At 40.9% G+C, this 121896-nt stretch overlaps 2 protein-coding genes across 7 annotated transcripts; both read left to right on the top strand.

Annotated features, from left to right (window-relative positions):
* Positions 1-1744: 1744 nt before the first annotated feature.
* Positions 1745-63979, top strand: col18a1a (collagen type XVIII alpha 1 chain a). 4 transcript variants are annotated; one of them, XM_047601082.1, is made up of 43 exons: positions 1745-1923; positions 2021-2091; positions 39548-40089; positions 42416-42499; positions 45549-45623; positions 49565-49640; positions 50272-50334; positions 50906-51036; positions 51659-51685; positions 51822-52028; positions 52230-52256; positions 52404-52466; positions 52573-52650; positions 52732-52782; positions 52867-52995; positions 53101-53163; positions 53615-53659; positions 54233-54364; positions 54759-54830; positions 54972-54998; positions 55869-55967; positions 56224-56259; positions 56363-56452; positions 56682-56714; positions 57140-57175; positions 57396-57455; positions 57555-57632; positions 57770-57805; positions 57892-57945; positions 58036-58107; positions 58779-58853; positions 58962-58992; positions 59314-59367; positions 59456-59490; positions 59585-59716; positions 59854-60004; positions 60409-60473; positions 60617-60745; positions 60869-60901; positions 61003-61323; positions 62051-62248; positions 62372-62487; positions 62632-63979. In XM_047601082.1, the coding sequence occupies exons 1-43, from the start codon at positions 1913-1915 to the stop codon at positions 62843-62845; spliced, it is 4122 nt and encodes a 1373-aa protein (XP_047457038.1). In that variant the 5' UTR covers positions 1745-1912; the 3' UTR covers positions 62846-63979. The 4 variants fall into 4 exon arrangements, with proteins under 4 accessions (XP_047457038.1, XP_047457037.1, XP_047457034.1 ...); XM_047601081.1 differs by lacking the exons at positions 1745-1923; positions 2021-2091 and adding an exon at positions 31308-31775; XM_047601078.1 differs by lacking the exons at positions 1745-1923; positions 2021-2091 and adding an exon at positions 31785-33023.
* Positions 63980-70436: 6457 nt separating this feature from the next.
* On the top strand, positions 70437-115107 carry pcbp3 (poly(rC) binding protein 3). Of its 3 annotated transcripts, none has more exons than XM_047601168.1 (17): positions 70437-70770; positions 93190-93250; positions 93374-93432; positions 94438-94565; positions 94778-94898; positions 101563-101718; positions 102863-102886; positions 102997-103029; positions 103257-103373; positions 103634-103765; positions 104146-104274; positions 105894-105968; positions 106893-106934; positions 107686-107761; positions 110174-110226; positions 110778-110947; positions 112609-115107. In XM_047601168.1, the coding sequence occupies exons 5-17, from the start codon at positions 94866-94868 to the stop codon at positions 112661-112663; spliced, it is 1095 nt and encodes a 364-aa protein (XP_047457124.1). In that variant the 5' UTR covers positions 70437-70770; positions 93190-93250; positions 93374-93432; positions 94438-94565; positions 94778-94865; the 3' UTR covers positions 112664-115107. The 3 variants fall into 3 exon arrangements, with proteins under 3 accessions (XP_047457124.1, XP_047457122.1, XP_047457123.1); XM_047601166.1 differs by having other exon boundaries at positions 107683-107761; XM_047601167.1 differs by having other exon boundaries at positions 94765-94898; positions 107683-107761.
* Positions 115108-121896: the final 6789 nt, after the last annotated feature.

Genomic DNA, 121896 nt, shown 5'->3' with positions numbered 1-121896 from the left:
ATTAGTCGCTGTGGGAAGCGTCCCACCCTGCTCTCTGTAAGGTTACATGAAACATAGCATTTACCACAGTTTTGTCTTTCTGTGCCCTGACACTGGAATGTGACCTGAGCAGACATCCACAGAGGTGCAGACGTGTCCAGACAGCAGCCTGGAGGCCTCAACGCAGGGCCCCTGATACAGCAGGTACTCATACACACAGCCAGAGGACTGAGCTCAGTGTCTTTTTATTTAATATCACACACACCTTATATATTTATACAGGGATATCAGATGAATGAATACGTGTTGGTTCCTCTGACAGGAAGTTCTTCATTGATGTACATCAGTAACGATGTCGAAGCCTTTTATGTGCAGATCCTTTGTTGTTTTCTTTTCTTTTTACTGCATCTGACAAGTGGTGAGATAATTTAATAGTAACAATAAAGTCTTCAGAGTTAGTAAAGTATTACTGATTCAGACAATACACAAGACTGTTCACATCTAACACACGGATAGAAAAGAAAAGAAAAGAAAAGAAAAGAAAAGAAAAGAAAAGAAAAGAAAAGAAAAGAAAAGAAAAGAAAAGAAAAGAAACTGGACCAGCAGCAGCTGGAGCAGATTCTGCTTCTTGAAAAGAAAACCAACTTCATCCTCTGGTGGTCGTATTATGTAAGTACAACAACTCAGCTCATGTGCAATGTTTCAATCCAAGGTCTGTGTGAATCAAGTCAAATCTCTGGGCCTTTTAATGCAGCTGCTGGTTTTTAGATGAATTAGTGAAACTGAAAACCTGCTGAGCGCAGATGTAAAGACTGTGTATAGATTTTACTTTGATGAGGGAGGAGAAATACTATAGTTATAATGTTAAGGATTGTTTTTTCTCTAAAAAATAAGCATCTCCTCTCCTTTAGTATTAATATGGTGAAAGTATTATGGCTGTTCTGTAAAATGTAGCTTCAGGAGATTTAAAGAAATATAGATACATAAAATAAAAGGATATTGAGGATTTTGTGCACACTCAATGAATTAAATGAAAAAAAAGTTTAGTGTCAAGTTTTTGCAGAATGGAACCAGTATGATATTCTAGACAAAAAAAGAACAAGCTCGTTTTACGATTTATTATTGTTTTCATTCATTTATTTCCCCGGGAACATAAATACATGTTTTTCAACCTCAGGCAGACCTCACCTTCCTCTTCCCTTCCTCTTCCTCTTTCTCTTCCATTCCTCTTCCCTCTACTAGAGAACCCATAGGAAGGAAATGAGGCTTCACTGAAGCTGCTGCTGGTCATTATGTTGTCAGGAGCTCACGGCAGCTCTACAGAACAGAGTAAACTTCAGATGAATGACAGAAGATTTCCTGGTGGATATGTTCAGGTTCTCTGCTTAGTCTGCAATTAGCTGGATGTCCACCGCCACTCGGCTCATGTCAGTAGAAAGACACAGGAGACACTGTTAATGTATGAGGGCTAAAAAAAATAAAATAAAAAGTTTTCAAGTTATTCTACTGTATTTTGTAAAATTATTATTATTGTTTTTTTATTATTATTATTTCTGCAAAAATAACAATGCTATTATTTTATATAATAATAAAATACATACAAAACACAATACGCCTGGTGTTATTATTATCATTACTCGGACTGATCGTTTTACAGTAGTAATAGTAGCAGGCTGCTGGTAGATTTATTTTGAAGGTGGAGTGTTCCCTCCCCCTGTGTGGACCCTGCAGGTCATCCTCCTCTCCTCCTCACTCCTCCGTTTCCCGCAAAGCGCTGCGACCTGATCAGCTGCACCGGCGGAGCTGCACCGGGGCTGGACCAGGAGACTAGGCGGTGAACTTTTACTTTTTAACTAAAGTAAACCAAAAACGCACTCCCGCCCTCACCGAACAGTCCATGTAGCTTTCCCAGTCTGCACCAGCGAAAGAAGAGATGAAGATGAGGTACTGTCCTGCGCTTTCATTTCGACTTTTCGCAGCTTTGAGTGACGGTGGCGGTGGAGTTGTGAGAGTGACTGCTTGCTACCTGACTCCTCTCTAGGTGTTCCTCATGGCTGGAGGAGCGCCTTGTCTGCTGCGTCCTGATCCTCCTCTGCGCAGCTCCATCCTCAGGTAAGAAAGTCACGGCTTTACCGGCTCATGCTTTTAAAATGCTTTTACTTTTTGGTGCCTTGAATTAATCCGAACTAATCCATTTGAACTACTGACATCTGCTGCAGTTCTAAAGCTAAAATAGTTTTCACTTTGAATGTCCTAAAATGGTCAAAAAAATGGTCTCACAGTGGAGCCAAGGCTTGTATGAGTCTAACTGCTCAGTTTTAACATCATTTCCAGGGTTTGTTGTTGTCCATGGATGTATATGAGTTCTCTCATTTGTCCTGTAGCCTGTCAGAGTAATATGTCTTTGGATGCTGCAGGGACATTTGTGTCTGTTATGATTAACAAGGGACACTGGTGTTAAGGATGATGTTTGTTCTCTGTTGTCTTCTCTTGGCGTGGGTGTCGTGTGCTCTGTTAAACTAAAGCAGCCTTCAGTATGTGGACTCAGAGCTGGGATGACATGTTATGATTTGTGGGTAAAATGCAGCAGTTTGTCTTTTTTTTCTGAGGAAGCCAAAGTGACTTTGGGCAGTACAGGTTTTTCTCAAGTCCAAAGTCTGCAGCTCTTTCTGAACACATGCATTCCTTCTTTGTTTGTCTTGCTCTGTATCAGGGCAGCGACTGTTGCTTGCAGTGTCTTCATCTCACTTCTCTAAGAGGCTTTTATTTTCTTTCCCTCTGGTGTAATGACCTGTTGGTCTACATGGATTGTTTCTGAACTGGTGCAGCTGTTATAGACAATGGAGCAGTTCTTTGTTGATGACGGTGTTAAAGGAGTGTACGTTCCTCTCTTCTGTTCCTGAATAATTGATCATTGTCGTACATTTAATTTAGTAAAGATTCAGTTGGAGAAGTGTGTAGCTGTCAGATGATATGGAGACGAAACTGAGAGCATGACGATTAATATTTGATTGACTATGATCACTGTTGACTACATGCAACAGTTTGGAGGCTCCGGAGGAAGATTTTGTTTCTCAAATTGGCTGTAAAGTACTAACACAAGCTCTCCAGTGATACTACCGGACCAGAGCAGGTAACTATACGTCTAGGTAAAGGTAGAACATCTCGTAAGTAACTCAACTTGTTCGGGACCTGTTCTCTTCTGGACTGAAAAGGCCTCTCAGTCCGTCTTAAGACCAGCCCTTGGGTTGCCTGCGACATGCTTGAATTAGGTCTGATTCCCATTCCCCGGCTGGGTCAGGCTTCCCTATTGTCATGTGATCTTTGACATGCACCCAGCATGGTTTTGCCTGAAGGGATCAGAACGAAGGCGGGGGGGGAGGGGAACAGCTGTAAGGGAACACCCCGCTGTGTCATTTAATGGCTGAATTAGATGCCACATTAAAAATCACAGCTGGCTTGGGGGGGTTTCTCCTTTTTAGTGCAAAGCCATGACCATGGACAGAGGAACAGGAAAGCCATTGAACACATTACAATAAAAAAGTGGTAAATGTAACAGGCTTTTTAAGTGCTAGGCAGGGATACCACATATAAAACGATGCATTTTTAATCTTTGCATTATTCTTCACTATTGCTGCAAACGTTTTGACTTCTACCTAATGGCAACTCTCTGCAAAATGTCATTATATTCTCATAATGACAATAAAGACTCATGAACCATGAATCTAACACCTTGAACCCAAGTTGTTGACACTCATGTTGCACTTCTTGTTATATGCAGTATAATCCAATAGTCTGTTTAAAGCCGATTAAGAAACATGTGTGATGTACTATAGTATAGTACATAGTATAGTTGCATCATTTGCAAGAAAACATCTTCTCTCATCCCCCAGATCAGTTCTGAGACTGAGAATCTAAAGTTTTCTGGGATTTAAGCAGCAGCTGGGGACAATATGAAAACATAAATGAGTAAGAAGAATGAATACAGTACCCTGTTTTAGATATCAGGCCCAGTTTTCTTTATTGTCATTTTTATGCTGTCATTGTCTTTTTATACTCCATCAATGAAACATACTTCAGTGAAATATATAAATACTGCTACTAGTATAGTTGTTCCTAAAAGAGATGTGATTCTACACCTTGTAGAACCACCACCATCACCACCCACAATGATCCGGTGGCTTTAAACTCCAGACCTAATACTGTAAATTCCAATTAGAAAACAAGCACTTGAATGAAAGTCTGGGTTCCTGTGGATTGTTTCCTCCGTTAGGATCATTGATCGCTCTTAATAAATGGGCCGACTGTGCACAGATTCTATTGACTCAGTGAACCTTGTGATGTCTAATCCCTGGATTTTCTAGTCAGTAAACCTACTTATGCATAATCAACCGTTCTGGGAGTATCTCGTAGCCATGAGCCTCAGAGGTTCAGACCCGCATCAGTTTAGTTTTGTTGTGTCAGCCCCCCCTGCATTTAGAAAGTTAATGAAACCTCTCCTAAGTAGGTTCTTCATGTCTCTGACTGTGGGAGTTTGTAAACGTACATTTGTGTGAGAGGTTGTGCGTGGGGGTCATTTCAGAAGTCAAGTGGATGTGTGGATATCCTCGTCTGCTGAGCCTCTTCCTGCAAAGTCGACCCTGGAGATTGACACTTTCTTTATGCATTAATGCTCTAGTCTTGCACATGCGGCGTGAGTCAGAGGTATCGGATGCTTCAACAATAAACTGAGTGCATATGGAGATGTTTGTGTTTTCCATGTAACCGTCTAAACACCGCTCATAACTGTAATTGAAAAGGACTTGTTTGTCTCTTGAAAGTCTTTTTAACGCAACAGAAAAAGATCTGGGGCTGAAAGGGAAAAGTAGATTTGGAGTGGTTTACTTTAAAGTCAATGTGTTTTTGTTAGAAACCCGTGGTGGTCACATCCTGCTTTTGAGTAGCTAACCCGGCCCATCTGGATCCTGTACTGAATCTGAAGATGTGTATATCTACAGAATCTCTGCTGCGTTATGGGAAACGTAGCTTGAATTAGAGTGCTGCTGGTTTGTCGTCATCCACATCTGCACAAGGAAAAGGTTTTGAGTTTTTTACAGTTCAGAAGTTTTCTAATTAATCTTCAATTAATCTGTTTTTTCTCATGTTTTTCTTCCACACAAAGAGATTAAAACGCTGCAGAAATATGCACGGGTTAAACTCATATATTACAGTGGAGCATGACCTCTTGCAGGATTTAAACCAGCTAATGGATCCACATGCACTTGGTTCATAACGCATTGAATTCATTTTTATTATTATGTCAAAATTCTTCAGTTTGAGAAGGATGATCTGTCATTTCACGCCTGTCAGTAATATATGACCTAGTAAAAATTCCAATTTTATCTATGATTACTGTTATTTCATAATAATTATAAACCCGATTCATATTTTTAATTTGTGTACAGTATGCTGCATCAGTTTCTTGGATGGATCACATAAAACACATCAAATAAAAGTATTACTGAGGCGATCGTTTGAGATCAGATCTCAAATAACTGAAATAGGACACATGTAATCTTATATGAGTCTGATATTGCTTGTGTAAACAGTAGTTTTCCTAACATGTGCAGAGAAATACACAAGCGTTATCCTCTATGATCTTTCTTTTGAATGTTGCTGACAGCTGTTATTTGGATTGTTATGTGCTCCCACCACTCAGTTTCAGGTGCACTCAGCTGTTCTCTCATGCTGTCCCTGATGTCAAAATGCTGGGTTGACAGCGGCAAAATACAGAGCAACACCATAATTACTGCTTATGTTCCAAAGAAAGAGGATTTGTAGGGCCACTTGTTCTGTACACCCAACTATCTCCAGCACTAATGGCACACTGAGTGTCCTCTTACCTTTTAGTGCCTCTTTCCTGTTTCGGGCACAACCCTCACTTATTCGCTTCTCTTTCCCAGCCATAATCCAGGTAACAGTTAGTGGAAGGTCTGCAAATTACAGGACTCTCCAGAATATATGCAGGTTTTGTGTTAAAGAATTAAACATGAAAGTTTTTCAAAATTCAAAGAGAAGCTCATGTGTTCAGTCATACATATCTGAAGAAGCTGCTTCTCGGTTCACTTTGGTAAAAGTAACTGAGTTGCACGTGTATTTACATGCTGTTAGAAGAGTGCTGCGGCTTCTTCGTCTATAGATTATGATTTCATTAGCTTTGTTGCGGGCATGTTGGAGCATGCTGCCAAGCGGCTTCAGGTAAATTGAACAGTTGCAGATGTAGAGCTGCTGACCGCCTTAACCGTCCTGGCAAATGCCATTCAGCCTCTTTAGATTCCATTTCAAGCCAGGCTCACTCCCAGCGGTCAGTTTGTCAGCACTGCCGCCTGTAGCCTGGATGAAAAGTGGTTTCCATGGCCACCAGGTGCAGATTTTTCCACCACAAAGCTGTATTTGGCTGTAGCAAAAGAAACCGGATCCATCTACCTGGCACTTTGTCCCGGTCTCCAGCTTTGGGTAGTGTTCACTGGTCCTCCCTGACAGCCTGCCTAACACAGAGAGGCATGAAACTAGAGACCCCCACTCCACCCATTTACTTTCCCTTGTCCTAAGAAATCTAAACCATCAGCTTTTCACCCTCTATGATTGAGGACTGTTTCAGACTGCCTAAGACTGTATGGCTGCTCTGTGCCTACAGAGCTCTTATTCTACGGTGCTTTTCAGATTTAAATCTCATATAAGTGAATTTTAACTGCCAGACGTGAGCACTGTTAACACAAGCCACAGCTACCACCCAATGTGTTTTTTTAATGAATGAATAAACCATTCAGCATTTCATGAGCCCCCTCTCTGGAATGCCATTGTGTGTTTTGAACCTCACTTTGCTGTTATGTCCCTCTTTTTGCTCTCCACGTCTTCTTATCTCCCGATTGACTCTCATGATGTGCAGACTGCTTTTCAAGGCATCCTTAAATTCCACTCATTCACCCATCCCTCAAGAGCTGCAGTTTCTGTAGGCACCTCTCTTTTTTACCCTCTCACAAATCTCACACCATGGGGGTGTGAACTGAGGAGAATCCCATGGGACAGGGAGATTATCATCAAACCGAGGGCTCCTGTGACAAAAGGGGGATTTGCTGAGTCCTGCATCCCGTTCCTTTACTTTGATATGAGTTTGCCGGAAGTTGGAATTTGGGCGAGGTATGGAATTCAAGTACATAACCTGTCCTCACTGTACCTGTCAGAAATAGAAAAATAGGCATTCCAGGTGCGCTTGGTATTAGGAAGTCAGATAAGATAACACACAAGGAATAATAACAGTTTCTGTGGCCATCTGTTGAGTCTGTCAATATTTTCTAGACTATTCAGCCTCATAAATGTGTGTTCTCTTTGAAGCTGAGTGCCTCTCAACGCCAGTCCCAGAGACTCTTAGTGTCAATATCCCTTTTCACACTGAACATACAGTACATCATGGTTGGACGGTATAATGAGACAGAACCACTAGGCTGTTATTTGACCATGTGCTGAGCCTGGGTTTTTACTAAGTGAATGCCTTGATTGCTTAGAACCTGGAAGTTGCTAATTGTTGCGTGAATCATAAGCTTGTAGACAATAAAGAGTGACCTCTATTCACTCTGTGGTTGTCATGGGCCAGGTGGCACGGTGCCATCTATTGAGAGGCTCAGAGAGGAGAAACATAGGCCAACACTGGGGATGTTAAATATTTAGAGGTCCTGTGAAAGATTTGCAGGGCTGTGTTCGGGGGGACAGTGTGGAAGGTCTCCAAATTCCCTTCCTTACTGACCACTGGACTGGCTGAAACATCTCATGAAACTCAGTTAGTGCAATGTTCAACAGAGCCCCATGGTTTCACACAGTTTAGAACCTTTTATTTGGGCTTTGAGTGTGTCCCCCCAACTTAAAACAAGAACGCAATGGAACAATGCAAGAGGACACTATTGTGCACTGTAGTTGACTCATTTCTTCTGACAGCAAAGGAGGTGTTTTGATCATATGTCGTGTCTAATGGAACAAATACATGTCAGCACTAATCAATCCAGCTGTCAACACAGGGTACGTAGTAGCTCATGTTTCACTCATGCCATGTGTGCAGATTTTACATTCCAAGTCTTTTATATACAATGATTGAACTGAACTGAAACTGAATGAAAACCAGGCCTGTACCTGAATACGTCCTGGTTTACCAATAAGGAACCCAAGCAAATGCCTGGGCCACATCAACATCATCTCATGTATCCTCTTGTTCCTTTTGTGTTCCCTCATTTTGTCTCACGTTGCTTCAGCTCATCTCCTGTTTCATCATTTCTTAAAAAACTCTGCACTGAAGTGAAATAATTGTTAAGATTCATAACCCAACCATACCTGCCAGTTTACTGTTTGCTGTGTGTTCAACCAGTTTTTTATTTCCTTTAATCTTCTCTTTCTCTTTGAAACGCTGACAGCATGATTAGGTCACTACTCTATGAATACCTTCAGGTAAGTGCCAGAGTAGGTGTTTGGTTTGGCATACGTACATCATGTATGCATCAATCATGGATGAGGGGTACAGTAATATTGTGTCTTCCCACTTGTTTGGGTCCCAGTTCTGAAGAAGCAGGAATGCCGACATTCAAATATTAGCAAGTCATAAATCTCTGTGTTGGTGTCAAAGAATTCTTCAGTACTTATTAGCTGGTTCACTGAGTTCATTTGTCTCAGCTCAGGTTGCTGCACCCAATCCTTAGCACGTGGATTAAAACATGCCTATGCTTGGCTTAGGCTAAAATAGAAGGAGACCATGACCTGTAGGCTTTTTGTGCTGACATGGCTGTGGGCCGGGGGCAATGATTGCTGGCACCATAGACCCTGGTCTGGCCTGCACTAATTGAGGGCCTTGATATTGTCTTGTTGATGAAAGCCCTCTTTGTCCTGCTTACTCTCTTCATCTACTGTATCCCCTGGGGCCTCTGATATTGCCATAGGAATAACGTCATACCCTTCCAGCCATTGGTGCTATTCATTACAGGGGATTAAAGTGTCAGTTAAAGGTGACGTATAAGATAGCTAGCATTATTTCACTGAGGGGTGTTTGTAGGTGTAGGTATTGCACCTTGTTAGCCAAAAGTTTCCCCATCAACACCTTTCCAAGAGAATGAGACTTTGCCTTTTGGGGACTGGAGAGGATAATCTGAGTGAAAGGTCAAAGTGTGTGCTTCTCGTTAATCTATGAAATAAATGTGATTGGTGTTCAGGAGTCAAGCAGGATCGTGAATCTCAGCTATGAACTCCTTTCAGATATGGTGACAACTATGAGCAGCAGTTCAATCCATTTACCTGTTGCCCAGCGGGTATCCAAGCGGTGAAGTATGCATGCTTTGCTTTGCATTTGTTTTATATGTGACATTTGTATCCTTCTCCCTCAAATGTCATGGTCTAGCTTTGGTATGAAAAATGGCTGGATTTGTATTGATCTGCATAGATCCACTTGAGCGGGGTTAGAAAATGCTGAGAGGATGTGTATATACTGTACATCTGCACATTTGCCAGAATTTTAAGCTGCTTTGGAAATCATGGACTTGTGCAGGCAGGTAGAATCTGAGCGTCCATGGTCTGTGTGAGGAAATGATGGATCAGGTAAAAATACTACCGTAAGAGGGTTGTTGAAATGGCAACATTTATTCAAAGCTTCCTGCTTACCTCTTCGAAAAGGATCAGATATCCACGTTACAGGAAAGGATTCCTTATAACTTAAAGTTCCTAATTGTAATCCTGACTGTTTTAGGACAGTCAGGATTACATAGCTGTCTTAACATACTGTAGTTTAACCTTTTCCAACCCTAAAATCCATCAGCAAGTCACCACTGTTCCATAAAACCAACAATATCATAGAAATGTCAACATGTGTCAGCTTTGAGCAAAAGAAATGCATAATAAAATCGAATCTCTATTATAAACCAAATATCCCTATGAAAATAAGTTTTCTAGTGTTTTTATGATTTATTCCTGTGCCTGATATTAATCATGGTCTTTCCTGAGAAGCCTTTTTAGTCAAATCCTACGTAAACACTGTTAAAGATAAAATCCAGCATGAAAGCACAGTCTGCTTTTCAATGATTTTACATTTGAAAATTATTTGCGCAGTCATTTCCCAGATACATGCCTAGACACGGACAGAGCTGATGATCCAGACTTCTTGATGTCTGAGTTCTTGTTTTAAGTCTGTCAAGGTGATGAAAACCAAGCTATTCGGACCAAACCTGGGAGGAGTCGATGTTGCTAGTTAGCTGTTGAGTTTTAAAAATATTTCTGGTGTGTAACACATGTAACTGTGTAAAAATAAGGAGCAACAAGCCTTGAATTCTCAGGTGGGAAGCATTGCATCAAGGTTGTTAGATGGCCAGTCAATAAATTGTCCCATGTGACTGACAGGAGAATCTTAAGAATGCTGATAGCTTGGGAAATTTGTCTGCACGCTAAAGAGGTGGGCCTCCGTTGCATTAGATATGAACACATTTTGGAATGTGACCAGAATGTACCTTTTGACTCGTAGAGCTTCAAGTCCTTAACGTCAGTGCTTTGTTGTATAAGACTGGCCAACACGGGCTATGCTTTCTGATTCACAACGTAAGATATACTGTTGAAGGTCAACATGTTCCTTTAGCCATTTAGTGGATTGTTCTAATGTTCTAATTCTACTTTGCGCCAAGTAAATAAAACTCCTGTCACAAAAGTCCAAACACCAGTGAGGCGGATGTTGTGGCTCCAGAATAATTTGAGTGCTATTTATATTGTTCCTGTATAGTCTTGTTATATAATTGACTTTCAGACACCCACGGTTTTAGAGACAGACACTCATCTGGTGGTTGTGGCTCAGTAGGTAGAGTGGGTTGTCCACAAAACATAGGGTTCAGTCTGCAGACCTCATCCTTCTCAGTGCTTGGCATTAGTGTGTGTGTGTTTGTGAACAAGTGGGTACAACAAGGAGACATTGTGACTGTAAACTGCTTTAAGTACTAATAGGTAAAAGACCATAGGTAGATCATTTACCATAAATTAAAGAGATGCCTTCCCATTGATGCAGATAGAATGTCACTGCCAACCTTTTCACCTGTTCTTGAAACGCTGCTAAGTAATGCTGTTGAGTACTTGTTATGATGCAGCTAAATGTGGAAACTATAAATGTCTAAACTGTGTTAACTTGTCAAAAATGCAGTGGTATTAAAATGATTTGTTATCATACTTTCTTATGTTTAAAATCTTTCATCACTGTCGTTGCTAAGTTTCTGTTTGATCAAAATAAGGCCGCCTGGGAAATGGGTCAAGTGGGAAGGCTGGAGAGCTGAGCGCACAGTGTGTGAACGATGTGGTCTGTGGTTTAGAACAGTTTCTGGTTACGCTACGTACTCCATAAGTCAGACTGGCCTCCAGGTCTTTGTTCCACCTCCAAAGAGTGTTGGTTTGGTTAATTAAGTCTGGCAAGCCCTTACGAGTTCACTATCAAACGATCATGACATCCAGGTATTGCATCTGCAGTCAGAGAAGAATCTGTGTTTTATCTCGGTGAAAGCTGCTTGACAGTTCAAACTGACTAATGGACACAATGTGTTACTTTAGGTCAAAACCTCAAGGCAGAAGAAGAGAGAAAGTTAGGATAATTAAGTCTATACAGTATTCATATGTTCTTAGCCTAATAACTTCTTATTGCCACATACAAAATGAGAATAAACATGGACTATTAGTTTTAGAAAATTATTATTCAAGTTCAGAAAACACAATGTTCATCGTTTAATTTTTCTTTTCAGATCTAAATGATGCAGAATGAAGCCCTGTGGATTGAGAACAGAAGTCAAACCTAAAGACAACAAGCTTGTTACGTCTCCTGCTGCTTTCTTATAAGACGAATAGTCACTTTGAGACCTCATGTAACGTTGAAATGATTAGTTGTTAAATGTCCTATTAATGTGTCGTAAAGGCTGCTCGCCTAATTTAATTCTGACACCTTATAGTGGGTTGACCTAGATCACATCCCCATGTTTCTCATATATTACAAGGGACAACTTTACTGAGCTGGTGCCGTTCCATTTAAAGGCAAACACCCCCGCCCAGTCATTTTACAGGCTTCAACTTGTTCACAAAGCCACTAAAAGACGTGTGCTCACAGAAGTACTTTGTTTGTGGTCTGCAGCTGTAGCTTTTTAACCTCTCCCTCGAGCTACTGGATGATTTGACTTTATATAGTTCACCATGATTGTAATTTATGTTTCCCACATTCATGGTTGGTAATGAGTCTGAATGTTGCTTTACTGAATCTAATCAAAGGAGGAATTTACTGAGTGTTTGAAAGCAAGGATCAGTCGATGAATTGAGCAGTAAATGGGAGAATCCGTCAAACACTTGGGCATGTTTTCTCATTATTGACTGTAAAGTTACAGAATGTGATGGGTACTGCCCCAGGGTTACACTGCATTGATGGATGGATGTTTTAGTCCCTGAGTAGCACCACACTTACCCTGAGGGCAAGTCAAACCTCCCACTTCCCCACCCTCTAAAGTCCTGCCTCAGGCCCCTGACTGTGTCCTGACTGAAAGGAGTGGGCTGGGCGTGGGGGTTAGTACATCACTGTGTCGTGACTCAGCTCGAGAGGCCACAGCATCTGCAGGAGACACCAGTATATTGATTAAGGAGTATATTATTTATCTAATAATTTATACCAAGTAATGTGCCTGGCTCAGAGTCGACAGTCAGTAAAGTCAGCAGCGTACGGTGTGTATGAGTGTGTGTCACTTTGCATGGAAATGTTGCTGAGAAACCTACAGAAAACCTAAGAGAGTTAGGTTAGTTATGAGTAACTGTATTCTGTTACTGTTACAGTGTAAATAGCTGGTAATAAGAATACAGTTACATTGTTGAAACCAGGGGATCTACATGACTTACTTTTATGCCTACCGTGTTTATTCATTATCTGTCATGTGAGAGGGTAATTCTGAACAATGTCCCTAATGGCTCCTTGTAGGTAGTCGTCTGCAGGTTTACTGGTTACCTTGCTATCGTAACTTTTTAAAACAGTTATAGGTAGCTACGTTACTTAGATTGAGTATGTTACAAATTCCCGTTCAGGGAACGCATTCTGTAACTGAATACATTTTAATAGTGTCCTAACCATCACCGTGCAAGACACTCTAGGTCCAGATAACATTAATCAGCTACCTGCAGTCACATCAGAACCCAAAAAGACATCAGGGATCTTCACGTCCAGAAATTCACAATAGTGTGAAAAGTCTACTGGCCACTAGGTCGTCCTCGACAAACTCAGTTTTGTCAAAAGATTGGAAAGGTGGCTCATTAAAAAGGTTCAGTGTATTGTGGGTATTGTGTCTGGATGTGTGAGCTCACACCAGGTGTGTATTTCCCTCCACTTCCTATTGCTTTTTTCTTTCTGCCACCAGACAGGTATTTGGGCACATTCCGGCCGTGCATACCACCACTCAGACCATATAGCCGAGCAGCACTATTGAGTTACTGCTGAGTTGCCTAATTGGTCTGGTCTGGGCTTAAAAAGCGACATAGTTGCAAGATCGGCTTCCTTTTGAAGTTGAGGAGGCAGAAAAGTCTACATCTCCACACATACGTACCACACCTTTCCACCTTATGACTTTTCCGTACGGCAGAAGGATTTCCTTCCAAATAAAACCCAAAACATGAAAGTTGATCCACTGGCGGTGGATGAGCCCTGAACCCTCCCAGTGGTTGTTAAAGGCTTATCTCATACAAACAAGCCATGACTGACTGATAGTTTCCTGAGCTTTTATCACAAAGTTGGGGGGGTTTTTGTTTTTCTTGGTCACGTGTTGTTATTGAAATATTTTATTGTTGCGCTTGATAACTGATGTTCAGCTCAAAGAAAAGTGCAGGTTAAAGAGTTGTTTCCTAAAGCATTTAAAGACATTCGAGTAATTCATCTTATCTTGCTTTGTCTTGAGTCCAGCTTCACCAAATTCAACCTGTGACTGTCCTTCCTGTAACAATTTGCAGCTTCTGCAACATACTTTTGTGGCTTTTGTTGTATTTATTCCACAGTTGAATGGTGCATTGTTTCTCAGAAAGAAGAAAGCGAGGCCACACACACACACACTCCTCCTCCCACCGGAGTTCACCGTCCTCTGCTGCCAGAAATGCCATGCTGTTAAGCTGTGTGTGTGTGTGTCTGTGTGTGAGCTCCAGATTTTGGTGTGTGCGTTTGTTAAATAGCTTAAGGATTTTTGTGTCACAGTGAAACGGTCCCTTACCCCCTCCCTCGGCCCATCTGTACGTCCTGAGTTCAGTTTGTCTGTGATCCCCTCAGTGAGTCCAAATGGCCATAAGCTCAGTGGCTAAAGTCGAAGTGAGGGGTCAGTATGACACACACGCAGTGAAGTCTCCCTGGTGAATAGTCGCAACTTGTGGGGAATGCATCAGTGCAGACAATAGCGATTTATCCCTACTTCACTTCTCCCACCGTCCAACTGAAACACAACAGGAGAGCTTGTCTGTGTCCTCCCCCTTGGCTCAAAGTGTTCCCATCTGACTAGTTTTCCCTAATAGTGGTAAGTGGACTTTTTTCAGGTAGATTTTTAATCGGTGGGAATAAATAAATGCCTAAAAAAATGCTGTGAAAGTAAAGTAGAGGTGGCATCAAGAAATATCTAACACCACCACCATGCGAGCTTAAAATGATACAACCAGCATGCTGCACATAAAGTTTACATTTACACTTTACATATATTTAGTTCAGGTAGAAAAATGGTCCGTCAATAAAAACAAAATGTGATTAGACAAATTAGACAAGTGGTGGTAGACAAAGTCATTAGCTCTACATGGTAGATTCATGATAGAACCACATTATTGTCATGTTTGCGACATTGTTTGTCTTTGTGGTTTGACTTGAGCTCTTGTAATGAGGTATATTAAAGTTGTGTAGTTACACAGTCTTCCTTTAATACAGTAGCACCTGATGACGCCATGAATTGTTAGTGTAATGGGCTAACATATAATTGTACAACAGTAGTGTATGTTAAAATCTGCAGATTCAAATGATTCTAATGGTACATTTGTATCAAACTCTTACTATTCACATTGTTGATTGGCCTTAAATTTGGCCGTTGGACCAAGAACAAACCAAAACAAGTCTGAATCATTTGGAAAAACACAGTCGCTCATACCGATAGCCAAGGATCTGCCGACATTATCCCAGCTCCGAGAGGCTGTTCTTGGGCAAAATGGTGCTTTGACTTGGCTGCCAGCATTAGCATGCTAACATGCTACCATGCTAACAGTGAGTGTGGCCCTTGTTCAAACTTCATATTAACATGTGATCACAAGTGGCCAAGTTTAAGTACAGGTGTGAATTCATTCAAGTGCATACATTCTGTCTGGCCTTTATTTACACACTACACAAGCTGCATGAGTTTTGCCTGATTCATTTAGAAAAAAAAAACATTATTATTATGAATGATCACTAGAAAAGGAAAGAGTAATGCCACACAACCACACAAATCATCGTTAAACTAATATTTGAATTTATAACCTGGCTGTACTTTTGATGAGGAAGAGATACAGACTATGCAACACGTTTTGGATCATATTGCAATTCTGCAATTGTGCAAGGTGCACATACTACTGTGTTTGGTTCTGAAACAGCGAAAGGGAGAAATCCAATATTTCAATACAGCAGCTGGTTGCAGAATATTGTAATATCCTTCAAATGACGTTGGTGATGTTAGTGGCTCGAGATGCTTGTGGAGATGCATTTTCATGACAGGCAGGAACATGCTTACTGAAAACTGGGTAAAACACTTGTTAATAGCCCATGAAGGCCTAGCTCCATCGTATCTTAAAGACCTCATTGTACTATGTCAACCCAACAGATCACTTTTGTGGTTCTTAGAGTTTCTAAATGTAGAATGGGAGGTAGAACCTTCAGCTATCAGGCTCCTCTCCTGTGGAACCAGCTCCCAGTTTGGGTTCTGGAGACAGACACAGTCTCTACGTTTAAGGTCTGGTCTTTCCTTTTTGACAAAGCTTATAGTTAGAGCTGGACTTAACCATCCCTTAGTTATGCTGCTATAGGCCTAGACTGCAGAGGAACAATGCAATGAGGACATGTCCTCTACCCTATTCATGGTAAACATCGTACACTATCGTACATTGCACTATAACGTGTACTGTGGGACACGTTATACAATATATCAGACACCTGGTTACCATAATGATTGACAAACATGAACCTCATGATTAAACCAGAGACAAAGCGTTCCACAAAGGGATGATACAGAAATGAATTTTGACAGTGATTGTATATGATGTTGGCAGTGGCTCAGTGTGCGTTGTAACAAGGGACAGTAGTCGGATGAATCTTGTACTAATGTGTGTGAGAGCGACTCTCATGGGGTCGTGGGGATTTGGCAACTTGAGTTTTGTTGGATCTTTGATGTTAAGGGATGAAAGGACTCAGTCTTTCAGTCTAGTCTGGTCTACAAGTACAGCCTTTGTGAGTGTCCTCCACACCCAGTGCATTTTCTCATTGGACCAGGTCATAAAAGTTAACTTGCAGGGGACAGACGGAGGGACAAATAAAGAGGGCAGGTATTCAGATGGTACGCCCCACACGCACTTTAAAAGGCAGCATTGTGTTAAGGTGACACAAACCTTTAGGACTCTTCCTGTTGTTTCATTTTTCACTGCTGCCTTGTAAGTTTTCGGCGATTTGTTCTGTTTGTTTTACAAGTTTTACTGTGGACTTGTTGCCCTTGATGCATTTCTTTAAGGTCAAAAATCTGGCTGGGTATAAATCTTACTCATGGGTTCTTCTTACACCAATCAGGCAAAACATTATGACCGTCTGTCTAATAATGTGTAAGTCTCCAATGTGCCTCCAACAGTTGTGACTCATCAGAGAAGAGACTGGCTGCATCATACTGGGGATGGTTGGGATGGCTGTCTGGACTAGGTGGGGGTGTGGGTGGGGGTGTGGGTGGGGGCGTTAGTTGCATGAGCTTGTTGGCTTCTTTACTTCTCCTGTCACATCTGTGTTTTCCCTTATTGTCTGCATTATAAGTACGTAGTTTATATGTGTGCAAATAGATAAAGAAAAAAATTAAAAATAATCTCTGCTGGCGCCTCTGGCAATAAGTGGTAACTCCAGTTGCATCTTTGAACTTCTCTTTCCAGAAATCCAAACGTTGCATCCTTGTTAGTCAGATTAATGTTAGCTCTGCCCTCTGTCTCTTGCAGAAGTATAACTGCTGGGTGATGGATCACACATCACTAATTGTCTAATGCTTGTGATTTTACACGGGGATGTTTCCACAAACACTGACCCAGTTTGATTTGTTCAGTGGTCACTTCATCTAGTGACCGATAGTGACTGAATCATGGTTTATATTTCTATACTTATAAGGGTCTACACTTATAAGGGCATGGCGTGGCCCTGGGAGTGTCTCATCTGGCTGACTCTGACCAGCCCACATAAGCTTTGCATGGACTAAAACATTGCCTTTGTTTTTTATTCACTGATAGAAAGATGTGACATGAAGTAAATCAATATGTGCATGTGCATTTTGAATTTTGTGCATAGAAGACATTTGCAGTCAAACATTTGTTCTGGGAAATATTGAGTAAATGTCATTTCTTGTAAGTTAATCTCTTTGCTTAATCATGACATCAAAACAATGCAATTTGCTGCTTTTTAGAAAGGAATACACTTACTTCTATGCAGTACTGAGTTCATTCTATTGGTGCGGCCCTGCACAATGTTTTCTGTGTCTCTTGGAAACAGAAGTACCTGCCCCTGGTCTACAGAGAGCCGGTGCTGTAGGGGGCTATGTGGTGGGAGCATTTATACTTGCTCATCGTTGTGTACTTCACTAAAACCTTGGTATTTGGCATTTGTGTCGAGTTTCTGCTTCACATAACATCATCTCAACTGAGCGTCTCGTGTTGAAGTGGATGAATGAGTGTGGATCAACATTTCCTTTTACTGAAATCACTGCAACACAGATCATTGAGAAGACGTCTGATAGATGAAAGGAGCTGGAACAAAGAAGTTTTTTTGTGCTTGTGCGACCGCTGAGACACATGAACGAGCTGTGTGTCACAGCTGAGTGTTTACATCCCTCGGAACTTTGCTAGTTTTTCTTTTCTGTTCTTTTGATCATAAATGTATGTAATTAATAACATGTTTAATCAATTTTAAGAATCACAGCTGAGACCACAGTGTTATCCCATTTCTTGAGTCTTTGCAAGGAAAAGAAACATTCATCAGCCATCTGTAGCCATTCAGGGACATGACTAATGCAAAGCAATAATGAAGGAAATCCCTGTGTGTCTGTTTAATAGATTGAGGGCTGTAGTAATCCAGTTGCTGTTATGTGAGTGCAAGATGAGAAATTCTGCTGCAGCCTCTGTCTCTGTCTTTCCTCCCACACTATCGACTCGATTTTTCTTGAAGCTTGTGACACATGTAAAATAAATCATGTTTAGAGTAAAACCACCTCCATCATTTCTCCATATCAAATCCTTTAGCAGAATATCCTGACGCCCTGCAGTGCGCAGTCTGATCTAAAGATTAATTAAACTCTGCATTTTTTCCTTCTTAAAGTAAATAGTTACGTATTCAGTGACGATGAATCAGTCTTTCTCACATTTTCCAGTTGTGACTCAGTGGGGTTGTAGTTCGTGTAAGCAGTGTCAGACTCACACTGCCAGTCATGTCAAGAGAAATGAAAAAAAAAGTTCATTTGTCTGCTGTGAAGGGAAATTTTGGTCATTCAGACTGAGTCAGGCTGTCTTGTTTCCAGGAGCCCGTAGGCAGTAGAAAGCTCCACCCTCACTAAGTGACCACACAAAACCTCAGCCCTGGGGCGATGCTTTGGGTGTGCTGGCCTGCCGTTCCTCTTTCACATGCGGTATTTTGGTATTGCAAAGCCTGAACCAACATGATTGGAATGCTTTTTTTTCTCCCCTCTTTTGTCCCTTTTTTTTGTAAAGAGGCTCTTTTGTTCTAATGAGACAATTTAAGTTGGAATGTTTTCACTCTGGGCTTTTAAAACCTTGGGTGTTGGGCTGTGAAGGGGTGTGAGTCAAGAATAAAAAGATGCACATTACAGAATAAATGTTTGGGCCATTTTCTTCTTGTAAGTTTTACTCAGCATGTAAACAACACTCTGCCTCTTTATACACGAGTCCAACCAAAGGCACATGGACTCAACAGAGAACAACAGCAGTAAATCTGAGTTTTTATCCAAAAATGGAGAATCAGCCATTTAATCTAGTCATGCGTTCCTGCTGGAACAGTCGGCCACATGTAGCTGTTATCTGAAGCCTCACCTTGTGGCTTATAACTTGGTGTATTTTGATAATGAGCAAGCAGTATTCTGGGGTTTTATTACCGCTGCCTTTGCATGCTTGTGTTGTCTCATCTTGCAAGAAGCCTTTCATCTACAGCTCCTTCGCTTACACAGGATTATGGAGATGAAGTTTCAATGAGAATTCAAGCCCCCAGAATTTCCTCTTTTTTTTTTTTTTATTACAGTTCTTCCTCCACAGCTCGGACTTTAAACAGATCTACTGAACTAAGAGAACACTTCTTCTCTTTGTGATGCTTCTCTTGGATAATGTTTGCTTTGTTGCATTTCCATTCTTAACGACGTGTAAATGTAACTGAGTTTGGTTGGGAGAAATTAGAATACGACCAGAACAGACATGTAAGAAAAACAGATCGTAACCACAGTAGCTCCAATGTAATGTTGATTAGACTAACATCAGTAGTTAGCTAGTCTACTACTGTCTGTTTTAATACTACACTGGGCCAATGAAACTAAATTCGTACCTGTGTTCACTTGTTGGATGCCTGGATGACAATAAAGTATCTCTATGTTAGTGAGTTGTGTGGGCAGGGCTGTGCTGCTGTTCACTGATTTCTACTAATATCTAATCCATGCTGTATGTTTGATCGCCAAACACTCAGGCTCTGTAGACCAGGAAGGCGGCTGTAAAAGTGTCTTGCTTCTTGGAAAGTGATCAGCAGGAGTTCACGGCAGGTAGAGTGATTTCTGACCATGACAACACACCCACTGTGTCAAGGCTTCTGTCATTTTAATGCAGTCCGATCATTAACAGTGAACCCGACCAAACAAATCCTAACTTCATGTGCATGGTGGGAGATCATGTATTTCATTTCAGTGTATTCTCTTCACATGAGTAAAACTTCTGGAAACAAATGCTTTACTCATTTTGGGATTTAGAGGCTGGAGGAATATTCTGCTTGGCATTGCTGGAATCACCAAATAGTACAACTCCAAGCATAATATCTGCTTTATAGTATTAACTGAATTTGCTGGATTGCATAGATTGGAGTTAACAGTACAAGGGCATACCTAAACACACCCCTGCACTGTGCCTTGAAGCACACTATTATGCACTACACTGTACGAACTAATTTCCTTTCTATTTCCTCTGTAACTTGCTCCAATCTGCATCTTTCAAAATCGTGCAAATAATGCTTCCTCTTGTGCAGCCAAATTCCTGAATGTAACATAAATGTTTGTAAAAGGTGTAAATGTTTGAAAATCCATCTTGTACCGAGAGCCAGGCCTCTGTGTTATTGACATCTGGTAATAAAGACATCTGGATTTCCTCTCCATCTCTAAATAGGACACAGCATGATTTTTCTTCTTCGATTAGGTGGATGGATGGATGGAAAGATAGATAGACAGATAGATAGACGGACGGACGGATGGACGGATGGACAGACGGACAGATAGATAGATAGATGGATAGATAGACTTATTTATCCTGTGGGAAATTTGGAGTCCAGTAGCATCATCTCATAGAAAAACACATTTTTCTGATTTTGGAATGAGTCAGTGAATGGGAATAAACACTGAAGCTCTGGGACTGAGATAAATCCAGCATATTTTGGTTTGGTATTTGTGCGACCACTCTGACGCATGTAAGGAGTTTTAATTAAAACCTAATTAAAGGGATCCAATCTCAGACCACATTTGTATTTCTTCAGTGAATGAAAAAAGAAACACTCCTGTAAATTCTTGTCTCAGCGTATCACCGTCTCAATCTGTTCCATAATGATGTTGGTTGGTCTGTACCCAAGCCAAGTTTACCAGACCGTTCTATTACATGGGTGAGAAAGACACGCGTGACTAGAATTGCTTAAAACATTTGTATAAACAGAAAATGATTCATTTCGAGTAGAATCATTAACTTAAAAACTTTTTTTTCTGATGCATATGAGCATTTTCTTTGGATGTATTGCACATGAACAGCCTTTTCACTGTTCTTAAAGTTTCCTCCTGTCTCAAAAATGTCCTCCCTTTCTCATAAGCCACAGACATTGTGGCTCTTCATATCTGGGAAAGGGTTGTGGTAAAGACAACAACTACCCACGCACAAATAAATATATACAAGAGCAAATCCTCACAGGGCAAATATTAGTGCAGACATGTCACAGAATAACAGAATGCAAACAAGAAGGTCAAGAGATTATTTAAAAGATGTCAGTTGTGTTTTCCATTTCCCTGAAAGGCCACTCACAGATGCCTCTTAAACAAGTATCTGAATAATTTGTTCTTTTTCTGCCCATCCGGTTATGGATCCTAATCCCCACAGTCAACACTACTAACTCCAAACTTCCGATCTGCACATTGTTTCATTTCGACTGGAAGTGAGAATGACAGGGTTGTCAGCACCAGCTGGCCGACCGTCTTTCATATTCAGCCTCGGAGCTGCTCAGGTAGCAACTATCGAGGTTTCTCTGACTGGTGATGATGCTCGACTTGGCTTAGGTTATTTCTCTTCTCTCCCCAGCAGCCGTACTGGCACATCTGTGGCAGTGTTTTTGTTTAGTAGGTTTTCTTACGCATGGCTTTGGCTCGAATCTGACATTTTTAATGAGGTGATGAAATATGGTTTGGCCCTAAATTGGACCCTTTGGCCTCTTTTATGTGAGTCAGATGTCTGAGGAAGGAAGAGTTCAGACATGCTGTGGACAGTCCTCTTAGGCAGTCACAGGGAAACAGCTGGTATGCAGTTTTTCTTCTAACCTCTCCACCTACAGATGTAACTGCCTTAACTGCTGTCTAACAGTGTTTCTTCAGTGGAAATCAGCTTTGCCACTTGTGTATGTGCACTTGTACATCTGTCTTTCTGACGACCAGTTTGAGTTTCACACCATGAAGTGAGGACATTTTGGCCAGTCCTCACTTCTTTACGAGGTTGTAATGGTTACAGTTAGGTAAGGGTTAGGGGCTAGGGTTACAGACTAGGGTTGGAGGCTAGGGTTACAGACTAGGGTTAGGGACTAGGGTTACAGACTAGGGTTGGGGGCTAGGGTTAGGGACTAGGGTTAGGGACTAGGGTTAGGGGCTAGGGTTACAAACTAGGGTTGGGGTCTAGGGCTAGGGTTAGGAGCTAGGGAATGCATTATGTCAGTGTATGACCTAATTAAAATAGCCATACAAATATTTGTGTCTGTAGACTGTCTGAGACACCCATTTAATACATAAACAGAATTAAAGTGCAAAGCTAAACAGTCTTATGGTTAAGCCTGTTAACAACCCTCATCACCATTTACCATTAGTCAGTGAGAAGTTTAAACTACATCTGAAATGTCTTGCTTAAGGACATTTTCAAGTCAGCTCTTCAAAGGAGGCATTCCTCATTTGTTTACAGCCAGTCCAGATTTTCCCATCTGGTGTCCACATAAGGGTCGTGGACCCTCCAGTCAAAAGAATACTTCTCCTGACCTGTAGCCCACTGGTGACTGCTAATGTCCATGTAGTTGTTGTTGCTGGAATCTTAATTTTCTGTCTTTTTTCAGTTATTTATAATGAGAAATATTATTTCACTTGGTCTGAATGTCCACTCTTCACTTTGCTCAATACATTCTAATCTTATCAGATATTTAGTTGTAAATGTGTAGCTGACCTGGATTGTACATTTTTCAACTCTTTGACCCTGAAACCCAGCTCATATTCTTCTGGTGGAGTCTGGATTCCAGGTGTGGGAGAGTCCCACTCCATTCTTTTAAGGCCTAGGAAGCAGGTAAATGATTTGTAAGAGAGGGACGACCCTTCATTCCAAGTTCACTCAGTGACTCTCCAGACAGTCCTTTTTGAAAATGAATTAACTTATAGGTGTATGCTGTAATGACATGGACCTGGGTATACCTGTATACATTAGCTTGGGCTTCAGTGTTGTAAATGTGATACCTACTGTGGGTTTCATTTAGTTATTCGTATTGTCAGAGGAATAAGTGATTTAGCCACAAGAAGTTTTAACTTAGCCTAGTACCCAAGTTACCAACGGTGGTTATTAGACACTTTTCATCAGCAACTTCTGGGTGCTGCGAAGCACTTTGCTAAATATCTAGGTTCTGCTTCCTATGACAACCTGGACGGGCTTTGTCATCCTATATGTCTGTCCCACTTGTCTCTTGTTTGTGTCCATGTGAATATGTCACCGTCCTGTGATCTCTCTCAGTTATTTGGTCTCCCTCTACTGGTGACAACAGAGAATGGAGTGAAACTGCCAGACATGGTTTGATGATAATACATACATTTGTCCCCAGAGAACTCTGAGATTACACTTATTTTTTTACTTCTTTGTTTGACTGAAAGAAAAGTTTTAATTATCAGGAGTATCATCCCATAATGTGTCATTAAACCTCTTTGAAAGTCATTCGATTTGCTGTTAGATGTTAACGAGCTGATGCATGAATGTCCCATCAGTCAGGAAACATAATAACTGTGAACACATGTCTGCGGTTTTTCTTTGTGCTGTCCCATCAACAGTGCAGGCGTGTTGAGAGTTTTGCCGAAGGCTTGGCCACCGCATCATTGTAGGAGATGAAAACAAACACCGTGTAATAAGTTTATTATCTCGGTGAGCATCTTTTGACACAGTCATTGTGTGTAATTTGATCATCTGCTACCTTCCAGCTATGCAAATAGGAGTGTTTTGACTACGTGCCTTAGTTGCTGTGAGGTGCTGCTGTCGACGAGTCTTATGGACATAGTTTGATTTTCCACAGGTGTGTTTTTGTCATTTGGTGGGTGTGTAGCTGCAAAGATGAGGGGTAGTAGTGTATGACTCATAAGAGGATGTGTATGAGTCACAAGAGTCCCTTAAAAAAGAAAAGCATAAAGTGGAAAAATGAAGAGGAGGATAAAATATATTGATGCTATATATCACTGTATACTAAATTATGTAGACATTTTAAAATGTTCCAGTTATCATTGGTTTCTCATTTTACTATATGTAGTTGTGGCTCACCTTACACTAGAGGGAGCCACTTCACCACCACTACCTGGACCTAGACCTCACCACTGGAATTTGACTTGACACTGTTAGACTTTTCCTGAGCTCTTACTTAAGAAACACTTAAACGCAGTGAAACAACTCGGCCAATAACAATTTGGATCACTCTTAGATCTGCCACCCAACTTCTAAACGTTAAAAAAAGACAACATCCATTAGACTAACATCTCAGCCTGTCTCTTCTAAGGCTCCAGTTCACACACACACATACACACTTTGAGATTACACCTCCCAGGCATTGTAGTCCAATTACAGTTTAGACATTTCTGGATGCCCTGACTTGATCCTGCACTAATTACGGGAGTAATTACAGTTACTTTCCCTTAAGAACTTTCCCAGTCCCTTTCCTTAAAGATGACTGCAAGGCTTTTAGATCTTTAGTAATTTCCTGCATCACACCTGTTTTTAATGTCTTCTATCGGCTGCCTGAGAGTGAGGACTACTCTGAATAGAGCTGGATATTCTGTCCAGTTATTTATAGAAACACTGTTTATATTTTATTTACATTAAATGCATGGTTAGGGGTTCCAAAAAACTGCATGTATCATGGGGTTAGATTCAATCTCAAACAACACTTAAAGGCCACGAGGGAATTTTACGGCACTTCAAACTATGATAAACATAGTAAAGACATGTTCTCAGGGTAGAATTTAACATTTGTCTGACTTTGCTCTGCCCTGTATGTTTTCTTGTGTTAGACATGGAAAAGCAGTGACATCTCTATTATATCCCTTCTCCCCCTCTGCTCTATACTGTAACTGTTTAGGCACCACAGGCTCCAAATTCTCCAGTTGTTATGGAATGTGTCTTATTCTGAGTGACAGCAAAGCTGTTTCTGCTCGCCTGAGCAAGACTCTGAGGAACCCTGCAGGGCTCCGTCTGCCTGTCTGTCTCTTTCTGCAGGATACTGGATTGTTCACAGGAAAGATGCAGCCTAGCAAAGTTTACACAACTTCTGCTGTATTTCCAGAACATAGATACCAATGTATGCAGCCTCTGCAGGGATTGAAAGAGGTTGTTCTTGGACGTGTGATGAGGTCTCAGTGCTGGAAACATAACTCGATTAGTCTTTGATTCAGATTTGAATAATACTTTAAACTGAGATCATTAGTCTATAAAATATGGATTAATTTCAGCACTGTGTGGGTTGCAGTAGTGTCACTCCAGCATTAGCCACCAAAAATAAACAACATGCAGTCGACATGGAGAAGTTTGTTTCTGCTCAGCGTTTTCAGCCAAAGTAACAAATAGGTTAAGATCAAATAACTCCCATCGCTAGCATCCTGACTTTATTTTTATTTTTCAGGCCATCTGCTTCTAAAGAACAAAATCACATGAAAGAAGAAAAGTAGCTGTCGTACAGTCACCATTAAAAGAACACTGCAATACGAGTGCATATACAGTATATCCATATAGATAGATTAGGTCTTTAAAAACTCTCTTTAAAAGGTCTCAAGAATTAAGAACTTATATAGCATGTCAGTAAAATATTCAGCAGTTGCAGTCCAGACCACCATTAACACACTTTAAACCTGGAACACAAACCAATGCTCCAGAAGAACAATGATACACTGCAGTGTAATAAAGGAAAAAATGCACGGTAAAAATATGATGCATGGTTGTTTTAAAACATGAATCAGGTTTTTTTTTTAAAAATTTTAAACTTTTTGTTTGACTTGAGTTTGAACCTCAAGTCAGTTCATCTGGTGCATCTTACTGCTTCTCTGTATCTTTGCTTTTGTTAAGCTCTCATTCATTTTACAGAAGTGCAGCATTTCTTTTAATTTATTGATTATTTATTTGCATTCCGATGGATCATAAATGTATTAACTTTTCACTTAAACAGTTAGTGGTTTACGGCCACTCTGATGTCTCAGGGAGAGACATGGACACGCTGGCCCCTCTAGGCCTGTGATAAAGTCTCTATTTGTGGGAAACAGGACCCCTTTCCCTCCTAATGTGATAGCTGTGACCCTCTGACCTCCATTCTGTTGGCCAACCCCCCACCTCTCAGGCTGTCACACAGTCAGGGACTCACATTCACTGACTGGAGAGCTCCGAGATGTCATTTGAATTGGGCTCTACACAGACGCGTAGTGTAGTAGTGTAGAAGCAGTATAGGTTATCTATTAAATCTATAACATACATGTGCACTGACGACTACAGGGGTTAAAGTTTTATTTCCTATAGTGTCTTGAAACAAATGTGGTTTATTGTCAGGACAGTTTTATTTTCTGCTGCCACCTTGATTCCCTTCTAGCAAGACTATCAGACACACACACAAAAAACTACACAACTTCTATTGAGACATGAATAAAAATAAAAATGCTACACAAGGATTCTTCTAAGCAGGCTACAATTCAGATACATTCAGAATTAAAACATGTAATTTAGTTTGAATAGTCCCTTGTTGCACAGCAGTTCACCTCCTGCTGCAACCCGTTGCTCAGGGATACAGGGTCAGATGAGAGAAATGAAAACGCAGCATGCAGAGAGAGTCATAGTCAGTTTAGGCTTCTGCGTTAATTTGACGCCGTAGTCATGGCGACAGCTCGGACCCTATGACTGAGACTGTAGCTGACCTGGGCCTCGACAGAAATGTCACTAGTAGCTTGTTTCCTCTTTAGTATTTCTGGCTGCTTCTCCAAATCTGCATTTTTCAGATTGATTGTTTTGGATCAATAAAGATGGAACACATGGAGAAAAGGTTAACTGAGGAGAAACAAACATTTCATAAGCCTAAAAGCACAATTGTCATATTTTGTCTTACTGTTACAATATCCATGAAAATACCAATGTGCTTCTAAAAATTGTGTTTTTTCCCCTTTTCAAATATGATACAGGCAATATGACATTGTATGACTCGCCTTTATTTGCTGTTATTGAAAGTGAAGCAGGAAGTAAAAAAAAAAATGAACTCAGAAAGTGCACAAATATAAATGGCACCAGCGCAGGTTACAGCGTCTGTGTCCTGCACTGGACTTAAAGGTGCAGTGTTGGTTATTACATGTAACGTGCAAGTGATTTATTTTGAGATATGTTCAATCTGCTTATCAGCTGTGACGCTCTGCATCACCTTGTGTTGATGATCCCTCATCAGCGGGTCAGACAAGTGTGTGTGTGTGTGTGTTTGTGTGTGCGTTTGTGTGTGTTTGTGTGTGTGTGCGTTTGTGTGCGTTTGTGTGTGTGTATTCACTAGAGCTTGTACATGTCGTATCTCATTGTTTTGTCTCCTGTTCAGCTGTGATGTGCGACTGCAGCACAGGTGTGTTTGTTTGTGTGTGTGTGTGTGTGTGTGTGTGTGTGTGTGTGTGTGTGTGTGTGTGTGTGTGTGTGTGTGTGTGTGTGTGTGTGTGTGTGTGTGTGTTTGTGTGTGTGTGTGCGTGTGTTTCCACATGCATCTCAAGCAGCATGGGCTCGGTCATGACTGTCTGCGGACGTCCTAGTTTGTGTGTGTCATTTAAAACTTCCAGCTCTCCTGGGGCCTTGGAGCTTAACGCTTGTATAACCACTGAGACGGTGACGACGCTACGGTTCACAGCAAGAGGTCAACGACCCCCACTTGCTGAAATAACATCAGCGAATGTTCAGGGAGGGGGGAGTGCCAAAAGGCCCTCCAGCAGCTCTGTGTTAAAATGACACGCTGCTTTGTTGCAGTTAAGATCTTACTTGCTGCAAAGCCGTAAATAATGATTAAGGTTACTAGAAGGTTGATAGGGATGGTGTGCTTGAAAATATATACTTTCCTTCTTTACTAGTTTTATATGATATTCTGTCCCCTTCAACATGCATATTTTTGTAAATGCTATATTTAGCACAGGTTCTCTCTGTGTCTGTGTGGGTTCTCTCCAGGTAATCCAGCTTCCTCCCACCATTCAAAGGCATGCATGTTAGGGTTTTAGGGTTAGGCTTAGGGCTGGGGGTAGGGTTAGGGCTACGTTTAGGGTTGGGGTTAGGGTTGGGGTTGGGGTGTACGTCGCCCCCCATGACTCTCTCGAGGATAAACAGTTACAGAAAATGAATGAATTTCTGAATGAATAATTTAGGTACAAATTGTTGCTGTATGAAATAATTGTCACTCCACTTACGAAATGCAATATCTTAACGTCAGTCAGCGTGGCATAAAACACCTCTGTTCAGTCAGTGATAATAGGACGCCCTCGGTCTCCTTTGTGGATTATGTTCAGGAGGTTTTGTTGGTGTTGTAATTAGTCGATCATTCACTTCCCATTGATGGTGTCAGCCTTTAGACTCGTTCCTGGTCTTAGGTTTCATGCTTTTGTCTGCACATTGCGGGTGGGGGGAGGGTCTGAAATTTCCATTCATGTTCTTCTCAAACATCTTAGGCCCTCACAGGTCAAACTTTACAGAAATGTCAAAGAATATCACTGTGTAGTATGTACAGACCTGACACTAAATGTGTTTCCTGAACTATATACATGACCAATGACAACTGGGATAGTTTTGATATCTGCCACCACCAATAACAATGACAGTGAATGGAATTTCATCAGTTATCCCACAGCGGGGAAATTTACCATGTTACAGCAGCATATAGTTAGAACAGTGCACAAGACAAGAGAAAGTGAACATAAAATAACAGTTAAATCCAACATCAGTCATATCTGTGAAGTTTCTCAGTCATCCAGGTCTTGGTGGATCCAAAAAGCATTTAAAAAATGCATCTTTTTAAAATGCTTTTTGGATAAGACTTATGAGTAGTTAAAGGAGTTTTATTAAGCATGATATGAAAGACACATGTTATTTCAACTATTTTTTACTGTAATTACCTTTCAACACCAGGCGTACAAACAGGAAACCTTCTAGCTGTGTTCTCTTCTTTTCCTAAACTTTGAACTCTACGACATGAAAGAGATGCTGAAAAGAGAGACACCGAGTTCAAGGTATGAGCTCGAGGAGATTACCTGTGCTGAAAAAAACTGTCAGTCCAAAAGTGTGAGCAAACTGCCTTCATTTAATGCTATTTTGTCTTTGTCAGGCTGCTCTACAAATAAGCAAACAGTTTCCTGGTCATGACATGGTGACAGGGTATATGTAGGGCCACCCACGATTTTTGGCAAGATTCCCACATTTCAAGTTTGTGCTTTAAAAGTTCTTTTGACTGTCACATAATCCAGCCCTTATGCTAATCCGCTGTCATTTTTGAAATGAGGCTCTGCTGGTGATTCATTCTCTCTCAGACGATTGTCTGCATTTTTAGAGTCAGTAGGATTTGGCATCTCCTGTAGTAAAGTAACAGAGAATGACGACAGTAAGACTCCCCCTGCATGAGATGAAAGTTGGGTGGGAAAAACAGTCCAGCCAAAGGTTTGTAATGAACGGTGTATTTGTCAGATGACCTCTGGTGTCTTAAAGTTAAAGTCATCTGGTTTCATGTTGCAGGTGTTCCAGCAGAGTGCCTGAGAGGGGGTAATCATTATACATCACAAGACAGAGTTAGTTATCCTAAAGTTTATAAGGCACGCACCCTCTCTCCCCCCACGCTAACCACTGTGTATATTTACGCTTAGAGACTGACCAAAGATCACTGAGTTGGACTGAGCACAGAAAATATGGCTGGTTTATAATATTAGCAGTCGATCGGTATCAGTTCAATCCTACCAGTCGACTTTTTATTCTTCCTGAAATATTCTCATATTTTGTGGTGGCCACCAAAGGACATCAAACCACAGATCTTCCATGGTGAATTAGCTTTGTTAACAACATTTTCACTGGCAAAGGTCTTTTTATCTATTTATTTGGTGAAAGGAACACATCAGACAAACACCAGCTTAATGTAATCACAAGTTCCTAAGTGATTTATGCCCAAAAGAAAACAGCTTCATGTGACTGACTTTGACTGAAATTTCCTTCCTGGCAGAAAGTGCAGAAGTTTGAGATGATCTGAGCTGCAGTATATTACTTTATTTAATAGAGTTAACACATTAGCCTAGATTCTGTACTTTTCACTTCATGCATTAGCTATAAGTGTTGACGAAGGCTGTATCAATCCACCCACCCACTTCCTTAGGCCGGTCAAACATAATCTTGCAGAATCAGGTCAGTTGGATTACGAGTCACCCCACTCCACTGTACAGAGTCACAGCATAAACTAGTGGTAGACGTCTCTGCATCTCTGCGTATGAATCTTGGAGAGTTTCTTTCTATCAACAAATGAGGTTACAACCACAAAATATCTGACTCTATTTTAAATCCTAGTTCTATAAGAAAAACATCCTTTCCTTTCATCACTGAACTCCCATTAGTAGCTGTTGAGGGTCTCTGTCAGCTGACCCCATAGGCAGTATGAGAAACCAGTCTGGGCATGTAAGTGAGGCCTGGATTTCTTGTAACCACAGACCAAAAACAGGAGCTTAAACTAGATTGAACAACAATTGTTTGCTTGTTTGTTTTGCTTCACATCCAAGCATGTGGAAAAAAATAATAAAAAACTTAAACGTAAACTGTAGATTTCACTGTTTAAGTGTATTGAATTTCTTTAGTTTTTAATTTTTTGCCTTTCATATTGTTTTGAGTTGTTGTTATAAAGTAGGAATGTTGGAATAAATGTAAATATGCCAGAATTTCATTATATCAGTAATTTGTTCAGTAAATGTTTGCAATTATTTAATTCACGTAACACCGTTTTTTTTATAGTTCAACTCTTTAGTTTTGTTTAATAAAATCTAAATTCATCCATTGCAGATTCTCAGGCCTATAACTACAGTTTTCTTACTATCATGTTGGGCAGTAAATTCACCCTCTCTGTTAAACACCGAAAGTCTCAGTATTTTACACTGAAAAGCAAGACTGCTGTAATTCTAAGGTACCAGTCAGCAGGAGAGATTGCTTTTCACCGCTGCAACAAAAGGAGAAGGAGGAGTTAGGAGAATAAATATTGCCAGGGCAGCCAATGCCTTGGACAGCCTCCTCCTGCTCCCCCCTTCACTATTTTGAATGGGGCACTCCTCTTCACTTCTCTTCTGTGCGTGGTGGAGTGTGGAGACAGAGCTGGGGGAAAGTGTGCGTGGAGATTAGTGGCTGTGTGGACATGTCACAGTTCACTCTGGGAGCCTGACAGAGCGGCTGGACGTGGTTCAGACTTGACATTATGGCTATGATGAGGATCCACTTTGGAGTTTTGTTTTTGCTCACTCATTGGGTGGTCTTCTCTGATGCTTGGTTCTGGTCCTGGACTGGTACTACTACTTTGGCCCCAACAGTGGACCAGGAGGGGTCTGGAAGTCCAGCAGGTAGTGGAGAACCACCATCAGAGACTGTTAAAAAGGAGGGGCCAGATATCATTGATGAAGGACACGGGATCCAAAGTCTTGTGCAGACTACTGAGACTCCTCAGCTGACCTCTCTAATGCCCACGACAAAACTGGAGAATGAACACGCGTTAGAAAAGAGCACTGCAAGGATGTCATCACACACAAGTCAACCTGGTAATGAGACATCTTCACTAAAGAATATGGTTTCCAAAGAATCTAATCATTTGAGTTTTACAGGAAATACATCAACATATGTATCGTCAGACACTGGAGCCAGGTCTGAATCAGGATTTTCACCAGGAACTGAAACTAGCTGGAAACCAGGATTTGAAAGACAACAAGGAGACGTAATATCTGCTGATCCTGGGGCCTTAGATAGTGGAGGTGGTGAGGTAACCCAAGCAAATCAAATAAAAGTGAATTTTCAAGAGAGTGCTTGGACTAATGGTAATACGGCAGAAGAGGGCCATAATCCTGGTAGCACAAAATCAGAGCACGGTTTAGATTCTTCTCTTGAAACTCCCAACACAACTAAAAGTAACAGAAACAGTAGCTATAGTTGGAATGACTTTAATTTCACAAGGCATTCACATGAAAACCCAGGAGATTTATTCACCTCAACTGTAAGCGACACATTTGTACACACTGAGTTGTCTCAAGACATCCACGAAGAGACAGTTTCTCAGTTACCAGCTGCTGAATTTACTGCTAAACAGGAACATCTACCAAACCCAGTGATGCAGACTAGTCAAGCTTCATTTGCCAGCCAGACGCTTTCTACAACACAAATACCAGGTAGTCAACCACAAACAGGTTCTGAGAGACCACACACTTTCTTAATACCCACAAGTGCTCAATCTCAAGTGCCTAGTCAAACATTAGGAACAAGGCAGGGTGAAGCAACCACAATAACAGGTAATATTGACAATGCTACTCAAACTTTAGTAAGTGAGCAAGAGCCCAGTCGAACAACTTTGTTTGACCACGCACCTGTAGGTAACCAGGTGACAACTGACAAACACACAGAAGTTGTTAAACCAACAGAGGATGTTGAGTTCCCACAATGCCTGGTGCTAGATACTGCTCTTCCTTTTTGCTCCCCCGTGGTTGGGGAAAAGGTCGCCATACCCAATTTCTTCAACCATAGCGGTGTGGAGGAAATCCGTGAAGTACTGAATGAGTGGGCGTGGCTGTTAAGGTCACACTGCCACCACAGTTTGGAGTGGTTTTTCTGCCTTCTCTTGTTACCAAAGTGCGGCTCTCCAGTCCCGCAACCAATGTTACCCTGCCGGAGCTTCTGCGAAGTCTTGCGGGACAGTTGCTGGACTCTACTGGATGAGGGACACCTCCCTGTGGAGTGCCACACTCTGCCAGATGAGGAGGAGGATGGGTATCAGTGCTTGTCAGTTAGTAACCAGAAAGGTAATCACTGGTCCCAAATTAATCTTATTTTTGGATTCATTTGGGACCAGTTTTGAAAATCCCTACTCCCAGTTTGTCTGGTGTTTTCACTAAATACCCAGAACCCCCCGAAATAACTTGCTCGTTTCCCTGCCAGCACTGAGCTACAGAGATTAACCACTGGTATTGGTCCTCGTGCAGGTTGTGTTGGATGTGCATTTTGAAGAAGAATAAGCATGCTTAATTTTAAATGTGTCCCAGAAGTCCCAGCTAACATGTATTGTACCAGCACATCATAGTGTTTAACCTATTGCATGTTTGTGTTTCCCTTGTCCTCTGGATCGCATGTGACTTATTTTGTGATGGTCATAACACATACATGCACACACACATAATCAATTCAACTCACAACTCTTTTCTTATTAAGCTGTTTATCAGATAATGGTTTGTTCAGCTGTTCAGTACCTGGGCTTGTACGTTCAGTATGCTGTATATACAGTATGCTGGTTTGAATCCATGTTGTTAACATAGTTTTACAATAGTTTTCCATTTTCTTATGTAAGACTGAGGAAAACATAACTGAGCCAACGGTTTCCATTAATCACTGGTCTTTTGGATCGATCTTATCCTTCTGCAAACAGTTTGTGCATGAAATCAATATTAGAATATATCTCTGCTGACAGCAAGTGGCTGGCCGCATGATGTGCATTTGTCTTTTCAGGAATGGACACAGTATTTGTCATGCATGTTGGAACATAGTCATGTTTGCATCAGTGGTTTCCAGTAAGATGTACATTTGTACAAACGACGTAGCATTTCTAACTGGTGGACTAGGAGGGCAAAAGGTGAAGACCATCAAAGTACCTTTAACCGATTAGGTTTAATTTAATGTAATTACAAGATGCATTGAGTATGTTGATTAATAGAACAGTAAACTTGCTTTTGGCTCTAGTGAAGAGAAGTGTTTAGAGCTGCAGAGTTACATACTGTACATTTCACCACAGTTATACAAATTACAATAAACAGTCTCAAGGAGTTTGATCAACAAAGAAATTATGGGATAAAGTTGTCAGTTGTTTATAGTGAGTGTTGATTCATGAGAGAACAGCCGGGATTCCCTGTTTTGTGTCAGTCAGCTTTAAGTCAGAGAGAAAATCTGCTCTCTTTGTCTGTCCCCAATCTCAGTTTGGACCACTGACAGTTCAAGAGTGTTTCTTTTTACAGCCTCACTATCTATCGGACAGCTTTCTCCACTGACAGACAAAAGTGGACAAGATGTTTCATTTTCCAGGACTATGTGTCACATAGATCTCTACATAGATCTTTCTAATACCTCCCTGGCCCTGACTTTCACTGAGCAATTTGCCTTGCAGATCAATAAAGTCTACAGTCAAATCTGTGTCTAAAAGGGCCATCAGCATGGGACCAAAAACACAAAGATACAGATTATATACCAAAGTCTTAGAATGTAGCTGAGTCTTAGGGTGTGGGAGATTACTGTTGGAAGATTGCACAGAGATGTCAAAGTGTGTATCATGGAATCTTTGTAAGAAATTAGTCAGATGAAATCCTTTCACGGTGGGGAGCAGAATTGTTAGGGCTCAATACCCGTTTTAATGATGTTTTTCCATGGTAACCGGTCATCTGGTTGAAAGATGAGCAGTCATTCATATCAGGGTCTAGAGGTCGACTGCAATTTATGTACGCTGAGAGACCCCATTACTCTCTGTCAGTTTAGGCTGTTGGATTTAAACTAAGTAAAATCTGGTCAGTAGCCACAAATGTGGCCCAGAGAAGACATAGGATACTTCCCTTTTAACACATGTATGTGATGCTTTTGTGGTGGTACATTTAGTTTCTTTTTGGGTGGTTGTACAACCTTTTGGTAGTCTGACAGTGATTTGTAACACCATGTTTTCACTGAGCTAAGATTGATATTGGATCTCATGACAGGGAGGCCCAAAGCTGGCTCCAGTTCGTTACTGTGCAGCTTCCCAGGGAGTCATTTTGACTTGGCTCTCGGGAGGGTTCCAATTATGGGCACAGTGTGGTCTGACTTGTTTGCTGCCAGAATCCTATTGCCCCCTCTGGTTTCTGTTGCACTAGGACAAAACTGGAAGTGTCGAGGCTGTGTTCCAAAACACACAGCAGAAGCACTTGAACAATTCAGACTGGATAATGGCCCGAGGTTTTTAACCGCAAATCAAGGAGAGAGGTGCTGTCTCAGCAGGTTGGATGTGCACTAAACCCATGTAGAAACATCTCCACTGTGACTTTGTAAATAACACAGAATGTAGCAGTGTATGGAAAAGGCTGTATTGCCTCAAAAACTCTTTCCTTACAAGATAACTTGAAAAGTATTGAAAAGAAATAAAAGAGCACTAAATGCACTTTGCACACGTTTCCACTGGTGTTCTGCAAATGAGCTGTGACTCTCGTAAAGTCTCGTCTCGTGATATCCCATAATTCTCTTAAATTCTTCTCACGCAACTTCATATGAACTGGTCACATGACCTGGGGAAATGCGGAACTGTTATATCGTTACGTCTAAAAAAAAGTGTTTTAGCTTTAGATATTTGAGAGGTTTTTCAAAATGTAGGTGTTTCCATTACCAGTTTTACTTCTTACCAGAAACACAACAATTGGAGTCCTTCCTAAAACAGTGCAAAGCTTGTGCTAGACCCAATTCCCTTCATGGGCTTTAAGAGACTTAAGTCAACAAGTGTCCTTCCTAGACTGTTATGTGCTTTTTGCTTTTTTAGACTTCTTATGTTAAAGAAACTACAAATTTGTACCAGTGGTTCACAGAATACATTTTACAGAGAAAGAATAAAATGTATTCAGTTTGTGTTTAGTTTAATGGCACAGTTAAGCACAACCCCTTTATCTATAGACTCCTAATATTTTCACATATATATGTCACCATAGATTTTACGCTGACAGAAACTATGGTTATTATAAAGTGCTGCATTGTGCACAATATAGTGTACCTGTCACTGTCAGTTCTTACATTCCCTTAAGCAAAAGATCCTATAAAAGAATCATTTACATTCTGTATTTAAGATGGAAACCATCCAGTACTTGATGTAACATTGTGAGCAAACAAATCAATTGAGCCTTGATAGCAGGCAGACATTCATTGGAGCATGAAAGATCATACAGTGATGAAATGGGCCTCACTGAATAAGCTCCGCTTTTAAATCAGTTGTCTGATAAACACTACAAACATGGTTTATGCTGCAAATGCATGAGTATTGTGACATTTCTGTACACACTCATGGGACTGTTATTGTGATGTCCATGTTTTCAGTTGAACCCTGACACTTTAAGCTCAGGGTCAGACCACCGAGCAGCTTTTTGCAAAGAAGGGGGAGAGATTATTGGCCTTGTCAGCAGGCCTCAAGGGATGTTTTAACTGGTGATAGAGTGTAGTCGGGTGAAACAGCAAAGTTTTCTGTCTGTCAAGATGTTCAAGTGTTTTCCAGTGGATCTTACATGAACCCGTTCTTCCCAAAGCTGTGTAAACAGTTTCATACTGTATATAATCAGCTTTATCAACAGGGTACCGCGAAGTCTGGTACCCCATCCTGGAATGTTGGGAAATGAAAAAGAGCTGTCCTGGCCCTTCTTGACAAGACAAAGTAGCACCATAAATCCAGCATGGTTCCATTCATTAAGTCTTTTTCTATGCCCAACTGACCTTGAAGCTGTCAGTGTTTAACAAAGGCTATTTGGAAAACCTGAATTGATATTGCCCTTAAAATGCTAATGGTAAACCTTTTTTGTGCCCAAACGTTTTTGATCTCTGACAGGGAATGACAGTCTGGCCCTTTGCTGACAATACAGGCACCTTGAACCAGATTCAATAAAATGATTCTCTTGGAAGTCTAAGACAGGTCAAACCTTTTGTGTCAGCTTTGGATCTGCTAATTAAATCGTCTATTTACATTTAAAGCCCCAGATTGTCATCTAGCACATCTACACCAGTACACTTTGTTTTTTTTAGATGTGTATAATAAGTGTCTGGTTTCCTTTCTTTTATGTGGGGGTGACTTCTACACATCGCTCAAAGGCGAGCACATCTGGTCTGTGTGAGCGATGAGTAATAGGTGAGATGTTTCACTAATGAAGGGTTTAGAGAGCTGGTATGAATGCACATTCCAACAAGGGTGGCTGCTGTTTATTTGGTAAAGGCATTAGAAGATCAGATGTTTGAATTGCACGAGTGTTTGTGGAGATAGAGGACAGTAAAGCTGAATCCATCGTAGCTCTGTAGAGGAATGTTAATCGGTTTGAGAGATGCGCCTCACATTCCAGACAATTTATTACAGACCTTAAAGTTTAATGGGCACACAAATCAAATCATTTTTATGATGAGTTCTGCTTTTTCTTGCAAAGAAGTGCACTTCAGCCAGTGTAGACACCGTTAGATACAGGCATACAGACATTGTCATTCAGAGAAAAATCATCCTCTATGGCTTTATTTACTAAAAACGTTGCTCAGTTTTGGAGTATTTCTTGTTTAAGGACAGCTCAGACCAGCTTCCACATCCAAATTATAATGGTTTGCTGTCACACATGATGGATTTTAATACAACTACTACTACTACTACTTCAGCAGAGATTTACATAAAAGAAAAACCTGGTTCAGGCAGGTTTGCACAGGTCCGCTGACGGAACCCTTGAGCTCTCCCATTCTGACTTCAGAATTAGAGGTAATATCTGGTCACCTGGTGCAAACAACCGTTTATCTATAACTTTCATTCATGCTGCAGCCCAGAGTCATTGTGTCATTTCATGTATTCCATGTAGGTATGAAATTCCTGCTTTGTGCTCAGGTGCTGCTTCAGAAAGGTTAATAAAGGTTGGATCCAGTGATTTTAGATGCATGTCCTACATGAATGTGGACTCTAAACAACTTTAACATCACTGATAGATTTAATATGCTGTATGATAATGAGCGCAGTCAAGTAATACAATGCAAAAAGAAGTTGCTTAGTTTCCCAGATTTGATATTTTTGGTTTGAAATTTGACCTGACATGAATATGATTTAATTAGTGCATAGCTGCATAATCCACTTACTGATGAATCCCCCTTAGAAATGTTTGATCTGATTGGAGCAGACGGGAACTCCATGCTGGAATGTATTTTATTGATGTCGTTTCACAGCCTGACTGGGTTCTCTGTATGCTCAGACCGATATGAAAGCATCTATAGTCCTCAAGCAGCGTGCAGAATATTCCGCCTGATGTTTATGGTTGTACAGCAGAAAGCAGGGCCGTGGGTTCAGCCAAACACCTCGTGTGTTTAAGCTCTCAACAAAGCCAACTGCTGACCTCACTGATCTTGTGCACTCGGGGCTGTGGGGAGGCTTTGAACTGAGCAATAGAGCTCGTTCATTAGTCCCCAGGTGGTGAACCAAAGCATTTCTTCAAAGCCCGAAAAATACATCACATGTTCTCCCAAAACAGTCATTTTTGTGATTCCTCCTTAAACTCCTTAAACACTAAGAAAAGCGTTTGAGGAAGAGGAAAAACCAAACCAATGTCCACCCTGCCTGTGTATGAACACACACTGCTCTTTGTGTTCCTTGCATTTCTTAAACACTTTCTTTTAAATTATTATTGCCAGAGTCACCCAGGGTGACGGAAGAGTGAGCAGAGATATGCTGGAGGCCCAGTTGTTGGTCCCCGCGTGCCCTCCAGCAGTGACATTTACCAGATGTGGCGATAGTTGGAAGAATTTATCTTTTCTCTTCAGGAATGCATAGACAACTGTCTGTTCGCTAGTCTGCAGCCGTGGATCAAGCTCTAATTTGTCAAAATATAGACACACACAGACTCATATTTAACAAGTTCTCCCTTCAGTGTAGAATGTAGAATGGTCATGTATTAATATAGCGCCTTCTACCTTCTGGTCCTCAAATCAATCCTTTACAGTCACAATGATGCATCTACCCACTTGTTCACATGCTCCAAACACAATCATACAGCAGTGCACTGGGAGTGACATGGAGTTCAGTGTCTTGTTCAAGGACACTTTGATGTGTGCTCCATGTACTGGTGATCAACCTGCTCTACCTGTTGGACCACAGCCACCCCCAAGTAGAAGTTGTCAGCAATGTCAGCAACTCGTAATATCATGTGAAATCAGTGAAGTCATATGCCACATGCTTTGCCTTTTTTGTAGATGTTTGGGGTCGATATAACATATTTCCTTCTCCATATTTTGGTCTTGTTTGTTTGTGGTCCCATGAGAAGGGGTGCTTTCCCAAGCTCATAAAAAGCCCATATTTTGGTGGAAGCAGTTATTAATGTTTTGTACATCACGTTACAAAGAGAAACACAACCATCTCAGCATTCAGCAATCTTTTGCAAGTAGCAGCAGTTGCACCTGCATCCATCAGAAAGATTCACATTTGGTCACCCACCAACTGTCTAATAGCTCCTGGTCTAACACTGTATTCGGCCTTAATGCCCTCCCTTCTAACCTCCACTGTTTCCTACGTATCATGTCCTGACACCTTGTTTCTCTCACCCTGTAGAAGAAAGTGGAGTTTCCCTCCTGCAACTGATTGGAGATCCTCCTCCAAGTGAAATCACCCAAGTCTATGGACCAGACAACACCCCGGCTTACATCTTTGGCCCGGACGCCAACACAGGCCAGCTGGCACATGCCCACCTGCCGAGCCCATTCTACCGAAACTTTGCCCTCATTTTCAACCTGAAACCAACCTCTGCCAAGGGCGGCGTCATCTTCTCTGTCACAGATGCCTTACAGCGGATCATGTACGTGGGCGTCAAACTGTCGTCCGTGCAGGGCAGCAACCAGAATGTCATCTTGTACTATACAGAGCCTGACTCCCAGCAGTCCTACGAGGCAGCCAGGTTTCTTGTGCCATCGATGAGAGACACCTGGACCCGTTTTTCCATCGCGGTGATGGACGACAGGGTGATGTTCTACCTCAACTGTGACACAGACCCTCAGGAGATGCGCATCGAAAGGTCGCCAGATGACATGGAGTTTCAGAGAGGTGCTGGGGTCTTTGTCGGCCAAGCTGGAGGGGCTGATCCTGAAAAGTTCCTGGTGTGTATAGAGCCTTTTACTGTTCTGCACCAAACTGTTACACTGTATTTACTGAGGAAGTCTGTCTTGATTCTCCACTATTTCTTGTAAAACAGGTCTTTTACAATCTGAGGCTTTCTGGAACATTAACCAAAAGAAAGGGTTCATGCAGTGTGACGCCTTGGAAGAGTGCTTTTAATATTTTGACCTTCTGGAGTCTGCAAGTGGACGACCACACAGTTCCGATGTAATTAACTCCACTGGTTTAGCAGTTTAAGGGTAAAAGTAGTTCATCCATGATTGCCTGCATGCAGGAAAGCACCCAAATGAAGTCAGCACATTTAGATAAAATTTGTCTAATGGTTACTGGGGCTAAATCCAAAACTGGTCCTTTCCTGTAGGCTTTCAGCAGAAGTGTTTACAGCCTGGTGCTAAAACAGTTTTCAGTCTCTAAAGCTAATTTTCCCATTCAAACTGAAGCAAAGTCAATTTTGTATATTTTTGACTTATTTAAATTATGTCAAATCAAATCACAAATTAAAATTTAAAAAAGTGAAAGGGCAAAAAACAAGGTGTCATAGATTCAAGCTATGCGAAAAGCTAATTTATTAATGGCTATATACAGTGCCTTCTTGGCATTTTTTGTGTTTTGATGCAAATGAAATGATGCAAACCTTCAAACAAACCATTTTAATTCCAACCTGGAGCACATAACAGAAAACTTCAATATGCATAACTGTTCATCCCCAAGTCAGTGCTATGTGGAGCCTCCTTTTTCAATTATAGCTCCATGAGCTATACACAGAGCTCATTGTCCATTCCTTAAGGCAAATGTTCCCCTTCAAACCAGTCGAGTGTTGCTTTAGCCGTGAGCTTAGGGTCATTGTCCTGCTGGAAGATGAACCTCTGTCCCAGTTTCAAATCACTGGCAGACTTTAGCAGTTTTCCTCGTGTCCTCGTATTCGGACCAGTTCTCAGTCCCTGCTGCTGAAACTCATGGTGTCATTGAAGAGATAAGATGTGTTGGGTTTGTGCTAGACGTAGCATTTTCATTGTTGGACAAAAAGTTCAGTTTTAGTCACATCTAACCAGAGCACATTCTCCATTTGGGGGCTATCCCACATGCCTTTTGGGAAATATAAAACATTTTTCCTGTTTTTATTTTTAAGTAATGGCTTTTTTTTCTGCCCACTCTTACGTAAAGTCAAACTCTGTGGAGTGTGCAGCTTAACGTGGGTTCCTATAAGACCGATACTCCACTCTCTGCTTTGGAACTCTGTAACTCCTACAGGCTGACCTTTTTGTTCTGTCTGTGGATTTGTTGATGCTCAGATTTGGATATTTGTTTTATAACTCAACCATGACTTTTACTTTACTAAAAGATAGATAGATAGATAGATAGATAGATAGATAGATAGATAGATAGATAGATAGATAGATAGATAGATAGATAGATAGATAGATAGATAGCCATGTAAATTATTTCATTGTGGTTCAATAGAAAAAATATGTTGTTTTGTTGTGTTTTTTTTTGTTGTTGTTGTTGTTGTTGTTGTTGTTGCGTTTTTTTCCAATCGCTTGATTAACTGGGGAATTCTAACAATGTTTTTTCACTCCATGCTCGTTGGTCATGTGCTTTTAGTTGAACCTAGCTGATGAGGTCTTGTGATTTTAATCTCCCTAATCAAATTGAGACTTGGCAGGCTTCTTTAAAAATGTAAATATTTAAATTATGAAATTTTGAGGTTCAGCCATCGGAAAACCAATTTTCCAATTATCCGTCAGTATTGGAGCCATGCTGCAGTGAGACTCTCATGAGCAGATTTATTGAGAAGAGCTGAAGCATTTTAAGAAAAGAAAGACCACAACGTGTTGAGTTGTGCAACTTAAATGTAACCATTAAAAGTCATGGTTAAAATGTTAGAGGGCGATTTATCTTCAAAAAAAAATAAATAAATCCATTTATATTAATTTTTCTCAGGACATAAACGTGTCCTGAAGAATCAGTTTCAAAACAGCAGCAGAGAGACCTCCTCTACACACACAGCTAGTGGCCCTTTGATAGCGGTTTTCATGTTGTCTGTGGGTTTCCTGTGTGGGAACATGTATCAGATCATGTCTGAGGCAGAGATAGCGGCACTTCACAGGCTAAAACTGAGACATCAATAGCTCCTTTGATTCTGTGGAAAGTGGGACTTCCGCTCAGCCCTAGCAGCAAGAGCAGCAGAGATAAGCATCCATATATTTATGTTTCACCTCTAGTGTGTGTGTGAGAGAACAAGCACTGGTGCGACATGATTATATGTGTCATTGAACATCAAAACACTGTGTACTTGTTCTGCTACAGGGTGTGATTGGTGACCTGAGGGTGGTGGGAGACCCCCGCGCTGCTGAGAGGCACTGTGAGGAGGATGAAGATGACTCAGACATGGTGAGTGACACATCATTACATTTTGAAGATGAACTGAATACGTTACACCAGAACGACAAACAGGCATTTTATGACGAGACTGTGAACATATTTCCATCTCATTGTTGGCTGTGTGCAGACTCTTCTCTAAACAGACATTGTCCAATTGCAGCAGCTTTGGCCTGCAAGTCTTTGCAGAACCAATAATTTAAGAATAAAAGTGTTAGGATTAAACTTTGTATTTATCTGCTGTAGTGTGAGCGTTAAATAAGCTCTTTCCATGTGCCCTGTTGTATCTGTAGATGTGTTCATACTTGAAAACAGACTCAAAGTTTGGACCCTCTCACCTTCACATCAGTTTCCTCTGGAAGGAAACCCACATCTTCACACACAACCAAAACTCTTTATATTGTTACGGTGGTTTTACAAATATGAACAGACCATGGACACAAAAATCCCAATGGACAGATTACAAATTGACCCTGTCTCCAGTTGGACATGTCCAAGGTGACCACTGGGGAACAACAGGTTGTGTGGCTGAGTGGAGGTCATACCCTCCTCCTCTTAATACATCCATGACTGACTTTTACATTAATTTGATGCTGACACAGACCCTAACGCTGTGGCTGACGTACACCTCCCCAGAAATGTGTTAAGTTGGTGGTAGCATGTTTAATCTTTAGTATTTCCAGCTTCTTCTCCATCTCCTCAATTTTCAGATTGATGGTTTTGGATCAATAAAGATGGAACACGTGGAGGAAAGGTTAAGTGAGGAGGTTCAGATACAAACATTTCCATGATTCATCTTCGGTGAAATTTCACCATTGTTGAAAGTGAAGCAGGAAGTAGAAAAACAATGAACCCGACTGGTAAAAGAGACACAGCGCTGTGTCATTTTTGAGCCAGACTGACGAACGCACACGTATAAATGGCTAGGTAGGCTACGTACATAGGTTACGACGTCTGTGTCGTACTCTAGATAGATGTATGATAATGTGACCCCTTCATACAGCTCTGTTTATTTAAAGGTAAAACTGCATCATAAGCTCTACTGTGTGGTCTGTGGTCATGTTTTACTGAAGCAGTAAATGGTCCTGAGCAACATTAAATTGGGTGTGTAAAATAATTTTCCTCAAAATACGATAATTTGAAGCTTCTGGTACGATAATGCTTCATTACCCATCTGGCAGAACTGATGAGCCTTGATCTGGCTCCATCACATGGACTCATAAGAGTCTGGGTCGACTTCAGCCCGGCTCTCATCGGGATAATGGACGTTTAAAATCCATGTCATTCTTTTTTGTTACAGGCTAACAAACAAATAAATAATTGTTTTACACTGACCCAACAGACTGTAGCATCAGTCTGACCTTAACATACCAGACTTAGCAGTTCTGTTTGTTTTTTCTGAATGTTTCATCAGCTGGTTGATCTAAATGGCAACTGGTGACAAGAACAGCCGACACAACCTTTGAGCTGACTGTCATCAACCTGCAATGAGAAAACTATTGTCTGAAAACAGGAGCAGAATATATCATTTAAAATATAATGAATGTGGTGGTAAACTTGGTCTGAGGATCTTTATTTTATAGACAGGAAACTGGACGAGAGCAACATTACCAGAGGAGGTCAGGCCTCTGAAGGTTCCTGCATTTGAATTCAATTTACTGAAGCGGCTAAAAGTTTTCAAATAGTTAAATTATAGATTAGACAACACTAGATTTTATTTTATTTAGTTTTTTATTGAGAAAAACACAAGTCACCTCAGGGCATTTACATAGTAGGAAATTGTAATATTATAGAGGGAAACTCAACAATTACCACTTGAGACTTTAGTTCAGTATTACACAGCTTCCAACTACTACTACTAATAACTAGTAAATGTGTAACATAATGAATGAGAGCGCAGCGTCTGACCACCCGCACACAAACAGGTGCCTCGCTGCAGCCCACCAGCAGCTTCATCTGTTATTTAGGAAAACATTCACAACTGTTCTGCTCTCTCAGACAACACAGGTCCTCACTGACAGAGTGAAGTTTAAAGCTCTGCGCTCGGTGTCATCAAATCTTCAGATGTCGTTTGAAATGGATGGGGGAATCACAGGTTTCCAGTTTCAGGATGTGACTTTGATCTCAAATGATCACCTAACAGTTGTTTTCCTGTTCAGACAACACACAAAATGAAACGCTACGCAATCGGAAAGGTGCATGGGTTTACTGTATGAGACCTGCTTACTGTAGATATATGCACATTTAACTTAACCGAGTAAAAGGGTTGTTGAGGTTAAAGTGAACACGGAACCAGGCGAGGAGGCTGCATAAACAACAGGCACCTAAATATGGTCACAAATACTTTCACACAGAGAAGAGATTCCATACAGGTTTATATGCACTAGAGGTTTTACAGACTAGTCGACTTCACTACTGCACCACGACGCTTTAAGCATCATGTCGACTAGTCACTGATCACATGACGCTAACAACACGGCCGCCTCCTACAAGAGAGGTGAGGACTCCTGTGGATCTCTGTAGAAAATAGGGCAGCTCTTTAAAGGGAACCTGGATCCTTTCAAAGAGCCGTTCAAAAGTCTGGCTCATTTATGGTATTTATTTATTTATAAGTTTCCAGTCTGGAGGAAACTCATTCTGTCTGGGAAATAACCTGTGGAAGGGATGAGAGGGTAAGAGCTGGATCATATCATTCTCACTGAGGCATCTCATCAATGTACATTAAAGTGGTGGGCTACCTGAGTTTGAATTACCCTGAACACTGAATCTAGATACTGTATTTAGCCTAAGGGGAAGTCGGTAAAGACCTTTATGTTGACTGGGCATCAAACCCATATCAGTAGCTTGGAATCCTCAGTATCCTTTATATTAGTAAGTCCACCAGCGACTTGTCTGTGGCCAAATAATTGTCCAAACTAAGTGGTGCAGCATGTAATATGCACACGTTATGACACACTAAGAGTAACGCAGTTAAAAGAGAATCAGCTGTGTTTTGAAGTGCTGAGTCAGGTGGAACATCTCGTATCAAATGAAATGTAAACTGTATGATTGGTCTCCTCAGGCTTCAGGGGAAGGAAGTGGCTACGAGGGAACTCAACCCTCCAAACCAGACGTGGTGAAAGGCAACAGATGGACGGTATGGAACAACGTTTGTGTCACATCTTGTATCGTGAAGATTTAACCTTTGCTAAATGAATGCTATTTAATTTATAATGTGACTGTTGGTACTCCTGTTATTCCTGTTATTGCTCTATGAGACTACTCCTGGGATTTTGATACATTGCACTGTAAACATCGTTAGCTCCAACTGGAAATCAATCTGAAACTGTAGCTCAAAGACATAAAAAGAGTGAATGAAGCACAGTTACGTAAGAGGATTCAAACAAGCCAGACGTATCTGCATGGATTACTAACAGCGGACTGCGCTTCTCCAAACACATTCATCCCAGAGTTAGATGTGGTGCTGTCCTTCCCTCTGTATTGTTGTCTGATGTCTCAGCATAAGTGAGCAAACTCTCACTCCTCAAGAAAAAACTGTCAACTGTCTGATTCTGTTTCAGAATCAAATAGGAAGTCATAGAAAGTTCTTGTTCTGAGCTCTTTATTTTATTTTTAATCCATCCATTCATCATGGAAGGCGTGGGTGTAAAGTGTAGAGCATTTACCTTGTTCTGTAAATCTTTCGCTGCCTCCCTCCGTCTGTTTCATTATCTCTAAGCCATTTATCTTTGTGTCTCACTCACACTCATTCACGTCTTCCCTCTGTCAGATAGCCACAGCCATGTACTGCGCATTCATCCACTCCCACTCACAATTATAGCAGAGTGTTAGAGAAACCAGATGTCAATTTGGACTCGATCTGATCCAAGTGAGAGGCCCCCTGCCTCAAGGCTTTGTTATTCAGACTGGTTTCTCAATCAGCTGCAACGCAGGAAGTGACAGAGTTGGAAAGAAAGTGGGAGAAGGAGATGAGGAGGGCAGGGTCAGTAGTCGGAAGTCTCTTCATCGCCGCTGCTCCAATTACTTGATGCAGCTTTTACGAGGGACTTTTCCCACCTGTGCAGGAGCCATTTATTAGCATCATGCAATATGTAGCGCAATGTAAAAACACAACAGCTGGCACATAATGCCCACCTGACAATTTCTTTTCCATCTCACAGTCTGTTCGCTCAGAGTTATAACTTACACTCCACACAATTGTCTAACCTGTGCAATTAAGACAAGTTGGGGCAAAGACAAGGCAGAGAGGGGGAGCTGTACAAGTGAGACTTTCCATTTTGTCATCCTGGAATTCTTGGTGATAGATGGCAGAGCTAGTCAGTAATCCTTAAAGGTGTCACCGAGGGTATTAAAGTGTCGCCTTCAGCATGAAGCCCAGGAGGAAATGTTCCCGCAGCACAACTGTTCTATCAAACAGTAGTTATTTACTCTAGTAAAACAGTTTTACATTCATATCTAAAGTTATTAGCACCTATTTCTTTTACATGGAGATAAATGAATGGAAATCATAGCAAGTGTGTTTGCAGTGATTTACTAATATTATTAGATAAAGCAGAGGCATTAAAACTTAAAAATCTCATCTCAATTACTCTTTAGTTTAGTTTCTTATTAGAACACGTCATGTTTGCATGTTTCCTCGCAGTGAATCTTGATCCTGAACCTCTTTAAACAAGACCATTGTTTTCACTTTTTACATTGTAGTTGATCCAAGCAATAACTTGTTCTGTGAATTTTATATAAACAAACACAGCTAAATTCTCTGAGTTGTCTTGAACGCAGCTGTAACTGCACTGCCTACATGTACCAGGATGCATTGCACACAGCCTTGTGGAGGTTAGAAATTAAAATCTGCTGCGGTTACTTTTATTATTGGACTAAAACGATGTAAAATGGACATAAATTGAATAACTCTACATCTGAGTAACATGAAGCTGTGTTGTGACATCACCGGCTAAACGTAGCGTTACATGAAACACACACACACACACACACACACACACAGTCGCTCATCTCCGCTCTTAGTCTGTTGGTCTTGGTTCTTTTTACCAGTTTATCTTCAGAGAAAGTCTCCAGCTCAACTCTGTCCTAAACTTTGGTGCACTGCAGGGTAGACAGACTTAATCGGGTTCTGTTGCCCACAGCAACATCCAAAAAAACACAGGCCACACTGAAAGTAATGGCCACAGAACGATAGTTTCCCTTGAGACATTGAAAAATGCATTGTTGTTTACAGTAATTTGAATAAATATGGATAAGGTTGAACATTTAAAGTAAGACCCAGATTGAGTCTTTAACTTGTTTTTACTCTCCAGGAAATTGTCTGTCCTGCACGTTGTTTGGAATTAGGTCTTAATGAGACGGAGCACTGGGAAAGTGGCTTGACTTTTGTTTCTGCTCTAATAGTTTGTTTGTTTTCTGGGTCTGATTCCTCTCTGGCAAAGCAACAGACGAAAGAAAGTCAAATCTCGGTTCTGCACCGTTGTTCCTTCTTCCTCAGGTCAACCACAAAAATGTACAAATTTCAAAACATTTCCCCTGTGATACGTCTGAAGGTAGAGCCTATAAAACCTGGCACACCGCTGAGGAGGTGGAAGAATATGTTCACAGCAGAGGAAGCTGCATACCTGCTCTTAGATTCATGGGGGTTGCGTGGTTCAAATCCATCAACACTGTCTTCTCAGGATGTGAGGCTCCCACCCATCAGCCCGGCCATGATGGATAGGAGTGAACAGGCCGGGGATTCTTCATCACATTAAGATACATGAAGACTTAGAGCAGCCAGTAACGCTCTGGCCAGATTCTGAGCTTAGTCCACGCTGTGCGACACAGTGGGAGGAATTTATTCCCAGAGGACAAACTGGTTAATTATCAACACTCCTGCTTGAATTCCACAGGTGATAATCCGAGGTGTGTCACGGTGATGAATAGGTTAGTGAGGGGGAGCATTTTTTACCAACAGGCAGTTTTTGGGAACGTGAGTGACCTCGTCTCTTATTCCTGTTGCTCCTCTCTGACCTGCTCTGTCCTTCCTTTGTCCATAAAACCTCTCCACTCATTTATTAGACGCCTAATAAACTGAATTAACCTTGTATTTTAGTAATATACAGTGTAAATTAAACAAAACCTACAGAAGATATAAAAGTAATGGGGGGAGAAGCTGACACTCCTGTTTATTATATATAGGTCAGTGGTTATTTCTGTTGTCTTAACCTCAGCCTGTACAATAAATAAATAAGTAAATAAATAAGTAAATAAATAATAAATAAGTAAATGCCTGCTGTTCATGGACATTTTGGTCTTGGTCTGTTTTGAAAGTCAAGACTCTGAAGTTTCTGATCCACTCTAAGTGGTTTTGTTCTTGACTAATCAAAGTTGGACCACAGTTAAAAAATAACAGGTTGTTGGGTTCACTTGAATAAATGTGTCCCTTGTATCAATGAAATAACCATAAAAGAAGAAAATTGAATCATGCAGCATTTACTCAAACACAACTCATGTCCAGAGCTGTGACTGGTTCAAAAGGCTGCACCCAGAGGCTTAAATGCTTTCATGATTTACAAGAATTGTCCTTAAAACTGAATTATCCTTGGAGAAGCTGCAACAAAACCACACACAAACACAAATACTGATGCTGCTCTACTATATAGTCACTGTACTGGCATTCTGTAACCGTTAGACTGGGAACTGTTTTCCTGTAATAAGATTCACATCATTTGGGCCTGAGCTGCCTGACAGCGATTAACAGTTAAACGGTGATTTCTTGGTGGGCAACAAAAACAGAAACAGACCGCTTCTCTGGCTCCACACACACTTGTTTACTTCATCGGGTTTCAGAACAGCTAGAAAACAGCATCAGTCCTAAACGTTAATGCTGAAAATGAGTGAATGAGTCATTTTAGTCGGGATTGTTTTGGATAAATACTAAGAAGGAAAACTTTTTCCCACGCAGCAGTTATGTGTTTAAAGCTCTTCAGTGTGTGTGTGTGTGTGTGTGCATGAGTGAGCTTCTAGTAAATGCCATCCACTGCCCTTTTTAAATACGTATTATATCTTTCTGCTGAATGATGTTTCCTGCAGACCAAACCTCCATCGCTGCCCATCCCACAGCCTCCAGTGTCTAGGATGGATGAGGTCAACATCGCCAGAGAGACAGGTGAGTCCCACGACAGTTATTTTTTTAAGAAAGCTCTTCTTACTGTTTTGTATTTGTCAAATGCTGCAGTCGTTCTTCAGTTTATATATCTTTCAAAGACACACAATAGATGTCAAGCTTTTACATGCCGACGCTTGACTTTGCTCTTTGTAAAGTGTTTTATGACTCAGTGAGTTCTCATTCCCTAAACATGCACAGTTCAACCCGTTAGAAACACATTCACCGACAAATGTCTCCATCTAGTGGACAACACGATGTGCAGGCTGCAGATTCTGTCATTGTTCAAGGATTCAAGGATTTTAATTTGAGAGAGAGAGAGAGAGAGATACAGAAGATATAAAGATACCAAGTGAACAGTGTAGATAAGAACAAAAAATGGCAACAAAGCAGCACGAATTGTTTGTGCAAGGAGAATGTTGCAGAATATTGTTCATGTGTTTTTCTTTTATTTTGTGTGTCCAGTCTAGTTGCATTTTTATTGGTGGAATCACAACTGATACAAAACAGATTTGGGTCCAGTCTGAACAGCTTCAAGCTGGCTAAGATCACTTGTAACGCTGCTACTTGGTAGATGACTGAATGAAAACATTACTCCTCCACAGACTTAACTTGTGTTTTGTGTTGTGTTCAGCCAGTGACTCCCAGCACATTTCATTTTCTGTGGAGTCCAGACCCGGTCTTCTTGGGTCAGCAGGTGGGTCGAGGGAAGTTAAACACGGACAAAGCATCCAAAGTTTTCACTTTTCACTTTTCTGACGTTCTGCTCGCCTCATGTGAACTCCTTATACGGGACCTCACATGGATTTCAAATGCATACAACCAAGGAACAGATGCATATATGTTTCTACCTGATGGTTTAGGTTCCATGAGTGGTGGACGTGTTGAGAGAAATGAGAAATGATATGGTGATGAATAAGCAGCAGGGCTGGTGTTGCAGATATGTGAAGGAAACTAATGCTACAATGTGTGGCGTTAGTTTGTCCCACACTGTTGTGTCTTTTTTCTCACTGAAATATTCAACATGTCCTTTCGGGGGACATTTCACTGTGCATGTGAACAATTTTTGTCGTGGGTGACTTCTACACAACTGTAGTAGAAGCACTGGGATTCTCGCTGCATCAAACAAAAAGTCCTTCTTCTCCTCTTCTTCTGGGAGCAGGCAGTGTCCTCTTCATTGTCATGGATGAATCCTTAATCATTTTTAAAAGCTTTTTCACAAGGAGGAAGCTTTAGTCGTGATATTAATGACTTGTTGTGGTTTCCAGGGCCGTCTGGGGGTAAAGGAGAGAAGGGCGACAGAGGGGACAGAGGAGAGAAAGGAGACAGGGGTCCTTTTGGGCCGAAGGGAGATGCAGGATCCAGCTCCAGCTCACGGGGTGGAGCCCGTGGAGAGAAGGTTTGGACCTTTTTTTATTTTATTTATACTTTTTGTCCTCGTAGTTGGCCTGAACCCTCTGTCACGTTCCCAAAGGAACACCAGAGGGCGCTGAAGGTGCTTCTGTGATATATTATCAAAGTGTGTCTGTTTAAATTGGATTCTGATAAGAAGCTGCAAAAAGACCCAAAGGTCAATAAATGATCCTGGCCTATATCTGTCATTATGAATTAGGACATTTCTACTTAATTTAATGAATTCCTGGTATTCCATCTTAAGGGCTTCGGCCAGATCAGTGAAATGGAAATTTCAATGCGTCAACCTAACTTCACAGTATGAGTTGTACAGTGGTGACTGGACCTCTCAGAGTTGAGTTTACTCATGTATTTAAGGCAGATTTTGAACTTTAAGTTCACAAGTTAAACCAACCTGATTTTATTACATTGTATATGTGCTTTTATATTTGGAAAATCCTCCATAACAGGAGTTTTCTGTCACTCTGCATGTGAGAAGGGTTTGATTTCCACCAGTGCAACAACTAATTATCATTAACTCAGTTTCAGGTGCTTTCAGTAAAACTCTGTGACCTCAGACAGACTGTGGATGTTATTGGTACTGACTCCACTGTCTCTTCTCATTTCAGGGAGAACCAGGAGAAAAAGGATCAAAAGTAAGTTTCAGATTAGCTCTGTTTTTATGGCTCATTTTACTTTTTTTGTCCCATGTGAAGGATTGAGTTATTGTAACTCACCGAATGTCACTGAATTAAATAAAAATTATTGATGCAGCTTCCTCTTCATCTTCAGGGCAGTGCAGGATTTGGCTATCAAGGAAAGAAGGGTGAGCCCGGCCCCGCCGGCCCCCCCGGACCCGCCGGGCCTCCAGGTCCAGCCACTGAGTACTCAGTTGGCCGTGACGGCTCAGTTGTTTCGTCAGCCTCTGGACCCCAAGGTCCCCCTGGACCATCGGGAGCCCCGGGCCCCCAGGGACCACCAGGAGCTGATGGAGAGCCGGTTAGTACAAACAAAATAATAATAATAAAAAAAATTAAAACACTTAATACAATATTATTGTGTGTTTGTTTGTGTGTCCGGTTCATTCCATTTAAAAGGATGAGAATAATCTCAGTGTTTTATTTATTTATTTATTTAGTTATAGATGCCTCATTCAGAAATGTTCACTGAGGACTCACATCTTTTTTTATTTTTTCACAGGGTGATCCTGGTGAAGATGGAAAAACTGTGAGTTAGACTTTTATTTGTTTGTCTTGTTCAACACCAACAATAATGTTCATCACTTGTTTACACAATAATGGATTATTAAATAGACACCGATTCTTTAGTTTTTCTGATAAAATAATTCACTCTAATACTCTGAATTTAATGCAGGGTCCTGAAGGACCTCGAGGTTTCCCTGGAACCCCCGGGGACCCCGGACCGAAAGGAGATAAGGTCAGATACACCAGAGTAACAGAAGAATAAATTGTAAAGAAGCAAAACCACGGGTGATAGAACGTGGCCTGACACATACCTTGTCTAATGAATGTTGTACACACAGGGAGACCGTGGAGATGGTCAGCCTGGACCCAGGGGACCCCCAGGACCTCCAGGACCCCCAGGACCAGGCTTTAGATCTGTGAGTTAACTTTGGCCCATGTTTCATGTTCCTGACTTCCTGGTCTGTTAAATTGAACCGACTGCTCATGATGTGTTCCAGACCTTTGTGGACATGGAGGGTTCAGGATTCCCTGGTCTGGACTCTGTTCAGGTGAGAAGAGTTAAAATGTTCCTGCTCTATGTTATTACTACGATGACATTTATAAATCTAATGTGTATATTTTGCTTGATGTAGGGACTGCCTGGTCCACCAGGTCCACCTGGGCCTCCTGGACTTCCTGGTCTTCCAGGTTCCTCTGCAGGTACAGCGGTGAGTTCTGGGGCATTTGGACCACCAGGAAAGGACGGAGCCCCTGGTCAACCTGTGAGTCTCAACACCATCAACCAGATATAAGCAGATATGTCACCAAACCTTCAGACTGTCTGGACTCTGATGGTCTCACCACATCAACCACTGCTTTGTCTTCAGGGTTCACCGGGTCCACCTGGTACAGATGGTCTCCCAGGAGCTCCTGGTCCCAGGGGAGAAAAGGTGAGGAGATATATTCTATCACTTCAGCTACAATAGTATGACGTGTTGATAACGTGTAGTATTAACCTCCCATTTATCCTGTAACTCTGTCATCATTCATGTTGTAGTTTAAATTCTCTGGGTTCTATGAGGTCCAGGCCCAGCTAGACCAACTCCATTATAAACACAGCAGCACACGCACAAACAGAACAAAGAACGGTCCAGAAACACAAATCAGTCTTATGTTTCACCACTCATTAACATAGCTTCTTCACTTCTAAATGTGCTGAGTGTAGCTTGTGTAGGTGGAATCCAGTCCTGTTGTTAATACTTTATCCTGTGAAATAAACACACAGGTTGACACTTTGCCTCTTCAACAATTTAAAACCTTAGAGACCTGCTCAGTATTTTCAGGCCTGAGTTTGTAGCTTCATTTATCCATCGCTGATTGTCACTCTGGTTCCTACAACAGGGGGATTCTGGTGGCCTGGGTCTTCCAGGAGCAGTTGGGGAGAAGGTGAGAATTTAGAGTTTCCTTTTCTTCAGTTTTAAACGTCCACAATTTCAGAAATTGCCCAGGTGAACCTGGGTTACTGGACCTCTGTGGTCTTTAGAAACCCAGGATGACACTTTGATTATTTCCCTGTCCCTTTAATCTTCCATCTTTCTTATCTCAGCAGTCTGCTGCCTCACTATTAATCCGCCTCCTTCTCTCCTAAATCTTAACATCTTCAGGTAACTAGGCTCCAGGATGACAGTCCTCAAAGCTTTTCAGCATGGAGCCATTCTAACAAATGTTTTTTCTAATATATTTCTAATATCACCTGTGAGCTGTGTTCATTTAACATTTGGTGACACCTGAATTCATTCACTCATTTTCTTTAGCCGCTTAGGTGAAATGTGGGGGTACACCCTGGTCAAGAATCAGAACATTGGGCCACGTTTGTGTACAACAGTGTGTTACGCTGTGGCTGTATATGAACAGATAACTAAAAGCTGCGTGTTAGACATTGTGTGCATTGACGTTCAGTGAACTGAAGAAACCGACAGTAACATCTGTATCCGTCTGAATTTCATTGCATCCTACAAGGGAGCTCAAGGAGAACTTGGTTTACCAGGACCTGCTGGAGAGCCTGGACTGGCTGGTCTGCCTGGACCCATGGGACCAGTTGGACCCCCCGGGCCACCTGGTCCTCCAGGACCAAGCTTCAATGTCGGATTTGTAAGTTCTCTTTAAGTTAACAGAATTCTGTGTTTAACAAAACCTCTAATGTCTACTGTCACAACGAGTTTAAACTATTAAGTCCTCAGTGTGTGTAGAATATCTTTATCTACATAAAGTGTATTCTTCAGTCTCTAATTATTAAACACACAAATTTATTATGTTACAAGAAGAGGAAGATTTCAATTTTAAAATCTTGTGTGAGTGCATTCTGAAAAAGATGTAAAAAGGTAACACATCTCAAACCTGCTGCATCTCACTGCTTATATAAAACTTTAACCTTTATCAGTGAGGTCAGCCCTTTAATTTAATCTGGAAATACATGAGGAAAGACGGAGGAAACCTGGGAACCAGGTGGTGATTTATCACAAACTCCTTGTGTTTGTATGTGAAGGACGACATGGAGGGCTCTGGTAGAGGTGTCACCAGTGGACTTCCTGGTGTCAGAGGACCACAAGGAATACAGGTACATACGTTCATGTCAACTTAAAGTCATGTATATTAACGTCTGTCATATATCTCTGCTATGTTAACTAACATTAATTTTGTGTGGATTATTATATTTGTGAACATATAAATAACCAAGAGAAATGTTGTGTGCTTTCAGGGCCCTCCTGGTTTACCTGGACTTCCAGTGAGTACACAGAGAATATTTCTAGTAACATGTCATATCATAAATATGTCACAAATATTAAGAAATAACAAAGAAGCCTGAGGTACTATTTATTACCTGGGACTGAATGTAAGTATCTAAGGTAATAGGTGAGTGTGTCCTCTGGACCCTCAGGTTTGGAGATAGATTTATTCATGATGCCAATATCCTTGATGTTACATTTTCCGCACACCTGTCATAATTTTGTTTTTTAAATCTATCAGGGTTGAAATAATGAACTACTGCATGTTTATGGCTGAGGGGAAAAAATGTCTAGAAATAGAAATTATCATGAGAAAAATAACAAGCACACAAGCAGAACTGAAGAAAGCTAAAATAAAACTGAAGTAAAGATGCAGAAAGCAATGAAATAAAAAGTAAAAGTCAACATATTATAGGTTTGGTCCTCTAATACCACAGGCTGGTATTAGAGGTAAACCACCAGCAAACAGTATCTGCCACAGTAGCTGGAAAAAGATTTTCATATGCTATTATAAAGAAAAATGGATAATAAATTAAAATATATACATAAATAATATATGTATATATATTTTCCCCATGCACCTCATATTTTAATTTTATTTTTTTTAAATATATTTATTACTCATACTACCTCTGTACAGTTTAGTCATGTTTACATCCTCCATGGACGGTTTGGATAGTTCATACATTCATGACAAAGTTATTTGTGTATATTTTGTTTAGTTTTTTTGTTACTTAAACTGTCTCATTCTAACATGTCATGCTGCTAATATTGTTGGTGGTGCTGTCAGTATGTGGTTTGTCTGTGACTTTATTTTTGTGCGTGTTTTCTTTCACACTGATCTAACTTGACTTAACTTAACTCTGCAGGGTAAACCCGGCTTGTCTGGGTCACCAGGTCTGAAGGGCAGTGCAGGTATTCCAGGAAGAGATGGGCTGCCAGGACTGGACGGTTTCCCTGGACCTCCGGTAAAAAAAACGAACACAAAGAACTTCTTCTAGATCTGAATGAGACTGATGTTTCATGCATGTCATTAAAATAGTGTTAACATAGATACACATGTGATTTAACAGAGTCATGCAATAGTATGTAATAGTAAATTTAATTTCACCTGTGAATGAAATTCTCTAAATCTCTAAATTCACCATGTTATTTAACAAGTTCATCTGTGTAGAAATGATGTGAGCAGCAGTGCTTTTATTTCTTTTTTCTTTATTTTTAAAGGGACAAAAGGGCGACAGCGGTGACAAAGGAGAGACGGTAAATATCATCATTAACATTTCTCATTCCAGCGTTTTTACTGGAAAACAACGCTACGTTCTGGATTAGACAGTTACTTATTTGTTCCTTTCGGCTGTTTTAGGGTGAACCGGGTCGAGATGGAGCCGGACTCCCGGGTCCACCAGGTCCACCCGGACCTCCAGGACAGATCATCTACCAGACATCTGACAATGTAAGAAACTAAACTCAGGAGGTTTCACTGCAAACAGGACATGAGCAGAAAGATGAAACTACTATTAACTAATCTACCTCCTTGTTTTAACCTCAGATCATTCGTTCATACTAACTTAACCCATAAATAACTGCTCATAATTATATATAATTCTTTTTGTTTCATTATCTTGTGATAGTAATATCACATTAGTCCCTGATAATATCTGTCTTCACTCCATTCTCTACAGTTAGACGGTGTTGCTGGAAGAGTTGGGCCTCAGGTACATAGCAAAGTTATTACACAACACGACAGGTCTAGTACCAGCTACACACTACAAGTAGTATCCAAATACAAGTTAGAGTTTGAGGCTGTGGTTCATAAGATGTATTTCACTGAACAACACTTTGACGAGTGCTCACCTTTAGGATCAAGACCAAGATTTACATCACATGGAGCAAATATAGACGTCACTGTGACTGTGTTTGATCCTTTTAACTAGGACAAGGATAAGATGTGTGTGGATTAGTTTAGACACCAGGGGGGTCAAACTCATTTTAGTAACACAACAACATAATAACATATAAATGATGACAACTCCAGATGTTCTCCATGTGTTTTAGAGCAAAGAAGAACAAATAAATCTGGAGAACTAGACCCTCTGACGTTAGTCTAATGGAGTTAAACTGTGTTTCTGTTCCTGTACAGGGTGGGCCTGGTTTGCCTGGTCAAGCTGGATTTCCTGTGAGTCTTCATGTGCTCCTTCATTTATTTACTCTTCTCTTAAGACCGTGGACATTATTAAGCTTTAAGCTTATATTTGCTGTATGTTACTGCGTATGTTATATCTGATTATATCAGCATGAACTGATCTATTGGACCAAACAGCTTCCGATTGTCAAATGACTTTGATCACTTTGATCTGTTTTAAATTGTGTGTGTGTGTTTTTTATGAATCTTTCAGGGTCCTATTGGACCTAAAGGTGACAGAGGAGAGCCCGGTCTTCCAGGCTACGGAGTGAAGGTAAAGTCTAACTGGATTCTTTCAGATTTGGACTCCCTGCTCATGGTCTGGGACTCTCTCCTCTCATTGACTCTGTGTTGTCTTGTTGCTGATGTCCAGGGTGAGAAAGGGGAACCAGGCTTAATAATTGGACCTGATGGAAATCTTCAACATCTGGAAGGACTGTCTGGGCCCAAAGTGAGTCTCGATACTCTTTAACGTTTGTATTCATGTTTGTCTGTTTGTCTGTTTGTTGTGTTTGTCTGATTATGTTGATACGTTCACCCTTAGTTGTGGTTTAGTTTTTGGAGTTAATCGTATTTTTGTTGATCTAGGGAGACATAGGACTTCCAGGACCTGTTGGACCTCCTGTAAGTGTTTACGAATTCATTCATTCGTGTTAAACTATGTATGTTTTCTCTCATATTGTCTTATTTGCTGTGATTTGTCGCTGTAGGGCCCGTACGGTCCTCCTGGATTAAAGGGGGAAATCGGAATGCCAGGAAGACCAGTAAGTGCTGAACCCTTCTTGGACCTGATGTTTGTCCATTTTCATAAACACATAAACACATTTTACTCATCACATTCCTTTTCCCTGTAGGGTCGCCCTGGGGTTAATGGATACAAGGGAGAGAAAGGAGAACCAGCCACTGGCTCAGGCTATGGCTACCCGGTACTATCAACATGAATACCAACACCTTAGGAAGGCAGGCTCAACGCTAGCTAGCTTCGTTTTGTTCACATCGATTACTTTTAACCTTGGTCCTAGTGATGTAGGATTGATACTGAAACATCGATACGTCCGATACCAGGTCTTTATGCTCTAAAATCGATTCTCAAATCAAAACATCAATACCTCTGATACTTCAGTCATGGGAGGTAATGTAGGAACACAGGGAAACGAAACTATTGAGTTGTGGCAACACAACAAATCTTGTGAAACACAAACTCAGTTAAACCTCAACACAGAATATGAGGTATTTATGATGAGGACAGAAGAGGAGAAAACAGGGTCACAATTAAGATTATTTTACTTATTGAATTTTTTCTCTATATACTTCAGAGTTTAAAATAAATAAATACATTACTCTGATGTCTTGTATTCTTTGTATTCCAGCCTGAATTTTACTCAGTATTGGGTCAGAAATGAAATCGGTGGTATCGAGGTATCGTGTAGGGCTGATACTTGTGACACAACCCTAGTTTAATTATTCATTATTGTTCATGGTGAATTGATTCCACAGGTGTCTTATAAGTTAATAATTGTGTAAGAGCTGAAGGCTAAACTAAGTGTCCAAATTATCTCGGCCACCACCGACTAAGTCTAAGTCTATATTTTAATAGGGAGTCCCTGGTCAACCAGGACCACCCGGACCACCTGGACCCCCTGGACCAGCCATTCCTATAGACCGCTTCAGCGTGAGTGCACAAGATCCCAAACCCCATGTGTTGGACATTCATACGTAGCAGTGAAAGTTTATTTTATCCCATGTACCCTGAGCTGAATCTCTTTCTATCTGTTCATAGCGCTATGATGAAACTTCAAGGAATTACCCCGGTATGACATCAGTCCCTGCTTACTGTACATTCTCTGTTATTTTATCACCAACACATAATGCTCCTCCAGGAGAGGGATCTGGATGGAGAAGTAAAGTAACTGTAACACAGGGAGAGAGATTTGTCTGCATAGATGAAAATATAATATCATACTGTCAGTTTGATGCTGCTGCTTGAGCTGAAATAGTTCTCTTCTGATGGATGAATGATAAAGACAATGGAGAAACATGGTGATAACAGCCGTGCAGTACCATTTACACTTATATCATTTACACGTACATCTATAATTTTGGGATGTTAAATGTGTTGTATTCTCTTGTAGCGACTAAAGGAGAAAAGGGAGAACGTGGTGACCGTGGACTTCCTGGGATCCCAGGTAACTCCTGCAGTACTAGTAATACTATACGGTCAAAGTTACCATATATTAAATATATACTACTTAAACACCGTCTCTTTTTTTCCAGGAACTGCCTCTGATTTTGATATTTACACATTCAAGGTAAGCAGCTCATCATTACATCCTTTACACCGCTGGCCAGTTTTAATAGTGTGGCTTTATAAGAAGATAAGAAAAACTATCTCTTTACCAACAGAATGGGCTGAAGGGAGAGCAGGGACATCCAGGTGTGAAGGGAGAAAAAGGAGACCCTGGTGGTGGATATTATGACCCACGTGTTGGTGGTGTGCAGGGCCCACCGGGGCCTCCAGGCAGTCCGGGCCTACCGGTGAGTAGTTCTGTAGTAGTAGTGAGAGTGAAATGTCTCAGTTTGTATTTACAGATATATCAGACCACTGCCAAACATTTACACCTGCATGTTTGACAGAGATCTTACTTTAATTTTGGGTTTTTATTTGATGCTAGGGTCCAAAGGGAGACTCTATAAGGGGGCCCCCTGGACCTCAGGGACCACCAGGGTCACCAGGGTTTGGTTACGATGGACGTCCAGGACCTCCAGGCCCTCCAGGACCCCCAGGGTCCCCCTCACTACCTGGAGCATACAGGCCCAATAACCGTAAGCACCATTTTCTTTGTTAAAAAACTAATTTAACCCCCCAAAAATCATATTGATCATTAACATTATTGTAATTATTAGCATTCATTAATACACACACTAAGAAGTTCCAATCCCTTGTACCAAGATCAAAACACATTAGAAGCCCAGTAGTCCAACTGAAAACCAACCAGCAGGCTAGCAGTTAGCTACCAGCTAGCAACCAACAAGAAGACACCAGCTAACTAGCCTAGCTAACAGCAGTAGGCTTTATGTGGCACATCATTGGGGTTTTCAAGTGGGCATCTCCCTTCACTTCTGTTTGGTTACACTACCGTCTGCTATTTATGTGAGGACGTCTAGAGAAATGCCCCTTTAAGCTGTTGACAAGATAAATCTTTGACAAGAGATCTTTGAATTTCTAGCCATCAGTCTCCCAGGACCTCCTGGCCCCCCCGGCCCACCGGGAAACCCTGGTCACTCCTCTGGGGTAAGTGCATTTTACAAGAAAACATTCTGTGCCTGAGAGTTTTGTGATAAAATATGGAAAAAATATTTCTTAGTCTTTTTTTTTTATTTATATATATATATAAAAAAAAGAAGTTGAATCTAGAGTTGATTTGTTTTCCACAGGTGACAGTGTTGCGGTCGTATGACATGATGATTGCTACAGCCAGACGCCAGGCGGAGGGCAGTCTCATCTACGTCATAGACAGAGCAGACCTTTATTTAAGAGTGCGAAATGGACTGCGTCAAGTCATGGTATAGTTATCTACTTTTCATAGAGCCTAGAACAAGAATTTACACCATAGTGGAGCTTTAATACAATTAGTTGGCATCATATCATCATATAAATTTCTGAACTACCTCCCTCTTCCCCTCCAGCTTGGAGCGTACAGTCCCTTCTTTGGAGACCTGGTAAGCTCCACAGAAAAGTAAATTAGAACATGTGTATTGTGACAAACAGTGAATGCTTGATGACGTCCTGAATCCTGAATTATTCTCCTTTTCATGAAAAGGAGAATGAGGTGGCAGAAGTCCAGCCGCCGCCTGTGATTCTGTACCCCCAGTCCCAGGACCAGTCCCACAACAACGGAGCGGGCCGCTATTCCCAGGGAGGTCCTGTTGTTCGACCCATCGAGCCTCCGCCACCACGCCCCGTAGACCCCAGATACCCTCCGCACTACGACCCTAGATTCCCGGACCAGAGACACACAGGTCAGACCGATGGAAGATTAGCCACCAAGCAGACTGAGGGCAGGTACCCTGTCACTCCACAGCGACTACCCAGCCCACCTGTGGTAGTACCGGCCAGCCGAGTCGAAACGTCAGGATCAGGAGTGAGTAGAACTGAAGCAGCACAAGATTTAAAAAAATATCAAATTACGTCATTATGAAGGTTACGTTGGTATCACCCATGAACGAGAGCTGGACAGTGGACAACAAGATGGTTTCAATGCAGCCAAAACCATCTTATAATAAAAATAAATCCACCTTTCTTTCATATCCTAAATAGTAACGTCATAGTAATCATCATTTCAAGTGTAGTATAGGTTCAGGTTAACACGAGGAGGGACAAGCTCATACCAGGAGCTCTGAATAGGGGAGGTGGACTGAGATATAGTAATATAAGTTAATATTTTGTTGATATATTTTCAGCCCTATTCGTACGGGATTAGTTTTATCTGGGAACCTCCGGTAATTTCTAATAATCAGGAGATCATCTGTGATCTTAATTCCGTGAAAATTGTCCATGAACTATTCGCCCATTTAGACCAGGAATGAAACCATTAAATCAACCATTAATATGTAAAGTAATTAAAACTGTCTCTCTAAAACTGATCCATTGGGATGAAGCGGAAAGTAGCAGAGCCACAGAAAGAGAACGTGAACTAGAGTAAAACACAGAGTTTATCTGTAAATGTAGCACATGAAACACAGATGTAGGGGTAATATCTGAATCACAGGACGGCCTCAGGTCAAACTCATCCGTTGCGAATAGGGCTTTAGTGATGCTTTGCCATATCAGTGCTATGTTAACAAAACCTGTCTTACTGTCCTCACCAGCTACACCTCGTTGCCTTGAACGCCCCACAAACTGGTAACATGAGAGGAATCCGTGGGGCCGACTTCCTGTGCTTCCAGCAGGCTCGTGCTGTGGGTCTGAAGGGAACGTTCAGAGCCTTCCTGTCCTCCAAGCTTCAAGACCTTTACACCATTGTCCGCAGGTCGGACAGGGACAGCTTGCCTATACTTAACCTCAAGGTAACCACTGAGAAAGTTTAGAGAAAAACTAGTCCTCGTTGCTCAGTGATCTCATGTATATAAATGTTTGTGAAGGCTCAGTTCCATTAGCATCCCAGTGAGATGATGTTCCTTTTCATGCAGGACCAAATGTTGTTTAGCAACTGGGAATCTGTCTTTGGAGACAGCGCCAGCAAAATGAGGGAGAACGTACCAATCTATTCCTTTGATGGGAGAGACATCCTCAGGGACAGTGCATGGTGAGTTTCTGTTAAATATGCAAAATTATATTTGCACCAAAAAGCTTTAATGCAGCACCCTGTGGACTCGGATGCAGCTGTACGTGTAGCGCCTTTGTTTCCTTTGCTGATTAGCAGTTGTTGTTTGTTCTCGTTTACCTCCAGGCCTGAGAAAATGGTCTGGCACGGATCAAGCAAGAAAGGCCACAGGCAAACAGACCACTACTGTGAAACATGGCGGGCGGGCGACCGTGCTGTGACTGGTCTGGCCTCATCGCTACAGAGCGGCCACATCCTGCAGCAAACCTCCAGCAGCTGCTCCGGCTCCTACATCGTCCTCTGCATTGAGAACGCCTTAACGTCACCCTCCAAAAAATAAATCCCGTCCATCCTGCTTTTTTGTTTTTTTTTGTTTTCCTCCTTCCAGGCCCAAGTTAATTTTTTTTTTTTTCCAAGCACACAAGTTTTGTTCTCTTAATTTCGCAGATAACACAGCTTGTGACCATGTGGCTTCCAATGAACTGGCCCTGTGGCATTTTGACTGGCAGGGACACTTTGCATTGTCAACTCCTCCCCTCGAAAAACGCCAAAGAGGTGGGTCAGACAGAGGGGGTGTTGGTCCTTTTCTCGGGGGCATTGGCACATATTTCCTTCAAGGGGTGGAACAACAGCAGAGAAGCTAACAACGCTCTCAAATTGTATCCCATTTTTAAGAAAAAAAAAAAAAAGAAAAAAAATCTGTATATTACATGTTTGTTGTCTGTGTTCTTATTTTGACGTTATCAATGTTTTACCATTTGAACTGTTTTTAAAAAAAAATGCTATATCCATCCTGGGTTTTTAAAATTGTTTTGTCTTTTTTTTTATTTTAGGCATTGATCATTTCCAATTTCAGTTTTGTGGGCGATGATGGGTTACAACAAGGACTTTTTTAAAAATTTAATATGATAATAGATATTTATTTTTAAATGAAGTTATGTAAGGACAAAAAAATTAAAAAGTGCTAAACACACTCATTTATATTCCACGAAACCCAGAACATTTAATTCCTTACTCAAAATAGCCTCTGATCAGAAATTGTGCCTTATTACCCATTTAATTTTTATTCATTGTTCTGCAGATATGCATGTGTTACAGTAGGTTTCCCCACGTGCATTAAAATACTTGTGCTTCACACTAAATTTAAATGATCCGTTTGGACGCTGCTGCAATAAATCCTAAATACAGAGGGCAAAATTGTTGATTCTAAAATGATTATTTCCCACTTTTCCACCCTATTAAATGTAAGTAGGCTGGAAGTGATGAATCTTCCATCATGGCTGTTAGGGACAAAAGGTATAAGGAGGAAGGTTTGACAGTGGCCTTGCATTCAGTTCAATTTCAGAAACTAACTTGACTTTAGTGCAACTGATGTTTTGACTGATCCTGTGGACACATTTTTTTTTTTTTTTATAACAAATCGCGCTGTACTTTTCTTCCCAGGCACTGAATTAAAGTCTTTTTCAACCAGTAATGTGACGTAACGTACACTTGTCTGATGAATTCTTGAATCTCTTAGATGGTGACACTGTGACCTTGATGCACTTCACAGCTTCAACCAGCAGCTTCATGTCCTGGTCATTCCCCTCCACCCTTCACCATCCGCTCTAAGATAATTCAGTAAATGAATTAGAGCTGGTAACTGTTTATCACCTACATTGGAATGAACATTGGAGTTTGAGAAGCATATCCTGAAGATTAATAGGTTGACTATACTATTGTACAAATACAGGGGGCGGATAGATTAAAAACAAAAAAACAAAACACTATAAAATGTCTTGAATTTTAAGTTAATTAAATGTATTGTTGGAAGCTTCATTATGTTCAGTAATACAGTATATATGAAGTCGTATTAAGTCCAAAGAGTGAAACGTAACTCACGTGACGTCCTCCAGTTAACGTCCACTGTTGCTGAGAAGATGAGATTGAAATAAAAGCAAATAAGTGCAATGTTCACCTTTTAACTGTGATGCTGACTGTGGTTTAAGAGTACAAGACAACTGGAACGTATCAAGATTCATGTGTTTCAAAATGAAGATTTTAGCCACTCATGGATCCGCTGGCTGTAGGTCTAGAAGTAAAGGGATTTTATAAGAGAACAAAATTAGGCCACCAGTCATCTACGAAGGCTTCTACAATCCTCTTAAATCTCTTCCTGAAAGTAAGGAGGTGTTTGAGATGATATTCGATTAAGAAGATTAACTCCAGTTAATCAGCGTTGGCCTAAATTGATAGTTACTTTGAAATGTCAACCGTAAAAGAGTTGTAACAGGAACAGACTGTATCGTCTTTGCCGGTAAGCTATAACCATGTGATAAGTAATAGATCACATTTACAGCATTGAGCAGAATGACATGTTCATCAGTAGAGCCAGAACAACACTGATGTATTTGAAATGCTGAGGGGTCGGGGGGGTGGGGGGGAGGGGGGGTGTATCAAAGCAAACATCCTTACGCCTCCAGGTATAAACCTAATGTGACATACACTGGAAGCACATGAAGACATTTCACAGCAGTAAAATGGTCACACTCTATATACATGTTCATGCATCCCCGTATAAAAGTGAAGGAGATGTGCATGTAATGCAAAGGGCCAGTTAGAGAAAACCAATAATTCAGGGCTCAGCACATGAGACGTTGAGTCGAGGAAATCAAACAGGAACACCCACAACAATTATTTCTGAGCCAAAGCTGGACTAAAACCTTTCTAATCCAAAACACTTGTTTGGCCTGATTGTGTAAATAGTACAAAGTTCCTCAGATTGAAGCACTGAACACTGATCTAACAAATCAGCCCCAGGAGCATTGAGTGAGTAGCCACTGTTCAGAGTCGCTATGGCGGCTGGAAGAAAAACCAAAAACCCTCCTGGTCTCTGCAGCTTAGCTTTGCAGCAGCACATAGAAAGTCAATGCAGATTTAATGTAAACATTACAGCTTCTGGTTGACCTATTACGTCATATAATAAACAACTGGAGTCGTTCATGCAGCAGAACGACATTTAAACAACAACCAGGTGGATAATAGTTCAGCTCTTTAATCTCGTAGTAATGTGTCACTACTTCTGGTGCAGATAGGTGGCGCTATTCCTCAGGTGGTTCCTCTACTGGCTCTGTTTACCTTCTTCTTCTTCTGTGACCGGCTTTATTGGGTGATTTTGTTCTGGGGTAGATTAGTCAGATTAAGTCGTATACATGCTGGAGAACATCTGTGTCCGTCTCATTATCTGAGTGTCTTAATCAGATGAGCAGATTTTAGTCGGAGTAATTCATTATTTTCACGTGCATGTAAACGTATGTTATGTTTAGACCTTGTGTTGACATCCATCCTGGCAGGTGACCAGCTTTATTTAGTATGTTCACACTTGGCTTTAACATGTAACATGTACAGTCACTACACGAGCATCTATGTCCGTGTTTCCAGGCTCATGATTATTATTGTAGTTGTTCTCAATCAATAATTCCAAAAGTAAGATAAGACAGTACTTTATTGATCCCCAGTGGGGAAAATCAAAAATCCCATAATGTATAATGATTTGACCCCTTCAGTACATGGCCAAACATAGACAGTGCTGTTAGTTTATTTGAAGGTACAGCTCTACTATATGGGTAATGTTTTACTGTCATGGTCCTGAGCAACATTAAATCGGATAATTTCCCTCAAAATATGATTGACTTTAAACTTCGAGTACAATAATTAGTCATTTCCCATCCGGCAACATTGATCCAACAATCAACAGACTCACTGATTAACACTGATCCATCCACCTCTCAGCTATTTACTACGTTTTGGTTGTTATAAATAAATTCCTTCCTCCTATTTACAACAACAGAGTATCAGAAGTGATGCTACAGTGTCTAAATGTTAACTTTCTTATATGGAATCATGTTCTGTACTGGTCCACACTATCACGTCTGTCCTTGACAACTTTGAGGTCAGTGTCTTCCAAGATCCACATTTTAATAAAGTTATGGTCAAATAAGGATTAAATTATTTGGAGCCTGAAGGCATCATCTTTAGTGGCATGTCATTTAAATGTATCCATGCTCCCGCCCCGTAATAAGCGGGACACCCTAAAAATAATCAGTAAATACAGTCGCTTCCCACTCGATTTCATCAAATCTGCCTGGCGGCCTGCGACGGCTATAAGGCTTATATTCATTGACTGGGGGGCTCAGCAGTGTCCCTGGATGAAAAATAAACTAGCCTCACACTCATGTCCAATTCCTCAATGTCACTTCTGGTTGAGGAAATCTTCACAAAAAAAAAAAAAGCACATATAACTCAGTGAGTGGTGTATTATCTTTTTAAGTATTCTTGACTGACGGAGCTTAGAGTGGGTGGGGGGTGGCGGGGCTGTAATAACCCACAGCTGCAAAGCGCTATCACACTGGCTGCCCGGGGACAGCTATATTTAGTGGGTCCTAAGTAATAGCTGAGCATAGTGCGATGATCCAGCGACGGTAATGATACAACAAGGTGACAACCAGATATTGAGCGACTTAATTACGCGCGGGGCGGAAACGAAAAGCCACAATTGTCAGATCTGTGGCCTGTGTTTATTCGTTGGTGGTGACTCACTGTCACATTAACCCAGATCTAACAACGTCTCAGCCGTGGTGAAACCACAGCCACTTTGTTTCGTGACCTTCTACTGCATCTTATCTGAAAGAAGAGATGGCTTTAGTGTGATACCAACCGCACAGGAAAATACAAAGACGACTCAACATGAGTCACTAGTAAATATAATATAATATATTTTATTAATTGTGATGCATTTTGATTCTCATCTTCTACATCACATGAACATTTTCTCCATCAAACTAAAATGTAATGAATATTTGTGCAGCGTTTGTCGTACATGAAGCGTTCACATTCCTCTGACATTTAGACAGATAATGAGTAACACTCTCCCTGTTTTTAAATCCCCTTGTGAATCTTCTGGCATTTAAGTCTATTTTTTTCCCTCCTGTCTTTAAATATTTGATGAGGGGGATGTTATCTAGAGTGGTTATTCCTGGCATCGTGGGGATAGGCTTTCTTCATCATACCTGCGCTCTCTTTTACACTAACACAGGTATGAGGTTCTGATACGTGTTGGTCACTGGGAAGTTTAACTGCATCACTAAGTCCTTACTCTCCAGGACTGAATCCATGCAGTTAAATGAATCTATGTCCGTCTGGTTTAATGCATTCATTTTTTTTGTTTGTTTTTGTAGTTTCTTGGTAACTGACTTGCTGTTTGTCACCTTCTAGGATGTTTTGTGATAACTCCCCAGGTTTGCCACTAACAGGTTTCTAATCCCCGGTCAGGTCTGCAGCCCTGTGTGCACAGTTACCCCAGCAGCCTCACACAGCTCACTACCCCTGGTCATCAGTGCAGTGGCTACATATTTGATTTGACGTCTCCTTCCATCTTCTAATGAATTTTTTATGTCTCTTCCTTTCTCACTCAAACATGGACACACCTCCCATCAAACCTGTTCTGTTAAGATGTAAACGACGACGGTGTTGCCTCTGGAGTCTTTGACCCAGAGTCTGCTCGTTTTTTTCTGGAGATTTCTGTGCTGTATGTTTGATCCTGACTGAGGCAGCGTATCTGTGCGCTGGTTCATAAGATCCTTCACTGTGCTGCGATGATGAGCTCAGTCATAGAAGGGAGAATGAAGAAAATACCTCTGCATGTCTGGACAGTTTTAAGTGTTATATATATATTTTTTTTTCTTTGACATTAACATTGTTTTTCTGCAGAAAACAAACGTACTTTCCTCTGAACTGGCAGTTTGATGCCACATTTGTGCTGGGTATGATGTGATATGATGTGACCTAGACATGGAACAGTTTTACATCATCTGTCCTTTCCCATAAACTCTAAGATGTTTTCATCCAAATACAACTACGTGTGCTTTTATTAATATATCCACAGAAAACAGCTATTCTGTTTTGTTGGGCTCCAGTAGAGGGCGCAATTTGGTTCTCGACAGTTAATAATTATGGGAAATAATCATTAATATCTATAAACAGTTACTACAAGTAGTAAACCTCAGGCCTGCTGAAGATATAGTCTCAGAAAGGGCTGTGAAGTGTGCGTTCAACCACTCAGTGTAAAATCACAACAACAAACAACACAATGTTTATAAAACTGTGTCAGATAATTTAAACTTGACATTAAAACCAGCTGCGCTTCAGCTTTGACTCACAAGCAGATACAGGAGAGAATTCATGTGTTATGTTGGTGTGCAACATTATGCTGCCACCTCCATGCTTTAATACTATGTATAATGTGTTTCTGATGGAATTCTGGTGTAATATCTGTCATGATGTTTGAGTAGAAAAAAAACACAGATTCTCTAATGTAGTGGGAGCAGATTTGATGCAGTATGAATAAATTAAACCTGTAAATCCATGACTGTGTGTAAACACGAAGACAGAAATGTACATGTTCTTATTTGTCTTCAGATTTATGAAGTCACAAATATTTCTACTTTATAAAACTGGTTGCAGATGCATTAGCTGCATTTCCATCTCCTTATTTATCCATAAATGGACAATGTGAGACATATTGGATAAAGTGGCCCTTTATGGCACCTGGAACATATTGAAATGCACCAGTAAACCACCCTGAAGCAACATCTCAACCTCGGAGTGATGCTAATCTGATGATAATCTGATGATAATCTGATGATAATCTGATGATAATCTGTAGAACAGAAGGTTTGCAGCCCAGGACTGGATGAAAAGATAATAAAGAGACAAGCAACTTACGTTTACAACATTAATAACTCAAATCACTTGATGCCATTTATATTTAGATTAGTTTAGATTCTTCCACTATTTGCTGACCTGACTCCATTATGCATGTGAAGTAAAGGAAATCGAGTAAAATATTATTATTTTCTCTCAGATGAGAGAAAATGTCTTTTAATCGGTAACATCATATTAAATGAAGTTCATGATCCAAATCAAATGGTCCATGGTCTGTGAGAACCAGAGAGCAGCACATCTCAAACACGCACAGCTGAATGTTTGTTAGTCCTGTGATAGACAGATGCCTGTTCAGTCCAAGATGATCTCTCATCATCAGTTTCAGAGCATAGAGAATAGAAGGATCATTTTCCTTGAGGACCATTTCCTTTCACAGAGAAGTTATTGTTAAATCAAGTGAACATCGTGGAGAGAAAAAAAAGAAAAACCCCTGACTTCAGCAGTACATCAAAACCCTTCGCTCCTCACTGCTGGATCCACCATCCCTCAGAAAATCCACCTTTCAGCGCCTGTGTTCGCTGACAAAAAAGCAGCAACTGCTTCTTTTTATGCAGCTTTTGACGTAACATCGAGTGTTTTCTTTGCTTCTCTGAGGAGAGCGAGGGCTGGAATGACGACGTGTCTTCCATTCCTCAACGTGACAGATCCCCATTGATCATTTATTACGGCGGGCGCTCGCTGGAGCCATCGATTGAGCGGGAGGAAATAAAACTGAGAATTATGGAAGTGCGGCGCGCTCCGCGGTGAACACACCAGCAGAGGCGCCTGATGAAATTTCACACTCAGCTCCTCATTGTTGATGAGAAGGCTGAGTGTAAAGGTACGCGGCGCCGCACAAGAGACTTGATTACATGGTGGCTGTTGATTGTGAGCACACGCCTGCTTGTCTTGTGTGTTGCTGTCTGGGTCATTTCTTTAAAAGCCTGTTTTTCACTTGCTGTTGTGTTGGGTTGAGTGGCCCACAATCAAATCACACTCCAAACAGGATGGCTTTCCATGAGTCCTTCCGTAGTGTAATTCCTCCAACTGGATGTGAGCTGTTGTGAGTATTAGCTGCCTCTGCATCGATTGGCTGCCTGGACGCCTCTCTGCCACCTCTCATTGGCCGCCGGGAGGAGAATGGGAGGGGAGCACACCCCCGTCCTCCCCCTGTGGCAGAGCGTGTAGATGTAAAGACTCTTTCTGTGGCTGTTATCTGGTGACTCGAGGTTTTGGTGTCTGCCTCCGAGCGAGCGTGTGTGTCAGAGTGTGTGTGTGTGTGTGTGTACGTATGTTGGAGGGAGAAAAGGGATAAAGAGGGAGAGGCAAGCAACGCTCATTCCCCCCTTTAGCCTCCCCGTCTCCCTGCTCCCTGTCACTCCATCCTTCCTCCCCTGTCCTGGACCACCCTCCAGCCCCGCTTTGAGCCGGACCCAGGCTCCCCTCCCTCCCTCCGTCCATCCTGCCCCCGGAACCTTTGACTCTCCTGACTTCTCCGTCCCAGCAGCCTCCGCCTCTGAGAAGGTAAGATTCTCTCCTGCTTCTTCTTCTTCTTCTTCTCTGCGTTAAGGCTGTAAAAGTACTTGCTGCCCTCTTCTCTCTTGCTCCACTCACTCTTGCACGTCTCTGCTCTTCACGTCCTCTTTGCATATTTCTCGTGCGCATATTTCAAGTTTTCCCTGAAGCTCTTCTGCTCCTCTGAAACTGAAAAGTGCAGGAGATGCTGTGAGCGGTGAGGTCACCGTGTTTCCCTTCTTCCACTGATTTTGTGCCTTGATAACAACCTCCTCCTCCTCCTCCTCCTCCTCCTCCTCCTCCTCCTCCCACACTACCCCACTATCTCCGCATCTCCTCTTCATGTCTATTGCAACCTAATATCCTCCAGCTCCCAGCGCGTGCAAATTCAGAGGGAAGTTGTTGTTTTTTAATTCTTATTTTGAGTCTGCCCCGGAGCACACGTTGACGAGGACAACATGCTGGATGGTGGTTATGGAAAATGCATTTCTAATCGATTTGGGAAAAGTGTTTATGTTAGTTGGTGACGCCTATTTATAGACGCTGATGCTTTGGCGAGGCCGCCGTGCACCGGCTTCAGAACACATGACACTGCACAAAGTGTAATGACTTTACGAGGCAGTGACTTGCTTGATTGAATCAAGAAGTCTTTCCAGCAGGAGAACTCCAGTATCAACACGGGCCGTAAAACATTGCTGGCAACAGCAGAGATGGAGAAAAAACTGCTTAGTTCTTGAGCATCCTGTACTTCACGGGGAAGGGGAAGTGGAATGTGTGTGTGTGTGTGTGTGTGTGCGTGCGGCCGTTTGTGCGCATGTCTGTATTTGTGACGGAGACGGAGATACTGGTAAAGTGCTTCAGACGTCAATACTGCCAGCCAAGAGGTTTTAGAGCCGCTTCATCATTTCTGTGAACTGGACCGATCTGAGGAGATGCATCACGGGTGTGGTGCTGCCTTTTACCCCACGAGGGTTTTCATGATGTCAAGATGTAGTTTTCAGCAGTAATTTTATCATATTTGCATTTGAGTACATTCCACGTGCAAATGCAAGATTGCAAGTCACAAATTTTATTTTATCAGATTATGTTCTGTTTGCAAAATTCAAGAAAATAAATTTATTGTTGCTTTTTTTTCCGACTAAGAATTAAATATCCCAAGATCTTCAGTTTACACACTCATAATACCAAGAGAACGTCAAGTGAAAATGAACAGTGTGACGTTTGTTTCTGTGATAATCATTTTCTAATTTACACACAAAGAATGTGAAGGAGAAGAATCAGCGTTAAACAACAACACAATTTAAACACTGGATCTTAGACACTGTGAACGTTACTTTGATTTAGGACGTTCGTGTTGTTTTTTCAGGAGAATTTAAGACGTGATGTCTGCGTTCACACATTCTTTCCTCCAGGTGTCAGCCTGTTTAGTTTATTAACGTGTAAATTACGGCGCAGAGAGATGCAGGTGTTAGTTTCCACCATCGCACAAATGACGATGTTGGATTTAAGACAAATGCTAAAGTCACAGCTGACCATCTGCTTTTGCAAGAACAAAAAAAGACTTTCAGCCATTATCATGTTGTATTTTCTCTTTCATCCGTTACTTCCTGTGTCTCTCACATTCACCAATGACGACGTGACTGTGTTTTACAGTTGTGTCGTCATTGGACTCATTTAATCGTTCCTGGCAAATACCCGCTACCACCTGTAATTCTGAAATAAAAGTACATGTGTGCTTTAATCTCCATCTTAAACTTATTACTTATGAACTGAAATATATTTATCACTTAAATGCTAAAGTAATGGAACAGAAAAATGAAAGGAAGCAGAGTAGTTAGTGATGCCATAAAAGTTGTGCTTTTATTTAAAGATTAAAGGTTTAAGTCTTCTTCTTTTCCAAACATATAACTGATAACTAACTATAACTGATTTGCATAAATAGGAATATAAAGAGAAATATGTCTGAAAACATGTGGTTACAAACTCATTTTAACATTTTACAAAAACAAACATATCACATTATGACTGGTTTAAGTTGCAAAACTTCAACTATTAATATTTAAGGAATTCTTTTTAAATATTACCCAAATTGTCCATTTATTTATGTTGCCCTTGTTTTATATTATATATATATATATATACTTTAACTCCATGCGACATAGAAGGAAGCTCAGGCATTGCAACACAATAATGAGCACGGGAGCGGCTTCCCCGAGCAGGACGACGAGCCCCCACCCTGCTGCTGCTGCTGCTCAGGAAAAGCTCAGGGAAGAACACAACATCCACGGGATGTGCCTGAACAAGCCCGATCCATGAGGGCCCCACCCTGCAGCGAGGACCCCACAGAAACCGAATGATCCGCTGCCAAGTGACAGACACCACAGCGAAGGTGGTCCTGTGTCCAGAGCTGACGGCAGGGGAGGGGTTCTGTACAACACTTATACACCTAAACGTAGGGTTTAAACCTAAGCAACGTATAGACTAATAAAATAACCTAAAATGTCCGTAGCTGTCGTTTGTTGTGATGGAGACTGTTCTCCCATCAGCCAGCGGCTCCTGTGCAGCTCTGTTTAATGCACTTACACTTGCACTCTTACAGTGTAAGCTCTCATAGGAATAAAAAAAAAAAAACTAAAATCCCTCACGGAATGAGTTATTTATGAGTGTGTGTGATGTGTGTGCAGCTCGTGGTTCGTCTTCCTGAGCCACCGCTTTGAGCTTCAGTTGAGCTGCGTGTGGTTAATGCAGACAATGAGCAACGCCCCCCCCCACGTCAGAGCAGTTCTACACTTTCACGTCACGTCAACGTCACAGCTGTCAATCAGTGCGTTTACATGCACAGCTTCATGGAGCTGCGCTCGAAATTTGACTTTCTCAATGTGGTTCTTGTCCCAGTTTACATGCAATGGAGAAAATCAAATAACTGACAGGAACGTGTCCTCCTCCACACTAGGTGGCGATATGCGTCTGGTTGACCTGTTACGTCACATAATAAACAACTAGAGTCGTTCCTGGGACATTTAAACAACAGCCAGATGATAATAATTCTTCTTCTGTGACCTGGATGTTGGATGTTTTTGTTGCATGGGTAATGGAGCAAGTTGTCCAGTTAAAGTCGGATTAAGGCAATAATTTGTTTCTTTCGTGTGCATGTGAACTTACTGAATTCAGGGCACTAGAGGTCTGAACCCTTCATGAGGCCCTCAGTGAAACTTCGAGTGGCATCGTAGGGCTTAAGAAGACTTTGTTTCTAAAGTTTAAATCTTCATGCAGAAAATTACGTTACAGTAACTTCCACACACTTTTTAAAGTGCATCACTGATCTTTTATGCTAGAAATTATGCTAGAAAGGTCAAAAGTACGTCCTGCAATAACAGTCTGGGGTTGAAGTTTAGGATGTCAATGAGTGTCCTACAAATACAATCATACATATAATTACAAGAGGCCTGAGAGTCCAATCGATCTGTTCTCAATGACATAATTAAAAAAAAAGAAACCACTTCATTCACTTCATCAACACTTCATTTGATCGTTCTGCTCTACTCAATGTCCAGACTCTTAATTCAGAATAACTACATAATAAAACAGTACTATTTTAAAACTCCCTGTTTAAAATGCGTAATTCAGTTTAATCTAGTTTTTCATTCCCTAACACCAGCGCTGTAATGAGACGGATCAGGCATCCAGTCCATTGACTGAGCTCCACTCGCTCCTGTGTAAAAGCAGCTGGTCCTTTTGTGCCTTGGCCCCTTCGAGTCGTTCCGGATCTCCTGCTGTCCTGGCTCAGGGAGCCGTGTGAAAAAGGCCTGTGACACTGACTGGATGCTGTCATCTCACACAGAGACCGAGGGCAAATGGACACAGTGCAGGAGTTACTCTCTTCAACTCTTTTCAACTTTTTGAGTTAGTAAATGTGAAACTAGCTGCACACAGGCGTCTACGTGTCGTCACCAGGGACTAGACAGCGTTAGGTGAAGTCACACGTTGGCAAATCCAACCTTCTGTTTCTTGTTTTTTTACAGCATGTGAGATTTAACAGAATCTTAAACTGTTATGTAGCAAAAATGTTATGACCCAGCTCTGGTAAAGGTGGAGGAAGCAACATTAAAACAGGTTTTTAATTATTGTGAAATAATAAATGTAGCAAAAATCACTTTGTAAAACAAAACTAAACATTTAGATCAAGTCTCAGCTAAAAAGAACATCTGAAATCAAAAATTCTTTCTCCAGAACCAAAGAAAAAATACTAGTAAACAAGACTCAAACCTAAATGTGTCTAAAATCAATCAGTGACCAAGATAGTGAATAATGCAGAATTCAGCTCTTAGACAAAACAAGTGCTTAATCGATACATTTTCACACTTTAACGTGGATCTCAAACAATAAGCACAGATCTGGTTCCAGGAGAGCTTCCAGTTGTCACCACTGGACCAGTTCAGATCAGTTCTTCCAGTGACAAACAGCCTCCAGAGGAAAATCTGCTGCACCACAAACCAGGAAACCCAGCGGCCAAAACACAAAACCAGAAAACTAAATGTCATTAATTGTGACAATGAACAAAGAAAGAACTTGTTTTTCTACATCCTTTACATCTGGATAATATTTATATATCAAAAGTCAAATTTCATATTTGCATATTCAGCTTTTTCTTCAGATGCTGGTCGATCGCTTTGCTGCTTCCAGCTGCTCCTACACAACCCTCAGTCCTTTTAGAACAAAAACCTCAATGCGAGAAATGAATTAATATGCACCAATTAAAACGTTAGGCTTCCATCTGCAGCCTTTCTGCATTCAGAACGATGCAGACATTTCATGGTCCGCTCGGCTCATTTGTCAGACTGATTTGTAAGTGATACGGTTTTACAGTTTTACAATGAAAAGCGATTAATTCTACAGACCATCTGACTGGAAGCACAGCACACAGGCGCCGTTTAGTTTGGACCAGAGGTTGACTACCTGCCCTGATAACAGGGTCTCTGAGAGATACAGATTTACAAAGAAGTCCGAGCTCACACCACATCAGGTCGACAGCTCCACTCTCCTGTTAGGTGGCAAGCTTCGGCTAAATCTGAGCAGATATTCAGCAGATATTCTGACTTAAAAGCCGTTTTTTATCTAAAAGAAAGCATGTTTTCCTCCTTACTTGTTTGCTCAGACAGGTTTAGGACCTGGTTTCACTCAACATGCACAGAAATGAATTTGTGAATCAGTGGATCAGTGGGATTCAAACCTTTAGACTGGGATCTATCTATGACTGGAAAACAAATCATATCATAGCATCAAAGTGTATTTGTTTTTTACTAATGTTTATTCGGTAGAGTATGTTAGTGTGTCGTAGGTGAAGTCAGGCATTTGTACTACAACAAATATGTAGGTCTATGAATAACACCGTAAAATGAATGTTTCTTAAAGGGATAAGTCTGAGCTCATCCTTCTGACCAGATTCTGGGAATAAAAAATGTTGTAGAGGTCGATGTTTTGTCTTTTTGTTTGTACCACATGAGAACACGGGTGTGGAAGTTCATCTGGAAGAGTTTCTGTTAAATATAGAAATGAGTTTATGTGTTTATCTTAGACTTTAATGATCCACATAGGAAATTAATTGGTCTCAGTTGCTTAGTTGATACAAAAATGTGATCTGTTCTACATCTGGACAGAGTTTGGTTTAAGAGAAGTTCTGTACTTCACTATGAATCAGTCTGATGGAGAATGAGCTCCTCTGTCCCTCTAGTGTTTGCTGTAGTGGATGGGATGGATTGTCTATAATGGAGATCGGTTCATCCAGTGTCCTCCTGTCCCTCACTGAGACAAACGTCTCCATCTCTCTACCAATCACATGTCCAGCCTTTCCGATCAGTTTGTTGATGCTACTGATGTATTTTTGCTGGTGCTACTCCCCCAAAAAAACACAGCAAAGAACAGGACACTGGCTACAACAGACTGGTAGAAAGACTCCAGTAACTCACTGCTCGCATTCAGTACTTTTACATCCACGGCTGTAATGGAGCTATGCTCTAAATTTGACTTTCTGAATGAGATCCTTGTCCCAGTTTACATGCAAGGGGGGAAAATCCAATAACTTATGACGTCATATAATAAATAAGACTCATTCATGTGTTGTTTCAAACAACAACCACGATAATAGTTCAGCTTTTTAATCTCTTCCTGTTTACCTTCTTCTTCTGCATCTGGCTTTCTTGGATGTTTTTGTTTTCCATAGACCACTCCACAAAGTCTCCTATCAGTGTCCTATACTCCACCTCTCTGATCTCCATCTCTGGTGCACCGTACCACTGCAGAGTCACCAGGGAACTTCTGCAAGTGTCAGGACCCAGAGCTGGACTGGAAATCAGAGGTGTAAAGAGTGAACAGAGATGGACACAAGACAACGGCATCTGACAGTGATACTTCTTCTACATACTGATATGTTGATAATTCCTGTTGAACTCAACAGACGACGTGTCTCAGCAAATGCGTCGTCCTTTTGAAACCAGGGAAACTGTACAAACTATTCACTGGGCAATCCTGCAACCACTCCTTCACACACAGCTGATTGCTAAACAGTAAACTTCAAAAAACTATCTGTCCGGCATCATAATTCATAAGAGAATGCAAGGGTTCTGGGAGGCGGTGAGGCATTGCCAGAGGCTGAAATTGAACGTAGCACCCCTTAAAAGTCGAGGCTATTGGGGAGAATTATGATCTGTGATACCTCTGGGCCCTTTTGTCTCCATTGGCTGATGTAATTTAAGCCAGAGACGCTGCTTGAGATCAATCAGAGGATGGAAAGTTGATAGGGTGGAAATGGAAGAGGTTCAGGGTTAAGAAGCAAAAGGTGTTGCAGGAGCAGAGCTTTAGTCCTCCCTGCTGCTTCCCCAGCATCAGTCTGGGTGGTGTAGTATGTGTGGTCATAAATAGGCAGCCCCTCTGCCCCTCGCGCTATTTTTATCCTCTCAGGGAGAGGGGGGGAGGTGTTAGAGAGCCAGCTCAAGTGTTGAGGTGACAAGAAAATATTATTGTAGTGGTGATTACAGAGCTGTTCACATGCCCACGGTGGAGTGTTGCAGCAAAATGAACCTCGTGTTATATTTGAATTAGGTTAAAGATCCACAGTGGGCATCAAAGGAGCAGCTTAGCAGAGACAAACGAAGAGCAGCAGAGAATAAATGATGCAAGGAAGTTTACTGATAGACACGTCAGGAAGGATGAGAAGGGACGGGATGGGTCGAATGATTAGATGGATGATCAGAGGAACCACAGCAGAAAAGATAAAGAGAGCTAGTTATGTCAATTACTTCATTTATTTTTCTGGTAATTTGGTATTCTAGGTTGCAACAGAAGTTTGTGACACGCAGTCCTAACAAAACTACCCAGATGAAGAATTAAATGAAAGCAGCAGCACAAGGAACAGGAAATAGTTTGACATTTGAAACAATATTGGACAGAAAGGCTTAGTAGAGTTGGTCTGATATAAAATATCAGCCGTGACCTCCGCATGGGTTCAGTTTTCAATCAATGCCACTCCACTGTCACTCGGGTTTAATGTTTCAACACTGATAACAGTGTTTTGGTTTTCTTGTCTTTCTTTCTATAAATGTTCCTACCGGTTGACGTAATCTTGATGGAGAATCATTAGCAGGTTATTTTTGCCTCTAAAACGTAACATAATTAATTATGAACAGGCCTGCATTGGGTTGTCTTTTAATTCCACGCACAGACAGAAATCTCCAGCCTAATAATTTCAAATCTGCGAAGGCCTGACCTCTAAGTCCACCCCATTGGTGTATAATGCTATAGCATGTGTCCTTGTGCAGGAACATAATTTAGCCATTATTTATTTATTATTATCATTGTTCTTCTGAGATGGCCTTAATAGGCTGGACTAAATGATAAATGACGTTCTTTTGACCCTGAGGGAACCGCGGGGTTGGAGTAATACCTCACTGCCTTCAGGCCGCGGCAGGAGAGTACGTCCAAGCCTGGAATAAGAGTAGGAGGCTGAGCATCTTTGTGCATCTCTGTGCATCTTTGTGCATCTCTTACGCTTAAGAATGTTACTATGCATTATCTGAAGTCAGGTTTAGTCAGATTAATCTGTTTTGCCAGTATTTTATATCAAATTTTTCCATGAACTGTCAAATAAATGTCCTAAACATAAAGTAACGGCATCCTTGCTTTTACAGTTCAGAAACCCTGAATCTGCTGCTGACACCTGGGTCTGGGTCACGTCTGGATGCTACAAAGCCATGCAGATCACTCCTCTCATTCACAAAGAAGAAGAAGTGTATTTGTGGAATGTCCACAGAAGTAATGCTATGAAGCAGCGCTACTGAACGCGATGATTCGCATGAAATACAAGGAGTGGAGAAAATGTAGTGTGTCCTCTTTAAAGAAAGGGAAATACAGACGTGTCTGCGGCTTACAGGGGAAATGTTCCTCTGGTAATGTCAGGAGAAAGTGTAACAGATATTCTAAAGCTCATCTCTTAGCTCGGGCTCTTGGCACTCGCCGCTGCCTCTCAGCGTTTTTGCTTGATTAAAAAGCGCCCAGGAGTTAGTAAGCACGTGGTAGGTGCGAGCGCACACCCTGACAGCTTAACATACTGATTATTCAAGCCTCTTAGGCTAAGCCACGGCACTCGAGTGATGAACGTCAACTCCCCTCTCTCCCTCACACACTCTCGATTTCTCTTCTCTTTTATTCTTCATTTGAAAGAGTGTAAAGTCAGTGACAGCTTGCAGAAGGCAAACCTGTTGTCTGGGAAGCAGAGGGGATCAGTGACACAGTGATTCATACTCTGCCGAGGCTTTATTTAGACATAATCCACACAACGTTGGGTCGCTTCACTACTTTGTGTGTGGAAGTTGTTGGAAGTCACCAGAGAGGAATGCCTATACAGTGGGGCTTATTGCATCATTAGTTGTCGTCTAGGCTAGTGAACATGCAACATGCACCGACCAGCCATAACATTATGACCTCCTGCTTAGTGTTTGTCTCCCTTTTGCTGAAAAAGCACCTGTTGAAGCAGGGACTCTGCTAGACCTCTGCAGGTGGGCTGAGGTGTCAGATTCCCACAGATGGTTCATTGGATTCAGATCTGGAGAATCTCATTGTGTTTCTTAAACCGTTCCTGAACCACTTTTGTTTGTGGTAGGATCCATTGTCCTGCTGACAGAGACCACGGCGCTCTGGGAACACCGGCTCAGTGAAAGGGTGTACATGGTCTGCAGCACTGAATAGGAAGGTGGTTAAGACGGGAGTCCAGGTCCATGCTGTCCAAAGCATCACACCACCTCCCTGCCTCTTGCCTCTTTCCCATAGTGCATCCTGGTCCCATGTGTTCACTAAGGAAGCGATGAACATGCACCTGGACATCCACATGATGTAAAAGCAAACCTGATTCATGAGACCAGGCCACCCTCTTCTATTGCTCATAGTCCAGGTCTGATGCTCACAGCCCCATGATTTCCATTGGTCTCAGCCCCATACGCATGTTCACTGTGTGGTACGACACCTTTCTACCATCCTGTTCCTTTTTTGGAACATGTTTGATACGTACTGACCATTGACGTCCCATTAGAGCTGCAGTTGTGGAGATGCTTTGTCAAATTTGCTCAAGTGCATTTTCTCCCCTACTGCTGACACATTAAGGCACATTACTGTCTTCTAAAGTGTGTTGCCACTGTACAGCTATCTGTGTTAGCAGTGCATTAACAGTTTCCACATGAAACTGTCCCTGTTCATCAACTGCAATGAGGAGATTGTGACTTCTGTCAACATGGACTCCCAAGAACCATTTCAGTGTCATTTGAGTTAAACATTTCCATTTTTCCAACAGTAATCTGACAAAGGATGCTTTGTATCTGTCGTATACTATTGGTTGCACTGCAGTCTGGGCTGTGTGTGCTCTCAGTTAGCTGGCAAGGCCATGCTGCTACCGCCGAGCCACACCTGACCAACAGATTGGCCCCAGTGGGAGGCTGAGGTTGCAAAAAGACACTGTGGATGCTTACCTGGTGATTCAACCGGTACCGTGCACATGCACAATGGAAATGTGTCTACAACACGTCGGCTGCAGAGCGTTAGTCTTTGGTGGACGGATTAGGTTCACAGAAATATTCAGTGACAACAAATTCCTTAAAAAGATCACAGCGTAGTCAGTTATGGTTATGGTGCATGAGTACGTCACAGGGGAACACAAACCACAGTGGATGTGTTCACTGCCATGAGGCAACACGGTCATAATGATTAACTCAAATATCACCAGCATTTCCACGGTGCTCTCTTTGACATGCTTCTTTTATTATTATATAGCTCTGCAAACACTTTGTGTGGAAAAAGTGTTAAATAAAGTGAACCATACTTATGTTGTCAGTACGATTTAGAGACATGTAAAACTTGAACATCCAGGTAAATCACATCACAGAAGGATAAAACCTTGATATAAGTTCATCAGGCTGAGACGCTCACACGTCTATTAATTGTTCTATGAACCTTTAAGAACATTGTGTCACGTTTGTTCATGTTTAGTCGCACTCTTCCATCAGAGTCAAGTTAGGAATAATGGCGTAGCAGAGTTTTCTGCTTCCCTGACACAGTCACACACACTCGCACAGCTCAGTGCTTTTTTAAATGTATTTATTTATTTATTTATTTTATATATATATATAATTTTTTTTTTCTGAGCAGCTGCAGAAGCCTCCGTGCAAGAGGCTGCTAAGTCAGCAAGAACGCAGCCCAGCGAGCTTAAGCAGATGTAGAAAAAGAAGGCGAGCACGTCAGGAGCTTGAGAAAACACTTCCTCGGGTTTGTGCTGCCGGCGTGAACTCAGCGTCTTTTAGGTAGCGGGCGTGATGGGGGGGGGGGGGTGAAATAGAAGCAAGGTCTGAAAGAGAAGAGCTTAAAATCCCATTACGCTGGTCGGCCCCTTTCTACTTCTCCATATGTACAGACTAATTCAGTAATCACTACATATTTCAGAGATCCTCCAGGGGACACATTTAAGAATCCCATCATGTACAATTAAGAGTTCTGTCCCATATGTAAACATTGCCTGTAACTCGGGTTAAACTAAATGTCAGTTTACCAACATGTCTTATTGTGCTCGCTCTTTCTCCTGTCTTCTGTTTGTTTCCACATCAAGAAAGAGGGAAAGCTCTTAACCCTTCCTTCTTCCTCTATTATTCATTGAATGGAGAAGACTGAAACTGTGTCAGTATCGAACCAGACCTGGAAGCCCCTCCCACCTAGTTCCCTTCGCTCTCTGGTTTGCACGCTTCCTTATCTTTTCATCTCCTCGTTGTCATCTACTGACGTGGCATTTAGCTTGTTTGACACACAAAGCATCTGGTTCATATCAGCCCCGAGCTCTGACTGATTACGATGGATAAAACAAAGCATCGTCCTGTTGGTGCAAGCGTTTTATTTAGCAGACATAAAAGATGCTTCAAGAGTTATCCTCTGTGTGCTGACACTGTGGCATCAAGCCTCTAGATTTCTTTGACATTTTTACGTAGCTGGAGTTGAGCTACGTTCTGTCTCTCTGACAGATAATCAGACGTTGAGGCATTTAACCAAAACTGTGTCATCTCCATGAACCCAGATTTGGTCAAACTTGATCCACCCATTGATGCACGTTTGTCACTCTGCTAGAGGAAAGTGTATGACATCATAAAAGCCCTTGTTAGGATTAAGTAGTTAAAGACTGGAACAGTATCGTCTGAATGTTAAGGGGGGGGGGGGTCTTCAAGGTTTTTCTAAACCTCTAAGTAGGGACCCCCTCCCTACTATATGTGTTGTATATTAAACTTAGCCTCGTGCTCTTTATAAATAATAATTATTATTATCATTTTGCATTCAGTATTAAACATCTGACAGATACAGTGTGTAATATGCTGCCTTGTGATTGGCCCAGCAGCGATGGGGGCGGGGCCTATTGTGTACACAAAGCTTAGAACTACAGGACTGAAAGAAAACGTCTTCTGCCTCCATTTATCCCTTTACAAAAATAAGTCAGATTCATATTAATGTGTATTTTCAAAAAAGAGAGAAAATGTCTCATCAACCAAAGTATTTGTGACCCCTCTGCAGTACTTCCATAGGCCCTCTAGGGGTCGCTGAACCCCTGCTAAAGACCCATGTGTTAAGAAAATGGCCCCTGATGAAGGTGTGAGGATGTCACATGCTGTTTAACAACACAAGACACAACACAATTTAGGTTTTCCTTGTCACAGAAACATACTTACATACAAATCTGAGGTTTAAACTATTATCAGTCATGGATAACTAATCTATTACCATACAGTATATAAGCTACCAGTCAAAACCTTGGACCCACCTTCTCATTAAATTTAGGGAGAACGTGTATATACATATGAAATCCATGGAGTCTGGGAATTTGTTTTACCTTGAATGTGTGGCTCCATTCGCTTGCATGTACACGTACTATTTGAATAATCTGGTAAAGACCTTACTGTACACAGCGTACAAACATGTCTGATTTTGATTGAGGGGTTTTTGCAACACGACTACAAGTGAGAGACTAAACAGAGCCTCCACGGGGTAAATTTCCCTGAGAAAGCTCACTTCGTTCACCATTATGAAATCTGTAATTTACCACCTTTGGGAGCAATCAAGCTCCTTTCGCAATACGTCTCTGAGGAAAGGATGAAATCAAGTAATGCACCCTGTCATAAAAATTACTGGTCAACAGTTTGCAACTGGTAATTTATCAGATTTATTAAAGCTGGCACATTCCATCTGCAGACAAACTGTATTAGTAAGGAGAAAAAACAGCTGTGCACTTTCCATGGACAAAAGGGGCCTGTCTCATGATGCATGAAACATATTTGGCTGACTTTGTGTTTAATAGAACTAGGTTACACCGGGCGGCTTAAAAGGCACATTATAGAACTAAATTTCTCTTGAACCAGAAATATATAAAAGTGAGATATGAATACTTAATATGAGATAATAATACTGGACATAAGTAGAGCAGAGGGAATGTTAGCTTCTTTCCTTTCGGAGATGTGTGCAGGATTAATAAGGCTCATGTCTTCTCTGCAGGAAATGCATTAGTCAAAGCGTTCAGCTAAACTATTATTAGAACAAAAAAATGAAGAAAATATTGATATTTTCCTTTAGATTGTCCCATGTAACCATCACACCACAACAAAAAGAAAAAGTCTCTTAACTGAGTCATATTGTTTCAGTTCCTTGGATGAGACAGAAACAATTAATACGTACTAACTTAAACCTCCCAACCTCACATATTGTAAAACTAAAACAAAGAAATTATCAGATATGTGTGACACTGCTGAAGTACGTGGTCAACTGTCTGTGAGGGATGTCAGAAGAAAAAAAAATCATATCATTCAGTATTTTTAAGAAATACACACTGCTCAAAATAAAATAAATAAAAACACATCAGATCTCAGTGGAAAATGATGTGACAAAAAGATGCCACGTAGTTTGATGTAAATAAAAAAATATCACTCTACATGAAAAGGGCTGAATACACAGACGCCCCAAAGTGAAAACATGATGATGAGGGGATAAATTAAAGGATTATCTTGTCTCATCTTCGTCCATTCCCCAAAATTTGATTGCAGGAACTGAAAATGGTGTTCAGCGGTTTGTGTGGTCCCCACGGGTTTGAATGTATGTCTGACAACATCAGAGCATAAAGAGACAATGTAGAATGTTCTGGATTATCTCCTCTAGGATCTGGACCAGGGCATCACTGAGCTTCTGGACAGTCTGAGGTTCAGCCCGGCAGCATCGCACAGACCAGAGTTGTACTATTGGATTTAGGGTCGAAGGATTCCATCCCGGTGCCTAATGGCAGTCAGAGAACCAGGTCTGTGTGGTCCTCCATGGATTTGCCTCCTCAGACCAGACCACCACCGAACCAGTAAAGCTGAACAGTGTTAGAGGCAGCAGAACGTTCTCCACGGCTTCTCAGAACCAATCAGTGAGCACAGAGTCCGCCCTCATGAAGTCTGTTCCTGATTATTTGATCAGAGGCATTAACACCAGTGGCCTGTTGGAGGTCGTGTTCATGAGGCTCTGGTAGAGTTCAGGAGCAGATACTGGTCCTGTTGATGAACTGAGGACCTTCTACAGTCCTGTCCAGATCTCCCAGAATAACTGCCTGTCTCCTCTAATCTCTTCAGACACAGTAAAGCATCATGACAATGACACGTGTTGATGTGTCATCCTGGAGGAGTTGGACTCCCTGTGCCACCTCTGTAGGGTCCAGGTCTGGTCTCATGACCCATGACCCCAAATGGACAACTAGTGGACAACAGTCAGAAAAGACGAGGAGGGAAAATATGTCAGTGTCCTCCATCTGTTCAAGCCTTCCTGTCCGGAGGGTCGTCTCATTGATGCCCCTCTAGAGCCCCTGTTGTTCACTTCATTAACACCAAAAGCAGCTGAAACTGATTAACAACCTCCTCTGCTGCTTAACTCACCAGATAGATCAGACATGACTTGATGCTTTGATTAAAAAGTGCTCCTTTCATTTTTTGAGCAGATAAATGTTCAGAGCTCAGTGCAGGCGTGACAAAGGAGAAACTTATCTAAATAACCACAGTGAAATATAATATGATTATATAATGAAACCGGATCATGAAATTGAACTGGACTAAATGTTTTTAGTTTGTTAGAACCTGGCTGGTCTGTGAGTGGGTTCATGATTATGCTTTAGATAAGATAATCTTTTATTTATCCTACAGTGATGGATTAGAACATGATTCTACCTGTAGCAGCCTGCTGGTGGTGGTGGGGGCGTATGGGGGTCAGGGGTGAGAGGTCGGTGTGTAGCTGTTCAGATATTTGTGGTGTTCTGCTGGGAAACTTTTGGGCCTGGCATTCATTAGTGTGGATGATACGTAGACGGGTGATGCATGCATGTATTCCCTCATCACGTATGACCTGAGTCTGAGCTGCTCCTTCATAGTGATGTTACCTGGGTTATTCCATCTGTCATTAACAAACATGGCCAGTCCTCCACCTTCACTCTTTCTCCTTGGTTCTGTCCACCCTCACCAGCTGAAAACCATCCAGTGCAGCATGAGCGTCCACGTCTTCGTCAACAACAGGATCAGACTTTCATTCCTTCTGATGCCGTCCATCTTCGTAGAAGGAGATCTTTTGTTCCTGGTGATGATGAAGAGGAGAACAGGTTTCTAACGTCTCCTCTTCAACTCACAGGAGGCATCAGGTCTCTCGCTGTGTAGCATCGCTGTGCTCTGGACTGCTAACAGCTGATCCCTAGGGTAAACAATTCGGCCCAAGTAAAAATCTTCAAGTAAAAAAGTTAAACGAGTGAAATCCTCTTCCATGTGCAAAATCAGAACGCACAAAGCATTCCTACTCTGTCTTCAGCTGGTAAAATAATGATTGTGTGCTCAACATGCTGTGGCTAAACTATACATAACGGATCATGACAGCGTTGCAAATTTAAAATGCGTTCATGATTTATTTGTTTGGAAGCTACAGTAGCTTGATGCAGAACATATATGCCATACATGTCACAAACACACACACACACACACACACACACACACATAAGTCAAAAAGTAAATGAAGTACATGCACAGTGTCTTGTCTTATCAACACATGCAGAAGAAACCAGCAGTAACCCCCCCAACACACACACACGCACACACACACACACACACACACACACACGCACACACACACACACACACACACACACACAGTTCCCCAGCAGACAGTCTCTGTGGTGAGGAGGCAGAACGCTGAACCTCTCTGGACATAAATATGTCCGGCCTCAAGATATACAACTGGCAATTCCATCTCCAGTTGAAGCCCCACGATTGCTTTCTGTCTCTCCTCTACAACTCATGCCGGCGTGCAGAACACAAGATGAAAACATGGCCACGCTCAACAGCAGGAGCAGAGAGAGGGTCAAAGAAAGGATATCTAACAAGATGGAAATTACCTCCCTGTTTATGAAGGGTTATGCAAACATATTCATCAACGGTGCAGCGCGCTGCCACCAAGGAGGGAGGAAGCTTTTCATATCGTGCAACGCTATTGGACGGTGCTCCAGAATCATGGACATTTATGGGAACTATAAATATCTATTTCTCCCTATACAGTGGATATAAACAGTTTACACACCCCTCTTAAATTCAAGCACTTTTAATCTGACATACAACCTGTACAGAACAATTTAAAAAAATATATTTTAGGAGAGCAGCAGTAAAAACAAATAATTCAAATATTGCATAAATGTGCACACGCCCTTATACCTGAGGGTGTGGTTTTGTGTGTTGTTTGTGTGGTTTTGTTGAATGAATGATTCACATTCAGACTCATGTTAAATCAGTCAGTGAACATCATTTAAAGTGACCAAATCAGCGTCAGTGGTTCTGCAAATAATTTATAAGCAGATTTACAGCATTAATGCTATATTATATTATATTATATTATATTATCTCAACACTTTTTGGGGTCTCCCGGAAACATTGTCCCGTTTCCGTTTCCATGGCAATGCTGTTTATGTTAAATGCATTTGTTATTATTGTTATTATTATTTGGTTGTTTTCTGCTGGTGCTGTGTCTGTTTCCTCTGGGTTCCTGTACTTGGTTGTGTTGCACAGAGTTTCAGTGCTCGTGATGATGGGGACTTCATTTGCTTGTGTTATTTTCTATTTGCATGTGTTTTCTTACGCTGCTGTGTGTTGAGTTCTCTCTCAACCACCATATGCAAGTGTGTTAAAGCACATTTATTTCCATAACAGAATCACTACGAGTAACTCCAGCTGGTTAGTGAGGCAGCGACTGTACTCACTTAAGTTTCTATTCTTGCAAATGAATATGAGACGGCAGAATATCCCATTACACCTGAACACACCTTCCAGCTGTACAAAACTGGATGAATCTAATCATGAATCTTGTATTGGCAGAGATGTCTTTCAATAAGTTGTCGTACTTACCTACTTTTAATGTATTTATTTTGGTCAGTGTGTCAGTATTTGATGTGACTGTTATAGGGAGATTTCTGGCAGATAAGACAAAATTGATGTTTACATATTTTTACTTATGGCAAAACGAGGCATTTTATTTATTTATTTTTTTAATGTCTTAATTAGTTTCATCTGCTATAGAGAAAAGTAATGACCAAGTAAAGTACCAGGGTACATGAACATAGTCCTGCATCAGTTAGAATTCAGTCGACTCCAAAGTGTGTGGCGTCTTTTACTTTTTTCTATGTAAGACACAGTAGATAAAATATTATCGAAATGAGCCCTGGAAGAACTGTTGAACTGTGATGTTAAACGTCATCTTTAAAATACCGTCACATACAAATGCAGCATGTAAACTTAAAAACAGACAGACCGTTAGAGTTTCTTTTACAGTTTTATTTTTGGTATCTGTTTTTGTCCGTTGTGGGTTTAGTCCATCATCAGGACACCGAGCCCTCAGAGTGTTCAGGAGTTCTACCTGGTGCATCAGCGCCACACAACATTAAATAAAAGTTAACTTAGCGATAAAAAGGGAAAAAGACAATATATACAAACTAGACAAATAAAAAACTACAGTGAGCAATGACCGGAATAAATACAGGCGAGAAATGGCTGTTGCTGTGGATGATGCATGCAGAACATTTTTGTTCCTATTTGTGTTCTATCATCGTTCACATGTTTAGGAAATAAATCAGGATTTTCCCTGATTTATTTTGTCCACGTGAGTTTTGTGACGTCATATCAGTTATAGCTTAAGGTTGTGTCTTTTCTTTTGTAATGTACATCACATATTTGGATCCACTGGTACCAGCCCCATATCTGATGCTTCCTCTGTCATGTTCTCGTTATAATTTCACGGAGAACAGAACTTTAGAACCTGATGTGACACATCAAAGTTAGAAAAACTTCTCGATGAAAAGAAATTGCAAATGCATGATTGTGTAACACCAGCTAGAGTTGGTGTGATGCTGAAGTTTTCACATGTGCTCATACCACGGCAGTTTTCAGAAAAAAAAAAAAAAAAAATCACCTTAAAGCAAAAATCCTTCAAACGCAGCTGTCGAGAAGCTGATGCACTCTCCCCAATAAACATAGCGTGACTAATCCCTTCTCACGAGTGACAAGGCCAAGTCATCTCACACACAATGACTTCAAAGCAAAGCATTTCCCACATGGAACCACACTCCTCTCAGTCGCACACAGGGTTAACTAAACAAGCAATTTCAATGTGGCAGCGTTTACTAAAAAGCCTGATGGGCCAGCTAAGCTCCTGTGATTGGCCTTTGTGTGTGAAACTGACCACTTAAGTGCTGTGCAGTCTCTCCTGAGTGTGTTTCAAGGCATAAGCATTTCCTCTGACTTTTTGCCTGCTTGCACCCTGTGTTTGTGTGTGTGTGTTTGTGTGTGTGTCCTTGAGCAAGTATTGGTGTGTGCGCACATGCTCACTGGTGCATTTGGGGATGTTTTGCTGTGTGTGCACACACTCGTGTTTTGAAATGTTCTGCTTCTTTGCATTTGAAGGTATGTCCAGAGTAGATGCATTTACATACGAAAGATTTGTCCTCTGTCCATTTCATCACATGGAGTTCAGAGAGACACCTGGAGCAGTCAGTGCTTTGCTCAAAAGCAAACCTGCCTTAGACTTGAACCAGTGACCCTCTCAAGTCCAGTTTCTGACCATTAACTACTGTGATGTGCAGTAGCAACAGTTATGTTACACGATGTAACGCTGAAAACAAATCCCCTCAATAAGAAAAGGTTTGCAAAAAAAGACAACGGCTAAGGACAGTAACACAACCAATTTATTCTACCACCTGAAGAACAAACACAAGCCACGAGGAGCACGAGCAGAATGAATGAGTCAGGACGAAGCAGCCACGTCCTCCAGTAAATTAGGAGAATGAGACGTCCCCCATTTCCGGGGTCCCCGTTTTAGACGACCTGTGCGTTTTTGCGACTAGAACTAGAGTTATGACGGTAGCCTGCGTCTGACATCACAGACATAGTTTAAATATGTTTAACATGAATAAATATGTCAAAATAAATGAAACCGTAACTGTCCCTGTTCCTTCATTCCATTCATTTAATTCCTGTTTCTGTTCCAAATGTCCCCTAATTCCATTCCAGAAGCCTGGTCACTTCATGGTAAATTAAAAAAAATACAAAAGACTCAGTGAAGATTCCAGATCAGTTTATTGATCCCCACAGGGAAACTGATAAGATAAGAAAGAACATATATGAACCAGACATAAGATAAAATAAAACAAGATAAATCATCTAGAAAAATAGAATAAGAATAGTATCAAAGAGGCAGTAACAGTTAGAACAAATAATCTTCAGTCCAATTTACATGAGACATTTTAAAGTGTCTCAGACAGACGAACCATTAACCATTAGGCCGCTAACACTTAGCACAGGATGGAGACACAGACTGAGTCAAAAACATGGACTGGAATTAAAATGTTTTATTGTGATTATTATCATTGTGTCAGAATGGTAAAATTTATTGTGATCATTTTTTTTTTAGCCCATAACTAATGTGCAGTAAGTTTTCCTCTGAATGTGTGTTTGCAACGTGTTTTACTAAATAAATAAATAAAAACAAGAACAAAACAACTCAGGCCTAATTCCAGATTTGACTTGACAAGTTGTTTTTACTTTAAAAGCACAAATTGTATTAATTATGTGGCGAGGACGAGAAATTTAACACTTCGTTTACAATTAAATGCTATTAGACACACAATAAGCCCATTTTATATTTTATAGTCTGTCACAGCCTTTTTAAATCTTTTTTCTTTTCTTTCTTCTTTCTCAGCCATTTGTTAGCCATAACATTATGACCACATGGGTCTTCTGAGGGCATTGAATGTTGTTTTTATTTGACCTTCAGCACATAATTGTTGTTTTTAATAATCTAGTAAATGTATATTTCATATTTACTTCATGTACATTTGTGCCTCGTTACATTTTTTACCGACACATTGTGTTGAAGGCCTCTTGTGTGTGTGTGTGTGTGTGTGTTTGTGTGTGTGATTGGAGTGCAGTGTGTGTGTGTGTGTGCGCGTGTGCGTGTGTGTGTGTGTGTGTGTGTGTGTGTGTGTGTGTGTGTGTGTGTGTGTGTGATTGGAGCGCAGTGTGTGACAGGTGGTTCCAATCATACGAGATGAACCATTTTCGTGCTGAAAAAACACTGTGAACTATTTCACCCAGAGCTTCAGACTTTAAACATATCAGGAGGGTTAGAGAACATCACACATCAAATCATTACCTCCCGCAGCAAATCCACGGGGACGTTCATTTCACTGAGAGGTCTGCTGGCAGATAGTGATAAATAAGACAACGTTATGCACTGGAGACTGCAGTGACAGCAGCCCACCCATCAGTCCTGCCTGTTTCCTCCCATCACTTCACCAGCTCGTCCACCTCTTTGTCTCTGTCCAAGTCTTCTGACATCAATGACACAACACTGATGGTTTTTATATGAGTAACCTGGACCCCACGCCCACACAAGTGCTACGGTGTTATAGATACTATTAATATATGCATGCCCCCAGTAGTTTCATAGTTTTACATACTTATATTTTGAATATCACTGTGTGGACTTTTGTCTCTGTGCACAGACATGAATGACACAACGCTGCTCTTTCTTTCATGCTTGTCTCTCTGCTACAGAGTTTGTAGACACCAGGTACAAAAAAACTATTTATTTAAAAGCAGGAACTGCACATGTTTCACATACAGACTGTAAATAGTGGGGTGTCTGTGGCTCAGTGGGTAGAGTGAGGTCGTGGTCCTATCGCTGCAACGTGTCACACGCTGAAGTGTCCTCAGTTCTAGACTCTGAGAGCCAATAGGTAGAAAGGAGCCAAATAAAAACAAGCATTTACCACATGCTTCTCGACTAGCAGCCACGTTGCTGCTCTGCACCAAACACTGGGGCATCCAACATGCCCGGCGTTGACTGTATGGTATATATGGTGATATACAGTCCTCTGCTGCCTCCTCTCAAACATCTCAAGTGCTGCATGAGTTTCTCTGTGATGTTCTGTGTGTGCAAACGGATGAAGAGCGGAGAAGGAGACGGAGACGGGGTCAGTGCTCTAATCCGAGGAGGTGATGGTATTGTGAGGATGTTTAATGAGAGGATGAGAGGGTAGGGAATTAGCCCTTTTAGATATCATTAAACATTCATACTGCCAGGGGACTGGAACACGCTGGGGTCCTTTTCATTGACTTTCATGCTGCTTGTTAATAGAGTTTCGCCTCCAGGGACCTCAGCGCCCCTCATCTGCCCCCGGGGGAGAAGCTACAGCAAAGGGGAGATCAGGGTCTGAGATTCATGGATCTGTGTGTGTGTGTGTGTGTGTGTGTGTGTGTATGTGTGTGTGTGTGTGTGTGTGTGTGTGTGTGTGTGTGTGTGAATGATTTTAATATAACCACTATTATTTACTGTTGCATTTATAATCACAAATGACTTAACTTACAGATTTACAGCTGCTGTAGAACAGACATCATGATCTGTCTGTGCCTGAATGTGACATGAAGGAAATGGTTTATTTTCTTATTTAATAGTTTAATCTTGGTCATGTAGAGTTCAGTTCAGATTTATTTATATCCTGAAGGAAATAAATTGTGCAGCAGACATCAGAGACACAGTGGACAAGGACACAGATCATATGACAACAGAACACAATATCAAACTTTATTTATACAGCACTTTCACCACTAACCACAGTAGAAAGAGGCAATGGCCACAATACAACAGTAAAAATACTATTAATAAAAATGTGACACATTAAAGTGAAAAGTAGGAGAAAAACACAGCGTAAAGTTCATAGTAACAAGAATTGAGAAATAAAAACGATGTATAAAACTAGTCCTGAGCACAGACAAACGTCGCCCAGAAGGTTGAGCGTATCTATGGCAACAGGGATGGAAGAGACCCCATCCTTGTTTTGGGATCCTGAAGGGAAGAGGTCAGACTCCTGAAGATGGTTGGGATTGTGAATAATAAGTTCAGCCTTGTTCATTAACCACTTATAAGAAACATCCCAGACTCTGTCGGCCTGTTTTTACAGACCAGATATTAACAAAGAGATTCAGTTTCTCTGGATATATAACGGCAGAACATCCTAAACTAAGAATCTGTACATTTGTACTCAGCCTGAAACATTAGAGCTATTATAACAGTGACTCTGTTGGTCCAGTAACAAGCAGCCACATCATTTATTCTGTGTCCTCTGACTGAACTCTGTTTGTCTCCTGAACTACCAGCAGAGGGCAGTGGGCTCCTCCTAAAGTAAAACAGCCTCCCTGTGTTCACCTCCTGAGAGTCTGGGTGTGTCTGGACATGAATGAGCTGGATACGGGCCGATGGCGATAGAGGGCGCTGTTACTGCACTAAACTGGAGCTGAATTTCTTTCACAGGGATCCTCTGCCGTCCCTCACCTGGACTACTGTCTGTCTGTGAACACCTCACCTGCACCACGTAAGAAACATGAGCACGTTTCCACTGATGTAAGTGTCATATTTTAAAACTGAGGCTTTAGCAGCAGCTCTCTCTCTCTCTCTCTCTCTCTCTCTCTCTCTCTCTCTGTCTCATCTGAAACAGAAACTCTGAATCAGCAGCTGATTTGATCCTAGAATCCTCTGAGGACCTCGTGGAGCAAAGTAAGCAGAAGTGTTGAATTTGATGCACAGTCACAACCCAGTGTTCATGTTTCACGTTAATACTCTCATGTTTGTGGGAAATGAAAGAAAGGTGCAGCTCTTTCAATGCTCTTATATTTGACTCTAATACAGGACCTTTATCTGGAACTCATGGGTTTGTAATTCAGTCTGATAATTGCTCTACTAATGAATATTATTATTATTAGTAATTAAAGACAAAACATTGACCATATTTAAGACAATAAGATGTAAAAGTAAACACGGTTTGTATGACTGGAATAAAGGATGGATTAGAGAACAGAGATCACAGGGATTAGGAACAGAAGAGCAGAAAACCTTTCCTCCAAAGTTCACATCAGTCAAACATAGAAACTTCCAGCCTGCAGAGCCCTCTGTTTCTCTAGTCCCATAACTGTAACTAGAATAATTAATAAGAGATAATTAAAAGAGCTGAACCCGTTACTGAATGTAGTAAATATAACTTCACCCTTCATTCATGTCAAAACTAAAAAATAACTCAACGTAGCTGACAGTAGTTTAATTCCTCTACAGATTACTACTGTTTACTGTAGAATCTTTAATATTTATACACATATAAGTAAACCAGTATCAGAAACTAGTTTATAGTAAAAACTATAAATATAAACCATTGACTGTAGCAAAGCTTAAGAACAACTTAATAAAAGTATAATCAAAGTTATGCTCCTGCAGAGACCTCAGGCCAAAGCTACAGGTCGACAAAACCTACAGTTTAAACTTCATAACGTTACCGTTTTAATAAAGTGTTAAATGAATCTTCATATACAGTTTAGGCTCATTTATATCAAGTAACATGTGGTGGGACCATTAGCATCACATGGAGCAGCTAGCTTGTTTAGCTAGCTCGTTTGTTTAGAGCAAACCAGGTCCGTGGTGTGAATTTGCAGCAGGTTTTTGGGGTTTGCTGGAGTTGTGAGTCTATTTGCACGTGTTCTCTCGTCGTATCTAACCCCGTGATTTGTTCAGGTGTGTCGGCCATTCTGCTGGAAGGCTGACAGCCACAGGTTACATGACCTGGAAGGAACAACCCAGGATACTTTTAGGACCCCTCTTCGGCCGGACGCACCTCCCTCTCGTTGTTGCTTTCACACACTGTGAGTAACGTGAATGATGAGTTAGCTCTTAAACTGTGATGCAGCGCTGTTGTACAGTGGTTTGTTACGTCGTTTCAATATAAAATGCTAAAATTATCTGAAAACATAGCAAATGACAGCATGAAAAAGAACACGTTCACAGAGACTTGTAACAGTGTTTTCTTATCCAGCATTTTAACATTTTATTAACAACTATCAGTGTTTGTCTTTAGCATGGGCTGGTTATCGACCTGAACTGAAGTCCAAAGGCTGAAGAACTGATCTGTGTCCGTGTGAGACCACTTTCCTCTGGTGTCCTATATGATCTGTGAACACAACACCCAGGCAAATCTGGTGAGTAACGACTGGATTCGTCAACATGAAGCTGATGACGTCTCATTTCAGTGAGTCTGTGTCGTTGCTTTGAAGATCTGAATGAAAGCTGAGACACAGACGTGTGTGAAAAAGGACGTAACTTTAAATCATATGATTTTATTTTATTTGAAAAGCCATCAATGTTTCTTCAGCATTTATCTGCTGCCTCCTCTTCACCCTCCTCCTCTCTGGATGTAGTAACAGGACGTATATAAGAAAATGTCTGTATCAGACTCATGATTCTGCTTGTTCAACACTAGTGTATGTAATAAAAGCAGCAGTTCTAACTTCACAGTGACCAAGATACACTCCTAAAGTTTAGTTTTTTGAACTAGCAGCTCTGTCTACTATGGCTGCATCGAAGCATCAATATAATCAAAGATGTCATTTACATAATTTATTTAATTTGTCAACACATGGAAACGTTAATGTGAATCCACCTCCTAGTATCTGTAAGCATCTCTGCTGTAAATGTCTGTGTCTGGGTTGGTGGCCAGTGTCCTCGTTGTGTCCTCTTCTATTGTATTTCAGACATGAACTCAGTGGGAACTAGAGCAGGTGCTAATGGTTTGGCTCATAGGACAACTCTGCTTTCTGGTTTGCTTCTGTTCACACAGTCCTACAAAACCATTACAGTGATGTGGTGTAAGCAACCTCCTGCCAATAAATGACTTTCAGCCACCACTAGCCACTGATGCTGAATCATACCATCAGGCACCGATCAGGCATAACATTATGACCACTGACAGGAGGAGTAAATTACCATGAAACATTTGGACCCAGGATCCATTCACATGGATCTTACTCAGACATGAACCACTCACCTACACCAGACCAGCATTGTTCTGTTCCAGCCAAACTGAGAACTTTCACTGAAACACTTTGAAACCAAGCTTCAGTGCTACTTAACATGCATTTTGCTGTATGAATGAAGTTGGGAGACAGATCGATACTTTATTTATTTATCCAGTGCGATTAATGAAATGGTTAGAGAAAGAAGGTTAGAGCTAGCCAGTTCCTTTCTCCTGGTTCTCTGAGAAAGGATGATTTTATCTGATCTGTGATGGTGAATCTTAACTGTGTGTGTGTGTTAGCCCTTAGACTGAAACCTGCAGAGGGTGTACACCACCCGTACATGTTCGTACGTGCCGGTGCATACTCATGTATGTGCATTTTGACTGTGTAATACCTGCAGCAGAGCTCTATGCTGTACACTGATCCCATGGGGGGAAAAAGAAGTAAACATATATTAAACATAAGCCGGCTCCCTCTGTAGGTTTGACTGATTGACATATACTGACTTCCTTCCAGAACCTTATAAGGGAAGAATAATGGGCTTCTGATGCCTCTGAGCATATAATGGAGACTCTTTAATATGCTGTACAGATAAATGAACTAGACACGAACACAACACTTGGCTTCCTGTAATAAACGTTCAGCCAAGTGTTAAAGATCGTATGGATCTGTAGCACTGAGAGCAGCATCACACTGAAACAGAGAGGTGTGTCCTGAATTATACACAGAAAAGCACTCATTCTATGATTGTTGTACTTGTTCTCCACAATGATACACTCACTTCTCACTACTACTGCTTCCATTCCAAGTATTTCCTAGTATAACTGCTGTGGTCCAGCTGGAAACCTACCTGTGTAAAAGAAAGATCAAATCTGGTAATCAGTGTGAGGATTTATCAAGTGGTTACACTCACACCAGAGCTCATTGACACCTAAGACGTCTCTGTATGTGGTAGAAGACATGGTTCTTTAAGACCAGCAGCAGACCTGCCCTCATTATTTTGCTTGCAGTAGTTACAGCCTCCTGGAGTTATCCCTTAAATGGCCAAGGAGGAGCAATGTGAGCTGTGAAAATGTAATTAATAATAATCTGTTCCTGGAGACTTATTATTTAACTATAATAAGTCTGTCAAGGTTCTCAGCCGTGGTTAATCCACACACGTAAAAGAAACAACGTGTGAGGGCTGCTCTAACTGCACTGATGCACATTTCACTTCCAAAGTTCGTCAGCTGTAAATGACGAACATGAACACATGCAGCGTCTGCTGCTAATATATTGTGTATAATGCTGATTTTGAAACACAACCATGTACATTTATTCTTCTCCAGACATTGTATGTGCTCTCTGCTTGTGCTGTTTTCTAAAGAGTGGAGAAGTTAAGTAAGTCTGTGTCCTTGATCAGTATGTTGGGTGGTTTAGTATGTGTCTTGGTGGTTTTTGAATAGCTTTTCATTGTCATGGTGGCTTTATTTTAAAATCATCATCACACTGAACGTAAAGGTTTCATCAGTTTAATAGTTTGCTTGGAAACGTAGCTCATCTAAAACGGGTCGACAGCTTTATCAGTCCAGGAAATCCTTATGCACCGACTGCCTTCATCAAGTATTTGTCCTCAGAGAAACGAGTACCACTGACCTATTTAATCACTTTTGTTTGAATGTCGTTTGAAGCATGTAATTAGAGTCCTGCTCCTCCTGAATATTAGCAACATTGGCAGTTGCAGTCACTCTTATCTGTAGGATGCTTTCCAGACCTGTTAGCATTCCCAGTTTAAGATTAGCTAAAACAAACAGCATGCAACATTTTTCTTCCTTTATTAGAGGTTCCATTTCTTCTTGATACATTTTCTGGGGATCAAACTGCACCTCTTTCATATACGGTCTCATCATTAAATACATTTTAATTGACAAAAGAGAAATGGAAAAAGAGAAGGACCCACAGCTATAAACATGCTATATGGTAGTAGCAAACAATGCATGAGAAAAATAAAAGAGATGAGAGGATAGCTCAGTGTGAGAGAGAATAACGTAGAGGACATGTGCTCAGTGCATGGAATATAGCACCGTAACTAAGGGATGGTTCAGACCAGCTCTAATTATAATGAGATTATAGTACGACTACTTTACAAAACTCCAGGCAACACAAGTATCCCTGAACTTAGAGAGCAAAGTGATCTATTGGGATGATGTGGTATTTTGAGGATGGAGCTAGACCTTTAAGGCTCTTAGGAAGATTTTAAACACTATTCAGCATTTTACTGGGAAGAGAAGCTAAAACTGGAGTAATATGATCTCTCTTGCTAATAATTCCCGTCAGTGCTTTTGCTGCAGCGTTTTGAATCAATTGAAGATCTATGTGGACAGTAGTGAGTTACAGTAATCCAGTCTGGAAGACACAAATGCATGAAGTATTTTTTCAGCATCACTCTGAGACAGGATGTTGACGATATTACACAGGTGAAAGAAAGCAGTCCTCACCAGTTCCATCTGGTTTCATGGATAAATATAGCTGGGTGTCATCTGCATAGCATTGCATGTTTATGCAGTATTTCTTAATACTACTGCATGTATAATGTGAAAAGTGAATCATCCCCCAATAAATCATTAGCTCACTAGATCTTTTCAGCCTCTATGAACTGGTTCAGGTTCAGCTCTAGGCTGCATCATCAGGGCACAAAAATATGAACAGATACACTGGGTTCAAAATATTAAACCTGAAAAAGAAAATAACCAAGTAAACTGTAAATATATGATTATTTTTTACTTTCATGAAAAGAATATTTATTATCATCACCAAACCACAAGGTGTGTTGCAGCAAGATAAAAACTATTTCTGTTTTGTTTTATTCATAATATATTTCAGTCTGAGAGTTACTGTACTGAACTCTGTGTGAACCAAAGCTTTGTGGTATAATGCTGGTAAGATCAGCCGATGTTAGCAACGCGCTGACATTAGAATTTAGCAAGCGTGTTCTATGGCTTTGCCCATATGTCACTTAGAATATCCAGGCACCCATGTCACCTCCCACCCCCACCCTAAACACACACAAACACACACACACCCTAAGGGGCAGCATCCTAATCTGGGGCACCCATCATGTCCACTGCCCATGTAGAAGAGGACACTCGTCCATGGAATGACCGAAACATGACGAAGTGCATCGGTCGGCTGCAGCAATCGTCCAAATTACGAAGTATTTTTGGGTCAGTTGCCAAATGTGACGTCACAAGTTGTGATTCATCGCCCACATGACTCCATGTCTTGGCCAATGGCTTGCCAGCGTGGCGTCTTGTCTTAGTGACAGGATCTTATAATATTCAGGTTTTCCATTTTGTTAATCTCCTGTTAACATCTGAGGCGGTGGTCGTCTGTTTGGAGCTGCACAAAGGTAAAGAAACATTTCTAAATCTCTAATAGTCCATATCTTATTCTGGGCCCCTTCGGCTCCTGGGGATTAATGGATGACATCTTGGAGAGCGGGAGACAATTAAGCAGATCAGACACAGATTTCAAGTTTTCCAGGGGTGTGATAACGTGGTTTGCTAATATCACATATGTGTATAAACAATAATAGAAGTCATGGGTTTTTGTTATCCTCAGATTTCTCTCTATCTCTGGCTGGAATCCTAATAATTATTTGCTATCAGACTGGTTAACTAATAATGTGTATGTGTATATATGTTTTCATGTGGTCATGATGCAACACAGACTCTAAAGCATTCCTGTCTTCCTCTCCACTGAGGACTACTGACACTATGTCAGTAAAAGAAGAAAAAAGAAAGAAAAGAAAACAATTGCACGTCTTTGCACATTTCCTGGTTAGACAGAACAACAGGGAAAAGAGTCAGCTAGCATAGCACTGAAGCTAACAACCACGGACTCTGTGAATTAGCCCTCCAAGCTAATGCTAGGTGGCGGAGAAACAATGCAAGTGGCCGTCAGCTTGCGACTGTATTTGAGGCTGAGCTCTTAACTGGGCAGACTGATTGGACATGACAGGTCACAGAATGGTTCTGGGGCAAAAGGGAGGATCAAATGCACACAAAGATCAGATCGAGACAATGCTGTGACTTTAGTCTGCAAACGTGCTGGTGAATGAAAGTCTACACATCATCAGTTGAGTAAAATGTTTGCATTATGTTATAATGTATGCTGCAGATTCATTTAACCATTTAAACAACATTGTGTTGGGTTTCTTTTGTCATTCTTTACACTGTGTGTGCTGGGATCCCTGGAGCACCGGTTGTCCTTGGGAACACAATAACTGGGCATCAGGAATGATTAGATGGGCATTCAGTAGACTTTCAATCGTCAGCGAATCTTTTCAAAGATAATCACACATTCAGAGATGATATGTGATGGAAACGGTCTAGACACACAGCCTATACAAAGTTGTGAAAATGATGAATTTTGTGGCTGACTTCATTCATCACTGACCTTTACCAAGAAATAATGTGAAGCTTTTACCCTAATGTTACATTAGAAACACTTTTTTAAAAAAAGTTTTTTAATCACTGTTTCCTCTAAGTTCAGATTTTTAAGACTTATTTCACCATAAAACACACGAAATACCAACTGACTTTACATAAACCTTAACTGCTCCTTAAACAGCATGAGGAACATCTATTATTTTACTGTAAATTATATATCAAGTATTAAAAGAAAGAAAATCCATTAAGTCCTTTTTATGATCTTGAGTTTTGTTGGTTTAAGATGTGGACAAAAAGTAAGTAAGATAAGTTTTTTTTTTTTTTTTTATTTCACACTGAACCTCAGTTCATGAATTATTTCTCCAAGATTCTGTGTCAACTGTAGACACCCACCCCCCCACCCATCTTCCTTACCCCCTTCTGTTTTCAGTGCATCAAATCAACTATCAGGGTCGTGGGAAATAAGGCTCACTAAGGGCTTGGGACCTGTAATTTACACCGTGGTCTTTCATTTAGATGTTATTTGACTTTCCAACTCAACTCGTTATATTCTGGTTAGTGAAAGGAGCTCCTCCAATTAGCCTGCTAGCTTCAACACACAGCTAGTATTTTTATTTGTTGTGAGATGGTGAAGAATCATTTTCTGCAGAAGTAGATCAAGGTATGTACTTCTCACCATAATAATAAATTAAAAATATGCTCACGCAGGCCTTTAGTTTGCTTTTAGTGTAGTTTTAAATCCATAAGTGCTTTCTCTGCACACTTTAAAAGAGCCAGGGGCACATGGAGGAGCACTGCACTGCAAAAACTGAAATCTAACTAAGATGGAAAACCTTAAACGGAGGCATAATATGTTTTTCTGTCTGCTGAGGTCATTCTTGTAATTGTGCAGTTTTTGTATTGGAGCATTTGATTCTCTTTAAGTGTTCAGAAAAGCATCAGTGGGATGACGACATGCGACTAAACATGTCATCATTGGTCAGACTGGGTCCAAACTTAGCGCTTGGTTCCTCAGCGAGCGTGTAAGTGGGGAACATGGATTCAAGCGTGAAGGTTGTTGGTGGTGAGCTATGGACCAGGGTGTAGGACTATGCTTCTTTCATACTGTAACCCTGCTGCCCCACTGTTTCCCTGGCTGGTAAACCGCTAAAGCTAACTGACCAAAGTTGATTAAGATCAGAATGTGGTGGAAGTTTCACAATGAACTATGGAACTCTGGTTTTGGAGTGAAAGAAGCCACAACAATCTGCAAGCAGCCGTACTGCACAGTACAGGAACAGGAAGTTAAGCACAATTAAACATATATTACTACGTTTCAGTAAAGTTACTGCCACATGAAAAAGGACATGCATTAATATGATATGCCTGTTCCATATGAAAGTGTTAACATTGTTTTTGTGTGGTGTTGGGTTTTGCAGGTGACTGGTTCACTGGAATATCACCACACTCCTTCTCCTTCTGAGGACCTCCTATCACAGGACCAGTTTCTCCTTGGCAGTATGGAGCCCACCAAAGTCCAGTCAGAGGGTGGCCTCAATGTCACCCTGACCATCCGCCTCCTCATGCATGGGAAGGTAAGCAGACATGGGGTATCATGCTAGCTGTGGTGAAGTGAGGTCACCTTTCACCTTTAAGTATTTCTATGTATAGAATCACCTGTGTGGGTATCCAGGTGGCCTGGGTGTTAAAACAATGACCACGATCAGCAAGTGATTGAGCAGAAAGTCTCAGTCTTCACTTTGTCCCACAGTGGAGCTGGAGATTGGGGGCTACTTGGACTCCTCTTTGTTTAAATCCCTAACAGGCCTTTATTCATAACTGAAATCAAATTCATGAGCACAAAAAAGCACTTCACAACAAACTTTAGATTTAGTTAATGGAAAACATTGATTCTACCTTCACCACACAGAAGCTGGCACCTTCTATTGTCCTGATAGATCAACAAAATAACACAAATATCTTGTGTTTTTGCTGCATGCTACCCCCCTCCTCCAGCCCAGCTTCACTATGACAGTGGGCTCCACCCAAGCCTCCATGACTAAATATCAGACGCTGGTGTTCTGAACCCTCATACTGAGTGTATTGATCCACTGGACTGGACTCAAAGAACATGTTTCGCACTCACTAAGTGGAAACAAATGTACTTAGCCCCAGGGCACAGAGGAGAACCTGAAAGTGGGCACCATCACCTTGTCATTTTTTTCTTCATGCCCTTCTGTGTAGCATCCTCTCTCCTTTTTTAGTTTCCTGCTCTTAAAGTGGTGATGAGAGCTGCTGCTGTGTGTTGACCTGCTCTTAGAAGATCAATCACGCTTGGTTAGCGCGCTCTACTGTATGAGCCTCAGAGCTGCAAGTTTGGAGAATAGGGTAGATGAGAAGAACTTTAACACTTTAACAAATTAGAAGAGCCTTTATAGTTTTTATTTAATGCAGACCTTGACAGTGCAAACTACAGACATGTTAAAAACTCCTTCCACTTAAAGAGATCATGATTTAGCTTCAGCATTAGAAAGAGAGCAGACCATGGTATAAAACATGCATTACATTAGTGTGTATTTAGTTTCAGGGAGAAAAGGTAGTGGCTAGAAATTATTGTTGAGTAAAAGGGTTTAAAGTGGGACTTTAAATAGAGTTTAATAAATATAAATCAATGCTTTTGTAGCTGTGTATGTCCTCTAACTGTACATTTATACTTCTGTCTTTTCTTTTTCATTGCAGGAGGTTGGAAGTATAATTGGAAAAGTATGTATTTTTAATTATTTTTCCACTTATTCGTTCACACTCACACAACGTAAACACACTATATTTTTATTATTTTTAGAATTTTCATTTGTTGATTTTTTTCTCCTCAGAAAGGAGAGACTGTAAAAAAGATGCGAGAAGAGGTGGGTTTCACCGAAGTATTACAAAGAATTACAAAGATGTTCCCCCAACAAATAACATCGATCTTTAATTATTGAAATGAATCCCAGACTAATTGAAAGTCATAATTTCAGTGGTGGTGAACAGATTATTTAAATGTGGTCAGGGTTTATTCTTGTGAGATTAAAGTCTCACATCACATGCATTGACTCCAGTAGAGCAGAATGTGTGTGCTGCTTTTTTTTTCCAGAGTGGAGCAAGAATCAATATTTCTGAGGGCAACTGTCCAGAGAGGATCGTCACCATCACTGGGCCAACAGACACCATCTTCAAGGCTTTTGCTATGATCGCCTACAAATTTGAGGAGGTGTGATAAGTCTGTACAGATAGTGGCAGGGCTCTCTTTGTATCATGTCAGGACACCGGAGGTAGCATAGGATCATTTAAATAATCCCGTTTAAGATCTTTTGCTCTGAAAATTAAAGATAATTCCAGATAATTTGTTAAAACTTTTGACTTTGTAAAATTATTTTTTATTTAACATCATAAATGTTTGGACTTGCATCGATAAAATATGTCTCGTGTGAAGTGATGTATCTGTTATTTATTTATTTTTTATTTTCTTAGGACATAATCAATTCTATGAGCAACAGTCCAGCAACCAGCAAGCCCCCGGTCACCTTAAGACTGGTTGTCCCGGCCAGTCAGTGTGGCTCCCTTATAGGGAAAGGAGGCTCCAAAATTAAAGAAATGAGAGAGGTATATGAAGCATGTAACGAATGAACCATGATCAACATAGAAGATGTTTTTTTCCCATGTTCACCTTCTTTCTTAATGCAAAAATCAAAGTGTCCTATCTACATAACATAAATTGTTCACATATGAACCAGACATAGACATAAGAATGAAAATAAAATGAAATAATCTTAAAAATAGAATAAGAATGAGGTAGTAAAGACAGTCCAGTGTATCTGAGATACACAGACATGTGAGCCTCAGTGTGTCAGTGTGAGTGCAATCATCCAAACCATTAACGTTAGACCACTAACAGTTAGTGTTGTGTATTCTGATGTCTGAGGGGATGAATGACCTCCTGAAGCGCTCCGTAAGTGCCTCAAAGCCCCTTGTCTCTGCTCTAGTCCACAGGGGCCCAGGTTCAGGTGGCGGGCGACATGTTGCCCAACTCCACAGAACGTGCAGTGACAATCTCCGGGACCCCAGAAGCCATCATCCAGTGTGTCAAACAAATCTGTGTGGTCATGCTGGAGGTAAAGTATGTAAAGATTTAGCAGCAGAGCATCAATTTTCCTGGAAATGTTAGAAAAAGGCTCTAGAAAAACATGTATGGACATGAATGAGGCTGCATTCATTTTCTGGCTCAACATATGAGGCCAAATCTCCTTCAGTATTCACATTCACATTCACTGGTAAAACACATTTTCCCAAGAGCGGATTTTTAAACACCTGGCAACTAATGTCCATAGATGTCAAGCAATTTCTCCTGTGGTAATGGAGGCACTGAGAGGGCAATAGCCGAGGAGAAGGCAGCGCCCATGGATTTTCCATTCTGTTGCCGCTGTGTTGTATTTACATATTAAAAAGTAACTCAGGAGATATTTGTAGTCTAAGTATTTTGAAAATTCCAAAGCAGAAGCCATCTGTAATCACCACTTAATTCAGTTCCTCTTTTCCAGCTCACTTGACACATAAACAATATACAGAATCATTGTCATGTCTGGATATTGCGTTTGAAGCATATTCCTCCCACTACAGCAGCTACAGAGGGAATTTGATTAAGGCCGCTCCATTGCCTTGAATAGCATCGTGGTTGCAGCGCAGCATGAATCGATAACTCTGTGTCATTAAATTAAGTTTGGAAAGCTTTCTGAACCTCTCTGTGACTACCTCACTGCTGGCTTGGGGGAAAAGGATGGTGCATTTTTAAATATATATTTCAAAAAACAAGATTTTCCAGTCAAATTATCTGTCATAGAAACAGTTCCTTGTGAAATGTGACTACCTGGATTCTATGAACAGAATAAATTGCCAAGTGAACCATTCAAAACTGTCTTTTGCCTAAAAGGATATTTGCTAATATTGTGTCTGAAAATCATTTTGTATGAGCCCACAGTATGTTAAAAACGTATTTATGTTCTTTTTGGTAGCAGTCAGATGAGAACATGGGCAGGACTACCACCGTCTAGTCCAGTTAGCCTGTTAGCTTAGCAGTTATCTGCTAAGTAAATGTGAAGCTATAACCAGCATGCAGCTTCGTTAGCTTAGCTTAGTGTATTCAGTTAGTTCTGCTAAGCTAAGCTAACAGCTTCATGTTTAAAGGTCAGGTATGAAATTGTCTGGCATTGCCTTGTGGAAGTCTTCTGTGCTGCTCGGTGGATTTTATTATTAGGCCTGAAACAACCGACTTTTTTTATATGCTAAGCTAATTAAGCTCCACTCCCACAGTGAACGCTGCAGGGCTTCTTTTCTATTCACCTTTATATCACAGATAACTCCAAGTTATTCACATTAATACACATTATTGCACATTATTAATCCTTCTTATGGATATAATACATATTTACTTATGTCTCTATTTCTTGTACATTTGTCCATATGCTAATTTAGTAAATTATGTTTTATTTTTATTTTATTCTTCTTCTTTCTTTTTACTTGTGGTTCTCAAGAGTGTTTTATGTGGAACTAAGCTACTGTGACCAAGCAATTTCCCCTGTGGATGATTAAAGTCTGTCTAAGTCTAAGTCTATAAAGCCGACGAACTGTTTCTCCTCTTGTTTCCAGTCTTTATGCTAAGCTAAACTACCAGTGCCACCAAAGTTTCCTTCCTCTGACTGACTCTGCTCTCTCTCTCTCTTTTCTTTCTTTCTAGTCTCCACCTAAAGGTGCCACTATCCCTTATCGCCCAAAGCCTGCCTCCACACCAGTCATTTTTTCTGGTGGCCAGGTACGTATCGAGGTAAAGCAGAGCATTAGTTTGATCCAAAACTAATTTAAGCCCCGTTTTTTGTTTGTTTGTTTTTTAGCCTTAGCCACTGGCTGTTACATCAATGAGATATTTGAGGCAGACAGCTGATGTAGAAAACACATGAGACCAGGGATTCTGTCCAGAGTCTGAAAAGCACCACGTTTAAGATTAATTAATTACACAAAAATGATTGTGTCCCATGCAAATGTCCACTCAGTCAGTCCACTGAGCAGTCACCATTGGTGGGTTTGTTGTGTGCACATACATGACATGAGTGTCAGCAAGAAAGCTGCTGGAAGTTCATGCACAAAAGACATTTGAGAAAAACAGTGCGTAACTATTTGTATGTGTGTTCAGACATGATGATGTAAAACCTTGTGTAAATACTACATGTGAGGTGTGATAATGTTGGTCTGCTGCCCAGCGTTGATTTCCTTACATGTAGCAGAGTCTGAATGTGTTGCAACAGAAACACTTTATGCTCTGACTAAGTTCACACATGGGCAGTGTGTAGCCTGACGTGAATAATTACACAGCTGACCCGAGGAAGTTGTTTTGTTTGTTCGGTTGAATTTCTGAATTAAAGATGAAACAGGAGATAAATTTATCATGTGTCCTGTCTACTGACATGACCTCAGAGATAAGCAGCATTCCTGGCTGATCTAAGCCTGTGGCTGCTCCATGTTATCCTACAGTTCATTACTGCACTGAATAAGCTAATGGCTAATGCTAATGTGTTTGATTAGAGGATCGTTCACCACAGTGTCCCTCTAATAAATGTACAGTCACCAGATCTATTTAAATAAGTAGAGAGGCTTTGAACAGAGCTTAGTTTTATATATATATTTGGTTTTTTTTTCCATCTCTTGATGCTAAAACCTGCCTCTCGTTCCTCCCTTCCAGGCCTACACAATTCAGGGACAGTATGCCATACCACACCCAGATGTGAGTTCTTAGTCTCTTATTTATTTACACTTGTTTCATACTTATATTTCAGGCTGACATGTGATAACAGGGCCACTGCCTCTTTTAGACATATCTGGTCAATAAAGGCAAAGGCAGTAATGGCACCTCTTTGATTATAGTGGACCATACAGTCTACACTTATAATGTGCCTTCATCTGTCCTTGTCCTGAGAGCATCACTAGAGCTACGTGGTGTCACATCCACTAATTCAAAGTTGGCCGGTGATTGATGCCAGCGGATGTGGTGTCTGACGGCACAATCCGTCAAAAACAGGCCCGACACCCTCATTAAAACTCCCCTGAAAAGGAGATGAATCCGTTAAAGTATCATCCTCCCTCATGCCTGATGGAAATGATAACACAGCAGCGGGTGGACGTCATGTTGGGGTGAGAGCGGCTGCGTTGGCCTCCATGTAAAACCAAAGGTTCGCTGGGTGGGAGTCGCGCAGGCTTCACTTGAGTAATGTTAATGGATCCCGCCTTTAAAAGAGATGACTGTGATTACAGGAAACAGGTAGAAAAGAATAAAAAAAATCCACTTATGTAGCGATTGACGTCTCTACTCCAGTCATCCTCTACCTCTTTTCTCCTCCTTTTTGTCCTCCACCACCCTGTGTCATTGCTTCCTACCTCACCGTTTCTTCACTCTGGTTTTGGTTGGATTCATTTCTCAGTGTGACCTGTGTAACAGTAACTTCTTAGTTCTACTTTCCCTCCTAACCCTTCAGCAGTTGACCAAGCTCCACCAGTTGGCTATGCAGCAAACCCCCTTTACCCCTCTCGGACAGACCACCCCTGCTTTCCCTGGTACGTACCCACATGGCCCTATAGACACTTCCTTCATTTTTAATCTTTCCCTACCTTGCACCTTATCTCTCTGTTGACACAGCATGTTTTGGCCCCTGTGGTTTATATCCTTCTTTGATTTTTTTTTTCTATGTATATTTTTTTTTCTCTTGGCTCTTTCTGATATTTTCTCAGTGAAAGAAAAAAAAAATGCTTTAAAACGATGTGTTCCAAATTGCAACAAGACACATTTCTCCCTCTGACACATTTTAGAGGCTTCTACTTTCTACTCAAAATTAAAATATTTCACGATAAAAAAAAACACAGTTTGCGTTATTTTGCCATCAACTGAATTGAGGTGCTTCACCTAAGACCTTGCCTGTACAATGTCACGTATGCGTTCTCACAAAAGGTCAAATTAAAGTCTCATAAATAAACTTATTTTTCTACAAAGATGTAAAAAATTGCCGTCATACAAGATCTGTGCTTTTGAATCACAAGGTCCCATCAAATACGCTCTCTTTTATTTATTTATTTATTTTTTGGTTTTTGGTTTTGCTGTTTGTTTGTTTACTCGCATCCATAATAACAGGACCATTCAGTGAAAGGTCCAACAATTTCAGGAAAGATGCTTTGAATATATTCTTTTCACTTTCACGTGTTTGTGGCAAATTGAATGTGAAGGTTGATATCAACCCTGAAGGCAGCTCAACTTTTAACATCACCTTCAAAACTGTGTTAGAATTGGATAAATAAATAGATCTAAGTCGACGTGTTGAGTTTGATAAGCTGTGATGGCTGGATGACTGGAGGCCAGAGCATCTCCAGAGCTGCAGCTCTTGGTTCAAGGAACCAGGCCAGATTTGTTAATGCTGGTTCCGGACCAGCCAGGGTCCAGGGCGCCCACACTGCCCCCTGTCCACCACCTAAACATTGGGCACATGAGCATCAGAGGAGCCGTGGATGAGGGTTGGCTGCTCACATCTACATGTGTGTTGCTTCCCTGAGAAACACAAGGCTCCAGGATGTAACCGTCACAACTCTGTCTGTTTTGAGTGTCCTGTTTTATATTGTCGAGTTCCTTGGTGTCCTGTTCGTTGTTACGGTTCAGAGGGTGGAATTCAGTAATTCGGAGTCCAGCAAAGCTCCTTCCTTGTCTGAATATAACTTGGTGGAAACTTGGTGTGTTCTTTGTGTTTGTGTTCTATATATTTTTTAAATTCTTGATATTAACTGATATTATGACTATAATGTTAAACTAAATTTAGGCTCATTAAGTAACACAAGTTGTACTAGAATTAGAAGTCAGAGGTTATATTCAAAAGTTTTAATTGTTTAATTTAAATGTATTAAAAAATACACTATTAATCCCAGTTTGCCACAATGGTGTTTGTCTCTGTTTTGGTTTTACCAGACCTTTGTTTTTAGCCGTTGTTAGTGCGACATGGGCTCCTAGTTCCCAAATAACATAAAAATCTTCAATTACACTATAACAGTATTTCAACATTTGTACGTGGAAAAATACTGTCTGTCAACAAAAAATAATCAGAGGAGCTGATAAACGAAATGTTACAGGAGCTTCTAGTTGCTGTTCACACGGGGGCGGCCATCTTGGAAACTCAACTCATGGTTAGTGAGAATTCTACGACTTTTAGAGAAGGAAATAGTTTGAATAGTCTGACTTCATAGCACAAATGAAACGCACCATTACTTTCTTTCTGTCCCCATGTTCTAGTCCTCATGTTCTTTGTCTTCCTGCCACGTCTACTCATTCTGCTCAGCTATCATGATAGAATGTCATGAAAAGAGGTTCCATGTATCATTAAAAGCAGATATATTACTTCTTTGTGTGAGTGGAGCTTTTTGGAAAATAATATTCTGTAAGAACGTTGAGTTGTTTCCAGTTCAAAAGCACAGTTGTCTTGGCTGTAGTTTATTTGTTTATTTTCACATTGAAGACAGAAAACAATAAAATGGTATAAAATGATTAGTTGTTGTGAAGGAGAGATCGAAGCCAAGAAAGGCAAAAAAAAAAAAAAAAACAATGCCTATATTAACAGCTGATTTAAAAGCTATAAAACTTGTCTGGAGAGGGACATTTTCACTGTTTTTTAAACGATGGCAGCAACAGTGTTTTGTTGTTTTATTTTTGGAGCGATTTCACAGCTGTTGTTCCAGAGAGACTGAGCTGAACCAAGCAGCTTTCAGTAATAATGATCAGAGCTTCCCATGATGCTTTGTGAACAGGTGTCTGTGTCAGTTCATCCTGATCATGTCCCTCTGGGTGATGTGGGTCCTGTCCTGTAAAGATGTCATTGCACAATATGGCTTTAAACAGGCTTTACATTTATAAAGAAGAAGGTTTCAACTCTGCTAAAGTGAATTCCTTTCACATTCAAATGTCCTTTCTTACACCGTTGTTCCCTAACTCAGGTTTGGATGCCAGCCCTCCAGCCAGCACCCATGAACTCACCATTCCTAACGATGTGAGTAAAGCTGCTTCCTTCAGGCTGAAACCTGAGGAACGTGTTCATCTGTTCTTCAAATGATGCTAAGAAGTGAAAATATGTGACTTCAGACTGATCTGCTTCACTGAACATGTAACCATGAAGGTGGCGGCTTAATACACTGATAAGTGAAACATTTACAAGTAATGTGAACAAAAGTTAGACAATGGTCAACAATGATCCTTCAAACTGAAGAACGTTCCCCTCTCAGCTGTCCTGCTGACCAAGCCGTCATTAATCAAACAAAATGTCCTTCGTTTAAATTAAACTTACACCATTTCATAACCCATTAGACTTTCTCTGATGTATTAAGCATCAGCACAAAGGCCGTTCACAGCCAAGCTCCATCACACCTGAGCTTCTCCCATTACACGTCCACCTGACGCTGGAAACACAGACTCTAGACATGCGTCTGTTTAACCTGCTTTCCCTCCTCTCACAGTTCCACATACATTTAAAGCTGCTTGTATTTATATCGCATAGTGTGTTCTAGTCTTGTGGTGTTGTGTGTTTTATTTTTTCCCCTGCAGCTAATAGGATGCATCATCGGACGCCAGGGAACCAAAATAAACGAGATTCGACAGATGTCTGGGGCGCAGATCAAAATCGCAAACGCCATGGAGGGTTCATCCGAGCGCCAGATCACCATCACGGGGACCCCTGCTAACATCAGCCTGGCCCAGTATCTCATCAACGCCAGGTAACCACTGGATACCGCAGGCAGAGGCATCTATCTATCTATCTATCTATCTATCTATCTATCTATCTATCTATCTATCTATCTATCTATCTATCTATCTATCTATCTATCTATCTATCCATCTATCTATCTATCTATCTATCCATCTATCTATCTATCTATCCATCTATCTATCTATCTATCCATCTATCTATCTATCCATCTATCTATCTATCTATCCATCTATCTATCTATCCATCTATCTATCCATCTATCTATCTATCCATCTATCCATCTATCCATCTATCCATCTGGGATTGAGCTTAGGAACCTTTCTAGTTTAGTTTTCACATTCATGACACCGATGCTCTGATGAGCAGCTAGAACGTGCACAGTATCTGCATAAGGCCACAAATAATGTGGTTTTTCATCAAACGTTCTGCAAGGAAAGAAATAACTCTTTAGAAGTAAGTGAGCGTTACCAGCTGTTGAAACAAGTAAACTGTGCAAATGAGTGGATGATCAATAAGTTAATGAATAATCAATAAATTCACTGCATCCACTCATCATGTCACAAAAACAGCAGTAAGAACGTTGCCGTTGTTGAACAGCAAACAGCACAAATAATGTGCAAAAAATTATTCATTACCATCTACTATTCAAATATTTTCAGAATGGAGATGGAGGTTATGATTTGAGGGAAATTTTAGTTTTAAAATTCACAGGTCACACACGAGAATGAGAAGCCTTTGTGTTTCTAGGTGCAGTGTTTAATTATGGAACGGGATCCAGACAGATCTGAAGCGATGCTCAGACATGATGAAATCTTTTTAAAAAATGTATAAAAATATAACACTCCAGAGATGTATGGATGAAACAGGAAGTATCACACTACATTAATAGTAACTACCGCACCTTGTTGGTTGTTGTTGTTGTATTTTTGTTAGATCACTGACGTACGGCGTAGAAACTGGTTCCTTTTGTAAAATATGGAAACATTCAAGTTAAAGAGCTGATGGAGAAGAGATGGAACTAGATACGTTTTACATCCTCCCACTCCTTTTAAAACATATTGCATGTTTCTTGTACGTTTTTTTTTTAAATTTATTTATTTTTCTTTTGAATATATTCAAAATAAATGAAGCTCAATCAATCAATAAATGAAACATTAAATGTTCAGTTTGGAAAACTGATGAATTTGTTCATGATAGATTTGTTAAATCACATAAAATAAAATGTGTCGTATCTCAAACAAATAGAGTAAAACTACTGTTATTCTTCTACATGAATGTGATTAACTGAAAGTGAAAACAACTCCAAGACAAAGATAATCCAGGTCTGTTCAGTCAGATACCGTGAGTGCACAGCAGTAAAATACAAATTACTTTGGTACTTTTCTTGTCGTGCTCCACTTCCTCTTTTTCCCTTCATCCACTGAAACCTCTGATTTATTATCGGCCGTGAAAACTAACGTAAAATCCTCAGCTCTGAGAAAAACCGTTGGTCACAGGCCGCCTACACCTCAAAGTCTAATGTTATCAGCATCAGCGCAGGAGAATCCGAACGCTCAGCAAACACCACTTTGTGTTTGTGTTGTTGTTTTTTGGTTTTTTGCTTGTAAAGGGGATTTTAGGAAACCAAAGAAACTAACGGCTGCTGCTTTCACACATTTCCACTGGCAGGTTCAGGGACGTGGCGGCCATGTGGAATGACCCCTCCTCCATGACGACATCCTGAAGTCGCCCCACATCTGGTTCTCATTCCAGAAGCTGATCCCAAAACCGCAGCTTCACAGTTAACCTCCATGTGTTGTCCCCTGTGCATAACACTTAAGCATTAGTCTGTTTTAGAACTATAAGCAGATTACTGCATTTTCCAAAAAAGTGTCAAATCATTCCTTTAGCTATTTATTTAGCATGTATCATTCCAAGAACTATTTCTTTTCGTGGTTACTATATTAGATAATTTTGCCTATTCAGTCCTATTGTGTCATTGTCTGCAAAGATTAAAATTAATAAAAAAGTGGAAATAAAAAAAAAATACTAAGAAAAAGAACACTAAGAACGACTGCCATAGAGCAACGCTGTTAGGAAGACGAGCGATGTGATGCCCCTTTTTCAGGGAAGTTATATGTAGATATTTCATGATGCAAATTCTTTTTTTCTTTCTTCATTTGAATGCATGGTTTCATGAGAGGGTTTGTACGGTTTCGTTAAGTTGCTGTAGAAATGTTTTACGCAATGGAAAAATATGTGTCTGCAGGACAAGTGTGGCAGGAGATCCAAGCACAAAGGCAGCTGCTGCAGCATAACCTCCACATTCAAGCAAATCTTATTCTTATTTCACACTCGTTTCATTTTCTCTGGCTTCATATTTCTGTTCCACTGCCACCGCATCGCCTTGTTTCACCCCACGTTTTTAACACGTCACTGTGCTGTTCCTGCTGGAACCTGAGAGCAAAGAGTTCGGTTAGAATCAAAGCCCACATCATTATACGCTGACTTCACATCTTAGACGATGCATTACTCAACACAAATATTCAACAAGTAACTTTAAACAACTCGGACTGACTTCACCTTCCATGAAGTTAGTGTCCTACTATAGAATGCTCTGCATGATGACAAAGCCTTGCACATTTAAAATTAATGTAAAATGATACGTGTGGAGGCCGGCTGGAGCAGGGCACTGGGGTGGATGTGGGTCTGACTGCAGTTTGTGTGTAAGTCACGCTAATGCACAAATATCAGTCACTTCTTAGTTCGGTGACAAAACTGTGAGAAGGAAAAATGAAAACACGTCAAGTATCTGATCACAGCGAAGACTGAAATTTCAATGCATGCATTTAATGAAGCCCATTTTATTCACCTATACTCCACAGCCATGCAATCATGTTATCCACGCCGCCATCTCACAGCAACGACAAGAGGCATGAGCTGCTCGCAGAGCTCCGAGGGCTGCCTGTTTGCATTCACATCCCACTGGTTTCAGGAGCTAAGTGCACATCGAGGGCGGGTTAAAAAAGCTCCTGGGATGTGAGACTCATGATCATGATGTCTGTTCGTTCGCTCCTTCCTCACACCTGTTACAGTCATTTCACATCCAGTACAGGCAGCGTGCTCCTGGTTCTAAAACGCTGGCTTCTTCATATAAAAGAATGAAAACGTGTATTTGCATATATTTGTGTTTGGTGCTACTTTGTGGTTCTTTTGGTTTGTTCCAGACAGAAACAGTGAGTGGCCCTGTTGTTCAATCTAACACTGAATGTATTTAAATATTAACATTTGGATTACAACACATTAATCTGAGGAGTACAATGGAAAAATGATTAAGAGTTGGGGAGTTTGCTCTCACACTACGTATACATAGAACTACATACGTGTTATTTTCTATTGAGATGAACATAAAATGACCAGGCCTCACTAAGTGTTTAAAAAGGTTCTGCCTTTTACTGAATATTGTCATAGAGATATAGAAGAAACGGAGAAAAGATTTGCTCCTTTTAATAAGAGTTTATTTAACATGACTGATGGTGAGTCCATCTTTTCATTTTTGTCCCACACTGACCATTGTTTCACACTTCATTACATTAAGATGTGTTCATTGTTGTGCGCTACAGTTGTTACCATTAATGTCAGACTTGGAACATTTTACCAGGACGCTGAAAATGTTTTCCAATTTATCCAGAACCGGGTTTAGTTTAACCTTCTCAGTTGAGTCTGTTCATCAGGTGCAGTGGGTTTGAACCATCTTAGAGTAATACCTGAACACTCCCAAGTCAGAATGAGGAGTTTCTCATTTTAAGGTTTGCTCTGTTCTCGTTTTGCATCATCATTCAAGGAATCCACCTTCTCCAGAATCTGGTCTTTAAGTAGTTTAGTGTGGTGTGTAAGCTGCCAGATCATGGCCGTGTTTGGGCGCCTGCTGGTCTTGCAGACAGGTTAACTAACAAAGATGCAGTCAATTAAAAATGTGACCAGTTTGCAATCATCTCAGTTGCCTTTTTCTCGGTGCAGCGGACTTTGAAATGTGGGAGCTGATTATTAGACAGTTTTAGGAAATGTGTTTGATCGTGTTTAAGTTTTATCATTTACACCATTAAGTATCAGACTTGTTATTTATTGAGGTTGATCCTGAAATGTTTTGTAAAAAGGAGATAATAAAGTTTGTGTTTTTTCCCTTGACTCATGCCTCATATGTTTACCTCAGATCTTTCCATGAATTATATTTCATTATTGTAACAAAATAAAATTCATCTCAATATAAAATTTAAATAATTTACACATTTATCTGGACATACTCACGCTTACGTGTTTTCTCTCTGCAGGTAAAAGTCAACTTCAGTTTGTTTGAAAGGCAAAGTCCACCACATACAAGTATTTGCACGTAATAATACAATCTCAGAGCATTGGTTGAAAATTAGGAACAGTCCCAGTAAAAGACTGAACTCAGGACTAGAAACTTAAAAAACTTGACAGACTTGTGTGGTGGAAAGTTCTGCTGGAAAATGGGAAAGAACACTCTGGTGTGTCTGCATTTTCAATGAGGCGCCTGCAGATTGACTCAGTGCAGAGAATTGAACACTGAGAGCGGCAATTGAAGCAAGAATGCACAGTGCAGATGTGTTTTATATTTCTTATTAACCGGAGGTCACGTTGTTCACTCCTTTAATTTGTCTTCCCCCAAGACACGAGAACTACAGAACATAAGAACCTCGTCAACACTCGTCAGCAGCATTAACAGAACTTTTGAATCACGGAGTAATGTGTCCCTCTATGAAGCCCAAGGATTCAGTGCAGAGGGAGGAAAGTTTCTGTTTCCAGTTCACATCTGTGAAATGTGTCTCCAGTCACAGGGGAAACAAACGACACTCAGCAGCGACATTACAATGGAACAGCAGAGCACAACCGAACCATCAGGAACATTACATCTGTTTGTAATACGCACAAAGACACCACATCTACTAAATATATTTGGACAAAACATGCAAGATACAGCACAGAGGTGAAGCTTCATTTATTCCTTGTTAGTGTTTAGTCTCCCAGCATAAAGTTGGGATAATAACCCCACTGTGTAGTCAGAGACATGCTGAACATCTATTTTTACCTCACTGAGTATCCATATAAACAAATTACCACCGAGAAACATCACCTTCCTGTCCAGCTCTACAAATAGAATCCAGTCTAGTAGTAAGACGGTGCTCTCACAGCCGCGACAATCTATTGTTTGTCTGAGGTGCTTCACAGGAGGCTGCGTTTCTGTCTAATTCATGATTCACTTACCTTGATTCTGCAAGTGAGATGAGCCACAGGCTCGATGCCACTGTCCTGATACGCAGTGCAGCTGAGAAGCATCGGCTGCACTGATATTATGAACCAGGTGTTAATATGAAAGTAAAAAAACACAAGTTATTCATTTAAACTGGTTTACACTTCTGTCATCCAAGGGTTTATTTCCCTAAAACAAGGCCATGATGATGTGAGTCTAGTCTAGATGACATATCACTAGTTAGATATTAGTGACTAATGCAAAAACATCAGCACATGAAATATAATGCAACTTCTTTGCTTGTTTTCAATAGAGCTGCAATGATTCACCTAGTGGAGATTGAGTGTTATGATGTGTGACTAATAGGACAAAGTCTTTTTAAAGTCTTGGCTGGGAAATATTGAAAGTACACCAGTGTAATCCAGTGATTTGTGATGCATGCAGGGTCAGCATTTTCTTCTTGACTCTACTAGAGGGTAAGTCATGGTAAGAAACCAAGCAGTGCTCTTGTATCCTGCAAAGGGAGGTTGACACATGGGTAGTGATGACCTGGGTCTTCCCACTGAGTAGGTTTGATTCCAAATTAGGCCAAGTTAACCCTCTATAGAGGGGAGACGTAACTACGCTCCCCAGCAGCACAGACCATAAGAGCTGTGACTGATCCACTTGGTAATAGCATGTTTAGCATTTACAGCAGCTTCTCCATCTCTGCAGTTTTTGGATTGATTGTTTTGGATCAGTACAGGTGGAAAACATCGAGGACAGGTTGACTGAGGAGGTTTGGATTTGAAAGATGAAAGTATGTTGTCGTATTAATATTTTTCTGGTAGGAGTGTGTCCCCCCTGTTTGTTTTCCTATCTCTTTATGCAAACACAGTGGCTGGTGTTTCCCTTATTTCTTGCCATTGGATAATCATATGGGAGGGGCCTATTTAAACCTCCAAGATGGCGGCAGGCAGCGAACTCCTCAACTCCCAACTGGCCGCCATGTTTGTTGATTGTTTCTTTTAGATGTGGTTTATGTTTTAAGAGCAGTAGGAGTGAACTGTCATTTTTGTTAACTTTTTTCCTCCTGTCTTTTGATATGTTCAGGCAGTTTTCTTCCTCTGCCAGGTTAGACTTTGGTTGTTTTTCAGTTAGAATGGTTTTATTTGTTATTTTGGCCTGAGTTCACTCTAACTGGTGAAAAAGACACCGCGCCAGCTAGTGTTTGGGTGGTGTAGTTGGTACTGAAACATGACTTAATGACCAGAAAGTGGAGGCAACAGTCACAGTAAATCTCTGAAATGCAAACTGCAGACAGGCTTTACGGCAATTAAGACAGTAGTTTTAATTGCTGTTAATTGCAGTAGTTTCTGTTCTTGCACATAAAGCCAGTGGTTTCTGACTGTTCTGACTGGATACCAGGGGTAAAACTGATGGGAAAAGAAGTTGTTGCATAGCTACATAAGGTGTCTTCAGGTTTCTTCATTAATTAAGCCAATGTTTTCACAGAAAGCTTGTCTGGATCTTTTAGTGTTTCAGAATGTCACAATGTGTGGCTATAGAAAGGAACATGCAGCAGAATGAACAGAGTACTGGGAACACTATGCAATGTGATGCAATCAATGGCAACATCCCAGGTACAACTATAAAGTTAATAACTGCATTTCTTTAGACTGTCAGTAAAGAGTTGATTTGTGTGTGTATGTGATGTAAGCCCATGCAAATCATCCCCTGATGATGCTCCAACTAGACTGGTTTGTAGGTGGCTAATGGAAAGCTAATACCTGCCGTGACCTGAAACATCATCACACTTTCCATACGTCTGATTTCCACATGGCAGAAAAGGTTAAATATTCCAGTTTGGACTCAATGTTTAATGTTGAAACTGTCAAACTAAAAAGTCTGTGTAATGACTTTCACTGTAAACGTTAGCTCCATCTACACGAGCACTGCTGTTAATTGGATGTGTTGGTGAGCTGGACATTCAGCCTGAGTGAGTATGAGCCACAGGGGGACGCCTTTGTTCAGAGACATGTTGCAAATTAACAATGTCCCTCTTCAGGGGCAACAAGAGGTCACCTTGTGTGCAGCTCGATCATGGGTCCACACAGAGTCTTTCATGGCTGTTAAATGTGCCCGGTTTCAAGCGGCTCTTGATTGCATTCCCAAAGTCCCTGATTACATTTAGTAGCACATTCACCGATTCTAAATAAGGACAGATAATCTCTACACTAAACAATTGACAACCTTGCCAGGAAAGGAGGAAGCACTGAGGCACGTGTAGCGAGGCCATTGTCATGTTGTACCGTTCAATAAAGTCATCATGACACCTTTGTCATTTTCACTCACAGACATTGAGTCAACTGCACTGGACTTCTCAAGGGACTTCAGATAAGATTTAACATTATTACACAGGATAAGATGTTACAGTCTCTTGTGCCAAGATCCCAGGCTGAACACATTTAGAAGCTCTGTCGTCTGACTGAAAACCGACCAGCAGGCTAGCAGTTAGCTACCAACTAGCAACCAACCAGAATACGCCCCCTGAGTGGCAAAACATGGTGAAATGCATCAATAAATACAGGGAGTGAAAGAGAAAATGTGGATTATCAGATCAAATGAAGAGAATTGGACTCAACAATGATCCATATGAACTAGTGTGGATTTGTTAAAGTGAATTAGCCTCAGTTTCAGTTAGTTTCAGTTCTGATAAATGTAACTAAATAAAAGATGCTAACGCTAAGAGCTTTACTCAGAAGTAACGTTAGCCGTACAATACTGTAGCGTTTAAAGGATAATGAGGAGTGATCACAAATATTCAGTTTATTGTTTTATTGTTATTTATTGTTGGAGCTGAAATAGTTACTGTCGACAAAACAACAACATCCACAAACGTATCTGACAGCCTCCAGAACAGAACCGAAGAAGTAACTTAAGGTCTGACTCCATCTAAAAATACAGCATAAATTAATATTAGCTGACACTAAATGTGAACCACAACACCAGGTTTCTGTGTCTGGATTCCAGTTGTTTCTTCTAATGCAGTGAAACATTTACTTCTGTAAAAATATAAAATATATCTCTGACTGCTTTTCACATCCGTTGTTTTTTTTAAATTTTACAATTTACATCCCATTAAAGCCTTTGATTCAAACTAATGCTGCTAATCTCCATGATCATCTGTCACTTTTCACCACTCAGCAGCCGTAACCATGGAGACTTCACTTCCTGTGACATCACATACGTACTCTCTATAAGTTTGGCCACACGTTCGCCTCCATTCACCTCAGGCTGCGAGATCGACCAAGTTTAATTTATTTCTCACAATATGTTTAGAAGAGATAGCTCAATGACCTTTTTTATTCATAATTTACCATAAAAGACAAAAAATAATAATAATGCAGTGACAGCACATTATTCATAACAAAATAAAGTCAGAAAATGACAAAATAAATTGAGTTCAGTCCATTTATTCGTATAGTGGACATGGAAATAACTTATAACTCATAATTCAAAGTTTTATCCTTAAAAAGATGAAATAATAATAGGTCTTTTATCAATTTATCCAGAGAATAAAGGACAAAAAAAAAAACTGCTAAGCTGCTCTACTTCGACAACAACTGCTAACAACTAAAACTGCTAACCTCTCTTCCACTTCTTCCTGTTGTCCAACCAATGACAAACGACTACATGACGTCATCTGGAAGCGTCAGAAACTCCCCGAGCAGATCTGGTACCGGTGTTTAAAGAATGGAAAACATACGAACATCTGTCAGGCATCAGAGATGCTACATTTCTGGTCTTTTAATAAAATGCTATGCGTGGCCAGATGTTGAATCTAATTCCAGGTGTTTCCTCCCTGGTTGCAGGTTGACCTTGTCTGCATCTTTAGAGCTGAAGTCCAGGACGAACATTTAACAAAAGTTTGTGATTAGATATTTTGAAGGTTCACTTCCATCCATGCAGGTAAAAAAACTTAAACTACTAATTCTCATTATTGCAATAAAACAACAGCAGGTCAGAGATAAGATGTGATTAGTTTGTCATGACACAGAAGCAGCCGATGTTGTAATTTATTTTTGATTTAATCAAAATAAGACTAAAGTAAGATTTAAGACAGCTTGGTGCCTTATCAAATCCATCAGGGTGCATCATGGGAGTGAATCCAGTTAAAATGACTCATTTCAAAGGCAAACTTCTTTCACAACATCACTTTTTTTCTGTGGATTTGAGTTTCTGTCCTTTAAAAGAGGTGCAGCTCTACTAAGTCGTCTCAGAGCAAACTGCAAAGCATGCTGGGTAGGAAATTAATCTACCCTTGGGTTTAGATTAGTTCTTAGGAGACGTTTGGGTTTTATTATGTTTCATAGAAAGCTAATTTACTTTATACATCATTTATGGTCTTATACGGGGCTTTGGGGTGACAAAGCCATTTACTGGCTTATTTTTTATGTTGGTTCTACACGTTTTATGACGCTGAGCCTGTAAACACACAACTAGATGATGCATTTATTAACTTTAATACTCAAAGCGTTTCCATTGGTGGTGTAGGTGTGTGAGGTATAAAAGGTGTTTTGATAAAATGTGCTGCCTTCTGTCTTCTGTGTGGGAGACCGATCACAAGTGTTTCGCTGTTTCTTCAGCTCCATGTTCAGAGACTCTGAAATAAACTGAACATCCACAGGGAAACATTTTGACAGGCAGCGCAGTCAGGGCACAAATGCTCATATTTCCAGGAATCTCTGTGTCTTTCAGTGCCGACGTCACTCAAGGCTTCTGACATTTTTTATTTTTATTGCAGCGTCATCCTTGGGAAAACTGACTAACAACATGGTTCCATGGTTCAGTGATTTACAACGACAGAGAAAACACTGACCAGAAATATCTCTGATCAAAATCAAGTCTGTTAAATTGTTATACAGGAAAAAAAAAACTTAAAACCTGACTTTGACAGATATATTTAAAAGAAACGTCTATGACGTTCTCCCTGGGGAACATGTCTGAGGGTTCTCTTTAGAACCAATGCTTAACTTGACCAGTGCTCGTAGTGTTAACATTATAGGACATGGTTGGTTTGTAAATGGTTTTGTGCTGCTATCCCATGTATTATGCTGTGCTGCTAGGGAGCGTGTGAATTTGTTGGCGCTTGTGTGTTGTGGTTCTGCAGCATGTGGTTGTGGTGCTGCTGGGGAAGCTTTGTGTTTTCCACCTCCACGCTTGATGCTTGTTTTGTAGATGTGCACTGCTGTGTCTCTTCTGTCCTTGTGTGACCTGCGTTATATCTGTAAACTGCTGCTGCTTTTTAAAACTACATTTTATTGTTTACGTTCCTTTTTTTACCTACGCTGATAATATACTGTATTATATTTCCCTTTACTTTACCTGCCCGGCGACTACAGCTGGAAATTAGCTTCATTGGCTAAATCTGAGCTACTCACTGACACTTTGCACATTTGAATAATAGGGACTGTCCATGTCACAATAAACTAATGAAGGAAAGTGAATTAGTTTTGTTCTGCCATCACTTGTATTGTATTGTATTGTATTGTATTGTATGTCTATGGAGCAGCCTCCCCGAGGACCTCAGGGCTGCGTTACTCTTAAAAAGAAACTCATGACCCACCTTTTTATTTTAGCTTTTAGCCAGACTTAAATGTCTGTTTTAGATTTTATTTACATACGCTGGATTAACACTCTATCTATTTAGTTTATTTATGAGT

The sequence above is a fragment of the Mugil cephalus genome, chromosome 12 (genome assembly GCF_022458985.1).
Source record: "Mugil cephalus isolate CIBA_MC_2020 chromosome 12, CIBA_Mcephalus_1.1, whole genome shotgun sequence".
In the NCBI taxonomy this organism is placed as follows: domain Eukaryota; kingdom Metazoa; phylum Chordata; class Actinopteri; order Mugiliformes; family Mugilidae; genus Mugil; species Mugil cephalus.
The sequence above is the reverse complement of the archived record's forward strand: the minus strand, read 5'-3'. Positions and strand labels throughout refer to the sequence as shown.

Excerpts from the sequence above, each read along its gene's own strand:
- col18a1a (XM_047601078.1), top strand. The coding sequence starts at position 31,802 with ATGGTTTCCAAAGAATCTAATCATTTGAGTTTTACAGGAAATACATCA. Across the intron at positions 57,176-57,395 it reads CTGGTCAAGCTGGATTTCCT|GGTCCTATTGGACCTAAAGG; the intron begins GTGAGTCTTCAT and ends TGAATCTTTCAG. Across the intron at positions 60,746-60,868 it reads ATGGACTGCGTCAAGTCATG|CTTGGAGCGTACAGTCCCTT; the intron begins GTATAGTTATCT and ends CTTCCCCTCCAG.
- pcbp3 (XM_047601166.1), top strand. The coding sequence starts at position 94,866 with ATGATCTGTGAACACAACACCCAGGCAAATCTG. Across the intron at positions 102,887-102,996 it reads TTGGAAGTATAATTGGAAAA|AAAGGAGAGACTGTAAAAAA; the intron begins GTATGTATTTTT and ends TTTTCTCCTCAG. Across the intron at positions 107,762-110,173 it reads GACCACCCCTGCTTTCCCTG|GTTTGGATGCCAGCCCTCCA; the intron begins GTACGTACCCAC and ends TCCCTAACTCAG.